Source organism: Centruroides vittatus, unplaced genomic scaffold, assembly GCF_030686945.1.
Source record: "Centruroides vittatus isolate TY-2023 unplaced genomic scaffold, ASM3068694v2 contig_1309, whole genome shotgun sequence".
NCBI classification, from domain to species: Eukaryota; Metazoa; Arthropoda; class Arachnida; order Scorpiones; family Buthidae; genus Centruroides; species Centruroides vittatus.
The window spans coordinates 181,218-302,411 of NW_027120832.1; the positions used below are offsets into that span (position 1 = coordinate 181,218).

The 121,194-nt window shown below is 30.8% G+C and overlaps 2 protein-coding genes, 1 long non-coding RNA gene and 1 pseudogene across 5 annotated transcripts; 1 reads left to right on the plus strand and 3 right to left on the minus strand.

The window, feature by feature from the left end:
* The first annotated feature begins 167 nt into the window (after window positions 1–167).
* On the plus strand, window positions 168–1,587 carry LOC136990049 (uncharacterized; annotated as a pseudogene).
* A 5,169-nt stretch (window positions 1,588–6,756) lies between these two features.
* LOC136990006 (uncharacterized) lies at window positions 6,757–12,483 on the minus strand. The gene is made up of 2 exons (XR_010882994.1): window positions 11,826–12,483; window positions 6,757–6,944 (listed from the first exon to the last, which is right to left on the minus strand). It is a non-coding gene; the product is annotated as an uncharacterized lncRNA (long non-coding RNA).
* Window positions 12,484–14,704: 2,221 nt separating this feature from the next.
* LOC136989897 (uncharacterized) lies at window positions 14,705–16,423 on the minus strand. Its single transcript, XM_067288198.1, has 3 exons — window positions 15,118–16,423; window positions 14,964–15,053; window positions 14,705–14,892 (listed from the first exon to the last, which is right to left on the minus strand). The coding sequence occupies exon 1, from the start codon at window positions 16,153–16,155 to the stop codon at window positions 15,247–15,249; it is 909 nt and encodes a 302-aa protein (XP_067144299.1). The 5' UTR covers window positions 16,156–16,423; the 3' UTR covers window positions 14,705–14,892; window positions 14,964–15,053; window positions 15,118–15,246.
* Window positions 16,424–18,570: 2,147 nt separating this feature from the next.
* On the minus strand, window positions 18,571–114,213 carry LOC136989935 (uncharacterized). 3 transcript variants are annotated; one of them, XM_067288258.1, is made up of 24 exons: window positions 106,720–106,902; window positions 84,251–84,320; window positions 83,703–83,798; window positions 73,758–73,851; window positions 62,654–62,702; window positions 60,338–60,424; window positions 51,889–51,911; window positions 49,735–49,818; window positions 49,608–49,655; window positions 49,505–49,542; window positions 47,680–47,716; window positions 47,376–47,594; window positions 46,999–47,127; window positions 44,244–44,289; window positions 42,604–42,694; window positions 42,480–42,530; window positions 39,669–39,759; window positions 39,481–39,585; window positions 34,274–34,458; window positions 32,649–32,738; window positions 32,472–32,574; window positions 25,916–26,013; window positions 23,247–23,275; window positions 18,766–18,902 (listed from the first exon to the last, which is right to left on the minus strand). In XM_067288258.1, the coding sequence occupies exons 5-23, from the start codon at window positions 62,694–62,696 to the stop codon at window positions 23,266–23,268; spliced, it is 1,578 nt and encodes a 525-aa protein (XP_067144359.1). In that variant the 5' UTR covers window positions 62,697–62,702; window positions 73,758–73,851; window positions 83,703–83,798; window positions 84,251–84,320; window positions 106,720–106,902; the 3' UTR covers window positions 18,766–18,902; window positions 23,247–23,265. The 3 variants fall into 3 exon arrangements, with proteins under 3 accessions (XP_067144354.1, XP_067144346.1, XP_067144359.1); XM_067288253.1 differs by lacking the exons at window positions 23,247–23,275; window positions 106,720–106,902 and adding an exon at window positions 114,195–114,213 and having other exon boundaries at window positions 18,571–18,902; XM_067288245.1 differs by lacking the exon at window positions 23,247–23,275 and having other exon boundaries at window positions 18,571–18,902.
* Window positions 114,214–121,194: the final 6,981 nt, after the last annotated feature.

Sequence of the window (121,194 nt, forward strand, 5' to 3'; positions counted from 1 at the left end):
TGGAAACAGCGAAAGGCTAAAGGACATTATCATAATTTGGTAAGAAAACAGAATTTGTATAACTTCATGCTTGTCTATAGGTTGAAAAATATTAAAACAAAAATCTTTTTATATAGTTGAAAGACATGAGGAATAATCATTCCTCATTTTTTACAAATTATTTAAGGATGTTTGATAAGTTATTAACGCTGACAGCTGATCGACTACAAAAATACAGTAATAATGAGTCCATTTCTCATGGTGAACGTTTAGCTATTACATTAAGGTAAAATCGAATATAATAGTCCAGATAAAAATTTATAATTAAATAGTTTATCAACTAATTAAATGCTTTTTTAGATTTTTGCCAACTGAAGACTCTTAAAGTCTTTAGCCTAAGCATTTTATGTAGCATTCTCCACAATCCAAAAAATAATACCAGAAACTTGCCAAGTTATTTGGGACACAGAGAAAAATACATTCTGGTGAGTATTCATGTATGTCTGGTATAAAACATAGAAAATATACACTACAATGCTATGTAAAATTTCATACATAATTGTAATTAAGTATTGTGGTGATTCTATACTTTTCACTGCATTTTATTTTTAATATATTATATATATATATATATATATATATATATGATAGATATTACATTAGTTTATTCTGAAACATATCTGTTGTACTGTACATTCCTCGCAGGAACCTACTGAAGAAATATGGAGGAAGTCCGCCATAGAATTTGAAAAATTATGGCAATTCCCAAATTGCTGTGGAGCAAGCAGTTGATGGCAAGCATGTCAACATTCAGCAGCCTGCAAATAGTGGCTCTCAATTTTACAATTGTAAGGTGATTTTCAAAATGAATAACTTCTTCATATAAATGATTAGAAAAGCGATGCAATCTTTTAATCTTATTTTAAAACAACAGTTTCTCTGCAAATGAAAATGCATTTTATATCTAAAATATAAATATAATCTGTTTACTCCATAATATAAATATATCAGTTATTTATGATTTTAGAAAAACAATTTCTGCTGGATAAAGTTTTTAAAGACAATTGTAATGTACAAATGAAGATATTAATAATTTCAATCAAGGAATTGTGTTCTATTAACTTATATACTATTTTAAAAGCTTGTTAAAAATTATGATAAAATTACTAATGCTCAACCATGTCAAGAAATTTGAAATAGATATATAAAATTCAAGAATTTTAATTTGTTTAAATTTCTTCCAGGGAACTAACCCCATTGTATTGTTAGGCATTGCTGATGCACAGCAAATTCTTAGCTGTTGATGTTGGTGCATATGGCTCATTTTCTGATGGAGGAGTTCTGAAGGCATCAGCACTAGGCAGAAATTTGAAAAATGGAACATTGGGGATACTAAGTTCAAGTATTCTGCCCAATTCAAATACTTTAGCACCACATGTGTTGATAGGAGATGAAGCATTTCAACTCCGCCCAGATTTTATGAGACCATATCCTGGTAGACAACTGTCCCCTTTGCAGAGTGTGTTTAATTATCGCTTAAGTCGAGCAAAGTATATTTATATTTATATTTTCTTTACATTATTGACAAGACTGTCGTCTTGTCTATAAAATCGTACTGACTTTCGATGTTACCAGCTTAGAAGTATGAAGGAGTACATGTCAATAGTTGATATTTGGCACAGGTATTAGGTGCCCAAATGATTTGCTAATAAATAAAACTCAGACTTGTAGGTAGTCAGGGGACCTAGAACCGAGTCAAAATAAAATACAAAATGGCGACCCTCTTCTACAAACAGGCAAAATAGGCACCTCATCCCACCGAAGTCAGGTGGGGAGAGTACCACCGCAGTCATTCTAGGAAGTGAACTCTGATCTTAGGACTGAACACGTAATATTTTCTTTGTTAAATAAAATTTGTAATCTAATTTTGTAAATTTGGAAGTGCTTCAATATGACGTTAAAACAGGGTTATATGTCGTTACAAGTGGAGTTTTTTTTTAACATTATCTAGTATAGTAAAATCGTGGGACCGATAAAAATTTGACGTGTAGGGCAGAGGGCGCCACCGCGTGACCTTCGCCCTCTGACCTCACTTTGATCCCGAACGCCAACGAGGAGAGATCTTTTTATTTCATTTAGTTAACCTTTCGATTCGACAGCCGTGGCTGTCGAATCTTGCCAATCTTGGATTTGTATTATATCTCGACACTATTGTAAATATCGCGTAGCCGATACAAATTAAGTAAATTACCAGTTTCTCAGTTAATTTGGGGATGCTATAGATTACTATCTATGGAATTTCGGGACTTTGAGTATATATCTGAACTGAGGGGACCGAGACGAGTTCAACGATACCCTACTTTTGGACCGGAGACGAAAAATAAAAAAGTTATCATACTTTCTTCCGGCGATCGCGCGATGATAGGGAGTCGCGTCGCTCTCTCCGCTAAGTCGGCCTCGCTATTGCGATCGGGAGTCTCATCGCTTGCCGTTAAAATTGCCTTTAGTAGACGTTTCCCCCTTTTTTTTTACTTTGTTCAAGAACTACCGTGAATCAATAACTAGTGACGTTTAGCACATGGCGGCCTGCCGGCGGCTCCCCTCCGGGAGGTCAGTCGAGAGCACGAACAGTCGGAACGGCCGCAACGTTCGCTGTCATAAGTAACATTAACCGAAATGGCGATCGCGCGATGATCAGAAGTCGCGTCGCTCTCTCCGCTCTCGTATCGCGTGTTTAACCCTACTGGAGATGACCGTAGTCCGACGTCATGGTTTGCAGACTTTACCGCAAAATGGCAGTACTAGCAACTATGGTGCCGTCTTCATGAGAGCATTAAAAAAGTATGGTAAGTGAAAAAGTATGATAACGTTTTTATTTTTCGTCTCCGGTCCAAAAGTAGGGTATCGTTGAACTCGTCTCGGTACTCTCAGTTCAAATATATACTCAAAGTCCCGAAATTCCATAGATAGTAATCTATAGTACACCCGTTAATTTTTACCGGCAGAACAAAAGACGCAGAACACGTGGTCAAGATCAACAGACAAGGTAGGACTCAACCTAGTATTGTTTGTGCAAAATAAAAGAGGTAATTATGCAGTTTAAGGAGAATATCAGTTTTTTTAATTATCATTTTTTAGAAAGAAGGTATATTTAATAGCCATTCAGAAAATGCATAACATTTTCCCCGGCGATCCGTATATAAAGTGTTATAAACAAAAAATCGTAGGACTACTTACTGATTGTGCTCCGTTCGAGACGTCATTGCTTAAGCTTGTTTTCGTCGCGGGGCGGCACATTGAACGGCGGACGCATACGAAGTATGTCACGTGACATTTCTCGATGCCATCTGGCCACGTGACTACTCTTTCGCCTCGCATCTGACGTGTTCCCGATAACTTAGCAATAATAATAATAAATAATGAATAAATATATGAAACAACAAAGGTAAAATTGCTCGTTAACGACGATAATTCTATCACAATATATATTATGATAATAAAAATTAGTCAGAGGCAACATAAGATGTCTATTATCTTGATGTAAATAAATATAGCTGAAACGAGAATAAATTATCAGGAACATGTCAGATGCGAGGGGAGAGAGTAGTCACGTGACCAGATGGCATCGAGAAATGTCACGTGACATACTTCGTACGCGTCCGCCGTCCAATGTGCCGCCCCGCGACAAAAACAAGCTTAAGCAATGACGTCTCGAACGGAGCACAATCGGTAGTAGTCCTACGATTTTTTGTTTATAACACTTTATATACGGATCGCCCGGAAAAATGTTATGCGTTTTCTGAATGGCTATTAAATATACCTTTTCTTTCTAAAAAACAATTTAAAAAACTCATATTCCCTTAAACCGCATAATTACCATAAAAATAACTTCGGACGATAAAATAGCCACGATTATTTTTTTCGAAAACGGGAAATTTTCGTTAGGCATCGACAAAAATTCAACCCGGGGACCTATTCTGAGCTTTTTTTTTTTTTTTTTTTTTTTAACTCTTTCCGCCCTGTGGGCACTAAGAGGGCCTCTTTTAGAAGGCCATTATGGGTTCGGCCAGGCCCACAATGGGGCGACCGGGTGGAGAGGGACGGGGCCCGACATAATCCGAACGGACCACCCCCGAAAAATTCCTGGGGATTCCTATTCTGAGCTCTTCCGATAACTCAACGAGAGCGATGCACGGGACATTCGACAAGTCCCCTTAGCGAAAGGCAGTTAACGAACCTTAGACAAATCGCTATTCTGTGCTCCACATTAAGTGGGTTTCGCTACTGGTAGTCGGTCGAGATGCGTCTGGGTTCCGTGCTATCGATAGCTATTACGATTTAACCAATTACAGTTTGGTTAACATTGTATTTTTGTCACGTGAATGCAACTCGCCGTTTTCTAAGCGAAGCTAGTGAAATAGTTTTGTTTTAAAATGTCGAAGAAAGGACAACGAAGCCAGCGAACTAAAAGTCGCCAGTTCTGAATTCCGATGGAGTCGGCTCACAAAAAGATCCAGAAAGATGGCGAAAAGTAACTAATAGTCATATATTTATATTCAAATCTATCATTTTAATTTACACATATGCGAATGAAACCTATTTCAGAAATAATATTCATGCTATAGCTACTTACTTTAAATTTTAACAAGAAAGCAATTACATTATTCATAAACAGTTTTTTTTTTAACTCTTTCTGCCCTGTGGGCACTAAGAGGGCCTTTTTTTTAGTAGGCCCATTATCGGTTCGGCCAGGCCCACAATGGGGCGACCGGGTGGTGAGGGACGGGGCCCGACATATCCGAACGGACCACCCCCGAAAAATTCCTGGGGATTATTCGACCCGTTCGGATTCGATCCCGGGTCCCCCAGAGCGGTAGGCTGCCACCTTTACCGCTCGGCCATCCGGCCGTCATTCATAAACAGTTAAGGTAATTATTTTTAATCCAATTGCTCGTGAAGTAAAATCATTCTTACAACAGAAGACGCCATGTCGTTTCACTTTCGTTACGTTCCTAATGGCAGCTCGATAGTGACCGATAACAAAAGCTTAGTTATCGCACGTGGCTATCGGAACCGAAAACGAAACGTACGGCTCGGAATAGCATTTTCACGATTGATTAAACGCGAATCACGTGGTTCCGATAAAAACTGGTTTTTATCGTATTCGTTAGCTTAACGATACTACTCAGAATAGGCCCCGGGCTTGACGGCCGGATGGCCGAGCGGTAAAGGTGGCAGCCTACCGCTCTGGGGGACCCGGGATCGAATCCGAACGGGTCGAATAATCCCCAGGAATTTTTCGGGGGGTGGTCCGTTCGGATATGCCGGGCCCCGTCCCTCACCACCCGGTCGCCCCATTGTGGGCCTGGCCGAACCCATAATGGGCCTACTAAAAAAGGCCCTCTTAGTGCCCACAGGGTGGAAAGAGTTAAAAAAAAAAAAAAAAGGCCCGGGCCGACACGCAACGGAAAGAAATTTCTACATTGGATAGGTTAATTTCACCGAAAATGCATCGTGGACGACCTCGCGGTCGTGGCCGGCGAAATTTGAACGATCGCGCTCAAAACCAGCGATTCCACAGGTTGGAGAATGAAAACGAGATCCGCCTGGAGCATCAAAGTGATTGCGCTTACTGTTAGTAGTGAGTCTCCGAGACAGGGTGCGTTCTTTTATTCCTCCGCGTAACTCCTCGCGAGCGACATCCGTTTAAAAATTCCCGCGGAATGCGTTCCGAAATTCCGGTGTGAGTGCGCGCCGTCGAACGGCAAAAACGGCCGTTTGTAGCAGTAATTTACGGAGGAAAGCAAAATGGCGTCCTCCATGGCTCAGATTGGGTTCATGTTGTCAGAATTGTCCTCCATGGCTCCAGTTCCTTTCGGGGTCCATTATGTGATTTTATGAATGAAAATTTAGAAGTTGTGAAAGCGCAAGTTAGTGCACGCGGTGATGTGTCTTTTCGAATTTTTTTCGAATGACAGCCGACATTCTAATTTTTTTCGTGGCTATTTTGAATGCTCTTTCAACAAATAATCCATTTTATGGTTAAATTTTACAATTGGGACCCCTCTTTTGCCTTTAAAAGCTCATATTTTAGAATTATAGATTCCTCCATCACCATACTATCGATAGTGCGGGCGCTGCCATCTTTCATTTTTTCACCGTCATTCCTAAATGCCTACAAACAGCAGTGCACTCCCGTAGTAGCGGCGACGCGGAACGACCGCTATTAAAGAACGCACCCATAATCTTGTCCCAAATACGGTTTTGCCGTTTTACTTGTTTGTATCTAGAATTATAACTATTAATTAATGTATTTGTAGACGTTGTAATGAATGTGCCGGCACTTTGGTATACTTGTCAATCGATGGAGAATTTTTCGAAGACCCATTGCTTTAGCACCAAATAATATAGATAAAATAATAAAAGCAGCTGTTGCGTTGCACAATTACATGATCACTGAGAATAATTTATCAGGTATCATTTGTTACAATAATTATTTTTATTTGTTATTAATACTTTAAATATAACATATATGTCTTCTAGATGAAGCAGCATATTGCCCAGAAGGATGCAGAGATTATTTAGATCCTAATGCTGTATTTTGCAAAGGTTCATGATGAATCGTGTGAGCAAATGGAAGCCATTCAAACAAAATGTATCACGCAATTTTTCAAAATTGGCTGGAGACATCAGAGACAAATTTGCCATGTATTTCGTTTCAAAAGGGAATGTATCTTAGCAATGGACTAATATATTTTGATAATCAAATAAACAAAATTGTTTAAAAAGTGATGTTTATTAGTTAGTTATTCTACATCAATAAAACTGTCACCACATCTATAAGTGTTCTTTCGCACGGTCTTTTTTTTTTTTTTTTTTTTTTTTTTTTTTTTTTTTTGATGGCACTTACATCAATAAACTGTCAAGATATAGTGCGAAGGGACTTGCTTGAGTCATTTAATTTCCTGCAAAGAAATAAATTTTTAATTTATACATTACATAAATTTATACATCTGAATTGTAATTTATACATGTTTGACAAAAATTTATAAAAAAATAGATTTTGACAAATATTACATATAAAAAATATATTCTCACCATATTAATGTTGAACAAAATCGTACTCCGCAAAACGTAAAAAACCAAGTAACTAATAGCCCTATTTGTTGCTGAGGGAGTTTAATAAAAACAAAACGAACGTTTTCGGTCTATTCAATAGACCATCAGCAGGTTAGAACATACCAAAATGGAATACATTATAAGTGGAACTTGTAAGTTGTAATTTTTAAGCGAGTGTTTAAAAAACAAAGTTTTTCCCATGTCCAGGGCCGGATTTACCAATCCAGGGGCCCTGGCACAAATTCGGCCCCTTTAAGAGTAGGCAAATTTGATGATTTAAAAAATTTACACAAAATACTGTACTTTCAATTAGATTTGAACTAGGAAGTTGTAAATTTCATTTAAAAATAAGGTTATTGTAAACATACATATATTTTATTGTGTAAAACTAATTATTTTAATTTAACTGAAAAATACCCATGTGAAAGTTTTTCCCGAAATTTTGCGATGTTTTATAGGTTTTTTCCCGGGTTTGGTTTTCTCTGCCTGTTGCCCTCAAGATTAGGCCACACTAGGCTGTCGCGGTAATAGAAAAAAACTTATGTTTAAACATATTTTTTTTTAGTTTTGTGGGGGCCCTGGGCACAGGCCCCAAATGCCCTTATGTAAATCCGGCCCTGCCCATGTCAATCTTTAGACTCTGCATCCCAAAAGAGTGCCTCTCGCTAAACCTACGTTTCTGTTTTGCATGCCTAAGGAAGTTATTAAGTTAACTAAAAATAAAAAGTATGGGATCCTGAGTCACCTCATTGAACTCCAAAACAAGGTTTTTAATGAAAGTCCGGATAAACTAATGGATATGAACCAAGGAGTCGTCCGTCTTACGGATAATATTCATAACAAAGCAATACGTTAAGAGAATGAAATGGATTATTTATAAGCAGGTTTCTAGAAAGAGGGGGAGGAACATTACAACATATGTTGTTTGGAACCAAGTTGAAGTACCGAATAAGGTGAAAGCAGTTCTGACGAATGGTCCGAACTTCGTCCCAGAAAATGCAGGGAATTAGGAAGTTTCCATCCAGAAGATCGAAAGAGGAATTGTTGGGTTAGATCTGATAGAGAAAGATTATTTACGGTGGAAAACAGTTATTAAGAATCAAGAAAGGTGGAAAAGAGGAGGAAGTAAGAACAATGACATCCTATATACTAAGCGTTGGCTGACAGCAAACAATTTAATTGCAGCAAGAGAGGATAAAAGTAAACAAATAGTTATAAAGAAAAAACAAACTTATGATAAAGCCTTGGAAGAGTGCGTCAAAAAAAAAACGGAATGTATGAAGATCAATAACAAAATTGTTGAATCTATTGATAGAAGAGTTAAAAGACTGGAGAGTACCAAGCTTGCGAACGTTTTACCTTTTATTAACAAATGCCGTAACCCCAGACATGGGATTCCTAGGCTTTTCGCCTTCGCTAACACACACAAAGAAGGAAAAGAAATAAGGCCAATAGTGGAAAAACGTAAAGTACCTACATTTTTCTTAGAAAAAAGGTTGCATGGGTATATCTCCCCCCCCCCTAATGGACAGTAGTATATTGGTTGCAAAGGATTCCACAGCGGTAATTAAAGAGCTGCAAGACATTACTTTGAAGGATGAAGAAGTGGGAACAATATTAGATTACGAAAGCTTATACCCCTCCATTAAGATTGAATCCTGTTTGGAAACGCTATTGGAGTTCTTGTTTAGAGTAAACCCAGCTTTGGCGCAGTACAGAAACGAATTGGTAGAGATGGCTAACCTTGTATGTTGTGAATCCTTTTTCGCTTTCGAAGGCCAAACTTATAAACAAAACGGGAGTTCCGATGGGAAGCCCAATTTCGGGGCTTCTATGCGAGCTGGTGGTTAAAAAAGTTGAAGAAAAAGTGGTACGTAGCTTCAGAAATGATACGGTTTACTACAAGAGATATGTAGATGATATCTTTATAATATGGAGAAGTAATCGGGAAATTAGTAATTTCATAGAAAGAACTAACGATAATGAAGACGGCCTCAACCTGAAGCTAGAGCAGAAAAGTTCCCTAAGGATACATTTCTTGGATATTAATATCATCTTTATGAAAGGGCATGTATCCACCAGCCTGTTCATTAAACCAACACATAGCCCACTTTACATCCCTGCAAAGTCCAATGACTTGTATCGTTATAAATTGGCGGCTTTTCGTGCCTTGGTTAGAAGGGCTTTCCTATATTGCGACAATGTTATAGACCGGGTTATAGAAATCGAAAGGATTATGCGGATAGCAGGAACCTTAGGATATAAGAGAAGCATTATTGCTGGTATCGTTACAAAATTTAAGAGGAACGACAAAAAAGTCTCTAGGCAAGATCCTACTAAGTGCACAAAGTTTACATTCAACAAATGTTTAGGAGGCGTCATGAAGGAAATTGTGGGCATTAAAAATTCAACGTTGGTCTTGAAAAGAGCTCCGAATTTGTAAAAAATTTTAAGAAATGATAAAGAGCTTATTAAAAAAGAAAATAAAGCAGGAGTTCATAGGATCCCCTACGAGAACCAACAGTTAGGGATAAAAAAGGAATACATAGGAGTTACAACAAGAAACCTCGGGGTAAGAATCAGAAAACATAAATATGATGTTAGAAAAAGATCTAATACAACGGTATTGGCCCAAATGGCTCAAGCCCAAGGATCCGTGGTACGGTGGGAGGAAGCGGAGATCGTCCAACAAGTATACTCTCTAACCAGCAAAACCTGCCGAAAAAATGGAAATTTACAGGAGCAAACTTGAAGAAGGATGCATTAACGCCAGAGATGCGGAGAGTCTTCCCTCACCGTGGAAGTTTGCCATTAAAAAGCTTACAAGTAGCGCATGAACTGAAGTTTGATCCATAATCGCTTTAAGAAAATTAGTAACTAGGGTAGATGTACCAGTTTTGGCCAGCGTACCAGTTCTGGCCAGAAAACAAATTTAACTTAAAAATATAATAACCACATATTCAAATCTGTCCAATGAAACAAACTTTTATTGTTAACTGTTCACATAGTTAACAATAAAAGTTTGTTTCATTTGTGATTATATTTTTAAGTTAAATTTGTTTTCTGGCCAGAACTGGTACTACACTGGCCAAAACTGGTACATCTACCCTACTACAGTATTTGGTTTTGGTAGATTGTATTCATATTTAGCCAATGTAGTATGTTATTTTATTTTTACACTTATGCACCATTTACGTTTTAATTTTTATTCTAATTAGTTGAGTTGTTAACGGTTTTCTTGGTATTTTTGAATTTTATACGTGATGTTCCATTTATAATGTATTCCATTTTCGTATGTTCTAACCCAGGGCTTCTTAAACTTTTTTTTATTCACGACCCCATTTATGATTGTGATTTTTTTCGCGACCCCCAAATAAAATAAAGATATATAAATATTTTGCAATATACATATATATCAGTGGTTTCCAACCTGTGGGGCGCGAGACTGTTGCAAGGGGGCATGCAGCTGTTTCCAAAATATCATTTTCAAATACAAACCAAAAAAGTCGAATAAATGTCAAAAAATGAATCAGCAAAATAGGTATATGTAATCCACAATCCTCGCCGCGAATTTTTCGGGTACAAATGTTAAAACTGGTTTTTTTACAGTAGCTGTCTTAAAAATAAAGTATCGATCTCGCTTAGTATTGAAAAGGAACTGAAAACCGCGATTTCTTCAATGATACCACGGTTTGAGAAAATTTGTGCTGAAAAACAAGCTCAACCGTCGCATTAAATTTTTATAATGTTGTATTAATTATATATTCTTTTTTTTGTATTTTTGTAAGATTTGTTTCTATTACATTTAAAATTATTATTTCTTATAATAAATAATTATTTTTTTATGTATATTTTTACATAATATTGTATATTATTTTGTAGCCCATTAAATAAATTATAATATCAGTTGAGTATTTATGAAATTAGATTGTTAGAAAAATTAAGGGGGCGCAACATTTTTTTAAAGGGGGCGCAGGTACAAAAAGGTTGGAAACCACTGATATATATTGAAGATACAGTAGAGAGTCGTTTATCGGAACGCTTTCCAGTCGGACTGTGTCGTGCTGAATCGAACTTTTTTGATACTAGATTTACTTCTAAAGTATAATTTTTTTTGTTTTTATATTTTTCAATATATTTATTTTGTTTGTACAAAATAAAGAAATAATTTTTAACGATACAATAGCCTCGATTAATATTATGAAAATTTTCGTTAGGCTTAAAATCGTTGCTGAATCGTTGTCTCGCTGCACCAGAAGTGCAACTCACGAAACCTACGAAACAAAGCATGCCATTTTCAAACTCTCACAAAATATTTTCAATATTTTGCATTAAAATCTCGTGACCCCAAGATTTCGCTAAGCGACCCCAAATGGGGTCGCGACCCATAGTTTAAGAAGCCCTGTTCTGACCTGATGATGGTCTATTAAATAGACCGAAAACGTTCATTTTGTTTTTATTAAACTCCCTCGGCAACAAATAGGGTGTTAGTTACTTGATTTTTTATATTGTCACCTATTTACATGACTAATTTATTTTAGTAATTGTTCCGAAAAAGCTGTTCTTTGGATGTGGATGAGGATGTGATGTGGACAGTGAAATTTTTTCAATATTTACCACATCACAACCAGTGATATTTTCTAAAATCTAAATTATTTGTTGAGATTTAAAAATAGAAGAATAAAAAATAATTTTAAAGATTACAAAAATACAAAAGTAATACATACCTCTGATGCAGTTGGTTGTGTATTTTCATTTATTTTAGTTTCTGAAACATTTGAATGTGTTCTGGAAGATAAGTATAATAATACTATTATATGAAATGTTCTACTTATACCTTAAATAAATTTTATTTTATTAGTAGTTTTATATCATTATTTTAAAATGTTAATGTAAAGATTCTTACTCTCTAGCTTCTACCACATCAGCTAAAAACTGTAACTGTGAATAGAACTTTGGCTTTTTGGCTTCTAAGCCACTTCCACTGCTTGGCAAGCTGTTGTGGATAGCTCTGAACTGATCACATAGATTCTTCTACAGCTTCTTGCATCCGGATACCGCAAATATAAAAACTAATTTATTAACAACTACTGTATAATTTAACTCATAAATAAATTATCAATTTTATATTTCGACATTAATTACAAGAGCTTCTAGTTATATTGCACGTATCCGGAGACAAAGAAAAGCATGGTATATCCGACGACGCGATATAACGAAGTAATAAAAATTCTGAGCATATATTAAACAGATTATACAGGCTACGGAATCCTTATTCTCTATTTTTTTATGTGCGAGTGTTTCTGGTATAAAGTAAGCTTATTACATTACTAAACAGAAACTTACCGTCTAATTGAGTCTCTTCCGCTATTTCATTCCATTTTGTATATATGTTACCGGCCAAACCCGATTTCAGGCCAAACTAGTTTGTCCTACGCGTGTCAGGATATACTAGTTTAGCCTAGGACAATCTAGTTTGGCCTAAATACTTTAGGCTTAACTAGTTTGTTCCAGGCCGAACTGACTTAGAGTTATTGTTCAAGTATATTATTAATGGTTAAAATAAAATTAAAAGGCAATCAATTACACGAACAATATTTATTCAAACATAGTCTATTTAAATTATAAAAAACGGTATTGATTAGAAGTGACACAACACTTGTACTAAACTATAAAATAAAAATAAGCTAATCCAGTACTTATCAGTTTGTATTTTTTTATTAAGCCATGCACTTTTAAAGGTAATTAACTTTCGAAAATATTTTCAAAAATTCAAACGAAATAATAAAAATAACTTTTAAAGTCGAACTAAAATTAAAAATGAACTTATTTGTGTTTCTTAGTGTAACATATAAAATATTTAATCTTTTATTTATTTTTACAGGGTGGGTTGAAGTGTACCTAGGTAACCCCAAAGGCGGTGCTTCCGACTGTTCGTGCTCCCGTAGGACTCCTCCCGGAGCCGCCCAGTGTTAACGTCACTAGTTATTGATTCACGGTAGTTCTTGAACAAAAGAAAAAAGGGAAACGTCTACTAAAAATGTAATTAACCTAATCAAACGAACCTAACTGATGCACCACCATTGGGGTTACCTAGGAACACTAACCACAGGGTGTACTGTGGTGACATTTCGAATTACACAAAATCATTTCTTTTACACTGACACCTATTTGTAGTACATAAATCAGTTCGGCCTAGGTCAAACTAGTTAAGCCTAAAGTATTTAGGCCAAACTAGATTGTCCTAGGCTAAACTAGTATATCCTGACACGCGTAGGACAAACTAGTTTGGCCTGAAATCGGGTTTGGTCGGTAACATATATAATGTTTCGATTCCTGTGATCGGGAAGACGCTTATCCCATATTTCTGGTTGTAAATAAACATTACTTATTAATTTTTCTTTTATGGCTGGGCTGCCGTCTTGCTCACTGGAAGAAGCCATTTTGTACTCCTTTTCGAAGGCGCATGCGCACTGTTCAGCGAGAAATATCAAACCCTGTCAGATATGTGCGAGAACCAGAAATTCGCTTTCGCTAGCGCCATTTCTCGCTTCTCGCTACTAAATTCGCGTCTGCATAGTCGCACCCTTACACTACCGCTACTTTTAAAACGTTGACTGTATCTAACGGACCTAGGACGGGCTGTGAGAGAGAAAAATACCAGTTAATTTTTTAATTTATGTATGGTTACGGTCCCTCTTTTATAAATTTAGCCCCGACCACGGGACTTCGTCATTCTGTAAAAAAATGATAAACGTAAATATCTTGAGAATTTCGAAATAAACTTTTATTCTGTATCATGTTTCTAATCGATCGCGCTTCTAGTACATATTAAATAAACTAACTTGTTTAACTTGGGTACTTCTGAATTCTTTGCCGAAAATTAGTTTATTCAGACAGTTCCGTATTCATTCCGCATCCAACACTAGTTTATATGAAATCTTCTGTAGAGACGTCCCTTGGCGGATTGCACGTCCTATCAAACCACATCATTTAAATATTAATTTTCTTTAAAACACAATTACCATAATATTTAATATGGTACTTGTATTTAAATACAGTAGTTAATATGGCGCCATATTGAAGGTATGCGGATTTACTTTTTATCCATCGAATACAGAAAGTATTTGGGATCTGGAATTCTCAAATATATTTTAGTATTGGAGTATTCGTGGACTGTATTCGTCGCATCTCTAATTTTTATCATACGATATTTAACAATAAGTCTGAAGCCCGTCTACCATAAAGCCGAAACGTGTATATAGTATGATATCAACCAATCCATTACCGGGACGTACCGGTACTTACGGTTGGTTGATATGGGTATTAGATCCCTCTCCAGAGGCTTTAGGTATAAAATTTGAAATAAAAAAAAGTTTGTCTTAAACAAATTCGAAATTACGTTTTATTTATGAATAGTCCAAAATCGATCAATTATTTCACGTTTAAACATGGCGGACAGCACGGCATCAAGGCACCGACAACAAGTGCGAGTACGCTATACTAAACATTAGGGCAGGAGGCCCCAATTAACTATATACGAACTTCCGATGCAAACCGGAAGTCACGTTATTTTTGTCTCGATTTTTATGGCTGGGCTGCCGTCTTGCTCACTGGAAGTTGGATAGTTTACACTTCATAAATCGATAAGTGCGACTGTACATCCCTACAACTCTATAAGTATATATCAAAAGAGGTGACGTTTCTTGCGGAAGTGACGTAACATTTGCTTCTTGTAGTCATATCTTTAAGTTGCAAAAGCGAAGAGAAGACGGAATATAGAGAATGGGCGAACTGAAAGTATAAAAAGATATTGCATTAGCGTAAAATAAAATAAAGCAACGTTAAAAAAGCGCGTGACTAACTTTCATAAGGAAGTGCTTCTTCACGTAGAAGAAGCCTCCAACGGATATACCGAGTGGCATTGTCCCGAATCTTTTCATGAACGTTAGAATCTGAAAGACTAAAAGTTAAAATCTGCGGAAAACATTTGCAAATTTACATACCAAAAGAAGTTACCTTTAGTTTGAAGCCCATAGGAAGATCGGATGACGAGAATCTTCCGATCTGAATGAAATTGTTGTAAATCTGCGAAACAAAATGGCACAATATCAATTGGCGGCAGTTTTCTACGCGTTTATGGAGAACTTACCATGGATGCGAAGCGAGAGAGCGAAGAAGCGATAAGAATGCAGCCGACCGCACAAAACACGGCAGCAAATCTGAGCAATTCTTTGTTGGGCATTTCCGAGAATAGGGATATGTACAGTACCATAAATAGCAAGTCAAATGACTCAGAACCAAATACAAAACGGGCGTCAAGTTATTCCACGAAGTGTTAATTTCCCTAAATGTGTCGCACATTTCTTGATGTCTGTCCATCACGTCTTCTAACCGTATCTTTAACTTCTCGCTAAATATACTCAGCGATGCTAATTCGTATTCTATATATTTCAACCTCTCGAATATCAAATTAAACAAAATCGCCATGAAGAAAAACAAGAATAAAAGCTGACCAAAGGTATAAATCTGCCACAAACAGTTCCACAAAGAGCACAGCAACAAAATCCACGGATCGGAGACTCGGGTTTTCATGGCGGGTATAATCACCAAATCCAAGTTTACGGAAAAGACCATCAACCAAACAAAAAGCTGCACTAGCCCCAAGTAAACGACAGTTTCCATGTTTTCGAAATGACGTTCTTCGTTGGGGTAGGCTTTAAAAGTCGTCCACCTGAAAACATTTCTCTTCACGATACCAAACTGAATGGCGACGTACAGATCGACCACGACGAAGGTCATCTTAACTACATGGGCACCGTGACCGTAGACACTACTCCAACCCGCACACAATACTTCTTCGTGTAAGGTGTCCACCACTAGTTTCGCGGCGATACTCCATAACAGGACTTCCACCAGGCAAACGTAAACGCGATAGGCGCCATCAAAAATGGCGGAATGGCGACGGTGGCAGGAGCAGGGCCTTATTAATTGCAAATCGAAAACTCTGCCGGCTTTTATTAAAGGATCGAGAGAGCAAAGAGGGCTAAACGGCATTTTGGAACGGGCAAAATCGTAACCTTTACCAATTAGGCAGCCGGCGGAAAGAGGAATGACGACGTTATCGAGAAAAAATTCAATAAATGGCAGGAATTCATTCAAATATTTCACTTTCCGATAACGTTGCCGTCCGTAACCTTCTACACTAATGGACTTTCCGTATAATTTTTGTAAAATAGGGCACTTCGTTATACCGATATGTTATCGACGATTCTATTTTCCACTTACAATTTGAATTTTCCAATGTGATATCTCAATTAGAATAATTGAATAATTCTCTTTGGCGTCAATTTGCTCGAAAAGCAATCAATTAATTGATTATCGATCTACGTATTTAGGTTTTCCCTTCAAAGGATATCGACGCCACAAGAACCAATTAACGTGAACATTTTCAGTTTAGACAGCCAATTGAAAATAGTTTCGTGAATACATTGTTTTCTTTTTATCAGAGAATGATACAGTATTTCCATTTTAATTGCAGATTCTTCCCGTTCTGCTTAAGGTAAAGGAAACGTTTATGACACATTTCCTAATAATATGCTTTGTCCTCTGAATTTCTGTTTAGCCAATCTCGATTATAACAAAAACTGTAGCCAAAAATATGCAAATCTGAAATGGCTGTTGAGAAGGTCTAAGGTCCACATCTAAGGTCGAAATTAAGGAATTTTTCTTGTATTTTCGGGCATATTTGTCCGATATTTTAGAGTACATAATTCTCATTACCTGTTTTTTAATAGCATAGCGAAATCGCAAAGGTAAATACAGATAACAAATAATTAATACTCGGCTAAATAATAGCTAATATATAAAAAAATTATTATGTCCCAATAAAAAACTTCGCCTGGCCATTTTTATGTTGACTCTATTACAATGCAACCACGCGCTTGTTCTAGAAGAGGGAGTGACGTCAAAATCACGTGACAGCTGCAGCCACTTATCGAGATGATTCATTCCTACTTTTAAGCGCATTTATCACACACAATTCTAGAAAGCAGCAACGACATCGTGTTTTAGCAAGTCTATAAGTATATGTTCAAGACACGATACCGTGATGCATCGCGAAATTCGCCATGTTGGGGCTCTTTCGGTATGTACGGTGTTTCTACAGCGACATGGCAACTGCCGCGATGCATCACGGTATCGTATCTTGAACCTATGTTTATTTTAAAATCGAATTTTAATTATTTCGTAAAATATAATTTTTTTTTCTAAACAATGCTAATTCTTTTAAATACAATCGGTTATCATGAAAATTAATTTTTCTCCGTGGCAATGTCAAAATAACAAACAAGTTTAATAAAAACACGAAAATGCTTTACAGATATCAAATTATACATACAGGAGGGTCTAATGATGTGTTCACTTGTTTATAATCGATCAGCGCAAATCGCAACCGTCAATCGGTAGTCATTTTAAGCACCAAACTCCGAATACACTGTAAATCGAATTTAGATGTTCTGTCCGAGCCAGTACGATGGCATCTCGTACTTCGAATGTTTCTACGTCCGAACTGCGCGCGCAGTGAAAAACTGTATTGTATTTAAGGCATTTAATTGCGTTGTTTTTACCATAAATTACGCGTAATTGCGTTTAATTTCATCGAAATGGGTATTGCTTAGGTGTGAACGGGTTGGACCCATAGGATTTTATGCAACCATCGTACAAGGGCACATCGTATGCATTATGCAGCCATCGTATGAAGGCACAAACCAGAATATATGACGCGAATTATTCATAAAATTATAAACAGACAATCGAATGTAGAGTAGGCAATTATAAACGATAATTTGTTTCTCTTCACCACTCCCGACATCTTTGTTTCGCTTTGCAAAACTCCGATCGAAGATTAAATTCGAGTGATAAAAAAGCACAAATCAGAACTACTAAAGTTATAAACAACATATAACTTTATTACTATTTTCAAGTATATCATAATAAAATTAAATTTATAAAAGAGACTAAACTTACAGCTAAAGCGAGAAAAACAAAAATTGTACTTACACCAAAATTCGAGTTTTTTTTTTTTTTTGAAAAAAAAAAGATAAATGCAACTTTGTATCTTACATACCATTGAGAAAATAGTCGTAGATATTTGTATAAATATTTTGTTTGTGTGAAATCTTAGGGCACATTCGGATCGACCACAGGAAAATTTGTTACAAGTGAGAAAGAGCGAAAAGAATAAGAAAGTCTGAGTAGCAAAACTTGTCTGTACAGTCATTCAATGTTCATCTTGACCGATAAATCATTAAAATAAATAAATAAAAATAAAATTCCAGGCAGAAAGCGCGTACAGAACAAAACAAAGGACTTTGCCACGTGAATGTATCCGGACACGTCACCAACCGATTTTTTTTTTTTATAATTAAGTAATGTTGAACTTCTGGAAACGTTTAAAACAACAACATGAGATAAAAGTGAATATATATTTTTAATTTTTTGAATCCCAAAATATCGAGACGAAGTCCGAACAAAAAATGACAAAAACGTTTGGTTTGGTACAAAATTTTTCAAATAGTATTTTGTTAGGTTTATAAACTTTTTTATAATCTAAAATATGGAAAATATATTATTTTTTATCGTGCCAGGCTTTTTTATCTACTCCTTTGTTCTGTTTTATATGCTGGTAGAGACATTTGTCACCGTAAACGCAACCCGTGGTTCTCCAAAAATAGCATTCGTTTCCGTTGACTGGTCCACTTACTTTGCTCGTTAGGGGTGCTTTCGTAATAACAGGCTTGTCACTGTAAAAGAAAAAAAAACTGAATATAGTCGGCGCTTTAACAACTCTTATAACTTCGATACAGTAAAACCTCGATTTAACGGACCGTATGCCATATGTGAAAATTAACACCCCGTTAATTTTAGAAAACTTTTCTGTGAGATTAAACTTCTCGTACTTACGTAATACGAAATTAAACTTACGTATGCAAACGTATCTACGTAAGTAAAACACAAACTAATTTGCCAATTTTTTAACACGCGCATTCGTAAAAACAATACATGATTATATAACGAACTTCCGGCTTTAACCGACGCTCCTAGCTGCAATTAGTTCGTTAAATCGATGTTTTACCGTACGAGAGTAATGCTGCACTAAATTAAAAGGTTTTTAAATATTGATAAAGACAATGACATCGAAAAAAGATATCCTCGATAAAGATTTCTTTTCACCAAGAAGTTCTTTCGTGGACTATCGTTTTTCTTTTCTGCTATCGTTTGTAATTTCTTTAAAATTTTATGATACTAAAATGTCTGTGCCAAAAATAAATGTAGCAACAATTGTCAACACAAAGGAATTAGCATATTAAGGCTATACAGCTAACCAAAATTTCCTTCTAGGCACGAACCCGTTCGACAATGGAAAGTACAGACGAGTGATTGCAAACGGTATTGCTTTAATCAGCGCTGTCCAACTTATCATAGCCCGCGGGCCATATTTTCTTCACCAAACGTTTCGGGGGCCAAGAAGGTTGATAAATGAAAAGTCAGTTTATGTTAATTAAAAAAATATTTTATTTATACTAAAAAGAAAACTTTAAAATATTCGTAATATATTAATGAGAACATTGTGGCCGTAATTTTCACATAGTAAAATAATTTTAATATTAATAATAATAATTCAGTAACATAAATTTATTCATAGTAAAATGTACTCGCGGGCCGTAAAAATAATTTGGCGGGCCGTATACGGCTCGCGGGCCGCCAGTTGGACAGCCCTGGCTTTAATGAACTATAAGAATCTCAGCCGAATTCGAACCTTGATAGATCCCCACAGTGGCAGACTGATCCTTACCACATAATTATCCCGCTAGCGCAGTTGCCAGGGGCTGGTCTCCTGCGAAAATACAATCTATGGAATATTTGTTGTATGGAGATTAAATGACAAAAGAAAACAGAAATACTTGGCTCTCTGTTTGTCTGTGCATTTTTAGTTTGAAGGGGCCAAACACCTGTTTGAAACCAGATAATTGTCGACCGAAATACAAGCTCAATAATACAACCAGTCGACGTGATTCGATCACTAGCACAAACAGTAAAAATCGAGCTTCTAGTCAATGAAAGACTCAAGGAATTCAGGCTAGATCTAATACAGGGGATAAACGTGACGTCACACGACTCTGCTCACATAGGCCTATACAGAGACTGCGCAAAGAAGCGTGCGCCATATTGGTTGCCGATTTCCATATCTCTATCTAACTCATAATTTGACGAGACTATGTCTTGTCTCTAAAATCGCGCTGCTGTCAAGGGCTGCACACCTTAGAGGTATGAAGGAGTACGGGTCAGGAATTGCAATTTGGCATAGAGTATTTGGTGCCCAAATCATGCGCAAATAAAATAAACTAGACTTGTAGGTAGTCAGGGAACTGAGAACCAGGCCAAAAGAAAATACGAAATGCTGAGACTGTTTCTACAAACAAGCGCGAGTGCGAAATTTGCGCATGCATTGCTCGTGCTCTCCGAGACATAGTCTCATCCCAAAAATGGCTTCGCCAGTTTACTTGTTCAAGATTAATTTCAATTTATTATGGTTCATTGCGTAGTATTTGGTTGCGATTCCATAAAATCCTTTGTGTTCTTTCAGAATAGATACGGTGAAATACACAATTAACTTTTAATTAAAAAGGTTACAAATAAAATGTAGATTTTACTAAATATTTAAATAAACTAAAGTAAAGGGGTAATGAAAAGATAAACTTCTTACCTTAATACCTGGACGTAATATTATAAAACAAAATTAGAGGGGGGGGAAATAGTTAAATAGAACAGTAATGTTTATGAAGAAAATAATATGCATTTATATTTTCTCAGACTGTTATGGCATGAAAGAACATATCAGAATGAATTATAAGGGCTAATGATGGAAATGCTGCCTTGTAAAGTTGCTTTCTTGTTATAAATTCTGCTGTCTCACTGCTCCCCATTTTTCTCTGCTTGTAAACACAAAAGTGTATGTGTATGTGTGCAAAACTTATTGTAAAACTATTTTTCATTTAAAGGAAAACCAGCAAAGCTAAATGATTTAGAATGGGCCCCAACAATAAACACGGGAGCAAGTCGCAGATCATAGGAAGCAGAACAAGACAAAAACGATATAAAAGTGCTATGAAAACAAGAAAAAGATCTTTGTGCCGAAATGCATTCTACTAAAAATTTGATTGTGGTTAATTAAAGGCTATTTTTTTGTAAAAATTTAGTCTGTTTTTCTCCAGTCAGTAGTACCTGATGTGATAAAACCCTCCAATTTATTACAGCCATATTTATTAGGCTAATTAATTTAATCTTAATACAGTAGAGTATCGATTATCCGACGTAATTGGGGACTGGGGTTAGTCGGATAACCGAAAAGTATGAAAAAATACATTATTAGTATAGTGTATTAGGCCTGGTTTAAATACTAGCCTCCCTTTCATGGTCGAGCCAGTGCTGCCAGCTAAAACATACAAAAATTTAACAAAAATAATATTAAAGTAGCCAAGACATAACCAAATATTGTAGCGCCACATCACTAGCGGACATTTGAATTTGCCGACTGGAACGCGGTCGGTTAATCGGGTGTCGGATAATCGATGCTCTACTGTAATAGGTTTTTAGAGACTTGCACAATACAAAACCATGGCGACAAAAGAAAAAGTTTGATAGTAATTATTTACAACCTAATACTGACTAAAAATAAAATTACATTCATCTTTACATAATGCAGTTTATGTTATGAGTAATGGAAAGTGTCACATGAAGATACGTACTGTACTTTTCCTATAAGCAAAATTAATTCATTACGAACGGCTCTTGATAAAATATCACTATGAATAAATCCGGTTGTCAAATAATTATGAGCATCAAGTGATTTGTATGCCTTCATCTGATCCAGTGTAACAGCGTTAGTTGTTAAAACCAAATAATTTACTTTGTCTCCATGCTCTATAATGGGCCACGTGGTTAAATCGTTGGATGAAAAATCCGTTGGTTTTATTTCATATGGGTCCCATCCGATAAAAAGAAATTTTTTTTTTTATTTTTTCAAATCATTAACTTTCAAATCGGCTGCATAGCCAGATAAGATTTCTTTCTTCCACGTTGACAAAATAAAGTGAACAATTAAGATAATATGATATGAGCAACCAATATGGTGGACGATTGTTTTTTGTTGAGCGGGACGATGAAGTTATATAACGTGATTGCACCCCCTCTATAATGAAAGCTTTGCACTGCCCAAATAATGCATTTATTAAATTAAAAAGTTCAAGTTTCTATAATAGATCGTGTAAATTCAATGGTATATTCATACAGTAGAAACTCCTTATTGAAATCATTTTGGAATTAGCAGGTACTGACAACAATGACATAACATTAAGGTGTTTCTTTTAATTCGCTAATTGAAAATTTAATGAAAAAAATACTTTAACGTTATTTAATTAAACTTGAGTTCTTTATCTTCAAGAAAAAAAATTTAGACGGTCCTCTTAATGAAAATAATCTATTATTTAATTGTTTACCAGAATATCGATATCATTGATTAAACAACAATAAAAAGCAATGTTTGATAATGTAGCTTTATCTAATGAACTTTATGGAATATACCAGCTACTAATTCATAATATATTCTGACTGACATCAATTTTGTCTAATATAAAATGCAAAGTAAAACAACCCAGAAAAAAATCACAAAGACAAAGCAAATAGGGGCAGAAAGTGTGGTTGTCTTAATACAATGAAAATAATTTATTGTAATTAATTTTGTTATAAAAATAAAACAATTATTATTTTATCTACTTATTATGTAAGAATTAAATAAGTATTATTTATTATAAGATTATTATTACCAAATCTATATTTAGATAAAGAGAAATAACATTCTAGTATTCACCATCCCAGTTATTATTTTAAATAATTTTAACATAGAAAGAAAGTAAATTTCTATAGCTTGACCAAAAACGAAACAAGATATATTTTATGATAGTGCAGAAGAACCATGGGAATATTTTAAACTAAAAACGATTGGTATTTATATAATCTATTCTTATTTTTAAAAGAAATCTAATGTAGATAAGAACAAAAACATTGATATTTCAAGATACACTTACTTTATTAAAATATAACAGGTTATGACATGCTAGAAAAGAAAAAAATTGAAGAAACGTCAGAAATATTGTTAGAAATATATTTAATTTTATTTTAAAAAAATAGCAATAAAAGTTGTTTACTCAAAGATAGTTAAAGGTTTAACAAGTAAAAGAAAGAAATATTGTAAGAAAGAAAAGACAGTTTAATAATTTATAGAATTTCAGACAAAAATACAATTAAATTTCAAAGAGAAGAACAGATTGAATTTCTTTCGTTCAGTTTTATGAAATAACAAAAAGCTTTATCATTATAGGAAACATTTATTGAGAAATCATTTACTTAAAAACTAATATATGTTTATTAATTGAGAAATAAAATATATTCTACCATAATTTCATTTATGTAGTTAAACTGATGGAATTATTTCTGATTAATGTGTATAATGTAACAAATATTAAAAATTCACTTTTTTTAAATGCAATTTATTTATTTAATTAAATTTGATTTCTTTCTCGATTAACCACCTGGAGAGTTTCGACTTCTTTTAATGGTGACATTTATCCGATCTCCTTAATGATCTTTTTGTGTTTAATAAAAAATTCATTTCTTCTTTAAATGCAAAATTGCATAAATAGTAGTGATGTAACGAATAGTATATTCGGCCTCAGACGAATACCGAATATTCGGCTAGGAGCGTGGCCGAATACCGAATATTCGGCCAGGACCGTTGGCGAATGGCCGAATATTCGGCCAAACTATTCGGCTTGATTAACGCACGTACGAAAATTGGCGCGCAAAGCGCATTATGGCAAAGATCGCGCACCGTGCTCTCTATTGGCCCGCTGTCACTACGATTTTTTCTTCCATTAGGTCTAAATTATTTAAATTAATTAAATTATAATTATTAAACTTAATATGAGATGGAGCCTAACGTCTACCTCTAGTGCCAAATTGGTTTATAGTTTTATGTAATAGCCGTAAATAGCCCGCTATGATTCGGCAGTTGTTGGTATTTAGATGTAAGTTATAACTTATAAGTTATTTTATTTGCAATCGATCATTTTAACTCTTTAATTAAACACTAAAATTTTGTTTTTACTACGTATTTGTAGACTGAATAGTACCCTGAGGATATACTTTAGTGGTGACATAATATGGTCTAGTTTCTCCCCAATTGTGGAACAGTTCAAATATATCGTATAAATATTAAAATATACGCGAATACGAATATAACATAATTAACTAAACAATAACATTAATGCCCGATACATTCTAACCTACACGCCATCAATGCCATAAGATATCGGGCTAGATAAAGGCTATATTATTATTTAATTACGAAATAATTTAATACTAGAGTTAGATGCTATTTCTTATTAACTTTAATAATTATAATTTCATTAATAAAAGTAACCAAAATGATTAATTTACTGTATTTTTGTTATTTCTTACTCCTGTTTTTAGGTATTCGGTATTCGGCCGAATAGTGATTAAATATTCGGTATTCGGCCGAATAGTAATTTAAATATTCGGTATTCGGCCGAATAGTGAAAAATAGGCCGAATAGGTCGAATACTGGGTAGTAACCGAATATTCGTTACATCACTAATAAATAGTCATTTCTACTTTAATTTTATTTAGTAATTTTCTTTAATTTTTACATTAAATTTGTAAATTCTGAAAAATTTTTTCATTTATTTTTCTCTGTAAGATTTTCTTTATTAAACTGGTCATTACTCTTAATTCTAATAAATACAATTTATTTTCTTCATTTAGAGAAAGCCAATTTAGTTTCTGTATTGCATTTTCAGAATTGATTTATATATTATGTTATGTGTAATAATTGAAAGAATAAAGAGTGTTGCTTTGCATCTTATTTCACTCCACTGAATAGTGTGTTGATTATTAAACAAAATATATTTTGTAGTAATGAGATTTATAAGATGGATCCATTATGCAAATTCACTGTCCGATGAAGTCACGATATTTAATATCATAGACGAAAATCTGTTCGGCTGCATTAAAGATTGCTGTGGTATTTGTGATGTGGATTGCGTTGCGTTTTATATTTATTCCCAGAACTGTCGTTGAAATCGTTCTACTTTTCTATAAATAAATTTCAATTTCTTTCACAAATATTTATTTGTGTCACAGTTTATTGTGCAAATATTTGTGCACTGTCTACTTTTCTTTGCAGTGATGTAAAGACTAATAAATTTTTCTAAGTGAAAAAATTAGGACATTCATTAGATATAAAAATGATGACTATTAATGAAATAATGATGATAATAATGTACATACATGGTATAATTAAAAAACAATAGATGTTTTGAAAAAACATACAGTACAACCCTAAGTTTAGTGGACACTTTTGGGAAGTGTGATTGTTTATAAACTGCTGTATATTTTACAATATCTGGTGGCTCAGATCATCTTTATTTATGTTCTAAAGCATGACACATTCTGATAAATTTTTAGACTTATGTATAGTATTCTATAACAACCTGTTGCAAAATTATACCTGTATCTACACACATTATTAAAATTAGTTATTACATATATTAAATTAGTTATTTTAATCAAATTCAATAGAAAAATACTGAAAATCTTAAAATTTAAATTTTATTTGATGTCTACATATTTTCAATTATTTTGGTACTTATATTAAAATTCATATCTAAGCACTTACCCTGATTTTGTTTTCTTAGTAATTGCAACAATTGCCTTAGGAGGCAGGGGATTATTTGGATATCGTATCACAAGATTCTGTCCTGCTAATTTATATCCCTGAAATAATAATATTCATAACCTTTTAAGTTCATTAATGATAAATTATAAAACACTTTTTTTTACATGTTTTTGTTAATGATGTAAAGATTAATAAATAAAATGTAACATTCTCTTTCAAAATCAAATTTTATATTTTTATAGTAAAATACTATAGTAAATATCACCGTTACATTAGGTTAAGAACATGTACAGTACATTTGAATAAGTAGGTATGTTAGAAAGACTATCTAAAAATAGTTTGAGAAAATAGGTTTATTATAAATTAATTTTCTTTTCTTTTCATCTAAATATATATCAATGTTTCTCTTTCATTACTTACTGGTAGAAAGTTTGTGGGTTTGTAGTTGAGACACTGTTTAAAATTTGTTTCATACAAATATGCATACAGTTGCCTGTTCAAGGTTAAGTTATGAGTTATATATATACATTATTTTTTCTTTTTATACTCCTAAAAAGTGAAATTGCAACACCACGAAGGAATGTGTGTAGCCACATGAAAATTGCAGGACTGGTAGAGATGACAGAGATATTTAAATGATTAAGTTTGCATACACATCAAGTCATGTGCTACTCAGTTCTGAACTATACAGACCAGCAGCTGGATCCGGCCATAAATGCTATTGGCAATGATTTGTGGTTACTAAACTTTTGAAGAAGCATAGAAAATGCCTCAGAGACAATGGTGAGCTGAATACCACCAGTTAACGACTAGGGAACAAAATCATATCCTGGAGCTGAACAACCTTAGTTTGTTGATGTTGCCACATATGCTGGGCACAATATGAGTACCATCCAGCAATGTGTAATACAATGGATGCAGGAACATCTGCCGACACACTGAGGGGAGCACAAATGCATGACAGAGTTCACGGACCAGCAGATTAGCTGAATGGCTCATTGAGACCTATTGGCCATGGCATATGACATCTGAAGCCACCCATCGCCATCCACCACTTCATGTCCACCCAAACCATTTTCAACAGATTCAATGAAGTCAGGCTGCCATTAACCACTCAACATAGGGCTGCATGCCTGGTGTGGTGGTGTTGTCATCACAACTAGATCACTGAATTGGGTATTGTTTACAAATGAATCAGGCTTCAGTCTATGGAGGAGTGAAGAAATGATGGCCATGGACAAGTGTGGTGATATCCCAGGGACTTTGTGCCAGCCCCCTTCATTGAGCATCACACTAGCCCCATGATTTTGGGAGGCATCATGTTTGATCAGTAAACAGCTCTGGTGCACATTTCTGGTACTCTGATAGCAGACCAGTATGTCATGAATTGTGGGACCTGTAGTTCAGCCACTGGTGTAGGCTGTACCTGACACACTGTTCCAGCAAGATAATGCCCAACCATACATTGCATGTAAACTCTCACCAGCCTTGCTGGATCACTCTCCTATTGAACACCTGTGGTACCCCTCATCCCACTCATCTAGGAACCATTGCCACATACCATAGACAACATGAGCACTGCAGTGGATGCAACCTGGTAAGGGATACCTCAGGCAACCATTAATCACCTCATTGATAGTATGCCTTGCCATAGTGGTTCATAAAGGCTATATTCGTTATTGAATAAGCAGGTGTCTGTTGCATATCTCTGTCTGTACTTTTAATCATTTGCATATATCTGTCACCTCTACTGGTCCTGAAATTTTCATGTGGCTATACACATTCCTTTGTGGTGTTGCAATTTCATTTTTGAAGAGTATATTTAACTGTAATACAATCAGTTCCTATAGTTTCAATTATGCTCTTATATTTATGAACCAAATCAATAAAAACACTCTTAATTAAGTGCATTTGAACTGTACTTTTATTTACAGTAGAGCATCGATTATCCGACTTAATTGGGGACTGGGGTTGGTCAGATAACTGAAAAGTCGGATAACCGAAAAGTATGAAAAAATACATTATTAGTATAGTGTATTAGGCCTGGTTTAAATACTAGCCTCCCTTTCATGGTCGAGCCAGTGCTGCCAGCTAAAACATGCAAAAATTTAACAAAAATAATATTAAAGTAGCCAAGACATAACCAAATATTGTAGCGCCACATCACTAGTGGACATTTGAATTTGCCGCTAGAACGCAGTCGGTTAACCGATAAGTCGGTTAATCGGGGGTCGGATAATCGATGCTCTACTGTATTTGTTTATTATACAGTCTCTCTTCAATTAAGTGCTTGATAATTTATTTGGAACATTTTTAATCAATTATTCCAGTCAGTAAATTATGCCAAATATATTAAACAAATAAAATTATAACAAGTTTTGTGTTCTTAAGAATTAATTTATATAAAAATAATATTAATAAACTGTTTTCTGAATGTCAATTCTTGATGCAAAACAGCAGAAATTTATTTATCTTTTCACAAAGCTTCAAGTTTATTTTGGAAAGTAGTTTTACCACTTATCTTTAATAATCATTAAATTAACCAAACTGTGGAAGTGTATTTTAATTTGAAATTTAAGATATTGTAATTACTGAAGGCTTTATACTTTATATATGGTACGATTTAAAAGTTCGGGGAATGCAGTAATCTATGACAACAAAAGCATGTATTTGAAGTTACAGCATATGAAATGGATTCTACCAAACCACCTCTACGTGTTCAGGTCAATTTCACCCATGTCATGTGATTAAACCGCGAGCACTGCTGTTTTTTTCCGGAGATTTGTTCTGCAACGTAATCAAAGTGGAGTTTCAAGAACAACCTCCAACATTAAATTTTGTCAGCGTTTAGGTAAAACACCTACAGAGATTTTAAAATTGCTAAGAAAGGTGTACGGTGATTCTACGGTGAAAGGTCACAATGAAGTCGAAATGTTGGAGGTTGTTCTTGAAACTCCACTTTGATTACATCGCAGAACAAAGGTAACTATCTCCGGAAAAAAACAGCAGCGCTCGCGGTTTAATCACATGACATGGGTGAAATTAACCTGAACACGTGGAGGTGGTTTGGTAGAATTCATTTCATATGCTGTAACTTCAAATACGTGTTTTTGTTGTCATAGATTACTGCATTCCCCAAACTTTTGGATTGTACCACGTATAACAAGTGCCAGCTGTTGTAGACCTAATTTATTAATTAAATATTTAATTAGGAAATATTTCTAGGAAATAATTTTTTTGAAGAAATAAATCAAACTCTAAAAAACATTATAAATTTTCAATATTTAAAAAAAAAAAATTACTTTTACACCGATTCTATAAATTACATTATTCCATATTATTCAATACCTTAATTACATGCATATAACTATTTTTAAATGCAATTGATTTAATGTTTTAAAAAGAACTGGTGAAAAATCACTTTAAACCACAGAATATGTAAAATTTGAAGTATCCTTAAAAACCTGTCAAAATGTACAATTACATATGTATATTCATTCAAAATAAATAAAATGAAGCAAAACACATATATTATCAGTATAAATGCTTCCATGAAAGCCTTTATTTCATACAATATAATCATAGTTTTTATACATTTTACAAACAATATACGTTTTTCATGTACAAAAGTAGACACCTGTAGATATGTTTTACACAATGATGATGATACTGCTAAGCTGTTTTTTGAAAGTAATTAGGGATATATAGGTTTGTTTTCTGTTAAAAAAATTTGATGAATCTTTGTCTGTATCTAGACACAAAATCTGCCATGGTATCACTTTACATGTTATGCCAAGTTCAGAGTCCAGCATGGTTGCTAAAACTCCAAATCTATAATTTGTATAATTTGTAGTGAAATAGCAGATCCAGAAATCTTTAGTGAGAGGTGCAGAATGAAAACAATGTGCCTTACACAATTTTTTTACTACCTGAACTATCCAGCTTTACTTGGAAAAAACCTTCAGATGATGATGCAGATGCAGCTATGCTCTGCACACCCCATAAAATTGGCCCAGATGTGGTGTCCACTCACTGTTATGTAGTAGTAAAATGATCTTGATAAATGTTTGAAATTTCATAACTCTCCTGCCCATGCAAACATGAAATAGGGTGCATTTCTTTCTTTTTTTTTGAAAAAGATTATTTGAGATGAAAATTCATTTATGGATCAAGTTTATCATGAGTTAATCAGAAACTATGCAAAATTTAAACATGTTAAATTTGATAACAATAACACATGGCTAATGAAGATTTGAAGGAACTGGTGAAAAAAATATGTTTAAATCAGAGAATGTTAAATTGAGCTTCTATTGTATATAATGCATCTAGAAATTCAGTGAGATACTTGAAAAGTAAAATATTTCTTTTAATTTACAGTAATATATCCCATGCATATCATTAATTCAAAAAACAAAACAACAGCAATGCTGAGTGAATAAATGAGAAGTTTATATTTCTATTTGACTATACATACATAGATGAGTCTTAGTCCATTTTTTGTCCCTTCACACGCTGTACAAGGCAATGACAATTCCTACGGCGAAGTCGACCTTTCTTTGTAGGCTACCATTTGCCACAAAATGTAAAACAGTTAAAACATCCTCTAGTGGTAGCACAGCAAAATTAATAATTACATTTGATAAAAATAAAAATTGCCAGGACAATTATGACATTTACAGAAAAGTATATATTTCTATTTGACTATACATACATATATACATAAGACTCATCTGTGTATGCATAGTCAAACAGAAATATATACTTTTCTGTAAATGTCATAATTGTCCTGGCAATTTTTATTTTTTATCAAATGAGAAGTTTATTTGCAAGAAGTATACTAGCAAAACTGTACTTGTTTCTGCCCTGCTACTCATCATAAAAATAACTTAAATTTTGAATATTTATTTATTCTAAATTGAAGAAATGATATTTGGAAATCAAATTAAATAAATTAGTAGCACATAACAAATCAGTTGGTACTAGTGTTTCTCATTTCCCGGTCTTTTGCTTGTCCTGGGATTCTGGGACGAAAGTGAACTGTTTCCCAGGATCCCAAGATAGAATTAATTACTTTTAAGATATACAAAATATCTTGAAATCAAATGATATAATTAGTTTTCATTTTTTAAAATAATTTAATATGTTCTGCAACCTCCAAAATCATATTTATAATGCTGTGTAAGATATATATTAAAAATTACCTTTGAATTATGTAGAAATTTTCACAAATAGAAAAAGTTTATTAAAGTTTGCTGGAAACTGCATACAACAACAACAACAACAAAAAACTGCTTTAAATTGAGTTGAAAATTTTAAAAAACTGGACTTAGATCAAACTTCTAACAGTAATTTTTGTTTTTAAATAAAACATATTATAAAAATTTACAATAATATTTTGTATTAAGATTTTAAAAAGCAAAGATGGTCAATACTCCAATCACTTGATCTGGTTCTTATTTAACTAATGAAAAGCCTGCTACCAAGAATGCCCTTTCTGATTCAGTTCATGTGGGTGGAATCGTCATTAATGCATTTAAGAGAAGACAGATGTGTTTTTTTCATCTGTAGCCTGGAAGATTTCTAGTTCATTTTTGAGATTGTAGTACTTCTTTTGCTCTCTAGTATTCTTGATTTGTGTACCTCGGCTATTTTAATAGAAACATCAAGCTTATAGCCAATAATTCGGCAGTTCGTTTATCTTTAATAATCAGGTTTATGAAGAAAAACTTCATACTTGCAGACTTCGTACTTGTTTGTATCCTTGCCCAATTTACACAACCTGGTGCAGTTATTGAAGCTACTGGGCATGGTTAAAAATTAAGACAGCATAAGCACAATTATTCCAGATATTACAGGTTCTGACAAAGAATTTTGAGAGTCCTGCCACAAACAAGCTACACATTGATTATTGACCATTTGTGACATGCCATAACGAGCAAAAATTTAAAAAACTAATAAGTAGGTTTAAAATTAATAATACAAATGTATTCTGACAGTTTATGAGTTAATCAAATAGAAATTATGGCATTTTTAAAGATCTGTTAGGTAAAAATCAGGCTTAGTGATGTTTATTTATATTATATATATATACCTCACCGGGTAGTACGTTAGCTGGCTGAGTGCCGTTGGGGAGTTGTTCTTAGGCCGTGGACATAGGAGTTGTCCCCAGCCAGTACCGTATTTAACCAAGTAAGGTTATATCTAAATTAATATACTTCTGGAATAAAGATTCGCTCAGGGTCTGGGTGGCGTAACTGGCAAGTGCACTGCACGGCAAGCGGAGGTTGCGGGTTCAAGCCCCACCCTAGGTCAGTTCTTTTAGTCCAGAAGATTCTAAATTTATTTAATATTTACTTAAATTATAATTATTAACTTAGATAAGAGATGGTGCCTAACATCTACCTCTAGTAACAAATCACTATGTGTTAAGTAATTAATAATTCAACCAGTACATAATTTTCTGAATTATAATTTAAGCAGATATTTGCAAAAAATAAACATAAAATATTTTTACACAAGTAAAATTATATAAAAAGAAAAAATATGTAAAACTCACTTGTAAAGCCTTCATAGCTCTCCCAGCAGACCATTTATTAGTATAATTAACAAATGCACAATATTTTTCTCGTAAAACACGTAAACTAATAACATCTCCAAATCTGTAACAAATGAAATAAATAATTTTATTTCATTTTTTATCATCATATTTAAATGAAAGTGATATAACTCTTACTTTGTAAACAAATTAATCAGCATTTTATCTGTAACATCCTGGCGCACGTTTCCAACCCATATTGTCGTGTGGCCTTCAGGATTTCTTGGACTGAAAAAAGTATTTGATTGTTGAATGTAAATTACATGAGAACAAGACTTGATATATTTCAATTATAATTATAATTTACAGATTTATTAGAATAAACAGATATTAAAAAAATTTTTCAAAATATGAAAATTTCAAAATATTTCAAAATAATAATATGAATTCTATTTTTCAAAAAAATCTATGAATAAGCATGTAGAATTAAGGCGTGTCTTAGATTTGAATAAATGCATTATATCTAATGATAATAAAATAATCTTTCAATTGGTGAACCACTATTTTTGAAATACTATCAGAGTTATCTTGCCTTGATATAATTTAAGAATAGAGTTTTCTTATCTTATATCAAGTCATGAGACTGATGCAATTTTTGAATATTTTCCTTATCTATACCCCTAGATCCAATTTGTGGCTGCTTCAGCCACAAATTGGATCTAGTTTCAAAATTTCTTCTATTGTACCACTAATTTCAGAGTCAAATCCTTCAAAATCATTTGCACACTCAAGAATAAGTTTTAGCTGAACAGCTCTCATATTAGTTTCCATAACTTCTCTCCATGCTTCAATAATGTTTTGAAGAGCATTTTTTAATGCTAAAATTCTCACAAAAATCTATCAAAGATTCTTGTTTTTCAATTGCCTTGCTAAGTGTTACATAAGTTATGTGGATAATATACTTTAAATATTGAAAACACCTCTGATCCACAGGCTGGAATCACAAAATTGTACTGATTGACAACATTTTAAATTAAAGATTTATGTAGCAAAATAAATTGCACACTTTTTCGGTGCTACCAATTGAAATTTAATCTCAATCAGGAAATTCTGATTGAAGGGATTCAAAACATATTGGGTGCATGTCCAGCACTTTTTGATAAGCTGTCAATGAAAAATGTTACAGACAGAAACTGCAAAAATTTATTGAATAATTACTCAGTAATTCACAATAACTCTCATTACATTGCAAATAAGCATTGCTGAAACCCTTTGTCTTGGAATGGTTGCAAAAGAAATGATGTTTGAGTTCTGCATGCATTAAGTGAAAAGACAAATTGGATTGAATGCCAAAAAATATCACATCATGAAATCATTAAAAAACAAGAACCCAACATTTCATACATTGAACTAACAAATACTAATTAATTTGTTAAAATGCAAATAACATCTTTAATATAAATAACAAATTCTATATATGGCTATTGCAGGTTCAATTAATAAGGTAAGTTATTACAGGTACTGATTATATACTAAAATCCTGACTATTGCTTCAAAAATTTGAGTTTTTGTAGCTTTTTTGTGACAAATGACAATTTTAATAATTTAGTTAATTTATAAATACAGTTCATAATTCATTAAGGAATGCTATTAATGAATTTTTAAAGTAATTTTTAACACTTAATTGTTGGATTATCTCTATTTTTTCTAAAAAATTTCAATGGTGACTTTTCATGAAAAAAATCTATATACTAAATATGAAATAATCATTTTTTACTCAAAAATAATTATTGACAACACAACCATTCATTGAATAAACTCACTCCATTTTATCATCTTGAATAGAAGGCATTCTGGAGGAACCATTGTCTGAAAAGTAAACTTCGGGCCCTCCTCCCACTGCTTGAGAATCTATTTCCGACCTTGATAACAAAGCTTCTAAAGCCATCTGTACATTACCGTAATGATTAATTGTTGTTTCTGCTTGCTGCTTTGAAAATCCCATTTCCTGTTTAGAATAGAATCAGTCAATAACAATGTTATTCGTCAAAGTAATTCTTGTTTAAATAATAAATTTACATTTACATTTTTGTAATAAAGAAAATCTGGTACAGTCATATTTGTTTAAAATATAATTTAATATTTTCATTATTTTATCATTTATAAATACAATTCAATGAAGTAAATCAATGCTAAATATAACAATGATTTATGTAAATTATAAAATTTTAAAATACCTAACAAAATCGCAAGAAAACCGTGTAACGGCTACTATTAACAATCAGTAAAAGCAATTTGGTTTAAAGTTTAAAACAATTTGGTAAGCAATTAGGCTTTCAACTTGAACTAAATTTAATAATTATATTAATTTTACATTAAATTTAATAGTTTAGGATATTAGTAGGATTATCCCAGAGACTTAAGGTGTTGTGTGCTCAAATCTCACTCTGAATTGATCTTCTCTTCTAGAATACAGTAGAACATTGATTATCCGACTCAATTGGGGACTGGGGTTGGTCAGATAACTGAAAAAATGGATAACCGAAAAGTATGAAAAAATACATTAGTATATGCCACGTAATTAGTATATCGCTATTAACCTACTTCACGTTGAATTTTCATCGATGTTAAGCCTAACAAAATCTTTTTAAAAATAATAATCATTGCTATTGTATCGTTAAAAATTATTTCTTTATATTGAACAAAATAAATACAGTACTGTACTGTATATTGGAAAATACAGTATAAAACAACAAAAAAAAAATAATATATATATATATATATATATATATATATTCAGGTTACATATTTTACATAAAGCCTATATATTAGAAAAAAAAGTCCAAAATTTTCTTTTGCTTCACAGCTGACACTCGTTTTTTTGCCGCTACATCTCGCACGTTTTAAAAACAGCAATTGGATAGCGTCGTTAAATAAAATTAAGCCTCGTTTAAATACTAGCCTCCCTTTCATGGTCGAGCCAGTGTTGCCAGCTAAAACATGCAAAAATTTAACAAAAATAATATTAAAGTAGCCAAGACATAGCCAAATATTCTAGCGCCACATCACTAGCGGACATTTGAATTTGCTGACTAGAATGCGGTCGGTTAACCGATGTGACAGTTGATCGGGTGTCAGATAATCAATGCTCTACTGTATTCTAATTTTTCAATTTAGTATAAGATAATGGCCTACCTTTAGACAAGCAGCCACAAAACGAAATTACTGTACTAGTTAGTGATTTGGTAATTATAAAAGAGGGATTGTCTTTTAGATGAGGAACTAGCCTCTAGATAACTCAGCTGAATTAATTAACACACTTTAAACAGCAGGTGAAATAAAGCTAATGTTTTTGACCCATCCTCAGATGAGTACAGTCAAAACTGGAATGCTGAAGTCAGAAGAAAGAATGAAGGGATATATTCTGATAGAGTAATCAAGCATAGGAGGTGGGCTTTGATGTAAAAGAGATAATGCCAGAGAAAAGGGAATTCTTGTCATAGCTGTTTATACATATGTTGGTAATAGAGTAGTTATAAATTTTATACTTCTCTAGTATGAGAAGGATGAGACTGTTGATTTTGGGCACCTGCTCTGACCAAGGAAGTTTTATAGGAAGACAAAAGAGGAGAGCCTGTTATAGTTTTAAGTATGCTCAATAAGAGTTTGATTGAAAGACCTTGAGGTGTATCCAACATATTTTGCATTAATGCCAGTCTTTTATTTATGATTTAAATGGATAAAATGTATCCATTTTTCATCTACAGGATTTCCATTGTTCTTTAGGAGGTGATATAAAGTTGGGTTGCATTGGTAGGCTATGCATTTATGGTATGCTGTTATTCTGAGTGATAGATATGAAGATAGATTGAAGGATTTCAGAGTATGTGAATATGGAGGAGGAAAAAGGTCACATTTGGATATATTTTGTTCAGTGTATGCAAAGTTCTCAATGAGGCAGAAGATGTTTCACCTTTAAAGGTTATTTTGCAATGCAAGATAAATGATCCTGTTTTCTGATCTGTGACCTTGAGTAGACATGATTGGTAGAAGGCTGAAATTTTATAAGTGGAGAGATTAAAAAAAGAAAATGAGATATAGAACAGTAGGAAGGCTGGTTTTAGGTAAACTTTAGTGTGGATTCATCTATCTGTAAGTGAAAGATTGATGTCTATAAAATTAACATTGACTGCACTTAAATAATCCATTTCTAGGATTAGAAACAGGAATTATTATTCATTAAATGAAGGAAAACATCTAAGTCAAATTTATATTTCAAAATAAACAAGACATCATCACACATAATCATTATTATAAATGCTATATGGATGTCCTCTATCCTATCACTATCTCCTTGTCTTTCCTTCTGACACTAGCTTTCCACTTTCAACTGTTCATGTCTGAGGATGGCACATTAATCAGATCAAAAACATAAGATTTCTTTTAGCTTCACCCACTGTTAAAGGTGCATTATAATTTGGTCAATTTCGAATTTATTTAATGAAATTTACTAAAAGTTGCTGGACACAGTAATGAGTTGTGTAGTTTTTTGTATATTCAATTTGTTTCTTCCTGGGCTTTGTCATTCTGCATCAGTATTTTCAAACTTGAAATGATTTTTTGATCAAATCTTGAAGAATCTCTCCTTTTCTTTAGGTCAGCCATGTGCACCTTTACAGAGAAGTTTTTCTTTGAGGTAGCCAAACCCAAAAAAGTCAACTACCATTATGTGACTTGGTATCTTTGGTTCCATATAATTGATTCCAATTTTATTCCCCATCTCTTGGAGATATATTTGAGTTAAGATGCATGTTATGAATCTTTACTATGGTTAAATGTAACTTTGTCCATCTCATAAGATTATGGTTTAGTACATATTTAGAGTGGTTTTAAGTTTGGTTTGGTTTATTTGTACGTGGCAACATAACATGTGGGTGACTGCTGAGGGGGATGCCATCCTGGGCAGACTTTTTATGGGAAACTGACCCCTATTTAGATGTTACAAACATGAATAAAACCTGGAAAACTTCACATGGCCAGCCCATCAGCGAGGCACAAGCCCACGACCAACTACCAGCTTACAGTGATTTTATCCACTTGACCACTGGTGGGCAAGTGGCTTTAAGACATGGTCTTGTTATAGTTCTCTGTTAAGTTTGATCTTAGGAGGCACTTTGATAAGTGGTAAAGCTGAATCCACTTATTATTCTAATTACAATAAAGGCCTTAAGCCAACATTCACTGTAGTATGAATTCACCTTTGAGTGGTTGTTCTCCAGGTTTAATGTAACAAATTTTACTTTTGCAATTACTGATACAAACTGTGTCTCGTCTAACACAATCAGATATTGTCATCAATCAGCTGCAAAATTTTTTCATGTAACTTTCTGCAATCTGTGTGGAAAAAAGCAAATGAAATTTGGAACAAGATTACTGAAGAATTGATCAAACAAGCATTTCAACATTAAAAATAGCAATGCAGAATAATAAGCAGAGCCCAGAGAGAACAAAGAGGAAAAAAAAAAATTAAACAATCAGTTACTGCATGTCTAACAACTCTACATTTTGATAAATAAAATCCAATCACTCTGTATAAAGCTTGGGTTGTTGCTCATAAATAAATATTTAATTTTATATGATAAACAAAAATGTATGACATTTATATAAGATTTATTGCTTTATTTTCTTATGAAACAATAACAGTAATGCAAAACAATATGAAAGAATACCAACATTAATTTTCGTCTCAACACAAATTTGTGTAAATAAAATGTGATTTTTATCAATGTCAAAATAATATAACTGTCAAATTTTGGAATTCTATGAAGACCTATACAAAAAACTGTTTTAATAATTTTAAAAATGGAAGAATTATTTGTTTCTACTTCCATCTTATTAGGTAAATCTTGCTTCATATATTAAGATATATTAATATTTTGTGCAATAAAAAAAGCATGTAAAATTGAATGCACCAGCAGATACACATTATTAAAATTAAATAACAAAAAGAAAAGAGTGAACACAATACAATGAAAAATAAAAGAAGACTAAAAAGATGAAGAAAATTAAATTACAGATCTACAAAAATAAACTAGCAAAGTAAGTGAATTTATATAAATTAATTAAAAAAGATAATTATATATAAGATTTATATACAGTGGTGTCTCGTACTTCAAATTTAATTTGTTTCAGGAAGCTGTCCAACCTCCAATTGCTGGAGGTTGGACAGCTTCCTGGGAAAAATTGTTCAAATCCTGATTCAATTTTCCCCATTAGAAATAATGGAAAGTGAATTAATCTGTTACCACACCTAAACAGTACAGTATCAATTTCAATAAACTTAAATGACAAATATACATAATTTAAGGTAAAAATAATGCAATTGAATGTCCTAAATAATAAATTAAAACATAAAAACAATAAAAAACTATGTAAATACTGTATATGAAAATAACAATTGCATTTACTGATCACACACTGTCAACTTGAACACCTTAAACATGGCTGCCAGATCTGCCATACCTGTACCACTTTTGTGCTTTGCAATAAGCTTGTTTTTCACCTCAATCATTGATACAACAACCTTCCTCTTAGGCTTTGTTGCTTCCATACTCTTTTTGAATACCATGGTTAATAAGTAGAGATATAACCAAACACACCAAAAATAAAGAAAAAAATGCAGTGAGAGCAAGAGACAACTTGAGTGCACAACAGATGTTATTTACACAATGAATGCATTTTCCTTTTACTCTGCATAAAGTTCAAACATAGAAGCATCATTCAAACTGAATTTCTCCCGAATTTAGCATTCAAACTCTGGCTTGTTTGAAGTATGAGGTACCATTGTATGTCAAAATAAATGATTTTGACATACAAAATTTCTTTGAAAAAAAACAATGCCACAACATCAAAATATTTTCATTTCCAATTCAGAATTTTGATAAAAAATAATTTGTAGTTTTCTTAAAAATATAAATGCTAAATAAAATTTTTAAAAATGCATTAACAAAGAACAACAAACCTGACTCACCATTAACTGAAGAGTACGAACTTTATATAGTTCTTGTTCTGCATCTGTACAATTTTTATCTAATTTTAATACAACATCGAATGCTTCTTCAGATTCTGAATATTTCTAAGCACATAAAATTGATGAAATTATTAAAACATGTAACAAGACTTATGAAATAATATTTACTTATTAAAAACAGCAATTACTTTTAAACCACACAATGCTCTTCCTTTTCTAAAATAACCTTTGGCCCAATTAGGAGCTAAACTGATAGCTTTTTCTGAGTCTTTTAATGCTCTAGAAAAAATGATATATCATCAATATATACAAAACGCACTATACAAAAAAATTTAAAAATATGCAGATTTAACTAATACCAATTCAATACAAATATATTTGTGTATTAGAATGTTCCCAATGTATCAGAATTGGCTCAATTTACAAAGCAATATGCAATCTCTTTTATTGATATGCAGCATTTATATTGTTTGGCCATGGTACTGACATATTATGCTGTAAAACTAACCCAAAGCAGACAGTGTGTCCTCTCTACATATCATTCACCACATGATGTATAGGTTGTCATTATTTTTTAAGGAGTCCAACTTGATAGGGGAAGACAGTACAGTGATAGGCAGGTAACTTGTGAGCATGTTACCAGGTCCAGTGATTTATCACCACATTTGGCAATATTTTAAACCCACTGGCAACTTTGTGACTATTGTTTTCAATTTGGTAATTTTTCTATACTATTATAAATTTATTCAAAGTGTGTTCAAATTTTTCCTTAAAAACAGGACTGGAGTCAGGCCTAGGTAATAATTGTCTACACAATTTTCTAGAGCCCAGATCTAAAATCTGGGGTATGCCTCATAATTGAGAGACTAGAATATCAAAAGGGTACAACTATATTCAAATCAATCATTATTATTAGATACTATCTAGTCATCAAGAAGAAGAGACTAAACTAGTTAGAAGATATGATTAAGATGTAACAATAGACACCATAACCTATACAAATTGTACTTTACATCAGCTCAACTTTTAGTTTAATATGATAAAATATGAAGGCAGTTTTTTTTTTCAATCTCCAATGGCCCATAAAATAAGACAAGTGTAAATAACAAAATTAATTTATTACCAAAAGTTAGGTACAAATATGGTTACTTTTCAACATATTCACCCTGAAAATTGAGGAATTTGTCATATCTGTGGACGAGCTTTTCCATCCCCTTGTCATAGAATGTTGGGGTGTACTATAGATCAGGGGTGGCCAACAAGTCGATCGCGATCGACCGTTCGATCGCCAAGCCAATTTTGGTCGATCGCTAGCGATGTCTTGACTTAATGTATTATATTTGTAACCGAACGCAACTGTATGCATGCAGTTATGACTCGACTCATAAGCAATGAGTGCACTTCGTACTGAAACAGTGTATAAACATAGTATGTATTTCACACTTCCCCCACCCCACTTAGACTATGCCTATGACAACAAGTCGATCGCAACACATTTTTACGATAAAAAGTAGATCTTATGTGCACAAAAGTTGGCCACCCCTGCTATAGATTACCACCTATGGAATTTCAGGACTTTGATTATATATTTGAACTCACGGGACCGAGACGAGTTCAACAGTACCCTAATTTTGGACCAGAGATGAAAAATAAAAAAAGTTATCATACTTTTTAAGTTACCATACTATTTTAATGCTCTTATGAAGATGGCACCATAGTTGCTAGTACTGCCATTTTGCGGTAAAGTCTGCAAACCATGACGTCGGAACAGTCATCTCCAGGAGGGTTAAACACGCGATACGAGAGCAGAGAGAGCGACGCGACTTCCGATCATCGCGCGATTGCCATTTTGGTTAATGTTACTTATGGCAGCGAACATGGCGGCCATTCTCACTGTTCGTGCTCCCGACTGACCTCCCAGAGGGAAGCTGCCATGTGCTAAACGTCACTAGTTATTGACTCACGGTAGTTCTTGAACAAAGTAAAAAAAGGGGGGGGGAACGTCTACTAAAGGCAATTTTAACGGCAAGCGACGCGACTCTTGATCATGATAGCAAGGCCGACTTAGCGGAGAGAGCGACGCGACTCCCTATCATCGCGCAATCACTGAAAAAAAGTGTGACAACTTTTTTATTTTTCGTCTCCGGTCCAAAGGTAAGGTATTGTTGAACTCGTCTCCTGAGTTCAGATATATACCCAAAGACCCGAAATTCCATAGGTGGTAATCTATAGTATCCCCGAATGTTGCCACCAGTGAATTGAGACAGCCTTAATAATATTGTTTTGAAGATCATCATTAGTCTCAAACCTCTGCCCTGCTAGCCACATTTTCAGTTCAGGAAAGAGGTGGAAATCTTCACACATCAAAAAGTTCCAAGCTGGGTGGAAGTCTTCACCACTTTTAAACACCCAGTGTATAATCCCAATTTAGCACTGAATGACTTCCAACTCTTTCCTGAACAGAAAGTGGCTAGGAGGGCAGAAGTTCAAGACTAATGATGATCTTCAAAACAACATTAGGGCCCATCTTAAGTCATTGTTGGCAACATTCTATGACAAAGGGATGGAAAAGCTCGTCCACAGATATGACAAATTCCTCAATCTTTACAGTGCTTATTATATCGAAAAGTAACCATGTTTGTACCTAATTTTTGGTAATTAATTCATTTTGTTATTTACACTTGTCTTTTTTCTATGGACCATCAGAGCTTGAAAAAAAAATAGCCTACATAGTTTATAAATGATAACTAGAAGAGAATAAATGCAAACCAACTTAAATAAATCAATTAGTGAAATTTTTACACTCATTCTTTAGTTATATAATATATATATTCATAGGATTGTATTTTAATTCTAAATATTCACTCAAACAACTAAATGTAGGCTCTTTGATACTGTAGAGGTCAGCTGAGATATTCTACATAATCTAACTTATTAAAAAAAAAAAATCATTAAAATATGATGAATTAATAAAGAAACAAACAGAATAAAATACTCACCTCTCATATAAACCTAATCTATCATAACAGTAGGAACGATTGCCAAAAAACCTAAATAAAAACAAAATTAGATCATCATAATATTTTAAATATTTTTATTAGATTTTTTATATACTTCATCTACCTATAATCATTTGGATTTAACTTAATGGCCTCTGTGAAAAGTTTAACAGCTTCTTGATAATGACCGACTCCAGCCATTTCATTACCACGAACTAAAATCAAATCACAATTATTGTAAATTTTCATTAGAAACTGTAATAATCTTTATTTGCTCAAAATATTAATAAATGCATAATATGCAATCATTTAATTAACAAAGTCCATTCATAACAATTACAAACTTATAAATGTAAATTTCAATAAACTTAAATGTGAATGGAATGGTTTGAATAGTATATATTTGAAAATAGAGTTTGATACGATTTTTTATATATTAAATTCATATTGAAATGAGTAATTTGAATATTTTATAGTAACATAGAAATTTATAAAATTTACTTTATAAGATCAACACACAATTTCTTTGTTTTAGACTAATTTTTATGCTTTCTAAACATTTTAGTTTGGAGTGACTAAAGAATGAGAATATATAATTTTGAGTGTGTTCAAACATATTGTGAGATATACGATAGGATTGTCATTAGCCCACTAAGGCAAACATCCCAACAAACTAAACACAGAGTAGATGTGAGATGTTCTCTTTTATTTACATGAGTTTTGACTATTTACAGGTTTAATCAAAGATGTCAACTCTAGGATGGTTTCTCCAGCAGAAACCCTAAACATGATTGTCAGTGTAAACTACAAAACTAATAAATGACCATAATACAACAAATTGCAATAATCTAAATCCAATATAATTAACAAGAATAATTATTACAATGATAATTTTTCTAAAAGTAACCCTTAACACTACACTTATACTACTATGAAAAACTGAAGATAGGGAAGAGTAGTAGTAACAATGGCAGATAGGAAAGGACAAAGGTACCCGGTCCTGAAAATGTCTTTCAGTTCTTGCTGTTGTGAGGGACCACATGAAACTTTTTGCACAAAATTCACACTTCTGTTTTCTTCTCCTTGGTTCCTAAGGATTTTTATTTATATCCAAATCATTGCTTGCACATTCTAAATTCACAACTGGTCATGTTGAATACCAACTCTAACACACTAACTTCAGGAATTTTAAGGATTCTTGTTCAAAGTTATGATTCCATCCATCTACTCGGGTATCACACAGTATCACATCTCTACTTTATCACTGTCCTCTCTTTTTGAGTACAACTCAAAAATGTCCCTTCTTTCCCACCACAGAGTAAGTATGTCTAGAGGGTTTACTCTCCATACATTTAATGGTAATTTCAGGTGTGACATTTTCCCTAAGCCAGCCAATTGGCATCTTTCTGCCAAGGGTGGAATTACTATGCACCATCATCATAACATTCTTCTTTCTACCCTCTGTGAGCATTTTAAACTTGACTCTATTTATCAATCCTGGCTCAATAACTATTTTTTATCATGTACTTATACATATTTAAACCAATACCAAATTGTTGGTATCAGTTTAAATATGACACCAACCATTTGGTATCATATTTAAACTGAATTGTTCATAAAACAGGGGTGTTCGTAACCCGAGGTTTGACAGTATTACTCAAGAATACATTTAACAACCTCATAGATTTATGATTTGTCAAAACACTGTTAAATTATAAAATGTATTTTATATACAAATAAACATTTAACAATGTTTATGCTTACTCGCAACTTGTCGGCTTCTTAATACTCTTGTTTCAATTTCTCTACACTGAAACAAAAAATACATATAGTTTTTATTAACATTAGAATATTTCCAAATTTATTTCATACAACAAACTGTTTTCTTAATAAGTGGTAAAATTTTTATTATATCATGAGAAAACTCATTTTTCAAATATAGAAACAGTCTCTAATTCAGTGACTACAATTTACATTGTTTGATATTTTAATAATGGAAAGAATGTGACTAAGATACATGAATAATTCTCTGTAGATAATTTTAATAATAAAAGAATTTGAATTAATTTTGAAATATCTGAAAAATGGCACAAAATGCAATTTGAACATCCTAGTTGATATATCTAAATATTCAAAAGTAGATTTTTTATGACTACAAATTTATATTAACTAAAATCTTTTATAAAATAATTCAAAATTAACTGATCCAAATTACTTAATTAATATCATATGAACTGATGATAAAATCAACTATATAACAATGAAATTCTTCCAATTGTTACTTGATAATTTAAATCTAAAATATAATCTGATAAAAACTCCATTTATTAAGTTATATTTGTTTAGATTAATTCTTAACAAGTAAAAATAAAAAAATAAAAAAATAAACTTTTGTTTTTAAAAATTTCTCATGCTATTTTTAATTAAAGAAAACTAAATACTATTTGTAATAAGTAATTATATTATTATTATTCATCATAAATACTATTTTAATATAAAGATGATTTTGTAATTTTTCAACTAGCAGGAGCTCTGTTTTCCAACTATTAAATGTATACTGAATTAAGTAATCAGCTGTTTTCTTTAGATTAATACAAGATAAATCAAATAAATAACAATATAATTTTTTTAAAAGGTATCAAATCATATTATTTGCAAATTATTCATTATTAATTTTAATAAATTTCAATAAAAATTACTCTAAATGATATACTTTAAATGTCATATTTAAAAATAATCATTTAAATTTATCAAATAATCAAAAATGGAGTTCAATATTAAAGGGTTTTTTTTTTTATTCAAAACTAAACTTTTATCAATTATATGATTAAAACAAAAATACAATTATGAATCATTATTTAATATTTCTAAATGAAGTGAATAAATTTGATTTTTAGAAATTTCAATAAATTAAAAAGATGCAAGTAATATTTATAAATTTGTAAACATAAAATTATATTTTAATACAGTCCTATAATATAGTATAGTTCATTCATTCATATATGGTATTTATGTATATGTACTGTACACAGTACAATCTTAGTAATCTCGCCATTTGCTAGTTTGGTAACCCAACACTAGTTGACTCTCACATTTTGCTGGTATAGTTGCCAAGTTGTAAACAAGCTTCCCATTAGTTCAAAACTTCAGTTTCCACTAACTTTGAACATCTTGCTACTATATATCAAGCCCAACTTAGGTATGATTCTAAAGATTCTTAGGATCATCATCTTATGCTGCTGAAAAAAAGGCACAGTATCTTATAATATAATACTGTATAAATATAAATTTCAACCCTTCAAATAATTTCACACTAAAAATACTGTACCTCCCACTAAATCTTCCACGCTTCAATTTCCCATTAAATTTGGTAAAAATCCACCAACTTAGCAACACTGATTTCTGACAATGACAGCATGCTTGGAAGACAAAATAGCAAAAGACAATTGAAAATTATTTTAAAAGGGTTGGAAATTTATTTGAGAACTCTAAAATACAGTAAGATATGATTTCTCTCCTTTCATATTTTCTTGATATTCTGTGTGTTTTTGATTAATACAATGTACAAATAAACAAATGTCTTTTTTTTCTGAAAAATTTACCATTGAATTCACCTTATTTCCAATAATCTGGCAATCTCCTTAATCTGACTCTGTTCCAGTCCCATGTATGTCAGATTACCAAGATTGTACTGTAAATACATACAGATATTCATAAATTTATAAATTATCCAATACAGATACATCCTAATTTTTAATGAATTTTTTAAATTTTAATGGTTTTTCCAAAAATAATGCAAATTAACTATCATTGAATTAGCATTATATCCAATTAAATATAATTTGATGAGTAAGCTCGATAATTATATTACTGATATTTTGTGTATTCAAAAAGCTCCTTTATTTTAATTTATAAAAGTGGTCATAAATATTTATAAAAGTGGTTATAATCAGTAAATAAATATACTAAAATATATGTTATTCTTTTAATTTTGCTAATATTTTTTTCTTAGATACTTAAATATCTTTTAACACACAATTGACAAATGCATACAACAAATGGCCCATAGGAATGGATCTGATTTGTGAATCAATAAGGGCTTATATAAAAAAAATGATAATGTCAATACAGTGTGTCCTGTAAGTCTGGAACAATAGGAATTATGCTAGTATTTGTTTAATCTTTTACAGGTAAAGTACAGCACTGAATAAGAATGAATGAATTCAAGTAATTTTGGTTGTGGGAGTCCACAGTGAAAAGTTGCCAAATAGGCCTAATAGGATATATCCAGACTTTCCACTAATCATGTACATCAGTTTGAATGTTTTACTTGTAAAAGAATAAGCAAAGACAAACATGATTCCTATGATTCCAGACTTATTGGATACCTTGTATATAAATTATCTGTTTACATTCAAACTTGAGTGAAAAATTTTGCAATTGTTTTGCAATTAATTTATTACAGAAATACTGAAAAATAAAATATTTCATAAAATCAGACAGCCTCTTATATACTTACATTCTGTACATCATTATTTTGCCTTATATTATTACAAAAATTATCTTCATTTACAAGTTTTTGCATTGAGATATTTCTCTTACTTTTACTAGCAGCAACAGCTACAAAAGCACTGTTAGGATCAATACCCTAAATAAAAATTGAAAATAAACAATTTAATGAAAAATAAATAAATAATAATAATGAATTATTTCATAAATAAAAAATATCATACAAGTATCTATTTTGGAATCACTTAGATAAATATGAAATTCAGAACAAAGTAGAATTCAGATACAATTATAAGTCAGCACAATGTTAATATTAACATGATATAATGCTTTTTTTGTTGCTGTGCTTAATGAATAATTATATATACTAATATCAAATAAACTTACATTTTTGAATCCTTTACAAGCAGACTGATTAGTATTTTTATTTTTATTTTCTTTGCCCTTTTTACAAGTTTCAGAATTTAAAAAACTATATCTATCTTGCTTTAATGGTGAAGGAAAAATGTTCTGTTTACAGTTCTTTTTCTGTAAATGTGTTGCAGTCGCTAACTTTTTACTCTTATTGGCTGCAACTGCAACAAAAGCACTGTTTGGATCTATACTCTAAAATAATGTAAGTAAATAAATCTTAATAAATTAAATCATCATAAATTATTCTTTACAATATATACAAATAAAAATTTCTCACCTCTCCTTCAGTGTCAGAACAACTACTATTTGGTACACTGGAAAAAAATTTAATTTTTTAATTTTTTCTCCAACCAATTGAATAGATAATATATATATATATATATATATTAAAAGATTAAAAGTCTTTTAATATATATATTAAAAGACTAAAATTTAAATTATAATAAATTTTAGCACTATTATAAATATTACTAGTACTAGTATTTATTATAATAATTATAATAAATATTAGCACTTAAAACAATAAAAATTGACTCCATAACCAGCAAATTACATGATGTATAAGTCAAATGTAAACGTCCATAGCTTTTAGTTCATCAGAAATGTAATTTAATCATTCCAGTTTATCAGTAACTGATTTTAAAACAATGTAATTTGAATAAGTTAAATTAATTAAATGCTTATTTTTAAAGTAGAATTTCTTCATTCAATAAAAGTTGATTGATAAATAAAACTAAGGTACAGTACATCCCATAATTAAAAAGGCAGCCACTTAAAAGTTTTAAGTATTATTCATAATTGTTTTAGAAATGAAAATTATTTATATATTTTTATTTCAGACATTTTCTATGAATGGCTGTAATAAATAAAATGTTAGTAAATTGTAAATTATCTAAAAATCATTCAAATGCTGTTTTTGCAGTACAGATTGAAGCATAATCTTGTTGAACAGTCCAAAAGAGGGCTTTCAATTGTTTCATTCAAATGAAAGATAAACTGTATTATTCATTTTGCCACTGACAAAGGCAACATTAGTTTTACCTAAAAATCCAAACTCTGCTCAAACCGTAACACTTTCACCTCATTGCTGCTCCTTACAATACATTTGCTCTTCTCTTCATAGATCATGCCAGCCATCTGCACCTTCCAAATTAAAGTTTTTTCATCACTAAATACAACCTATTTCCATTTGGTGGTCTAGAACAATGTTTCTTTGGCCCATTTCAATCTGATAGTTTTGTGTATAACAGATAGAGATGTTAGGATGCTGGTTCTTTCTCTTCTTATACAGTAGTCAGTCTTTAAAAATCCTAAAAAAGTTAACTTGTTTACAGGAATATCTGGACAAGATGACAAAGATCTCAAACTGGTACAATTGTTAGAAATTTATTCAATAATTCTATCTTGCTAATAACTTTTGATGGCTTTCCTATTGTTTTTTTTGTGCTAAATTTATCACTTTTTAACACAGAATTTTCAGCTACAATTGTAGATCTTTCCAAATGTTTGGAATCTCTCTATTTCCAGCATTCATAATGCTTATTTGCCCTTTTTCAAAAATGATCATCCTCTAGGTATAAGAACAGATTTCATCATAACAAAAATACACAAAGTAATTGTTCATTGATCCTATGCAAATATTCATTCATCTCAATGAGTAATTTATTTATTTGGACTGAAATTATAACCATTGTCTTTATATTTTTGGAGCAAAAAAACCACTTAATAAATATTTTTTCTTTTTATTACAGGAACTTATCTTATTGGATATCTCTATTCTCATTTTTTTATAGAGCCTATGAAATAAAAAATGTAGACTCATTTTATTGATCAAATATACAATTTTTATATATTTTCTAATTAAAATTATATCTTTATAATTATGGGATACACTTTATTCTTCAATTTGTCATTGCATTGTGTTTTATTATTCTAAAATCAACTGATGAAGAATGGCAATGGTTCAAAACAGTTTTGATAAAATAAAAACTACAAAGTTCTATATTTAACCTTGTTTCTTATGGTTTAAGATATATCATTATGTAAATTATAAAAAATTTGATTAATTACTTAAACAAAATAAATAAATAAACTTTTGTTACCTTTTTTCTTCTTCACATTTTGCATCTTCGGTAATATTCTAAAAGAAATTAATAAATTAAGAAAATTGAAAAGTTGCAATAAATGCTTTTGATTCTTTCTTACAATTTCCCCATTTCTTTCTTTTTGTAATTTCTTTTTCTCTTTTCTTTTCTGAAAAAGAAAATTAAATTGTTATTATTTAAATTATAATATATATTATTTTAATACTTTAATCTGTTAAATTTCATACTTTTTTCTTAGCTCTTCTTTTTTCTGCTCTCTTCTTTTCTCTTTCTTCTTCGGCAATTAAAGCATCTGCATTCTGTTTGGCTTCCTACGAAAGTAATCTCTGTTAATTAGACTTAAAACTTTGATAGCTGAATTTAAAAAAGAATAAAATCTAACTCAAAACATTATCATAATCATAGCATTTTTGCAGCCTTAGAATGATGTAAATAATCTTTTTAAAGAATGTTGAGTAAAATTGCAGCTCTGAATAAGCCAGCTGGGTTGGTTTGATTTGGTTTATTGATTACAGTTATGTGACTTGAGGGTGATCTGCCAAGAAAAATGCCTCCCAAGAGGACTTTTTATGGAAAACTGTCCCCTGTTTAGGTGTTACAAACATAAAGAAAACCCAGATAACTCTACATGACCAACTCATTGGTGAGGTGCAAATCTACTACCAGTGTTCAGTGATTTTATCCACTCAGCCACTGGTGGGCTATGACATAGTTGGGACCTTATCAGAGCTGTAGACTATGCCCATGGAAGCAAAAATAGTCAAAGAAATCAACAGTCTATGTGTGACTTTTCAAAGAGATACCCTCCCAAAATCAGCCTATCTGGAATTTTGAAGACTATAAACAAATTGAGTAAAATTTAAAAATAAAAAATCTGGAATTATTTCTCAAAACAATGTTAAAAATCAACTGTTTTCCACTTTACTACAGATGGCTAAAAGCTCATAAAGCACAAGAAACACCATTTTACTGACTACTTCTGGTGTGTGATTGGACTCGCGTTGTGCACCCGGTAAGTCTATCACATGTTTACAGGCTGATTTGAGAGGCTATATCTTGTGAAATCCATTATTCTTGTTCTTAAATTAACAGAATAATTCTTGACAATTATCAAGCATTTTAATTTAAATGTTTTGCAAATATCAAAAAATAATCTTTTCTTCTTTTCAAAAAAATGTTTATTAATTTTTAGTCTAATGTTTTAGACTAAAAATTAATAAACATTTTTTCTGGAAAGAAAAAAAAAAGATTATTTTTTTATATTTGCAAAAGGTTGCAGGTCTGTTTTTCATTTTCTGGTCTAAATATTATGATTGTAGAAACACAATCAGTGCAATTTAAAGAATAAAACAGATATCATCTCTTGCAATGTTGTTATTTTCTAATTCTAATAGTGTTTTAAATTATTTATGATGAGTAATCAAGAAATTTAAAAAAACTTGGCACCATAGCAAATTAATTGATATGTAAAACACTACCACATTTAGATAACAAAAATTATTTAATATAAAATATTTTCAGCCTAATTTAGGCCATCCCCAGCATGAAACACATAAATGAAATAGAATATCTTTTACAATTTAAACTTGAAATTTTAAAATATTACAAATTGTAACAGTCAAATAAATTTAAGATTGTTTTTAAACAGATAACAAGAATAATAAAATTTTAAAATTTTATTAACCAAATCTAGTTCAAATGTTTCTCTTTATTATTATTATACAAACAGCTGCTCACCTGGCAAAATGTATTCTATTACACTTATGTGTTTCATGCTGCAGATGGCCTAAATTAGGTTGCAAACATAAGTTAAATAATTAACCAAAATTATTTAACTTATGTTTGCATGTTATGAATTTAGCAGTGTTTTGTGAATAAGTGATCAAAATTTCTTTGTAGAAATGAAAAGAATTCTAATATTTCTTGAAGTGGTGTTTTTATTATAATTAATATTACAATCCTAATTGTATTCAAGTTTATTTATTTAAAATCTTTCAACAAAGTGGGAATCTCTCATTTTTAAAAAGCAAACATATAATCCTTGCTCAAGTAATCCAGCTATAAAAACATGCATTTCAAATGTTCCTCCAAGATTCTTAGAACATTCCTATTCAATTTCCCTGGTGTGTTAAAATTTTTTAATGTAATAAATTAAACATTCACATTTAAAATCATAATGTCCACATGTTAATGAAAGATTCATGCTTGTAGCTTGTATACCTTTGTACATTTATATGAGAATCACATACGCTTCTTGATTCTATAGTTAATTATTAAATATGGTGCTGACATCTGTACCTCCATTTAAGAATAGAGAATTTAATATTAAGCTAATACTTATTAAAATCATAGATAAATTTTTTTAATTAACAGCATCTCACCTCAACAGTAAGAACTGGAAAAACTGAAAATAAAAATATTATTATTAAATATTATGATAATTATAAAAGCTCATATCTACTTCTAAAATGATTAAATACAACTTATATTTTTATATTTTATATGTAAAGACTGTCCCAAACAAGTATGTACATTACAAGAATAAGGAATATAAATACTGTAAAATAATATTTCTTAAATGACTGAATAATATATCTATTAAACTCCCAATATTCTAATCTAAATTAATATACATTCAGAATTTTATCATAAATATATTTAATAGTCTAATATTGCACTAATTCTACTTATTTTGTTAAATTAGAACAGACAATTACCAAAAATTTATAAATATTTTGTCAATTAATCATTTTCCATAGCATCCTATTACTCAAATCAATTTAAAGTTAGATTACTTTACATAATTAAAATATTAAATATTTAATTTTCAAATGATATTCAATGATTCAACCTTAAAATGTACATTTATGCTTATAACAAAAAAAATAATTTAATGACAAATAAATTAAAATATAAATTATTTTTAATGTTTAATTCTGAATTATTATCTATAAACTATTGAATTGAGTATATTATGAAAAATTAACAAACTAAAATCATTTAGATAATGAAAATAGTTATCTTAATTTAATGGCAATGCCTGTTATTTATATTTTCAAGTGGTTTTTCAAAATTTAATAAGTTTTTTAAGTAAATGCAATTTAACTTTTGTATTAAAAATAAATTATTAACCAATATATTTTCTGATATTTAAAGCATTAAAATTTAGTTTTGTTTTTTAGGCAAATTGTTGGAATAAAGAAAGTAAATGAGTGATAAAAATCACACATTAAAATAATTTCAGAATTATTTAAATTTTGTAATTTTTATATAACCTTTAACATAAGAAGTTTTTAATTTCCTGTATTATTGACACCAATGTGAATTTCTAACAAATATACATACATATCTTCATGCTCATAATTCAAAAAAGGTGAGCAGAAGGCAAAAGGAGACTACAAGTCACCCATCAGCAACTTTCTCCAAACTTTCCTGTTCAGACACACTCATGCATCTTCTAACACACTTCACTTCCTCACATCTCTTTCTGATTCAACACTTTACGTTCTTTCAAATACTCATCCACTCGTTCCAACCAAGACTTTCTTGGCCTTCTCTTTCCATGCTTCTCATCCATCTTTTCACTGTATATTCTCTTCAACAGTTATCCTCCTTTCATTCTCTTTATGTGACCAAACCATCATAGAGCAAATTTATTCACCTTTAGAACCACTCTCTCTTTCACTTCGCATTCCTCCACCACTTGTTTATTTCTAACATATTCTATTCTTGTTATGTCACACACTCCTCTCAAATACTCTAATATGATTCCTGTCACTCTTCCATCATATCCAAGTTTTGCTACCATACATGGGTGTAGGAACCCCAACACTCCCATACACAAACATTCATTCCTTTTTGGACATCATTTTATCCCTCATAAATTTATTCATTACACCCACTATCTGTGCTCCTGCATTCACTCTTCTGATGATTTCACCATCTATTCATCTATCATGCTTCCCATACAAACTCATTTGTTCCAGTTGTTCACCACTCTGCTCAATCATGCAATCTGTTTGTTCAGCTTTGCATTCAAACAAATCACCTTAGTTTTATTCACATTCACTCACAGTATATATTCCTCATATGCCTCTTCAAGATTAGAACAAGTATCTAAAGCTCTTCCATGCTCTGCTAATAGCAGTATCATCTGAATACAACAAATAACACACTCATTCATTCCACACTCAGACACTCTAGATCTCCTCATGCATGCATCCATGAAAACATTAAATAACTACAGGGACATAACATACCTTTGTCTTACACCCTCCTCAAATGTGAACAACTTAGATACTATGCCATCCACAAATGCTCTGCTGTTTTCACATATTGCTCTCACATCTCTAACAAGGGAACTATCGGCGTGTCTTCTAATAAATTTTAATAAAATTTAGTTAATAATTACGTTAAAAGTATACAAACTCTATGACAAATTTGTAGTATTCACTAAAAGTGTTAATCAGAGTTATTAGCGATCAAATGTCGTACTATTTTATAGTACTTTAACACAAATATGCAAAGTTTTAGAAGTGAAAGGGTCGCGGAGGAAGACGGCGATATTACATTTAGAATAAATTCTAGAATTTTCGAAAATGAGAGAATTAAATGTAAATATTCAAAACATTATAGCAGAATTTAAACATTTATGTGTTAATGTTTGGCCTACAGTAAAGGTTTGTAGGCCTAATATTTCAGATGTTGATAAACAGGTAGCCAAACTGCTTTTTAATGCATTTAGTGATATTTTAAGTAGTTATGTAAGTAGAGATGACGAAGAGTTTTGTCAGATGGAAAATAATAATTTGATTATAGATAGGCCTATTTCAGATAATAAAATAACACATCTGCTTCAAGAGAAAGAAATTGATAACGCAGACACTGACTGTGAATCAGGATATTCAGATGATGATGAAAAATCTGATAAGAATACAATTTCAACAAAACGAAAAGAAGAACTTCTTAACTTGCATAGGAAACACCCAAAATGGAAATTACACACATTACAGCGGAAAGGAGCTAAAGAATTAAAATGTTTTAGTGATTTATATAAATGGGAAAAACAATTTAAATCTCGAAAGCATAGAATTGAAACAATAAAAATCATTAAAGAACATACTAAACAAATGTTTGACGAAGCTCGAGGCAGCTATAAAATTGTTAAAGGAAATCAATTAAAAATATGGGCATTACAGAAATTTCTTCAACTGAATAGTTCAATTAAGTTTACAGCTAGTGATTCTTGGGTTGCAAAATTTAAAAAAGAATATAGATTAGTATCTCGAAAGATTACAAAACTTGTAAATAAAACAGAAATAGTGAACGAATAGGACATTTTAGTAAAAGCTGCACAATTTCAAGCAACAGTAAAAAATTTATTGCCATCTTATTCACGTAACTTCATATTCAATACGGATCAGTGTGGTTTTTCATACAAATTGATTTCACCAAGAACACTTTCATATAAAGGAGGAAAAAATACTATTGGATTTGCACATTCTCCAAGTAATAAAGTTACGCATTCCTACACTGTTCAATATTAATCAATGCTAACAGACAAGTTGTAGGTAATGTATTTATTTGCTTACAAGAGGCTCATGGAACCTTTGGACCTAGAGTTCAAACATAGCTGTTCAATGCTCCAAATGTAACTGTTACAGCTAGCTCATCTGGCAAATTATCTACAGCAATTATTACAAACTATGTAAAAGACATATTATCTCCAAATATAACAGAAAACTCTTTATTAATAATTGACTCGTGGAGTGGACAAACAAATATTAATATTTATAATACAGTATTTCAAACATCTAAAAATCAAAATTCATGTGAAATATTAATTATTCCACCAAAGTGTACGTCTATATGCCAACCTTTAGATGTCGGATTTCATAGACAATTAAAACTTTTAGCTAAAGAAATTTTAAATGCTATACAATTATTCTAGAATGATTCTTCAATGAAATTGTTTTGGACAATTAGAAATGGCATTACAAAATTACATTCGATTCTTCATCATCAATTATCTGTGCCAACATTTAATAATTTGATTAAATATGCATGGTTTGTTTCTGGACTCATAAATGAAAAGTGTTAATTCTTAAATGTAAAACAAGTTTGTTTTCTTTTTTAAACACTCACAGTTTAAATTGTGTCGAGAGTAATTGCCAAATCTTCAATTTGTTAAATGTGCATGATGCCAACAGGTTCTTTATTTTGCTTTGTTGAAAAATATCATGTAAATAGTTCCCATCTAATAATTTGTGAATATAACTTTTAAATATATCTATTAAAATGTATTTATTTTTACATTTCGATTGTTTTCTTTATATTTATTCTATCGTTACTTTTATATTAAATTTCATTGTTAAAGTAGTATATATATAATCTTTTATAACATTATAACATTTATTTGAGTTTATTCCTTATTCTACTCTGTAAATGTAATACAATGATACCTCGGTTTTCGTAGTGTTTAATACTAAAAAAAAAAAAAAAAGAATATAAAATGAGTATAAAAAACTAATACGATGGTCTCTGAAACAGAATCACCATCTAACTGTTTTTGATTGATCAAAATTAATAATAACTGTTTGCAGTCTCTGTTTTGTTAGCACATTTATGCCTTTCGCTACATTAGCCAGCCTCCTTTTTGCTTCCTTTTTTGCCACAATGAAACTTATCATGGATGGCAACTTCCCGTAGAGTACATGTGATCGATCTCAGCAATCTTAGTGCCACTCTCGCATTTTTTAATGATTTCCTTCAACTCGATCATGCTCTTGGCCTTCTTTGAAGGGCTACTGGCTCTGGAAACTTTCTTTGGTCCCATGATGGAATTAAAAGGAAGGGAAGCAGTGGAATTGTTTGGTTAGACGTGCAGAGTAATGCTCATACAGCAAGAAACAACGCCATGATGACTTGTGAGCAGAAAAACGCATGGGTCACTCTTTGTTTTGCAAAATTAGCAACGAGATCATGTAGCACACTGACGAAATCTGAGGCAAATTTTTTGCAAAAAAATCAACGAAAATCAATGTATTACTGTATCTTCCTCTGCAACCCTTTCACTAGTAAAAATTTGCATATTTGTGTTAAACTACTATAAAATAGTACGACACTTGATTGCTATTAATCCCGATTAACACTTTTAGTAAACATTACAAATTTAATATAGTGTTTGTATACTTTTAACGTAATTAAACTAAATTTTATTAATTCTTCTCCCATTTTTGAAAATTCCAGAATTTGTTCTAAATGTAATATCGCCGTCTTCCTCCGCGACCCGTTCACTTCTAAAACTTTGCATATTTGTGTTAAAGTACTATAAAATAGTATGACATTTGATTGCTAATAACTCTGATTAACACTTTTAGTGAATACTACAAATTTGTCATAGAGTTTGTATACTTTTAACGTAATTATTAACTAAATTTTATTAAAATTTATTAGAAGACACTCCAACAGTTCCCTTGTAAGTAGTTTATCTCTCACTCCATAATCACAATATTTGCCACAGTTTCTCCCTATTTATCATAAGATTTCTATAGATCAACAAACACTGCAAACATTTTTTACCCATATTCAAACATTTTTCCACAATCACTAACAATGTGAAGATCTGGTCCATGTACCTCTTTCCTTTTATAAATTCACATTGCACTTTCCATATCTGCTTTGTAATCAGCTTCTCAACTCTATCAACCAACATCCATGAAAAAACTTTTCCAGGTATACTCAGCAAGCTTATGCCATGGAAGTTCTTGCTTTCTATCCTTTTACCCTTTCCCTTGCATATCAGAACAATCACAGCATTTTTCCAATCATACAAACTATATGCTTATCCTGACATAATTTTCAGAGTTGGAAGAGCCATTCTTCCACATTTTTTCCCTCTACATTTTAATATTTCTGCAGTCACACAATCCAGATCAGGAGATTTACCATTTTGCATCCAAATCTCACTGAAAAGAATAGAGCCATATCCATCACTATCTTCATTTATCTCTGCAACTGTTCCTCCACTGCCTTTCAGCAGGCTCTCAAATATTCATGCCACCTATTACACATCTCACATTCATCCACAGCAGATCACAATTTGCACTTTGTACACAGGTTATAAGTGGCAACAGAAAGAAAAGTGTAAACTTCATTTGTTTCCAGAACAGTTTTCTATTCTGTTCAAATGTCCCTTGTTCACATTCAGTCCAATCTTAATTCATTCTGTCCTTACTTTCCTTAATCACTCACATAGCTTCTCATTTCTTCGCTCTGTACTCATTCTCACTAATATGCCATTCAGTATGCAGCCTTCTCTCTTTCACTGCTTCCTCAACTCTGTCATTCTACCACATAGTCCCTCTCTCATGGCCCACTCTTGTTTCACTACATACTTTTTGCTGCTTTTACCACACAAGATTGGAAATCCTTCCAAATAGTTCCAATTTCTTCCTCCTTCACATCACTTAACTCTTCATTCACTTTCCCTAGTTTTAACTGAACATAATCCATTGGGGGCATAAACAATGATGACACTCACTTTGCATCTTTACTTTGAAGTGTATCCACATTAGTCTTTCATTCACTTGCTTATACTTCTGCATGTGTGCATTAACTAAAACACCTACTCCTGTATTTGCTTATTCTTTTGTACATCAGACCAAATCAACACATTCTCATTCACGTCCATACATTCCTTGCCTTTCACTCTTGTCTTACTCATGCAAAGAACATCTAACTTATTTTCAGCCATTTCCCTTATTAACTCATTCATTTTATTTCTTGCTCCTCTTACATTCTACACACCAAATCAACATTCACACTTCCACTTTTTTTTCTCATTAGCTTATTCCAGTCCTGTCACTTCATGATTGTTGGGGAAAACTCTTGAGGTCAGGAGCCCCACTATTCCCAGATCCTACCTTTCTTTCCTCTTGTCTTCTTTTAAGAGGAAAAAGTTTTTATATGGGAATGTTGGCTAAATAAACAAACCCCCAACCTGGAGGACTAACAATCCCACCTTAGTTTGGCCCTTATCCTCTGATCTGTTCAGCATGGATAGTTAGTAGCAATACTACCACTGACATAGCTTACAAGGTCTAGAGGCACAGAAACCTGCTCACCACATCAAATTGGGGATCACGGAGCAGGTCTGACAATATATCAATGGAAATTACTGAGATATAAACAAACGACTATCAGGAAATTTGTTTAGATCTGTACAAAAATATGTACACCTGTACTTTTATGAATATGCATAAAAAAGTACCAATTATTGATAAAAATAAATACTTCATAATTATCAAGGAATATTTTCTGAATTGAATGTATCATTTCAGATTTAAATACAGATATTTGGAAATTACACATACTAACGTGTATAATTTTTGTTGTTGTCTTCTGTGTAATGTTGATATAAATAACTGACTTTTTAAATAACCTATAAAAAATTTGTTTGATTACTATTTGGATTTTAATATTTGCTTACTATTATACTAGAAAATTTAAATAAAATAATAAGGGAAACAGTTTGCTCTTAAGACTGGAATCCATCAGCATTTTTGAATTGGTTACTTACTACATGCATTCTGAATACAGTCGACTCCGCATAAGTCGACACCTCAGGGGAAGTGGAAATGTGTTGAGTTATCCAATGTGACGACTAAAGCGAAGTTGGAAAAAAAACCACAAAACTACAATTAATAAAATGCAGTAGTGTGTTATACAGTAGTATAGGCTTATAATACATTGTGTCCTCCATTTACAATTACTCTGTAGATGAAAAACTGAAAAATTTGTTTAGTGTTGTTTGTTTTGAGCACTTAACTGTCTCGACTTTCTTTTTCAACGATCACAAATGCCTTAAAAACATCATCTTCGCAATTGTCAATTGTTGGTGAGTAACGTCTAAGGATTCTTAATGCCTCTGGCATGAGAAAATGCAAAATTGGACTCTGGTGTGACGTTGATGTAGATTGTATATTTTCTTTTTGTTTATCTGTTATTATTTTATACATAAAAATACATTAAATGTTAAGGCATTTTTATTAATATGTATATATATTAATAATATTAATGTATTATTATATTATTAAATATATTAATTATATAGTAATAAATAAATCGACTGCCCCTCCTGAAAAAAAATGAGTTGCACCACACGTGCGGAGTGAATTCATTTTTTCAGGAGGGGTGACGACTTATCGGAGTGTGGGACAGCAAAAGTATGTCGACTTATCCAGTGGTGATGAGTTAAACGGTGTCAAGTAAACCGGAGTTTTTTAACATTAATGCCTATGTAAGTCGGCTGGGACCACAGAAAGTTGACCACTTAACTGATGGTGTCGAATTATCCGGGTGTCGACTTATGCGGATTCGACAGTAATCCATTAGGAAATTTAAACACTTATTCTATTAGGGTAAAAAAATTAAATTATGTTATTTATAATTTAAATACATTATATTTCTATTGATCAATGTAAATGAAAAGTCAATTTAATCATCTGATTTTCTTAATAAAAAATTTTGTTTATTTAAGTTATTCAAAATTGTGAATACTTCATAACATTTGAATTTTATATTTAAATTTCTTTCATATTATTACTTTGATTATATCAAAAAGAATTTGTTACTTTTCTCCAATATTTTTTCACCTAAATCAGTGGAGTTCAATGTTTAATTCCTAAACAGAATATTGAAATATTTTAAAAAAATACTTTAAACCAAGTAATTAAAATAGTTTTTAAAAAATTTTATTGAAAAAAATTTTAAAATAAATATATACATTATGAGAAAGTTTTTTGTTTTTAATCAATAAAAAGTACTCACCATTTCTAGTTTTATAACTTAAATCTGTTGCATCACTTTCATTACCAGAATCATTATCATCCCAATCATCAGTTTCATCATTTGAATCTAAATTTTAAATAACTTGTCTTTTTAATTTCATTTACAAAATGTATTATTATTAAGTAAATCAATATATATATATATATATATATATACTAGCTGACCCGGCAAACGTTGTTTTGCCATATAAATTATTTCTAGGTAATTTCTAGCTGACCCGGCCATGCGTTGTTGTGGCTCAAAATGTATCTATTATAAATGTATAACACTTCCCCCGTGAGGGGAATTTCAAAAAATCCCTTCTTAGTGTACATTCTCTTGACGTACCCTATTAAAATGCAATCAAAAACGCATCTAAAATAGTATAATAAAAGCCGAGTTCTTCACAGTAAGCCTTAATCCCGTCACTTTTCCCGCTGGGGAATATCGAAAAATCCCTTTTTAGTGTATATTCTGTTGACGTAACCTATTAAAACGCAATTAAAAATGCAAAAAACCACATGTAAAATAGTATAATAGAAGCCGAGTTCTTCACGGTAATCCCGTCCATCTCCCCCCACTGGGGGGAATTTCGACATGTATATTATATAAAAGCACGTGCGTATTCGAATGCAACGTTGTGTCAAAATTTCAAAGGAATCGGTAGGAACAAACGAACGTTATATTTTATTTATATAGATAGATAGAAAATGATCTGCTTCAGTCCATTCTCACAGAAAAACAAACTTAGGTCGTCGGAAGTTAGCGCCATCTGTTGGACATAAAAGTCTTAATCCATATATAAATATATTTTTGAAAGGGGGAAATAGTGTAGGGGTATGAAAAATAGATAGCCAATTCTCAGACCTACTGAGTATGCATATCAAATTTGGTAAAAATCGGTAAAGCCGTTTCGGAGGAGTAAGGTAACTAACATTGTGACACGAGAATTTTATATATAAGATATATTATACATTCTCCCATTATATGTTTAGTAAAAGATCCCTGTATATCTATCTTCCATGATATACTTCCATGTGGTCATATTTTTATGCAACAGATAGCACTTCCATGTGGTGAGGAAGGATTTCTGCATCCTTGACATTAACTACATGTTTATAAAGACTTTCCTTAAAAAGCCTAAAGGCTCATTGCATCAGCTATATTCACTTTTTATCTAATTTCCTGCAATATACAGGCTCTCTCTTCCTAGACCACTACTTTCCTCTGCTAATGCACTTTTTGGATTTATAAATATCTATACAAACAATGTAATTAATATCAAGAATGATAAAACCTTCCTAGCCCATGAAAATGGTATCTATAGCTTGAAAATACAAGCATATAATAAGTACAAAGTGTACAGTGGAAGTTGTACAAGAACCCTTTACTAAATTTATTATGGGATGTCTCCATTCATTTGGTTATTGTCACACTGTGTTTTTCTTATATATAAGTGAATTTTACCATATTTTCACAGATTGTCTGCATGTCAGTCTTTCTGGGAAAACCATGAAATCAGATATTTCCATATAGTAAAAACCAGTATGCTGGTAACCCCTAGGTTTCCAGCATATTGGTCTCTTCCAGTTATATGCGGCATACCGGTCAATCCATGAAAATACGATATCACATAATGTGATAATGTCATAACATTTAACTGTTCTCAACCATTGGTGAATTTCAAATTATTGGAATTTTGTTGATGTGTTCAAATTTAGATTTTGCTGTTGAAAATGAGCTAACTAGCTTGAACATATGAAAGTAATTTTGAATTTTTCTGTGCTCTAAACAGTAGTGTGAAATTATTTATTTGAAAAACTACCATATTTTACAGCATATAAGATGCACTTCATTTTGACACAGAATATTTAGGAAAAAGTATTTAGTGTATTTAAACTGTCCTGTGCCATTGAAGATTAGTCCAAATTTTTTTACTGTATTACAGTTAAAATATGTTTAATTAAACAAAAACATTAGTGATTTAGATAAGCCCAAAATGCATATGAAACAATAAAAGAAGTATCTAACCTGAAAGCTGTGTGGATACCGAAATTAATTTTTTATTTGGATTAAAGAGACATATATTTACAGAATCCAAAAACATTTTCATTTAAGAGTTGGGCTGGGGAGAGATTAGTTAACTGTAGCCTACTGAAGACAGTTTGGAAAATTCTTTAGCCTGTGAGAGATTGCATCTCTACATATAAGATGTAGGATGATTTTTTTAGCCTTCTTTTTGGACAAAAGTTGTATCTTGTATGGCTTAAAATACGATAAATTATAAATTAAAAAATAAAATTAAAATATTCATACCATTTTCTTCTCCAAAAAAAACTTGCTGAAATAATGACAGCATATTTTCCTGAAAGAAATTTAAATTGTTAGTTTTATCCTTCAATTTAATGAAATGATAATTATAATCTTATAATAAATAAACTGTATTGAAAAGTCTAACAATTTAAAAGCATCATTTATTAAGTGTAAAACATTTTATTACTTACTTACATATTCACATTCTATAATAATTACCAATATGTAAAACTGGATTTAATTAATTAGTTGTCTACAAAATGCTTCTACTATATCACCATTAAAAATTCACTTAGTAAGCAGTAAAACTGTTAAAAAATATAATTATGACAATTATGGTGAATTGTATTTCTTTACATCATTTTATTTAGTTGAATCTCTAGATTTTTTAATTGTTTCAGAAAGCTGTAAGTTTTTGGTGTTATTTTCTAAAGTTTAGTATGTACATATATATATATATTAGTGAATAAACTTTAATTTCAGTGTAACTTTATCATCAGTTATTGGTTATGACAGACCATTCAGAGTAAGAATCTCTGAACATTATTCTAATTTGTGTTGAAAGATAAAAATAATATGTTAGAATAAATTGATATGAAGTGTCTAATTTTTAATTTCTTAGCTTTAAATTCTCAAAATAAGTCTATAAGTCTACAATAATTAAGAGTTAAGTATTGACTTTAACAACTCCATTATCATTAAAACTATATGGGAAATAAATCACTTTACACATCTAAAAACTTAAATTAAACAAGTTTTAATTAGAATAAACATTTTTGGAAATTCAACGTTCCATCCTGAGATCCACTACAAATAAAAACTATTTAAAGTGAATATCGAATAGTGATGGTGATAGTAGTGGTAGGAATAAAACCCATTTATTTTTTATTTTATACTAGCTTTTGCCCGCGGCTTCGCTCGCGTTAAGAAGTATTATTATTAATTAGGTATAGTTTTTGCGGCTTTACTTTTGTTTAGCATGTGTAAAAAATTAGGGCCTACAAAACTTCTTTGTACACAATATTCTTAACTAATCTGTCATTAGGCGCTAAAACTATCAAGCTATTGGGTGAACTCACTCGTGAGCAAGCAACATAAAACTGTCCATGAGAGAAGCAATGTTCTCTCAAGTCAATACCCGCAAATTTGAGAGTTTGCCCCTGAGACTTGTTTATTGTCATGGCAAAGCAGACTTTTAGGGGAAACTGTAATCGTTTAAATTCGAACGGGATATCATTAGGTATTAATGGGATTCGTGGTATAAATACAGTTTCCCCTTTCGCACACCCAGTTAATATAGTGGCTTCCACTATATTGCGATGTAACGCTTTCACTTGCAGTCTCGTACCGTTACAAAGTTTTGGTGGTTTTAAATTTCGCAACAACATAATTGGAGTGCCCACACGCAGAATAAGCTTATGATAAGGCAAACCTGGCGGTTTCAATGAATTTAAAAATTCTACAGGGTAATTAGTAGCGTCATCTGTATTAACCACAGTATCAATCGAAGTATAGACCTTTTCTTCGCCCTCAAACGACATGAGCAGGATATCGTTGATAGCTGCTGCTTGATCGTTCTTTGGAGTAAGTATGGCACGCTCACATAACCATTCAATAGGCTTGTCATGTATATGAATAATGTCTGGATAAACTTTAGACAGCAATTCTTGAACCGTAGTAACAACTGTGCACAATTCTTCCGGGATGGTTATCATTCCATCAAACGATGGAAAATCACCATTACCGATTTTAAAAAGGAGATCTGAAAATCTACCAGCAGACTCATCCCCGCCCAAATGTGCTCTCATATTTTTAGAGAGCTTAAGAATATTAACCTGGGGCCACAAATTAGATTTCTTAATGCATGACTTTACTTCGTCAGCTCTGGTTCCTTTTGGCACGACTGGTAGAGTCTGCCGAAAGTCTCCGGCCAGCAAAACTGTTACGCCACCCATTAATTTTGTATTACCCCTTATATCCCTTAGTGATCTGTTTAAGGCTTCAATACCACCTTTATGAGCCATCGTTATTTCGTCCCACACGATTATTTTTGTACTCTTTAAAACTTCAGCAAAATTACTTTGTTTGGAGATGTTGCAAATGGGAGTCTCGGCAGTGATTAAATTGAGTGGTAACTTAAAAGTAGCATGAGCAGTTCGACCACCTTCGAGTAATGTAGCAGCTATGCCGGACGACGCCACAGCCAGGGCAATGCCGTGAGTACTTCTTACTTTCGCCAAAAGTAAATTAATAAGGAAGGTTTTACCAGTTCCACCTGGAGCGTCTAAGAAGAATATTCGACCGTCATTTGCATCTACACTTGTGATAATTTTATTGTAAACTTCCTGTTGCTCGTCATTCAAGGATGCTTCATTTTTTCTTACTGCGTCTTCTAAGGCCACTGTATCGTAACTGGTCTCCTTCACGTACTCTCTATTTTCAAAATGTATTGATGTTATTGGCTGAGGTAATCCATACTCTTTAAGAGGACGGCCGCCTAATGATAATACGGCATCCTCTAATACCGACAGGCATTTGTTAAATATCAGGTCCGATGAGTGCTCTACATCCACGTCACCTTGCCTTTCCAGTTGTTTTTTAAAGTCTTCAGAAAGGTATTCTTTGTATTTTTCCCAAAGACATAAGGGGTCGGAAACCTGGCAGAACAATAAAATGATAGCAAAAAGCTCTCGAATCATATGCGGTGTTTGACAAAGTGCTGCCTCTTCAAGAGCTGAATCCAAATGCCGATCATCTTCGAGTAGACCTAGAGCCTTGCACGCGGATTGGAAAGTGGGATGTAAGTGACCATCTACAGTTTTCAACGCTTCAAATGAAATTGGGCCTCTGATCTCATGTAGAAGCATTCGAAGGTGGTAGCATTCTGTATTGTTTGGATGAACAGTATAAACCCTACCTAGAACGTATTCTTTTTTGACCCCTGACCATCCTTCAACATTCACTCCTCTCTTCCTTCTCTGAAACGATCGCTTGTTCCAAACGTAATACACAGGGACTTCCGAGTATAGCAATGTTTTTGCAAAGTCATCCACGTTACACAGATCGAAAAAGGAGAGGAGTGTAGTTGTAGGAGGACTACTCAATTTGTCGCACAAGTTCTGCTCATTAAAATAAATTCTCTGTCCATTTTGAAAATGGACAGCAAGGTGCACTACAGGTGGAAAACGCTCATGTATTGGGAATTCAAGGATTCGCCAAACTGCTTCAGCTGAACTTATATATCGACCACTTGCGTAGGTTGTAACTTCATCCTTCCCATCCTTCCCGTTTTCTAAAGTAAACGTAGCCTGATCTGACCCTTTATTAACATATTTGCAAACGTATTTGATTGACTTCACTGAATGGCAATACTCTACGTTCACGTGAGCGTTACATGTTCTTAATAGCACTGGATTATAAGGAACCACCCAACGATTATCTATTGTAACACCCTTGATATTGACAGAGAATCCACCGTCATCCAGAGAACGTCTCCTGTACTGCGGATAACCATCATCACCGGTTTGAGTTTCCTTAATAAGAGCCTTAGGATAACGTTTGCTGCACGAATTATCTTTCATGCATGGAGAATTTCGGTTTAAACTTCCACAGGGGCCATGTATCATATTACTTTTAACAATTTCGTAAAGCTCAGGATCACGATCGGGGTTAGGTATTTCAGCACAAATAATATTGTCAATTTGATCCGGAGTGATGCGATGTTGAAGCCATAAAAGTATATGAATATGCGGAAGACCTCGCTTTTGCCATTCCGTCGAATACATATAGCATCTCACTTCACCGAATATTTTTCCTTTTATCAACAAATCCATGACCTTTTTTACCTTTAATCGAAAGACACGCGAAATAATATCGTATCGATCATGAGATTTTTGTCCTGAAAGTAAGTGCTCATTTATGTCACTCCAGCGTGGGTTACATGTAAAAGTAATAAAAAGGTCGGGACGACCGTAATGTCTAACATAGGTCATGGCGTCTTGCGTTTTTTCGTGCATGTATCTTGGTCCACTAGTAAAAGATGATGGAAGTACTACCATTTGTCCCAGCTGATTTGCTTCAGTATCTTGCCGTCCAATTGCATCTTTTAAATGAATATAATTATCTGCGCGCAATTTGGCTTGATTGTTTTTTATGTAGTTTAGTCTTTCAGTTTCTATTTTTGCGTATTCATCTACCAAATATTGACTAAAAAGAGCGCGATATTTAACCAAAAAGTTATCTTCTCCTTTTCTGATCATTATTCTGTATGAATAAAAACTTACAGCAGAGACTGTTTTTTTCAAGGGCAACTTAGTTGTGGGATCGCATTGTGGTATGTTGATTGAATAGCCATCATCCCCCCAGCAAAACATCAACGGGTACTGCAGCGCGTCATAAGCTGGATGTATCTCACTGATACGCTGAAGTGAGTTACTTCGGCTTTCGAGAATAATGTCTCTTCGGTCAAAATGCTGATCTACCAATACAACAGCCACTTCATTTGCCGTTGGTGCATTAAATCTGCCTCTGTGTTCTCTTTGTGGTTTTTTATCTGCATGTATTACGACCTTGAATGACTCTGAAGGCGATATTTTATCAATGGCTGTTTTTAGATCTTTTATGTATGGGTTCACCTCATGTAACATAAGCTGCAATTGTTTGATTAAATTTGGTCTCAAATCAGGAAATTTAGAACATCGAATATTAGCTTCTCTATCATCTTCACCGACGAAATAAATTTGCAGAAACTGTGCATCCTGCCCAGGTTCCGGTAATATACTTCCAATTAAATGATAGACTTGTCCTTGAACTTTAAAAGTTGGTGAAAAACCGCCTTCTTTTATTTGTTTTCCACCAAAGGAAGTCATTTGAAAACAGGCATTATATTTTCGGATATTATCCATGAAGTGTACATGATTTGGGTGTAAATCATTAACCAGACTGTAAAGTGGTTCAGGCAGTTGTTTAAACGGCTCAAGTTGTACTTTACCGGCGCTACAACACATGCCAGGTGTCTCATCTTTCCACTTCAAGGCATTACACCACTGACACTTGTACGTCATAGAACCTAAGACTACACTGCTGTCAGTTCCATAAGCAATATCTGGGTCATACGCCAAACCCGAAAGCAACTTGCTTCTCCATACACACTGAATTGCATTTTCTCTATACCGTGACTGAATCACTCTATGCACATCGGTATTCCTGGCCTGATATAGTGCAGCAGATTGCCTATGTTTTTCAGGGTTTGCAGCCTGGTAGGTGGCGACAGCTTGCCTGTGTTTTTCAGGGTGTGCAGCCTGGTAGGTGGCGACAGCTTGCCTCTGTACATCAGGGTTTTTTTTCTTATATTCAGACACAGCTTTACGGTGGGATTCAGGTAGAGTCTGTCCATATTTTTTTTGTGCCTTTTTTATTTGATTTTTTCGTGTGTAATTAGTAAACCTTGCCCTACGTTTGTTTTTCTTTTTTTCTATTAATGTCACAGACTCAGATTGGGACAATAAACTTCTTATTAATTTTTCATCATAATTTATTGAAGATACAATAGGTGAATGTTCACGCTCTAAAACAGGTACCTCCTGACAACCCTTATCAACTTTAAGTTGCGAAGGTGTATCAATTCCAAAATCATGTTCTTCTACAGCTACCTCCATACGACGCCGAGTAATTTTCTGTGCTGCTATGGGAAGATAGGCATCAAAATGCCCACTGGACAAATCTTGGCTGAATCGTAATCGCCTTACCGGATAGTCGTTAGATCCAGATTCCGTATATATGAGACCGTTTCTATAAACTTCAAACTTAAATGGGAATATTAATCCTGCTGCTATTAACTCACAAAATCCGCCATAAGTAGCATTTTTCATCATATCAGCAAAATATTCGTCAGGTGTTACGTAGTTATCACCATTCCTGTCGTGGGTCATAATTGAAAACTTTCTCCAGTCATTAACCACATATCTGACAATTTCTGAACGCACCTCCATCGCTCTATCTTGTGTTCCGTACATTAAATAAGAGAGAGCACAAAACAAACATGCACCGTCACCAACAATAGGGACGACAGTACATTCTTCAACTTCTCCATTAACGTTCAGATTTTCTTTAGCCATTTTAAAAAAAGCTAACCGACAAAACCTACTAACGCCATCTATTGTCAACATTTAGAACTAAAATTATTTTGTTCGTCTTAATTTATTCGTTCCATTAGGTACTGATAGGTTCAAACTAATACATTTACATCCTCCATCATCCCTTATTTTATCTCCATGGGGGTTGAATTTATCAAAATCCTATTTAAGCGGACGTCTTCGTCATAGTAGCTGCAATCTTTAATTTCAGTTCAATCAGTCGAAAATCTAAGAAGATTTATACAAACTTTCATCCCCTATTTTATCCCCTCAGGGTGGAATTTAGCAAAATCCTTTCTTAGGGGATCCCTACGTCATAGTAGCTTTATGCATGCAAAGTCTCAGCCGGATCGGTTTCATACAAACTTTCATAGAAAGTTTCATACAAACTTTCATCCCCTATTTTATCCCCTTGGGAGTAGAATTGATCAAAATCCTTTCTTAGCGGATGCCTACATCATAACATCTACCTGCATGCCAAATTTCAGCCCGATCCGTCTAGTGGTTTGGGCTGTGCGTTGATAGATCACTATGTCAGTCAGTCAGTCACCTTTGAGTTATATATATTTAGATATCATATCCATAAACATGTAAGATAGAAGCTACTACATATCAAGGTGACAATACAATTCACAATTATACTGTCACCAAAAATTCCAAATTGCTACTTTTCTCAAAAAATATACATTTTTTTTTATTTCATTTAAAAATTTCTAGTTGAAGACTTTAATTAATATGACATTCATTGGTACCCTTTGCCTGCTACTGTCTGTAACAACATCTATCATATAATTGAAATAATGACAGTAATTTAAACTATTGTATTGTGAGCAATTAACAATTAAAACAATTGACATTTAACGTACCAAAATAAGACTGATGACAATAACTAATAATAATTGTACATCATCAGCCAAATGTTAAGGCTAACAATACATAAAGACAGCTTAAGAATATCTCTTTACCAAAAAATAGTAATAACTAAATTCTGATTACAGAGTGCAAAATTTTGTAAGTGTATTTTCACTTATTAATTTTGAACCATTAATTTAATAACATTAAATAACTGATAACAATATCTGTGATTACAATAAGTGAAATCTACTGTATTTGTAATTTGTTGCTACTATGAATGAGGTCTGACAATTAACTTTATGAATTCAGTGTGGTAAAAGTACTACATACCTCATTGTTGAATGTCACTTCGCTTGCCTTCAAAGCAATCTCCTTAAAATATGATGCACTGATGCCAGTGCCTTGTCCATGCTCCAAAAAAATTTTGAAACTGGTTTTGTGGAATGGTTTTCAGTGCTGTCATTGTATTACTTTTGTTCTCAAAATGCTTTCCTTTCAATATTTTCTTTATCTTTGGAAACAGGAAAAAGTCATTGGTGGCTAGATCTAGTGAATAGGGAGGAGTTCCAACACAGTTATTTGTTTATTAGCTAAAAATACCCTCACAGACAATGCTGTATGAGCAGGTGCATTGTTGAGATACAAGAGCCATGAGTTGTTAGCAAACAGTTTGGGTCCTTTCCATCTTACTTTTTCACGCAGCCTTACAACCTTCCCTATTCATCGGATCTAGCTTTCAATGACTTTTTTCTGTTCCCAAAGATAAAAGAAATATTGAAAGGAAGGAATTTTGATGAAATTAATGACATTAAAGTAATATGACAGCAGCAATGAAGGCCATTTCATAAAACCAGTTCCAGAATTGCTTCACAGCATGGTGCTGACACTAATGCATAACTTTCCAAGGGGACTACTTTAAAGGTGATCACAGTAAAATTCAACAATGAGGTACATAGTACTTTTACCATGACGAGTTCACAAACTTAATTGTCAGACTTTGTATGAATGACAATTAAGTTTGTGAACTCATCACATATATGTATACATGTGTGTATATGTGAAATAATAATTCTTCACAATTTTAACCCACTATAGAATGAGTTACTACTAGCATTTTTTAAATTAAGGAAAATATAATGTTTTAAGTTATTCCTATACTGATATTTCAGCAAACAAAATTAAATCTTTGGTATGAATTAAACTAAAATTTCCACACAAAATAAAAAAATGATCAACTAATTTAAATCAATTTCCAAGTTATCAAATTATTATATATTACTGAACATATATAAACAATTTGTTTGCTATAAATATATATTATTCTATTAGAATATGGCAGAAATTTCTTTCACTATGTAAATGTTTTCAAAATACAGTGGGTGATCGGTTAACGAACAAATCAGATAATGAACACTTTCGCAAAAGATTTTTATGTTTGGACAATGAACACCACACAGAACAAACACAAGAAGAAGCGACATAAAATAATGAATACCAATTGGTCTTCCCTTGTCTTCGGGCAATAATTTGAAACTTTTCAGAGTGCGGGAGACATCGACATCAACGCTCAACCCGGTATATACTGATCGGATAGTATTCCTCCAAACTTTGAAACTCTCCTTTGAAATTCTAGTCTTTTATTTTTCTGACAGAAACAATTCTTTTATAGTACTTGCAAGACTGTCGGGTGGGTACTCATTAAGTTTTGCATCAGTTTTTATTTTCAAAAGGTGAGAGTATAATAGCAAAAGTAGAGAGCGGGCAGAAGATGTCTGGTGTTGCTGGGCAGTATGGCTTATACAGGTCTACAGTAGGCCGCAGTTCAATCTTATCTAAGAAAAATACAGTATAATCAAGAAAACTCAAGCAGCTAAGGAGTAACAAAAATCACATCTGAGAAATAAAGAACGTTGAAGAGCTCATAATAAAACCTGAAACTGATCTGATGACAGAAGAATGCCAAGAACTCTTGAATGAAGAACACCAAGAAACTCAGCGAGATATGTTTTCTTCTGAAAAAGAGGATTAATGTCGATATCTGCTATTAAACATCTTTTAAAGAAGTGGTAAGATGTCAGAACAATGGTCTTAGAATGGCATCCAAACCAGGTTGAGGTTAATAGGTTTGGGGATCTCTACAATTACAATGCTATTAATTACTTCTGAAAAATTCTGAAGAGAGAGAAAAGCAATCGACATTAGACAGATTCTTTAACCCCCACAAACAGAAAAAACATGACTAATAAAAATGCAAGACTGTGTATATATGTATTTTTATTATTACATATAAATAAACATAGTAAGAAAGTATATATTTTTATTTTTTGGGGTCTCCAGAACTAATTAATCAAATTCCCATAAAAACCTATGGTAATCAGTTAACGAACAATTCAGATAGTGAACAATGTCTTGGAACGGATTATGTTCATTAACCAATCACCCACTGTATATATAATAATGTACGGATAAGAACATGTAATTATTGTATATTATTCATTATTAAAAATATATATATATTTTTTAATATATATATATGTTTATAACTAATACTTTAATTTTACAATTTTTCCTGATAAATATATAATTATATAACTAAATAATATAAATCAAAAAACTTTCTTTTCAATCATGTTAGCAATTCAGAATTTATGTCTTAGTGTATAATGAAAATTAATATACAGTCAAACTTTCATATTACAAACTTCTATGTAGTGAATTTCTCTGTATAAACATATTTTTGCAATGTACACTGCTCTTTAGCCATTTTTTTAATTTGTAAGGAATATCAATCATTAAAAATCAAGTTACTCTATTTCGATCAAGTTTAAATTTAGATTCAATTTCAAGTGTCAATCTGTAAACACTTTGTATAACTGTGACCCAAGTATGAGAAATACTGGTTGTTAGCTTTTAAAGCCATCATGTAATCTACCCCCATGTGTAAGTTACCACCAGTTATAAAGAAGAGAGAGAAAGATTATCTATCATTGAAGCATTTGGACCTAAATGATTTATAATTAACGAATGTCAAAAATGTTAGAACGGTGATAATTTTGACAACTGCTAGACTAATTTTTGAGGTTAGTGAGATTTTATTTTATTTAATAAGTTATCCAGTTGAAGTTTGAAGAACTGTTTATATAGTGTTTAAGCATTACTAAAAAAATCAATGTGTTGCAGGAAGTTGATAAAGGCTAAAAAAGAAACACATTGAAGCAAAGTTTGGAATTCCGGTGAGTAGTTTATCAACCATACTGACAAATCACAAATTAACTTTGAAATTAGCCAATGATGCAAGACCTACAGCAAAATGTGCTAGAACCTGTGTTTACCTCAATGTTGATGAAGCAGTTTTAATGTTCTTACTAAGTGTGAAGCATATTACGAAGAGAACATTTTTTAATTGTTCAATGCAACAAAAAATTACATATTTTTTTTTACAAAACTAACTTTTAAGTATTTAACACATAAATGTAAAATTACTAAAAATTAAAATTACATTTATGTTATTAGTGTATATTAGGTTTATATTAATTTAAATGATATAAAACAATAAAAAAAATTACATTAAAATAATACTTTATTTACCTAAAAAGGTAATTTCTGTACAACGAAATTTCCCTATAACAAATTTTTCAGGATTTAACAACTTTGATACGTAGAAGTTTGAATGTATTTCACATAGATTTTTAATTCTATCAACTTTCTATGAAATTCATTACATTTCTAAATTATCAGAAAACTAGTAATTTTACTGATTTACAATAAACTTTATTGGAAGTAACATTTCAATAATCAATTCTCATTTTCTATGCAGGAAGTGAAATGCTTTCATAGACATCGTTATTGTAATTTAATACAACATGCATGTTTCTATGGTGTTAAAAATCCAAATACTATTGTGGCTAATTGTTACCAATATGATATCTGTATTCTAATCTTTGTATGCTTCTATACAATTTCTGAATAATTAATGATTTTATAGTTAACATTTAAATGATTTTTTGTAAAGCTTAAAAAAATAAATGTTCATTTTTGTATTACAAATTTATTTCTTCAAATATTTAACAATTATTTTATTTATTTATATGAGAGAACCAGGAAATTATTACACTTACCTATGTCAGTATTTTACTTTTTCACTTTTTGTCTTTATTACCAAGTTTTGCTTTAAAGCTTTTGATATGAAGTGTTGATTTCTTTTTTTAATTTCTGAAATTAAAATATATAGAAATATATTAAAAATATTTATTATTTTGGATACTTTGTCAAAACAATCGAGTAAAGTTTGTTAAACAAAAAGTTTCGTTGAACACTGAAGATTATTGTTATTTTATTAAGTCTTTAAATATTTAAAGTTAATTCTTTTAAATAAATATTATAACTGTATATTAACTTAGGTTCATATGAATATGATATATTCAAACATTATAGTATATAAATAAACACAGATAATAACAATCTTATGATGTTATAAAAATATAAAAGAAAAGATTTAATGCATATTCACTTATTTATGAGTACTCTCGGCAATTTAAATTTAGTAATAGGCAATAATTAAATTAAGTAAAATGTATAGAACTATTTATGAGTAAAAGAGTTCATACAACTCAAGTATTAAAATCATCCAGAAACTTTTGACTTAATTGAGCGAGCTATAGTCAACTCTCCTTAAAACAAACACCAATAAAACAAATCCTCACATTAAATGAAATTTTGCAGTTACCTTGGCAAAATGCCATTGTCACAACAATAATTTTCACACAATAAAGCAAACAGAAATTTTACCAGAATATGTTAACCAAACTGAAATTGCTTTCACAACCCCCAAGAAATAACCCCTAATTTCAATAATAATTTTATTATTCACACAGAAAAGCATAAAAAACAAAGTGATACTGTTATAAATGTTCTATTTTGAGTAAAATAATTTTTTTCTAGTAAGTAAAGACAGTTTGAACTCAGATTGTAGAGTAATTCAAACATCTGTTTTACAGGGCCATTCTACTGTACTCAGAAAATAGGAGTTAAAATTTAAAGATGTTCTCCCCTTTAAATGGATGCTGTCCCATGCAAACATGTGCTAGTTTATACATGGTGAGTGCAAGTAGTGATGCTAGGTTTGGCTACTTTGTGCCAAATTTGGATCCTTTTTTCATTCTTTTGGCACTAAAAAATATTTTATATTTTTCAAAACATCTTCAACAGTAAAAAATCACAAATTTCTTTTATCTTTGTTTTGTTTAACCACTTTGATATACTGCTCTATATTTAAATGGCAAATACAGTCTTCTTCTCATTCTGCCTGATTTGAAAATCATTTAATCATTAAATTTTATTTACAAAAATAAATTAATTTTATTTAACTTTATTTAGTGAATTAACGCAAACTATTACAATTTAGAGATTTTGATTGTTATTAATCCTTAGCTCCATAAATTTTACAACCTTGACCTTAACCCTGAAAATTGTTAATACAAATTTTCAATAAAGCAAACTAACTACTGTTTCCCTAGCAATTCATATTAACATAAGTTGACTGTATACAAAAATGCCTTTAAATTTATTTTTAAACTGGATTAAAATAGTCTAGTTTACATGCATTTTAATGAACTGAAGTTGTTTAGCAGGCAAAATACGTCCTTATATACATATATGAATATATACATAAACAAACATCTCAAAGTCCAATGTTTTAATCATAAACCAAATAATTGCCATCAAATTAAATCAAGCTAAAAATAGCCAAATTTAATATGACAATCATTTGGTTTATGATCCTTGAATATGTATATATATAATATGTTTAAAAAATTTCATAAGAAAGAGTTCTAGACCATTATATATAACATAAATTTTTGATGTTTATTAATAAAATAATTTAATCAATAAATTATTTATTAATAGAGGTATATTAAAATATACCTCTATCTATCAAGGATACAAATAAAATGTAAAAAAACTAACTAGCATAAATTTTCATATTGATATAATTAAAAAAAATAAACTCAATACATTTTTCAGTTAAATATATGAAAATAGCTTTCACAAAGGGTATATGTTTTTAAATGAAGGCCTTGGAGAGAACTGGTAGAACATACGGACCAAAAAATTCATTTTTTATATCTTGAATTATTTTACATGTTAAAAGAAGATACAATGTCAAATTTGATGTTTGACATTCTTTACAAAAGATGGGAAACAAAGGAATTATATCTTATTCCTATAATGAATATTTAACTTATTTAGTCCAATTTCAAGCGTTAAAGCTATAGTTTTGTAATGTAACTTAAAATGGAAAAAATAGAATTCAGAAAACTAAATACCAAGAATGAAAAATCAATGTACTAATTCTCTTTTGATATTGTTGTACATTGTTTTGCAACCACCAGAAACTTATCTGCAGCCAATACTAATTAATAAGATTCAAGTCAGATAAAATACATTAGATTAAACCTGGTCGAAGTTGCAATGTAAAATAAGATACAGTGGTGCCTCATATAATGTACTTAATCCGTTCCAGGTGCACGTCCGTTAAGTGAAACGTCCGTTATACGAAACGCATTTTCCCATAGAAATACATGTTAAAACATCTAATTCGTTCCGCAGCATAAAATAACCATACTGTATCATAAAAAAACGAACTTGGGATGAGTTCTTTTATTCCTCCGCGTAACTCTGTGCGAGCGACATCCATTTAAAAATTCCTGCAGAACGCGTTCCTAAATTCCAGTGGGAGTGCGCACCGTCGAACGGCAAAAACAGCCGCTTGTAGCAGTAGTTTACGGTAAAAAGCAACATGGCGTCTTCCGTGGCTCAGATAGTTTCATTTCCGGGTCCATTATGTGGTTTTATGAATGAAAATTTAAAAATTGTGACAGCGTGAGTTAGTGCACGCGGTGATGTAAGTGTCTTTACGAATTTTTTTCGAATGGTAGCCAGCATTCTAATTTTTTTCGTGGCTATTTTGAATGCTCTTTCAACAAATAATCCATTTTATGGTTAAATTTTACAATTGGGACTCTTCTTTTGCCTTTAAAAGCTCATATTTTAGAATTATAGATTCCTCCATCACGATACTATCGATAGTGCGAGCGCTGCCATCTTTCTTTCACCATTATTCCTAAATGCCTACAAACAGCAGCGCATGCCCGTAGTAGTGGAGACACAGAGCGACTGCTATTAAAGAACGCACCCATGGAGCAGTCGCCAATTATGCCGGTTGCTCGAGTCATGTAATGGCCAAACAGAAAGTCCGTTGTTCACAGTGTCCGTTATTCGAGGCGTACGTTATACGAGGCACCACTGTATTCTGAATTATTTTTTGAAGGATCTGAAATGTAAGAGAATTGTACAAATGAATTAAATTGTAAAAATTTTTTTTGTAAATGTTAGAAAGATTTTTAATAGAAATCTACCTAATTATTATCTAATTGCATAATCTGGAATTGAATAATCCAACTTGAAAAGTATTCTAAAAATTAGATTTGAATCTTCTCAACTTTATCCAGAAATTTTGTGCCCAAATTGGTGAAAAATAAAACTAACTGTTGAAACAAAGATTAAAAATGACAAAAATAAAACTACTGTATTTCAAGATTTAAAACATAGAAAAAGTACAACTTTCTAGGGAAAAATTAGGATAAGTAGGAGAAATTTAAAATAGCAAAAATCATCACTTGGAGAAAGATATTTGATAAAAAGCAGTCTGTAGTATAATTATTTGATAAAATATACTCACATTAACAAAGAAAGGAAAGAGAGTCTATACCTCAATTTTATTTATTTATTTTTAATGTGAAAATTTCTTATGTAAAAAATTGTCACTCATTATTTACCAGAAAAATAATCCTGGATAGGTTATGGTCTTTATTTTTTAACATTTACAATTAGTGAATATGTGGAAACAATTTTTAAAAAAATGCAAAATATAATGGAAAATGTTAATTACAATATAAAATTAAGAACTTCCTAATGTATTATGATAAAAAGGCAGCAATTAATACTTTTTTAACTTTTTTTAGCTTTAGATCCTTTAACACAGTGTTTCCTAAACTTTTGACATCTGCGTACCCCTTCTATAATTTTCGTAATGCTGAGTACCCCTCATCAAAAAAAAATTGCATATACTTTAATAACAATCAAAATATATTTATTTTTTCCTTTTTTAGTACATAAACAAAATAATAATAAATGAAAAATTAAATTTATTCATAATAAAATATAAATAAAAGTTACATTATAAATAACATTTATTAGGATCAATGAGAAGGATGAAATTGTTTATGTTGAGACAACAGATCATCATAATTTGGTTCCCTGGTTGTTAATTTTAATCCGAGATGCGGTTCCACATTCAAAAGTCTGTTCCTTTTTTTTCGACTTAATGTCTACAAATGCTGAAAAATCAACTTCACATAGATTTGAAGTTGGAAAAGGCAAGATGTATTTTAGGACTTTCTGTTAAAACCGGATACACATGTTGCATTTGTAACCAGAATGATTTTAAAGTACACTCCTTATGTTTATTTTTCAAGAATCCATCTGAAGCTAATTCCAACAATTACTCGTCTTCCACATGAGACAAACCTTCTGGCATGGATGTTGTATTAATGTTGAACGGATGTCTTATCCAATCAATATTTTTGTTTAAATCAAGAAAATAGTTTTTTAGGTCCACTTGTAAACTCTTTATATGCTGTGTTATGCATTTCAAAGTATCAGCATCAATTTTAGCAGCCGAACTTGTTATAAACTCATGAAGAGAGGAAAATGAGTCCAATTCTCCATTATCAACTCTCTTTTGCCATAAATTTAGTTTTGCGATGGTAGCATTTACTTTATCTTGAACATGAAACAATGAAATTTCTTTACCTTGCAATGATAAGTTGAAGCAGTTTAAAACAGAGAATATATCTGCTAAGTATGCCTGTTTACAAAGCCATTTCCAGTCATCTAAACAATTTCTCAGCTCAAATCTATCATTAAGAAAAACTTGAAGTTCATGCCTAAGTTCAAATAATCGGTTTAGAATTTTCCTTCGAGATAGCCAACAAACATCGGTATGAAAAAGAAGCTAAGTATGACTACTTTCCATTTCTTCACACATTTCTGAAAAAAGTCATGCATTCAAAGGACGGCCTTTAATGTAGTTAATGATTTTTGTGCTTTCATCCAAATCTTTCTGTATATCAGTGGGCATGTTACATGTTGCCAAAGTCTCTCTCTGTGTATGCAACAATGTGAGGATATGACATTTGGGGCAACATTTTGAATTCTTGCAACAAGCCCTTTATTAATTCCGACCATACTTTTTGCTCCATCTGTGCTTATTCCAGCATATCTATTTCAATCAATTTTGTTCTCTTGCATAAATTTATTCATAACTTTAAGATATCTTCTCCTATTGTGTGATCTGATAAAGACTGGCAAAATAAAAAGTCGTCATGAATTTCTTGATCCTTTTTGTATCTAACAAATGCCATAAGATTTGCAAAATTTGCAATATAAGTGGATTCGTTGACTTGCTATGCATAATAACGACTTTTAGAAATATCAGACAATAACATCTGTTTTACATTATTAGACATATCAATGATTCATCGATGAACCGTATTATTTGAAAGGGGAATACAGTCAAAAGTTTGTTTCGCTCTACCTCCTATCATTACTTTTGCCATTATCTTGACTGCAGGATTGATTAAAGTTTTGCCAATTGTCTCCATTGCACTACATTTCACAATTAAAAGCGACACATGATACTAAACTTCTAGGATTTTTTTGATTGTCACCTCCTGTCAAACCCCACATTACTTTTCAAGACTGATTTAAATCCTTAAGTTGTAACGATGGTGGACTGCACGCCGATCTCTTTCATAAGCAAGAAACGAGAAAATTAACATCCAGGCGTTAAGTGTTAACGAATATCGCTATAATCACTAGCGCTTTCGACGAAACTATTTTCGTCTTCCTCAGGTGGATAAAAACGAATAAAATCCTTTTTCGAATCAAAAAATTTTCGAAATGCAAAAACCGCTTTAGAACTTTGGAACACACTCACCGATGGAACAGAGCGAGAAGAAATTTAAATGTGCGCGCGTGGTGACGTAGCGCATGCGCTATAAATTACTGAGATGTGGAGCTAGAGGTGTTGTTTTAATCTGTTATATAAGTTAACCCACATAACAGGCAAATCAAGCGTGGGCGTGTTGCACGGATTTAGTGCAGCGGTAAGTAAGGCCTCCCACATAAACACGATGCTTCTGTTATTACAATGCCTGAGCATCATAACCTGGTCCCATAGCGGAGTGTATGAGTGCTGTAACACCATTCTTGCTAGTTCGGTGTCTGCTTTGCCTGCCCTGATGGAAAGTTGGTGTTCGGAAATACGACAGGCCAACATTCTGGTTGTCGCACCAATGTAGTGGGTGCGAATACCAGAAGCAGTATTTTTCAATGGGATGGAGTAAACTCCAGACCTCTCTAGTAAGGAGGTAGCATCCCTGTCGTTGCACAGTAGTCTCCTAAGATTTGGCCACGGGGAGACTGGTAGAAAGAGCGCATGTTGCCTAAAAACACGGCAAATACGTATGGTGACTCGGCCACAGAACGGTAATGTGGAAAGGACTACCGTGCGTTCGTTTGGAACGTGTAAGGTCGTGGGAGGAAAGAGCAATTTTTTGACCTTGTTTAGGAGGTACCTGTACTTGGCATTAGTGTACCCCGCCGCGTTTACTGCTGAGCGAATGGCATTAAGCTCAATGTTGACAGCCGTTTGACTGGAAGCTAACAAAAAAGCCCTTCTAATTAATGGGGCGATAGCTGCATTAACATAATGCTGTGGCTGGAATGCTATAGCAGGGATTAAAGGTGGTAAGCAGTTGAATTTATGGAACACGGAGTACGATAAAGTTCCCAGGGATTTGGAGATGTTTAGATCTAAAAACGCAATAGCCCCTTCATTTTCTTTTTCCCAGGTAAAGCTGATGGTAGAATAATTTGATTGCCCACGCCCACGCTTGATTTGCCTGTTATGTGGGTTAACTTATATAACAGATTAAAACAACACCTCTAGCTCCACATCTCAGTAATTTATAGCGCATGCGCTACGTCACCACGTGCGCACATTTAAATTTTTTCTCGCTCTGTTCCATCGGTGAGTGTGTTCCAAAGTTCTAAAGCGGTTTTTGCATTTCGAAAATTTTTTGATTCGAAAAAGGATTTTATTCGTTTTTATCCACCTGAGGAAGACAAAAATAGTTTCGTCGAAAGCGCTAGTGATTATAGCGATATTCGTTAACACTTAACGCCTGGATGTTAATTTTCTCGTTTCTTGCTTATCCTTAAGTTTGTTTTCAAAAAAATTGATGGGTTTATCTTTGTACTGATTGTGGTTTGTCTCAAAATGGCACTTTAAGTTGGAAGGTTTCGTGCTTTCATTTGTTAGATTTTCAAAACAAATGACAAAGTGGAATAAGCTCTTTTTCATCTCCAGTCCATGAAAATCCAATTTAAGATATTCTTTGTCATACTTGCAAGTTTTCCTTGCTTTTTTCTTAACAGGTTCTTTCAGAATTGAAGGTGATTCGCCATTGTTAATTTCATTATTTTCTGTTTGTTGAATGCTACTATAATCACTGATTTCTTTCGGTTTAGAAGTTCCAGATTTCAACCAATAATCCATAATCTTAAGTGTTAGGGATAAAAATTATATTTTGTAAAAATAATCGAAACAATGGGACTTACCATGCGTTTCTAAATTCGACAGCTGACTCAACAGTGAATTTTCAGTCCCTCCGTTGAACGATCTGACGTCATGTTTTGTAGAAAAAAGAAATGCTTTCGTTGAGAGTAGTGTTGAGAAGTTGCTTTTCGAGATGGCTGACTTAAGTAATGAGAAGGTGGCAATTGTGACTGTTTTGTTAAATAGTATTTCTGAGAGTAGAGGGGTTATGAGATGTTTTTTAAATAAAAAACCAAAGCTAATGAGGATATTCCATTTCTATATGCTGCTGTAATTGAAAACTCGAAAAAAGCCAAAATAGAAGGCTATGTGGAAAATATCGTTCCTAGATATAGTGATATGGACTTTAGGTCTCATTTTCGTCTTTCTAGAAGCACTGTCAAAGTAAGTCTCTGCTAAGAATTGTTAGTTGTAGTAACTCTCTACAGAAAAATTGTTTTATTTGGTATTTTTAGCTTTTTATTAATACTAAAGCACATAACAAACCTTTCCTATTAGAAAAATCACACAAAAGCTAAAAATACACACATACATGCTGTAACAGTTCAATGTGTAGATACTGGAGGTTTTTGTGTGACACTGTTGTCTGGGCCATAGGGTAGAGGAATGCACAGAATCACAATGCCCGGCAAAACCACAAACAAGTAACAAAGTTTTTTATCATTTTTCTATGTTTCTAATCAGAAAAAAGTAAACTGCTTGTTGCACCAGGTGCAGCCAAAGCGCGGTGCAGCGTGTACCCCCACTAAACTCTTCCCGTACCCCTGGGGTACGCCTACCATACTTTGGGAAACACTGCTTTAACACATTAAGCACACTGGGCCATGATCTTTCTTATGGACAAAACTGTACAAAAATTATGGCTATTTAATATAATTTTGTCTTTATTGTTAAAAAACATTTTTTTTCTCGATTTTTAAGCATGTTGCAAAATTACCCCACCTGGTCCGAATGATTTTATCCTGATCATGTCATGCCATCTTTTATGCTCATCAAGTTCTAAATTGAACAGAACTTCTATCACATAAATACATAAATTCTAGGTTGCATAAATGGACTGACTCAAATCTAAGAAGAATAGAATAATCACTAAAATAATACACTTACTGTTTTGTTCACTAACCGAAAATAAAGATTGTTTCTCAAATATTTGTTTTTGTGCTTTATATTCCATGATATTGTACCTATTAACATTCATTGTGCAAGAAAAAAAACATTAGAAAAACAAACTGAATATTTCTCATATTTTATAGGTAAAAAAAAAATTAAATTTCTATTAGCATTCTATCATTAAAAAAATTTACTGAGTTAAGTGCAATTTTCATTTCCACAGGCCATGCTCTAACTATTTCCATTATGTTTACATGGCTAGCTTGTTCCTCTGAAATAACACAGCACAAATTTTAATGTATAGTGTGAGTTACGTTCCTGCAATACACACACTATACACTTGGCCCGAATTATACATATTTGACGCAGCAATTAACCCAGGGCATGAAATTGGCCTGGGTTAATTGCTAGGTGTGTTGTATATTTGCAAAGCACCCAGCAATGTGCAACACATGGCACATAATGTGTTAAATATACAAAGTGATTGAAGATGGTTGTACAAAACTTCAATGACTTCTCCACAACAAAATGTGACAAAAATGAATAATCAACAAGGGTAGTAGTACCATGCACTTTCAAGATTGCCTGCAGAGATTCCATCCCAATCCCATCTCATTGTTTTGTTTAACAAATACCAATACAATTGGATAAACAAAACAACAAAAATAAAATTAATGACTGTACAGTATTAATTTTACTAATGTAGTTGCATAGGAAGTTATGCATGAAGAATTAGATGCAACTTCTTTTGTTGACTTTGAAAACCATTTTCAAAGGTCACTTATGTTTCATTTATACTGATGTTTCTGTTTTTGCTTTCAAAATCTCTTTTAACCTGTATATCAATGCTAATGTTCAACAGTTATATGTTGATTCGTTAAAAATGTTATATAACAATGTTCTATTGTCCATTAAATTTTTAAATTGAAATATTTTTGATAAAAATTAATAATACCAAATAACTTCAAGTCCAATCAACATGCCAAAATACAATTCCATATGTAAAACAATAACATGATTTCATCCATATATCAATACTTTCAAGAAAAAAAAAAAAAGAAATGCATTCATAATAAGCCCATGTCAATAAAAATATTGTAGTTGATGGAGAATTTAGTTAAATGTTTTTATTATGGAATAATTGTATATATTTCATCAAACAGCAGTAAGAAATTACTATATTAGCAAAAATTCTTATCAAAACACTTACATTGATTGATAACTGCTTTACTATTATTGTGTTTGTCAGGATATCATTTAAGGCAAAAATACTTGTATTTTCTAGTAATATCTTCTATTGTTGCATCTATATAAATACAAATATTTCTTTATATTTATCTGTGCATAAAAATAAAATACAAATAAATTTCTACCATAATATACAAACATTATGTTCAAAATAAAAGAAGCACAAGAAATGAGATTCTTAAATTTCATCAAAATTCAAATAACTTTTTACAGAAACGTGGAAAATGACATATTTTATTAGTGTAGTTTGCTTGAAAATTAGTTTTTAAGAACTCTAAATTATTCACTTAAAAATATATCTTGTTATATCAACTGTTTTATTTTCTTTAAATTAAATGTAAACAATGCTTAATATTTAAATGTTTTTGGGCTCATTCTTACCTTCAGAAATTCTAAAATAATATTTAAAACAAATTCCAACAGATTATTTAATTATCTAAAAACATTCTGGTCAATATTGTTTTTATAATACAAATTTTATCACATCAAGTTCAAAACATTCAAACTCACTAGTTCAGAATTCCAAAATGCTTAAGTAGCAAAATCATCTGGTCCCTTTAGCAATGGATTAATCATCTTCCTATAAAATTATATATTGAAATCATTAAAAATATAAACAAACAATAAAGAATTACTGTATAACAATATTTCAGAAATAATATTTAAAAAATTATTAAATGATACCAATTAATTAACAAAAAAAAAAAAGCAAACAATATTAGAATTTTAAAGGTAATTTTAACTAATAACATTATTTTAAAGTAGACATAATTCTATATTATACAGAAGTAATCATTTCATTAGTTTTTAATTAATTTGATGTAAAATGGGCAAAAACATTGAGTTTGAAAAGTAAATCTACATTTCTCTTTATTTTGTATAAAAATCAATGTTATAAACAATTATTTAACAAGAATTTCATAAATTATAATTAACAAAATATAGAAAACAAATGAAAACAATATGTATCTTCTCAATGATTTATTATAAAAGATAATAGAATATATATTTATTGGAAGAAAAAAAAAAAAAACCAGAAATATTGAAATCAAATGTAAAAATCACTCATTGATATCAATAAATTTCATATAAATTTAATTTAACCTTTTGAATCAAACAATATTTTATTATATACATTGCATATATTTTCAATACAGTTCTCATGGATTGATAGTAGAGCTCAACACAATACAATTGTCACAATTACCTAGTATCATGATAAGCATTTGCTGAGCAGAGTGGAATCAAACCCTGATTCATTTGAGCCTAGTTCAAGGATTATGGCCAATTCACAGCCTTCATACAAAAAATAAAGAAACAGTCATATAAATAACTCTATTATTTGATATCTAATTATTAAATTAGCCTTTTAACAGCCCAATAATTCAGAAGATCATCTGATTGTGATTAAAGAATTGTCAAATCTCAAACCAAAGCAAGAACTAGGCAACTATACATATCTACAACATGTTTTTGAAAGACAATAGCATTTGAGGAATTTGGCATCATCCAAATCCTACAAAGGATTGCTTCAATCCAATAAATAATGGTTATGAAGATTACTAAGCCAATTAACTTACTCAGTAATACTTATTCAGTCTATTTTTGTACTATTCTTCCCTTATTGAATAATGAAAATCTCTTTTATCAGAATCTATCCTGACCATCTTATTGACTTTTGAAACACAGTTTACAGACAAAAACCACCTCTATAGATGGTTTACTTTCCTGATTCAAAGTTAACCTCAATTCTTAATTCAAATATGGGTCATTTTGCATTCTTTGTATGGTAAAATTTGAACTGTGGTTACTGCATGTTTCAGATTGGTTGCTGATATGAACATCTCTCATATACAAGTCCCAAACTGTGGAAATTTAATCATTCTTTATATGACCCTTATGTAAGATCTTTTGAATTTAATCAGAATGTTAATGGGTGAGAAATGAAATATCCTGTGTCTGACAGGAGCGGCAACACTGACAAAAACAGAAAAGAACTGGGAGAAAGCTGGCAACACTAATTTCGAATGTTCAAGGGGACACAAAGGGCAAACTCAATCAGTGCAATCCCAACTTTAATAATATATTTTTAATTTTTGAATTTTATTTGAAGATTAGAAGAATTCTTGTTTAATGTATTTTGAATACCACTTTTTTTGGACTTGAAACCTTCTGAGTGAACAGAAAGAATGAATCCAACCATGTGGCCAGCACAATCCACAATCAATTTGTTTCAAATAATATTTATGAATTTTATTGTAAAATTTCATATAATTTCATAATGTAAATTATTTCTGAAACATTATGCATTACATTCCGACACAATTATTGGCTCCTTCTCATTCATTATCCCTTTTCAATATAGATTATCAATTTTCATTAAAATAAAACTATTACTATTTTGAAAACATAATAATCTATATAAATATAATATATTTCAACGTTAAAGTATTTATCACATATTTTAATTTTTATTATTTTCATGAAATAATATTCATTTGTATTGTAAAATATCTTTTTGCAATGTTCTCACATACAAAAATTGATAATCATCAAGCATAACTTTCTATACAAAATGAGAGAAAAGTGAATCAAACAGAGCAAGAATATATAATAAACAACATATTATCCTCCAATAAGACCATGTACAAACCTGTACCATTCTTCATATATGTATATATACTTTATTAGATACAAAGTATTCTGGATCTAACAGAGAAATGATCATAATAAAATATTATCCATAAAAAAACTAAAAGCCATTCATTATTATTATTGCACTAAGCTTTTCAAACTTTACAATCTCTCTGTTTATAAAATAAGTATCATTATACTTTATCTCTATGGAAATAATATGACATGTTATTTGATATATGATCTATTCTAAAAATCCTTTTGAAATCTAGTAATATATTAAAGCAAAAAAAAAAAAATGCAAATTTGGATAAAGTATCGTGTTTATGTAAGTTATAAATCTTACAAAAACTTCAATAACACCAATTTCATTTTGAGGTTAATAAGATCATTAGCATTGAAAATAAGTTTACAATGTTATTGAACAAGGAAATTTATGGATAAAAAATCTTTCATTTCAATCTTGTGAATGAAAAACTGTTGAAAATAACTACCTATTTTTACATGTAGACAGTTTCCTGATTATTCTTAGTAAGAAACTTCTTTTACTTTACATTAAATTATGACATCTTCTAATATAGCTTACAACCTCCTGCAGTTTCACAAACCACTGTTAACAGTCACCTTTCTAGAGAAGAACCAAAACTTTCATTTGTTACAATCAGTTATACAATTCAAAAACTACAATTTTCTTGTTTTCAAATTTAAAACACAATTAAATGATAAATTTTAATTATCTTTTAAAGTTTAATTTCCAGTAAAATTAAACACAAACAACTGAACATAATCTATTTAAATCATTTCTGTTTTATAGAATTAAATAAATACTTCAAAACATTCAAATAAATTAGGTTTTCCTTATTTCAAATTAAATCATAATTATATAATATGATTAAATAATTATTTTTCTCACCATAATTCAATACTAATAAACCTACTTTTAAAAATATTAAATTATTATGAAACTTGTAAATTTAATTAAGAAATAAATCTTTGATTATTTAATATTTATGTCAAATATATAATAATTTCTATATTCTAACTTACTAGATACTCGTATAATTATTACATCACACACACTATTTATATACATTACACAATCCTCTATTGTTTTGATATTAAAAATAAAATAATCATCATCACTATGTACTCAAAATCATTTAAGTTTTTTAGTTTTACTTTTATTTTTCTTAATCTGACTTTATAACATCCTGTTTACATCTAGCACTTCCTTTAATCTCTTCCATTAATTTGATACTATAAATATCTTTCCATTATTTTGAAAATTTCAATATAACTAAATTATGCTTGTTCATTCTCTTTAATTCAAACTTTATTTTTTGTATCAGTTTCTTCAGAAAAACAAGAGTTAATTTTCAATCTATACAAAAATACATAATATCAGTTATTACATGGAATGACCATATAATTAAGTCACTAAGCATATAATTGTCTTCATTCTTAAAACAAAATTAACAACACATTGACAAACATGGCACAGATTAAAATTGAGGATAAAACATTAATGAAAATACACATACATAACTGACAATAGACCAATAACAATAGAATATAATGCACATAGAGCAGAAAACATATAATTTAAATATCATTAAAAACTATTTTTTTAAATTTTTAATACTAATTTTATATTTAAATTACTTTATAATTTAAATATATTAAAAACTACAATAAAACTATTGAATAACTCCACCAAAACCTTAAAAATTTTGAAGGTTTTTGGTGGTGTTATTTAATAGTGTATAACCAGCTTTGGAAAGATTCAGATAAAAGTATTAAACAACAAACCTAAATAAAATTATTTTGCAGAAATGATTTATAACAGTAAAATGTTCAATTAGTCTAACAATATATGAAAAAAATGTTTAAGACAATAGTGAATAGGTTAATTAATTGATATCAAAATTTTCAGGCATCACTTAACAACTACATACACACTCAATTATAATAGATTTAGTATGTTGTACAGAACCAAACAGATTTAATTTCAATTAAAAACTTTCTCAATATAAAGGGAGTTTGTTTTAATGTTTCAATACTAATTCTGAATCAGATAAGAATGTTAAAGTTTAACTACTATTAATACCATTAATAGAAAATGAAATTTATAAATAAAATTTAAATACAAGATTAATTTAAAAAATACAATCTATTTCATATTATCTCTCAAAAACTTTTTTAATAATACCTAATATTTTCCTATGTTACCCTGTTATTGTAATGTTTTTTTATTTTAAAAAAAGTTTATATCTATCAAATAATTTTTTAAGTGATTGAATTTCAGATATATATCAAATTATATCAAACACAGTAATTTCAGATGATTTTATCTGTTTACTGTATCAAATATAAAGAATTATAAGTTACAATCCTTAAACATTTTCAAAACACAATATTTTATGTTTCAGCTAAATGTTGTATGATAAGTTAAATTTACATTTCAATGGATAGGTCACAACTCTTGGGAACTGCAAAATACAGTTCTGAATAACATCACAGTTCCACATGCAGAATGGGTGTTGGTGACTAAGTAAAGATCAGAAAACATGAAATTTGTTAAATTATTTATTATAATTTGCTCGTGTATATACATAAAATTTTAATTACTGCATCATGATTTTTTCCTGTAAATAATTTTTCCTGTATTTAACTTTATAAACTCAATAAAATTATATTTGATTGCTATTATTAAATACAATTATACTACATTATATAATTAAAAGCAATTACAATTTACAATATCAAAGCATAAAAAGTAAATTTGAATAAAGCACTCAAGTTTTAATTAAATGTCATTTGTTCAGAATCATAAACGTAATTTTATTTTCAAATAAAATGTCTGGTAACCAAATTAATTTCTTTAATGTTAAAATATATATCTGTAAACAATAAATAAGGATAACTTAATTGAATTGTAATTTTGAATACAGTATACTCTCAATTATCCAGGTGCAAATTATTCATGCTCGCTTACATCTAAATAAAAATTTATGTCGGAAATACAAATATTATCATTACAATAAAAGAAAACCTGCATTGTTAACTCTTGCTATTTAGAATGGTATACTGAGCATCAGAACTACTTCCAGAAAGTCAAGGCATAAATTATAAATAGCCTAACAAGTACATTAACGGCTGTTGATCCTTGAACAATATAGCTTATGTATATACTTTTTTTTATTAAATAAATTGTAAAATTGTTTGAAGAAAATATTTTAAATCATTTCCTTATCAATAAATCATTAGTATCACATAAATAATGACATTTTACAATGATATCTAGCTGGAAACCTGTCATTTTTGGTTAATAATACAAGAAATTTATTAATTTCATTAAAGAAAATTAAGACTATACAAACAAAGAAATTTATTGTAAACTGTGGGATGCTAGTTCAATAAATTTTTCTGAATTTCCTGTTTATATTAAAAGTTTTATTCAACTCTGATCACATCTAAAACTTATTAATTAATTATCATTCTAGAAATGTATTTTATTCATAATACTGTATATAAATTATTATGTTAAATTTAATACGAAACAAAAACTAAATAAGAGAAAAATCAATTAGCTTTCACTAAAACAGACTTGTGGATTATCTATGTTTCTGCATTATCCATGCCTCCATTACTGTTGATTAGTCTGGATAATCGGGAGTATACTGTAAGTGTTTTTGAAATATTTAAATAGATGAATATTTGTTTTTTTCTTTTTTTATATAGTTCTGTTAAATTTTTATTAATTTAAATAATATCAAAACATAATCCAAACAAAATTCAAGTATTAATTAATAATTTAAATGTCACAATTTACTTCAAAGTTTCAAAAATAAAAATAATTGAAGCAATCAAAATAAAAGCTTTTTATCTCTGAGGACATTCTGAGTTACATCAATATTTTTTGACTACAAATGTTTTGTTCATAAATATTTATTTCCTGTTCCAAATACATTCTTGGAGGTTTATAATAGCTCTTTTTTATGTTTAAATCATAATAATTATCTCTTACAATAATACAATAAATAGAAAATTTTATTATAAATTTAATTTAAATAAATTTAAATTGTTGTTTAAATCAATTTTTTTCAACTGCATTAAGATTAATAAATATATTCAATTATAAATAACTTGTATGTCGTTCTGCTGTCATAATATTAATTATATTACTGAAAAAAATTGATAACAGGATGAATGTAAACAATTTTTTTAATGAAATGAATTATACTGATGAAAAAAATGGATCGACTAACATTCATATTTATTTTAAAATCATTAAAAATATTTAAATTTATATAGAAGTATAAGAGAATTATATATTTTTAGCTTACTTGAAATTGATTTTTATGTTTAACTTATTGCACAATTGCTATTGCAAGATATATCAGATTATTTACTTTAAATGCCAACTGAAACAAGTTTAAGTGTTATTGGATGACCTAGAAAGTTTTACAGATATTCTTAGATAAATTTTATGTGAAGATTAATATAAATTTTTACTAAAGATGTGGAATTTAATTATATAATAAAATATATGATGATGGAAGCATAATCCATGTAAATTTTTATAACAAATTTAGATTCTGATAAATGTAATTAATGAGCAGCTTCTATGAATATATTCCACCAAAATATGAGACAAAAATGAGTGCATAATTAACATTTATTACTATAATGAAAGTTAACAAAAAGGTTGTTTTTTATATAAATATAAAGGTTTTTTTATATAAACATAAAGGTTGTTTTTTATATATTTTTTTATTTAATTTTATTTAAGGTTGTTTTTTAGTCAGTTTTAGCAAAATACAATAGTTTTGGGATTTATGTTTGAATGAGCTTAAAAAAATGGAAGAATTTATCTTTCTAAATAGTCAATTTTAGAAATTAAAACAAAACAAAAATTGTACTTTTTTTTATAAAGCACAAGTCTTACTTTTTAATTCAAATATTTTCAATGATTTTTCTTTTTACCTCTTTGTCCTTACTTTTTACATTTGTGTATATACATTGATGAAAAATAAAGATTTTGTTTTGACTAAGATTTCCTTTCATTGCTAATCAGAAACTTCACCAGTATAATAAGTCCAATTAATAAACAAAGTCCAAGTAGACTATGTATACACAGAAATTTTCAGTGATTTGTTCTTTTCCATCTTCAGATTAGTTATTTCTAAAAACTTTTCAATTAAATATTTAAATGTCTGTGTATTATCATAGTGATAGTTTAAATTAATGCATTCCTTGAAACTTTGACATATGTATGGAATTTTACTATATACAGTATTATTAAATTAACTCTGTTCTGTAACAGTATACATGAAACATGCTAATGTGACCACCTGCTTAAGTTGAGCACTTTGAGCTGGTCCCTGCAAAATAATACATTTTACAATGGAGATTTATCTGTTTACAGTGACCACCTGTCTGTTGTGACCATTGACCATTTTGATCAAATTGGTCAGACGGTCACATCAAATTGAAAACCTTCGGAACCTTGAGCCATTGGAAATTTACAAAGCTGGCTTGGCTGGCAACTGTATTAACACAAATGATGTCATTAAGTTTTCCTATGCATGGAGGTAGTTATAAAAAAACAGGCAACACTAGTAGTTTGCAACCTTTTTCTATGCCATTATTTATATCTTCTTATTCATTGTTTGTGGTATAGATATATTTCTATCACCATCATAACATATATGGTTAAAAGTTGTCTACATGTGCTTAGCTTGTTCCACAGGTTTTAAAAATAATTTCTTAACATGTTGTTCTACGCATTCCATGATCGAATCTTACTGGTTAAAAACCTGAGAAAGACCAGAGTACGGTCAAAAATGTTAGTTTTCTATTAAACTGTTGTTGTTACTGGATTCCTAAGGTTCTCGAGTGTGAATTATCCTTTCCAGTATTTCTGTAAGAAGTTCTTTTAATTTGTAAGAAATTATCTTGGGAAAAGTAACCATTAAAAAAAAACCATTTTAAAGAATGTAATTTAATTTGTAGCAATTACATTGCAAATACAGTGGGTGATTGGTTAACGAACATAATCTGTTCCAAGACATTGTCCACTATCTGAATTGTTCGTTAACCGATTATCAATTTACCATAGGTTTTTATGGGAATTTGATTAATTTGTTCTGGAAACCCCCAAAAAATAAAAGATATATACTTTCTTACTATGTTTATTTATATGTAATAGTACAAATATATATATAAACAGTCTTGCATTTTTATTAGTTATGTTTTTTTCCATTTGTGGGGATTAAAGAATCTATCCAATATTGATTGCTTTTCTCTCTTCTTCAGGATTTTCAGAAGTAATTAATAGTATTGTAATCGTAGAGATCCCCAAGCCTATTAACCTTAACCTGGTTTGTATGCCATTCTAAGACCATTGTTCTGACATCCTACCACATCTTCAAAAGATGTTTAATAGCAAATATATATGCATTAATCCTTGTTTTCAAAAGAAAACATATCTTGCCAAGTTTCTTGGTGTTCTTCATTCAAGAGTTCTTAGTGTTCTTCCATTGTCAGATCAGTTTCAGGTTCCATTATGAGCTCTTCAATGTTATTTATTTCTCAGATGTGATTTTTCTTACTCCTTTAGCTGCTTGACTCTTCTTTACTATACTGTATCTTTCTTAGATAAGATTGAACTGTGGCCTACTGTAGACCTGTATAAGCCATACTGCCCAGCAACACCAGACATCTTCTGCCCACTCTCTACTTTTGCTATTATACTCTCACCTTTCGAAAATAAAAACTGATGCAAAACTTAACGAGTACCCGCCCGACAGTCTTGTGAATACTATAAAAGAATTGTTTCTGTCAGAAAAATAAAAGACTGGAACTACAAGAGAGAGTTTCAAAGTTTGGAGGAATACTACCCAATCAGTATATACCGGGTTGAGCGTCAATGTCAATGTCTCCCGCACTCTGAAAAGTTTCGAATTGTTGCCTGAAGACAAGGGAAGACTAATCAGTATTCATAACAAAGTCTGTATCATAACGAGGAAGAGAAGCTTTTGTCTTTATCTCACAAGGAAGTTTATGATATGTTACAGAAAATAGCCTCTTGCTATGTGACTACTAGCTGTCCTGACATTCCTATGCCAATATATCAAGCAAAGAAAATTGTAGCTAATGGAACTTTTAAAAAACAAAATTCTAAAGCAATCCAGGATTGATGGGTGTCTCACAAAAATTGAATTTGTTGCATTGTTTTTTTCTTTTCTCAGGTTTTGCTTAGAATACTGTATATTCAATTGTTTTGTATTATTGCTAATCTCCATTTCTATGTTACTGCATCCTCAAAATCTGAAAATAGTAGTTTGAGAGAATATAAGGCAGAGCAATGTTGTAAGACTTGCCATTTGAGAAATCTTTCTGCCAGCAGCTTCAATAGTATTTCAAATTTTGTATGATCAAAGTAAATCAATGGTTCTTCTCATTGAGTGGTTGATACTGATAAAATAGTTTGACCAGTCAGAAGAAAATGTATCTTTGCCTGTACTTAATAAGATATATTTCAGATATCTGATACCAGAATATCTGGCATTTTCTTCTATCTTTGGGCCCTATGATAAGTCCAAGAAAAAATATTTCACCAGAGATGGCCACTGATTTGACACACTCTATTGCAGGATTTCAGCTGCCTATACTCCACCATATGCTTCAGAAATTTTAAATGAGTTAATCCAAGTTCTTATTTGTGAAGTTTTCGATCCTAACAACTGACAGTTTAAAGAAACCTTGCAAATCAATTATAAGATCTACTGTTTCCTTTCTATATCTACCTATGCTTTCCCCAAATGTATTGTGTATTATGTGTGTAATCATCCAAATGAAATGGATGATTTTTACTTTTGACTTTGAACATTTATTAATTTAATTTAAAACTTACATATTCAATCAAGATTGTATCCATTGACATTAATATACATTTCCCAATGCAATAGAAATGCATTAATGTCAATTTGATAGAAATCATGAGATTGAAAAGCCAAAAAGTCATTAAAGGTACTTTTTATTCCAGTAATGTCCAGTATGTTCAATCTTTCCACGATTTCCTAAGCAGTCAGGTGATGTTCTTCAATTCTGATTTTTGAAATTTGAATTCCTAGAATGAAATTTTTGAACCAATGTCTGGTAGCCTGCTCACTCACAGAACCTTCACCAAAACTTTTATTGGTATTTTGGCTTAATTTGGCTGCATTATGCTATGTTTATACTAAAAAAACAAATTATTCATTTTCCTTTTCTCCATGCCATCAGAGAAAGCACTCTTAAACATGTGGGACTCAATATAAATGAGATTACATTTTCAAATTCACATATTATATGTGCGCTGTTTCAATTGCGAATGTACAGCACTGTTCATGTGGAAAAAATGTCTGAAAGATTGAGAGTTGACAACTATGACATACAGGGTTTTCCAAAATGAATACTATATTTTAAATTACATTAATTATTATCCAAGAAGTATGCAATGTACTCTAATTGATAGAGTAACTGTCCGAGTTTCATCCCCCATCTGCATTCAAACATGGTGTCATCTACTAACTCTTGGAAGCACCATAAACAAAACTGGCAACTCCACAACAGAGAAGGCATTTTGTGTTCTGCAGTTCACAAAGTTGGAATAACTCATCATTACACAACAAAGAGCAGCAGAAGCTGCTCCACAAGTGTACTGTGCAATTGTATTTTGCTGCTGAATTGTGGCTTCTGTAGGAGTGACAATGGATACACCATAGTGGATATAGGAAATATTTCAGTATCAGTTGGATATGTGCTGTATAACACAAGGTGCACATATTGAGAAATTCTTATTGGTACATGTGAAACTTGGATAGTTTTCCAATGTTTTTATGTACATTCAACCTTCTTGAATAATAATTAACATAATTACAATAATTTAAACTGATATCATTTATTTTGGAAGACCGCACATATAAAGATGGGAAGAATGTTGTTTTAATTTTAGTCATTAAAATGCTTATATAATTTCTGATCACAATAAAATCTGTTTCTATTTTCAACGAGAAAAAAAATATTGATTAATGCAATCTTCAGGAACAAATTAGCTATTTGGTATATTTTAAATTGTATCAATTGTGGAAATCACAATAATCAGTATTAAGACTACTGTGAAGGTGAATGATTACCACATGAGAAGGAAGACAAAGAAAACCAACTTAACAATAAGTTTATGTACAGGTAGAATATTGATATATACAAAAATTTACAAAGTTATTTTCCAGGTCACACATACAGACACTATGAACTATATCCATACAATGAGTTTGCTATAGTACGTCCTTTCAGTCAACCCAGACACGTGAGTCTCACACAGAAAACTATTAATTGTTGGGCAATGTCCACTACCAACAATTGATTTAAACCAACAAAATGTTCCAATCACCTGGTTAGTATTTCAGCCAATGCAAACAGATTCCTTCACTTCTAGTTTGATAAGTCTGATAATACAAGTCAGTATAGATATTGCTTCCACCACACCACACAGTTACTCAGAACATCTTAACATACAGAGGAAAAAAACGGAGGGCCTTTTCTTCACCTGGGTGACCTCTCACACACCAGAAAAAGATTGTGTTGCCAATCCGCATTACCTTAAATACCCCTCCCATCTCCTAACGTGCTGCCAGTCTCCTATACAACCCGAAAATAAATAAAAATCATTGTATATAGCCCAAAAACCTGCAACAGCGCACAATATTTACATCAGTTAAGTTGGATAAATGTCATTTACATACATTTAAAATTAGGTACAAAATGAAAATATGGCAGTTTAAAATATTTATTATTTTTTACTTTATTCATTGATTTTATCCTTTATCTTTCAATCACATATTCCATAAATAAGAATTTAATATAAATAGTATCAAAACTTGACTATACTTTTAATAAATAAATAGAAACTATTACTATTATTATTATTGATTTTGCAAAATACATAAATTCTAAACAAAAACATCCCATTAAAATCTCCAGGTGCGACCTTGAATACTGCTATCACAACTGCACATCATTGATTTTTAAATCAACTAAAACGAAAATTCAATTTTAATAATTTAATATTTAGCTCTTACAAGTAACTTTATCAAATACTTAATTTTATTAATTTAATATACAAAAAATAAATCAAATTAAATGCACTTTTAAATGTTTTATTATTTAGAATGTTAAATTATCTAGAATCAAATATTTGAGGACAAATGAACTGCTTCAAAGTTTTGACAAATGCAACTCTATCACTCCTAATAAATATTTGAGTGAAAATTATATCTACATATCAACATTTTGTGAAATAAATATCAACATGAGTTTTTATAAATTTTTATTTAAGTTTTTATTTTGTGTATTAAAATAATTTGCATACATAATGTTTAAAAAAGCATAAATATGAATTTATAATGTTATTTATAATGAATTATTAATATGAATTTATAATGCTTTTCACATTATCTATAATATAGGAAGTAATATTTCAAAAGTCTCTTTTTGCAGAGGCAGCAATCTGGTGATCACAATATCATTTCTAATTAAAGTAGAAATTAAAATAAGGCAACACAGACTACTTCATATTTATTATTTCTAAGTAATCATGCAATTAAATAGTTATTATTTATCATTTATAGTCATACTAGAACTTCACAAGAGAAAAGTATATATAATTATATATAGCATCTCCACTCATATAAAAATTCAATAAAGTATTCAGTATAATCATTAAAAATGATTGTATTCAATAATTTTGAATATTGGAAACCTTCAAGAACACCATGTATATCCTTTATTCATTTTGAATGTTACTGTGAACTGAAGATGGACCAAATGAAGATTTCTCCATTAACTAAATTTTGGTTACCTTAAATAGCTACATTTTCTTGTTATGATGTATAGAATGGTACCAATCCATACAGAAATTTCAGACATTAATTAAAAATAACTTTTAAAATCTCTCAACCTGATTTATAAAAACTGTTTTTCTTTAATTATAGTCTATTGTACAAATATTTCAATTTTTAGGGGGGCGTATCTGTCTCTTGACGCTGCTGGTGAAATTTTTTCTCACTTCATCGGTGATGATTTTTTAAATTAAATAATTGATTTAATCAACTTTGACTTTAAAAGAAACTAATAATTATAGGACTATAATATTAACAAAAAGTTTAGTATTCATAGCAATGCAACGTTCTCCAGTTAAACGTGGAAGACCACCGCTCACCAGAACCAAATCAGCAGGTAAACGTAATGACGATATTGCAACAAGTTCCCGATTAATTACTGATTATAAATTACAACTGGATAAAAACTTACAAGGCACTAATATGGAAGCTAAGAAAATTAATGAAATATCAGACCAACGCAATACTCAAGATGATTCAGGTGAGCCAAATGTACTTGATTCTTTACCAAATAACCCGGACGAGCTATTGGACACTTCATCTGCCATTCTATGGAATAAGATATCTAATTTAATAAAAACATCTAATGATAAGTTATTTAAGCAAATAAAAGATTTTAAGGAAGAATTAAACTTAATGCATGAGAATTTAAACGAAGTTAAGGAAAAACAAGTAGAATTGGAGGAACAAATAGAGAACTTACGACAACAAATAAACACTGGGTAAGATCCTTTTCATTTTGCATAATTTAGATTAGATTCTTTAGTTAATGATATTAATCGTAGTAATATTATAATATAAAATTATCCTAATTCGAAATCTGTTTCTAAAGAAGAAATCCATAATTTCATTACTTCCTTATTGGAAATTTGTGATTTAACTCAAGAGGACATTATAGATGTGATTCAGTTAACAAAACCACCAAAAACTACTACTAAAATAATTTTTAAAAATAGTCAACTCCGTAATCGAATGTTTTCTGCTTTTCTTCAGAAAAAAATGCAAAACCAGTTAGAAGATTGGAGAGATGCTCAAATATCCCCAGATCTTAATAAAAATACAAGAATAAGACGAAAAAATTTACTTCCAGTGTTACATGAAATACGGAAACAAAATGCACAGGCTAAACTACATAATGATATCTTACTATCAGGATCTGAGAAAATTACTTATAATATTAACTTGAAAAGTTTGGTATATGTTGATACTTTTTTACCTTACCATAAAACGATAGTTTTGGGAAGTTGATATAATACAAATCAAAGGCAAACCCAAAGTACGAATAAATCTAATAAAAATTCCTCCTTTGATATATTAAATTGGAATTGTCAAGGTCTAAAAAATAAAACTTCAGTTATTAATTCTTTGTATACTAGATATGATCCGGCTATTATTGGTATAACGGAAACTTGGATAACAACGGAAAAATTTTATACTACAAATTTCTCGAAAAAATTTTTAATTGAATCCTCAATTGCAAGTAAACCAGTTGGGCCCGGAAGACCAAGTGGCGGCTTATGTTTATTGCTGGAAAGAGAATACTGTAAAATAATTCAAGTTAAAAAATCAAGGAACTATATATTACTTCTCATCACAATAATTGGAAACAAAGAATTAAATAAGAATAACCAAATAATGATGATATTATTAACTTATATTCCTCCTGGGGATGTAAATACTTTAAATGAAATATTTAAAGTTATAGAATCATGGTTCTATATAACTCCATATATTATTATATTGGGCGATTTCAATTCTCGCATTGGTGAGGAAATGGATTCCAAATATAAGGGACCAAATCATTTAATTAGTAATAGTCGAGTATCAAAAGATAAACAGGTTAATAATTTGGGGAACAAGCTGTTAAACTTCATAAAAGAAAATAAACTCTATATATTGAATGGTCGATATTAAAACCGATTCTCCTGCGGAATATACTTGTTTAACTCATTTGGGGAAATCAACAATTGATTTTACAATATGTTCTGAACTACTTCTGGATTATTGTACGAACTTTACGATAACACTAATGGATATATCAGATCATTTCCCCACAATAACTAAATTTGGAATATCTTCAACAAAAGAAACTAATAAGCAAGGTATAAATAGTCCAAAGATAAAATATAAATTTTCAAAATATCGGAGGGAGATTGACAATCGACTTAAAGCAATTCCAGAAGTAACAAGTACTAATAGTGGAAAAATATATAATTTAATAATAACTATATTAAACGAATACAAATGTATAAACAAAAATACTAGAGCTAAGCAAGGATGGTTTGATTCAGATTGTTATAAAATGAAATTAACAAAACAAGCAGCATTGAAAAAATTCAGGAAAAACTCAACAGTATTTAATCTTAACAGTTATAAAAAAACTAAACGAATGTATAATAATCTTCTTAAAACTAAAAAATTAAATTATTATCGGAAAATAGAACAAAACTTAATTAAAAATAACAACAATGGTAGCATATTCTGGAACACAATACGAAGATTTCGGTCTAAATCAAACTCAAATGGAAACACTGCTAAAATAGATTTTAATACCTGGAAACAATTCTATAATAGATTTCCACAAATTAATATGGCAACACCGCTAAACACAAACACAGAAGTCTATAATGATATCCTGGATTCTGACTTTACAATAACTGAGTTAGAGGACGTTATCAGAAAATCAAAAAGTAAAACAACACCAGGATGCGATAATATTCCTATTGATTTCCTAAAAATATTATCAACTAGCTCTAGAATAATAATATTAAATCTGTTTAATAGTATGTACAAATCTGTGTATTTTCCTGAATCCTGGAATTCAGCCATTATAACAATGATATACAAAAAGGGTGATCCGTTTTCCCCTAGCAACTATAGACCAATAGCATTACTACCAGTAATAAGAAAATGTTTTACCTCACTTCTTGCAAATAAATTTAAGCTATGGACTAGAACAATGGGACTGAAAGCGGAATTTCAATATGCATTTACTACTAATAAAGGAACCGAATCTGCAATCTTTACCTTATTAATGATAATTCAACTATATCTTTTAAAAAAACATAGGAAAATATATGCTGCTTTTATTGACATCCAAAAAGCATTCGATTCAATATATGTGCCCTTATTGATATATAATCTCAAATCCAGTGGCGCAAGTACTCGATTTACTTCAGTAATTTCAAAACTGTATCTGGATTATACTATCAGGATAAAACAAGGTAACAATATCTTTCAAAATTTACATTTATTTCGTGGAGTTCTCCAAGGTGATCCTTTATCTCCATATCTATTTAACTTTTATCTTATTGGTATTGATCGTTTATTTACTGAACCAACCGATGGAATTACAATAGGAAATAGAACTTATCATTATATTCTTTTTGCGGACGACCTTGTGCTCCTAGCGCCAACAAAAATTTCACTACAAAGGAAAATAAATCAACTTAATAAATTTCTACAATCATTATATTTAACATTAAATCCTTCTAAAACGAAAATAATTATATTTCGCAACAACTGTAAGATATCTGAAAACAACACTAAAATATACCATGAAAATATCCTTCTACAAACGGTAAACGAAATAGATTATTTGGGAGTTAGGTTTGAGTGGAATTTATCCTTTAAGGCACATTTTAACAAAATAAAAATAAAAGCAAAACAAGCCATTGATAATTTGTTATTTCTATGTTCTAGGTTAAGAACTACTAACTTGAAAATTCATATTAAACTATTTAATTCAACAATTGTGCCAATAATTTATTATGCAAGCCCAATATGGAGTTTAGATTATATATACAAATTAGAAATTCTTCACGTTTATTATTTACGCAAACTATTTCAACTGGAAAGAACAATTCCAGGTTACGCTCTGAGACATGAAGTAAATAGAATTTGGTTTTTTCCTTTTGTTTTAAAACGTATAATTAAATTTTACTACAGAATTAAATTTAAAAATGATAATACAATAACATATCTTCATCATCAAAATATTACTCATAGTAAAGATCAAAAATGCAAACAACTATGGCAATATAAATTAAATCAAATGTTAAATAGTTTTGGTATATCAATATTATTGTTCAACGATAATATTAATGATTGGAAAGTTGGCTACTCCCTCTTGATAGATTCTGCAATTTCACAAGCAATAAAAAGAGATCAAGATTCATTATACCAAAGCAGTTATCACTCATGGTATATTAAATTATTGCAAATTCCATCCTCGCAACTCTATATGCTTCAACCAATAAATTTTAGCGTAAAGCGTCTAATAATTCAACTCCGCTTAAATAAATATTCTGTGTTTATTGATGGTAAATATATTGATCTAACGAGAAATCACTGTCCTTTATGCAAATCTGAAGAATTTTCACTACTCCACTTAATTCAAAGCTGTAAAGAACTTTTAAAACTACGTAACTATTATAAAATAAACCAAATATGTCAGACTAATTCAGAACTGGAATTTAAATCAAATCTGAAAAATCTTAATAAAATGGATTTATATAAAATTTACAATTATTTTGTAAAAGTTTCAGAACGATACTATTTGTCAAATCAAAATTAATGTTAATACAACCATCCGTTGTCGTGGGAAAGTAGATGAATTACCACATTTGTAAATATAATTGATGTTTAAACAAAATAAGAACTAACTTGTAGTTTATAACTTTAATTTTAAATTTATTATTTTTTGTTCTATTCCTTTAAATAATTTGTAAAATTCCCCCTAAACAGAGAAATTGTTCTCTATTGTTAATACGAACTAATACTGTATTAAACTATATGATGTATATACGTGTATATTTCAATTTTTAATGTCAAAAATCACTTAAACTTATACATTCAATTAATCATTTAAAATAAACATTTAACTTTTTGAGGCACACAATTTTAAAGGAAAAAAATCCCTAGTTGCACAGAACTTTTTTTAATATAAAGAAATGGAAAGAAACATTCATTTCAATTATTTAACATAAAACATTACTCAAAATAAGAGAAGAAAAATTAACATTTCAATAAGTTCTTTATTTAAATAAAATATTAAACTGTATGACTATGAGTAACTTCAAATTTTCAAGATGGATTAAAATATATCCTACCACGTATAAAAAGCTAAGCAAAAGGTGGGACAGTTTTTAACCTGCTTAATCCTAAAGAGTTAAATGATTACTTCAAAGAACCAAATTTCCTTCCATTAATTTTTCATAAATATACATACCAAGAATAAATATAAAGAATAAATAGCAAGCTTCTCATGTTAGTATTTCCAAATTATTTTCTTCATAAAACCACAAATAATATTATTTTAATAGATAAGAAAGTAACTTCTACAACTTATGGTATCATTGCAAGATTTCTTGTGTTTATAATATGAATTTCTCAGAAAATACTGTTTACTTTATATTCTACAAGACATTTTATTATTCATAAAAAATCAATTCAGAGGAATTTTTTAACAGAATTTGTTAGTATTTTAAAGCTACAAGAGATCACTGAAGAGAAGAGATCTCAATTTTCTCACTCATGATAAATCAATCTAGTGAGACAAAATATAAAATTATTTTATATTTTATCTCACCATTAAATTACAGTACTTTTTTTACTTATTTCATATACTATATTATTGTTCTAAAATTTTATAATAATTCACACAAAAAATAAAATACTTAATACATTTTAAACATAATAATATACTTTGCTTCAGTAGAGATTCTCAAAGTTTTCTTTATGTTTTTGTTTCTTTGCTTTAAAATATTTTTTTAAAATTATCTAACTCTCTATAAATCACAATTACATAAACAAAAAGAGATTAAAAAAGTTTCAAAATATAGGGAATGAATAAAATGTATCATACCTTTCAAACATTTTTAACTGTCACGAGAAGATAAATGCATAAGACATAAAATGTTGAAAATTATAATATCAAAAGATGAACAAACTGAAAATGATTCTATCATAATGTAATGCAACATATATAAGAGAATTTATATATTAAACTATATCCCCATGAGAAAAACAAAGGAAAGTCCAACATATTATATGTGACTGCAATGCAGATTGCTATATCTAATGGGAATTAGTTAATTAACAAAACATGGCAACCTACAGCATATAAAATAATCAGAAGACTTTGTGATGTATTTTTATAAATATCCATAAAAAAATTAAAAATAAATTCAAATAAGTTAGCCAATGTTTAAGCAGCTTTATTGGTTACACAAAAATTAAATAAAATTATATTATTACTTTATTAAAAATATAGCTATATTTTGTAGCTATTAAATACATATCTTGAAAATTCTTTTATAAATAATTCAAAGTAAACTTAAATGAAGTCACTAATTATGTTCAACATTTAAATCAATAAATTTGTAAAGTCTGTTCTAAAAACAGCCATCCTTTATTATAATGATTCACTTGCCAATTAATTAGCTTAGATCATCAATAAATGACTTTAAAATAGCTTCGTGCTTAAAAGAACCAAATTATCTCTAACTTTCATTCATATTAAATGCCAGTGATTCATTTATCATCTTATTATATCTAATATATAGTGAAGCCAATTTGGAAATGTTCTATTTGGGCTTGATAGACATCCAGTTTTTATGAACTAATAGCAAATATTCCCAACCAGAGCACAAGAATGATCAGATATCCTAACTTGTCCACCACCTTCTCTAGGATCACCCGCAGAACAGAATAGATAACTCCAAATTATTCAATTAGAAATGTCTTTCTGAAATTAATGCTGATAGGCTAGATAAAGAAATTTTTTCATAAATACTTATAATTTTTCTTATTAAGTTGATTTTATCATGGTTACAACAAGAGTATATATAACAATGTTGTCTGTACATAGATATTTTTATAGTAGATCAATATGAAAGCATTCTGCATCCACAAGAATGCCATTTCAAGTGTAGCAATGATAAAAATTCTATTCTATAAAACTGTTTTGTTTCTGTTTCAAAAGCTTATTAAATTAATATTAATAATTAGCAATCCACACAAATATATTAACTTACTAATCAAAAGAGAATTTATAACAATGTGTTATACATGTAGCTAATAAAAAAATTTAATAACTAAATAAAATTTCATAATACAGTTATAAATATCTTGAATTTATCATTTAAAACAGTGATTCCCAACTGGGGGTACATGTACCCCAGGGATATGCATTTGGTGGTTTAGGGATATGCAAAAAAAAATTAATAATGGCAGATGTACTATAAGAATATTCTGACGCTACAGTGAGGCCTTTGGCAATGTCGCGGCACTAAATGCTTAGTTTTAAATAAAATGTAATTATAATTTTATTATATTTACCTGTGTCCTACCTGCAACAATTTTTGCTTTAACAAAAACCTATTTTACATCTAATTGTACACTGCTTTATAATTGACCAAGGCACAACACATGAAATAAAACTAGCAAAAATGCAAAATGGGAAAAAAACTTAGGAAAATGGGCTGCCAAGGGGGTATGCAAGTCAAAAAGGTTGGAAACTGCTGATTTAAAGCATATTATAAGCATGATAGTTTCATTTTGGGGGGGCCTATATCTCGCAAAGGCGTGCTCGTACACCCATGGTTCATTAGACTTTTTTTGTTCCTATCAGTATGCTCTACAGCTCTGTTAAAGTCCCAACTGCATCATTCGGACCTAGAATTGTACCCAAAATTCTAGCCAAAAGTTTACAACATACAAGTTCTTTGTGCAAGAAGATAATAACAACTATAATACTGATATTTAATAAGAATATTCAAATATTTATCACATTGATACAATTCTTTTCTTTAATTTTAAATATGAGAAAATAATTAAAGAATTTAAATTACAAAATAACTGATTAAAGAAATTAAACATTTGAGATAATTTGATCAATTAAAAAATAAATCCACTCAAATCTAAATCTATTGCTTATTGTAAAAAATAAAACATATTAATAAAAATAATCTTATCTGTGAATTAAAAAATAAAAAATATATTTTAGGCTACAATAATTGCTAGAACGTGTAAAAACTATATGATGACAAATTTCTGCAAATCTGGGAAACAAATTCATTCTTCAACGAAAATTCAAAATTTACAAATTCTTACGACCGACAGTAAGTATTAGAGTAATTATATTGTATTACTATTTTTATATATCTACTAAAGTATATTTGATCACTTAGTTCTCAAATGGATAACATCAGATATTATTGTTACACATTATATCATAAGTTATATTTTATTATATTTACAAACGTTAAAAAGCTAAAATGAAAATTACTATAACTGTAAATGATATTATTAAATCTGTTGTCAGTTATTATCTTGTTTAATCTGACATAATGTCCCACATTAGATATGACACTAACTGTTAAAATATATAAATTATTGCTATTAGATTTATAACATAGAACCTACTCTACATTAAAAACAGAACAAACTTTACAATCCACAAGCATAGATAACCAACGTTATGCAATAAGCATTACATAAACAATTTTTCAAACATAAACAAAAATATGCCGCTTAAGAAACCAATTTTCCGTAATAAGCTTCAAATGTGACAATCATTCTGTATACAAAACAGTGATTAAAATTAAGAAGGACATAAAATTACCAATTCGCAGCAGTTTTCTTGTACACATTTTTGAAAAGTTTATTTAGGTGTATTATGTGTACATTTTTTTTAATCTTATCACCACATAAAAAGGAACGTTTCTGGCAGTTTAGATAATTCTACATTATTGCAACAAATCTGTAAAATATTAAAATTCGCACACCAATACCGTTACATAAGCCAAGAACAACTAAGGACGGACAGGTGTCCAAATGCTAGGAACACGAAAGGGCAAGGTGGAGAAAAAGATACCAATTTGTAGATTGCCCTTGGGTTGAAGAAGTAATCTTCCTATACACATTTCATACTTGGCTTCTCATTGTATATTTACACAATGTAATTATATTATGTTTCATCTTTTATTATTAATTTCAGTTTGTTTTTGTGTAATGTTTATCCTTTTATTCGTATTTAAATTTGTTATATACAAATGTAATTTAAAAAAAGAAAAAAATTCGCAATATAACTGACTATTTAAGTCGTTTCTTCCCGTTAAAAAAAAAAAAAAAAAAAAAAAAGGAAGTTTAAAACGTTAATAATGAGTATAAGAGCTTAAAATTAAAATATCACTAGTTATATCTAATGTAAAATATGTTGATAACAAGCATAAACAGGGCACGTTACTGTTACAGTTGTTTAGATTAATGTTTACTTCTGATTCTCCGTACAAAAACATATGGTGAAATTGACAATTAATGGAGAAGCACGAATCTTACGCTATTGATCATAAGCAATGCACGATTAAAAGCAATAATAACAACAAAACAACATACTTTGTGTTAATTCCAGGATTCTATACGCATCTTTATCACTAATATCCATTATTTTAAAGCTTCTGAATTATTAATACGACGATCTCGATGGCTGAACACTTCGGAATGGAATTCAGATCGAGAGTAATACGAGAAACGTGAAATTCTGTGTAACCATGACAGGTCACGTGATGTGAAGGATAACGTCATCGTTACGAAATCATTTGTTTTCATAAATATAGGGAAACTTCCCCACGATAAAAACGTTGCCTCCTCTTAAAGTGATTCGCAAATCACAATTAAAATTGTTTTTAAATCTTAAAAACTATTAGCGAATAATAATAATAATAATAATAAATTAAACATCGTCTATGTGATAATAAAAATAGGTATATTTTGTATACGTTATGAATCAATACGTTGTTTTATATAAGTAGTTTAAAGTATATTTATTAATACAAATTCAATTTAAATATCAAATTGATCAAATTGAACATTAATTTTAATTAAAAAACATTTTTTATTTTATTTTTAAAAAACTTTGTTCACGTAATGATTAGGGATATATCCCTAATTAGGGATATTTTGTTATAATTATCAATTAAAAAAATAAGAGGAAATTTTTGTATGATTAATGACTTGTTTATGCAGTTTAATTAAATAAAATGAGGCATTTTTATAACAATAAATTAATGCTTCAAATACTTAATTAGGTATTTTAAATACAAATTTAATTAATATAAATCTAAGCTTTGATAAACTTTTATTTATTGAAAAATCAAGACAAATGTAATATTTTAATAATAATATTTTATTAAAAAATATTTAATAATTTAATGAATTTTGGTTAATATTTTGTATTTAAAAAAACACTAAAGTTGATGTAATACAGAATAATCTGATATTCGTGTAAAGTTGCAAATAAATTTATTTTAAGGCAATAAAAAAATTCCTAAAGAAAATACAGGGAAATAAATTGCTATTATTGTTGATAAAAATTGATTACTTACGCAATATTAATATTGATTTCGCAAGTTATAATCAATACAAATGCATTAAATTGTCAATAATTAGACACATTTGCTTTTATCATCATTAATATTTAAAAATTAATCAGGGAACTTTCAGTCACCCCAAGGATGAATGACTCTATGTTTACGTAAAAAAATCCCTAAGTTAATGGAATTGATTAATTAAGCAGAAAAATAAAAACCGATAGCTAAACTAATGCAAAATTTAGGAACGATATTACTTTAAAACAACACGGGAGGACGAATCAAAGTATAAAAATATCAGAATTAATCATGTCTACCCGATTTTTACCCGATGTAACCTTGACAACCGACTAAAATACCATAAACTGCTTTCATTTATTTATTTACGAAACGAACAGGAATTTAAACAATAAATTCGCATTATAAACCCTATACATATAAATAATAATTATAATTTTTGTTAATTTGAATCTGTCATAAATTTTTTAGTAGGGAATTTAGGTTATCGTACGAGTTACGAAAGGATTTTAAAAAATCCCCGAATAACGGATAAAAACGTTTTAATCCCTAAATTGTTCGAAATGAAATTTTAAAAAATTCCCTATTTTCACTCGAAATATCCCTTTAAGCTACGTCGGTAGTTGTTGTTAATAACAGGAAGAGGTTCTTTTGGGGATACGTGAGATCGCTTTGGACACCTTACAGAAATGTCAAAACGACCTTTACAATATATAAAGAACTATTTATAAATCGCTCACGCAGCACAAGTTACGCAAACTACTTGGATTTTATAATAAAAACATTACAAATCTATCTCCAAAGACAACGTTTGTGCACTCTGAACCTTCAAAAAAGCCTAATAAAAAATTTAATTTCTTTACAAATTCCCTTTTTTTTCACTTCGTCACGGAAACTAAAATATCACAAAAATATACCAAAAAAAAGGGTGCGGCTTATATATAAATATTTCGAGTTTGAAATGATTTAATTGGGTCAAGTTCATCGATCATAGCTGCTTAAAAATTAAATTTTTTTAATTTTATAGTGGTGGAAAAAAACATTAAATTGACTAATAATTCCTCTTAATTCGGGACAGGTAACTACACTTTATATAGTTTAATTCGATAATACAAAACAACGACCGTGTTATATGCGGTGCGTGTTTCGCTAATTTTTTTCGATTTTTCTATTTTTTAAAAATATACATACCCAATATTTTAAGTAATTTGTGTATATTTTATAAAGATTTTCAATGTGTTTCTAGCCCGTAGACACGCTAACGAATTACGTTCTTGGATGGCTTCCTGCGGATTATACGCGTTAGAACTTTAATTTTAGCGAAGTTTATACTCGAAATTACGTTAAAAATTTAAAATGATGAATCAAAAATTCACGAGAGAAACTTTCCTTGTTACTATCAAGGTCACTCTACCAAACATCCTAAGGAACAAAAACAAAAGTTGGAATTTATCCAAAATAACCTGGATTAAATTTTATAGTTTTATCTTAAAGATATATTTAATTCAACGATAAAATATCATATATTATTTTTTTAAATAATAACAAATGGGTCATGTAAGTTAATTATAACAACAGTAGCAAATAGATTATTTTTTAATACATATTCTAGTTTTAAACATCTAAATAAATTAGTATGTTAATTAATCACCTTAATTTTCCGCATCAATCAAAATAACAAACAATATTTCTGCAGAATTGTTTAATTTAAAAATATCAGTACATTATGATTCAGAACATTTTATTGGTGAAGTTACTTCCTCTTAAAAGTACTAATTATTTATTAATTAATGACTGTAAATAATCGTAAGATCTTACAATTTTCTTGCAATTCACTTAGTAAAATGGCACACTAACGGCGCTAATTTCCACCAAAAAAACTTAAAGATTTCTGTGTGTTTTTCTATTGGCATAGTGGCATAAAAGCAAAAGTATCTGTACAAGTCAAACTTTATGACATAGAATTCGCCTCATAAAGCTTACGTCATATAAATCGATCGATTCGTGCTCGATCGATTTGCATTGTTTGTGGAATTTTAAAACATTCGTAACACAATTAAACACAATTCGGGCGTATTGCGTTAATTTATTATTTTCATTTAGGAAGAAACCTTGGCCTAGATGAATATGGAATGGATGAATGACGAGGCATATTTTTTAATAATTTTATTGGTTTTCTAGTTAGCCTTCTACTAACTTGATATTCTTGTTCTCTATAACCCAGCTTATCAATGTATCTTATATAGGGCACAATAGTGAAGTTGCAATTGCATCTCTTTTCTTCCTTGTATGACATAATTTTTACCGATTCTCTCACGAATTTAAGAGTGATGCCAAGAAAAATGTGTTCTGCGTGGTTCTCGAGTGTAATTGTTATTCAAAATATTGATTTAAATTTTAATTTTCGAATCATAATAAGTTCATTATCAGATTGCTGATCTGGCATCCTGGTTGCTAGTCCCATGACGGGTGAAAAATGCTAGTTCCTTAATTGATGTGACCTTATGATTTACTGTTTTGCTTAGTTTTATTCTGCTTATCAAGAATTAACTTTTTTTCTAAACATCTTACAACTTTATCATTTTAAATTTCTATTATCCGTTTACAGTTTGGAATGTCTCCAACAGGAAAATATAGAGAATAACGTAATTAGGCCTACATCTGCATAATATTACCTTCTAAGAACAATTAGCGCTAAAAATTTTAGATAAAAGACATATAAATATATATATATATTAATATAATTACTTACAATGACATTAAGAATTTAAGCAAAATTTAAGTGTTTATAGTTCTCATTTTTTAAGTTCTTATTAGGCTGAAGCAGGTTGTATTAAAGAAAACTGTAAGAAAGAAAAAAAAAAAAAAAAAAGTAATAGGAAAAATTACGATAATCCTTGCTGCATCACTGACGGTTCGTGATAAACGAATCCATAATTCTCGATCGATCGATTCAGAATAACATTTAATAATGAACTAAATTAAGATTTTTATTTAGGAATATCAAAACTGTACACTGAAATCTTATTTAAATGTTAAAAAGTCGTTTCAATTTAGTTATTATGCATTATAAATAATTATAGATTAAAAATGACACGCTACACATATTCAGCCATGTATGAAGGTCAACAAAAATGGAAAAATTTTACGATTTTTATTTTTTTAAGCATTAAATTCCTCGTTAAAGTATGTCAAGCGGTTAAAGGGGAAAATACCAATTAACGTATTTTAAATATGGTTATTAAACATTTCGTGATAAATCTATGAGAGTTTAGTATCGATCGAAGGCTCAATGTTTAGCTTGTATATTCCCCTATCGAGCTGCGAATTTTGCAGAAAATATTAAAAATAATTGCAAAATGTTATAAAGAATAGTTATGGTACATTACGTTGCTTAAGCCTTTGGCTATCGCTATTATATTATCAAAATTTGCTTATTTCTGGGTCTTATCGGACTGTCATTTATTGAAAGAGTGGTTTTTACGATAGGTAGTATGTAAACTTAAACGTATTTACGCACGTGGGATCGTAACTACTTGACTAACTAGAAATCTTGAAAACAATAAATTATAAATCTATTGGTGTATTTTTTGTTATAATATTTAATTGGGAATTGAACATATAAACAAGAAGTTGAGACTATATTTTTCAATATTTTTTTTAAATATTCAAATTTAGTATGTTGAGAAATTATTAAATGATCGCGTGACTGAAATTTGTTGCCAATTGTTTATTTTTTTTTCTATTTTTGAAGACTCAAATTTGATGTCATATTGTTGGCAACTGTTTAATTAGTAATTATTGTTGAAGCATAAACTTTTTCACAATTTTTTCGAAGTTATAACGATAATAATTAAATAAAAAACTATGAAAATGGCAACTGAACGTTATACAATGTTTTTGAATCATTAAAAGTTAATACTGTAAACAAAGATATTATTATATCTTTGATTACAGATGCAAAAAAAAAAGGAATGTCCTGGAATAATTTTCCGTAAAAATGGCATATTCCACATTAATAAGTTTCGAGAAAAAAGAGAATTTATCAGCACTATTTAACCAAAGCATCAGCAATGTTTTCGGCGCCCTTGGCAATGCATTAGTATTTTAATTCACGTCGCGTAAATGCTTGCTTGGCACTTGCTCCTTTGCCAGTGAATTGCTACGGCTCTGTTTGCAACGTTTCATTAATGTACGGATATAACCCGTTGGGCATTTACTGTACCTGAACCGTAAAAATTTCTTAGAAGAGGATCCATGATGAATAAATTCGAATTTGTTTATAACTCACTTTTTGTAATTTTGCGGGAGACACCGTTTTTCCACTAAGCCCGTCAATTATTGTATGCACGCTATTTTACGACATTAATTAATTTTAAGTTATCGATACAAAAATTTCAAATATATCGATTCTATTTGAATGTATACAATTCAACCTTATATAAATCCGTTATATAACTTTATAGAGTTTGTATATCATGCTCTACCTCATATAAAGAAATTTTTCTAGATGTATTTTTAACTTTCGAAGATAAAGACATTAAGTTAAGTTAGAAAAATCAAGGAAACTTCAAATGAAGTCCGTATTACAAAGATCCAAATTAAAATTATCCGCCATTTTGTCTGCAACTTACAATTATTTATGTTCCATTATAGATGTTTTACTTGGCTGTTTGATATAGGCATCTGCAATTGCCTCAAAGTAAATTTGCATCTAAGTATAAGTAAACTTGCAAATGGTACTTCGAATATATATATTGAGTCTCACTCGAACCATCTTGAAATCTTAGTAACGCGGTTTTGTCATTATGAATTTCTGAGGTCCCAAAAACGGGTTGAAATTAAATATTTATATTAGAAAATTTTTAAAACAAAACTAGAAAAACTACCTCCGTTGTTAAAACCGATCAAAGATCGGATGCTTTTGTTCGTTGGTTTTATGAAACCGAGACGAGGAAAAAATATATATATATTATTGATGTAAAACATGACGCAATAAATGCAAACGAGCGTTCTCCGGTGGATATGGGCCTTCAAGGCACTCGTATGAAAGCAATTAAAACATAGAAAAATTTTTGAAAAGGGGGAAAGGTTAATTATAAAAGAGAACATTGCGTCAGGTCATTAAAATTTTAAGATGTCATAGACTAGACAACAATGGAATAACATGAGCGCAAGTTCAAAGTCCCATCAACACCTTCCGTCCAGAGTTAGCGGATGGTGTCGAATAAATTCCCCGAAGCGAACCTTCTCGGGACCCGAACAGGTCTCGTTTTTCGGACAATCGTAGAACCAATCGGAGTGGACAAAAAAGGTAGAACGGAGATAGATAATGCCGATCTTGAGGGACACGACGGGAGACCCTCCGAGAAGTTTCGGAAGCAAGAAGACATGTGTGTCAACGCACGGACTTTTCCGTACTTGTGCCCATCCAGAGAGCCATGTCACCAACGCCAACCTACGATTCTCCTCACCTGCCGCTGCCTGGGGGCCCATCATTGAGCAACTATAGAGAAAACCATCTTCGACACTCTTAACGTTCGAACATTTACTTGTTGAAAGAAACTTTGTGCATAGTGTAAGTTATTTTGTGTTAAAATAAATGATTTTTTGTAAGATACTTGTCATATGTGCCTCCTCCGCCACATGCAAACGACTCTAGATCATCCTGACGAGGGATTAACGATCCCCTCTAAAAATCAGCAAACTTACACTAGTGTCCGAGAAGTCGGATTTTAAGTCCCCGATCTCCACCAGGTCGGCGAACTTACAAATTCAATGTTAGTTTATTCATTTTAAACTTCATGACAAATGACGATTTCATCAACTATGGCAAGGGACACATCAGCTAAGCTTAATTAAATAAGAACAAAACAAAATATGTCACAAGTCATCTTGCGTAAACAATTCTTTATACAAATATTGCAAAAGTGGCCAAATGACCGAGTAGGTTAAGGCGTCAACATGCCGATTTGGAGAATCCCAGATCGAATCCTGGCGAAGAACCTCGAAACTCTTTATGGACGCGGATACGTCGAGCTCCGTCCCTCACTACAACGACCCTCACTGGGAAAGAGTCCTTCAAAATATTTCAAAAGTTAGGAATGTTTTTACTATAAATTTGGTGAAATTATGTCGATTCTAAATGAACAATGAAAGTACCACGACGATGAGCTTGAGATGATCGAGAGATCCCATTACTTCGCTCTATTTACCAAATTTGTGGCTCACACTTTCCAGAATATTTTGAGTGTCTCTCATTAAAATATTTTTTAAGCAAGATTTTGGGTTTAAGTATCAATTTTTATTCATTCTGTTCTTATATTAATGAATTTGGGGTTTTGCTTACGTCGGCAATTCAGTAGGAACGCTTTAAACAATAGAGGAACGAAGATCAAAATATTCGCAAATTCTCAAAAAAAAAAAAAATAATAATATTTTCACTGACAATCATTTTAATCATAGCAAGAAAATTATACATACCAATCAAAAGATTTCCTTTGGATTTTGAAACTCGGAACTATAGATCGATCGATCTCCGTAACGTATTTGCACAGTTGTGTCGCGTGTTTCCTCGCAACTCATTTTGATCGATAGCAAATCGCGATATCTCGCACGCGCTATGAATTATACAACAACAATTCAAATTTAACCAATTATAATTGTTTAAAACTCGTTACCAACGAAGGCAAAAAGTTCGAATTTTCAGGATATTTGTGAATTCTTTATCTGTCATCGGCACCATTTGATTTTAATTTCAAATTTTAATGTAAAATATACCGTTATTTTGATTTCAATACTCATTTGTGGGTCGGACCATAGTTGTATTCCATATAAAATATTTATCATATATTTTTCTTTTTATGTTTAAAATATCTTAGAAAAATGTATCATAGATTGAATTAAAACTAAAATTTTTATTTGAATTCCTTCCAAAAATGCTAATTTTAGTCGAATTTAGGTGCAGCGAACGATAACGAATTTACGTCACGATATCCCCCGTTACTTTTTTATTGACACATTTAATAAATTTATAAAAATAAGACGTAAAAATAAAAGATTTAATGGAAAATATTTTCAGAAATTTAACAAGAAAATTTTGGAAGTGTAACCGGATAATTTACTTAGAATTTTTTAAACGTGTGTACGGTTCTGCTTTTTTAAATGAAATTGTAATTTTTAAGAAAGGAGCATTGAACTGAAGCGACTCAAAGTTACTCTTGCTAATTATTATATTGTTGCATCTATTCTGAACAGTTTAATAATTGGGTAGTCATTTGATAGGTTAAAAAATTCATTATTAAGTTACACGATTTTCACGTATCATCCAAACTGGAATAGTATATATACAGTATTTACACCGGCTTATTATTTACCTTTGTCAGATGATTTATGATATTGCCAACTTTTTAAAGTATCTAGAAGTGAATTGGTTTTGTCAGAATAATGTACAGTTTGACATCATTCTTATCTTTTCGCAATGAGATAGTGAAGTAAAGTGTACATTATTACGGTAAAACAAATGCGCTATTAATGATGTACCCACTACACGAAGATGTAACAGGATGTATAATATATAGCTCCATTTACATTTTCGTAAAACTTCATTATATTATGATGTAAGACGATTTCAATTATCGTTCGAATGACTTTATGAAAATTCGAGTGATACTGATTAAGGAAATCCAATGAAATTGTAGCTTAGACCAAATAAATTGTAATATTATTATTATTATTATTAAATACTATATAAATGTATTATAAAACTACGAGGGTACGTAATATGAGCGTGATGCCTACAGATGTTTTACGACCTTGGCATATATCGACATCTGCTGTTTCCGTGATTTGTGTAATAATTTTATTAATTAAGATACAGCACTCGATATTCCGTCGTAATGTTTGGAAGGAAAGAATTTCTCACTCTAGTTTTTGAGTTGAATGTCCGAACATTAAACCTGTCCTTGACCATTTTTCCCATTTCAAAATATTCTACGAATATAATTAATTATTAAATAATCCATTAAGCTGTTTGTTTCACTCTTCTTTACTCAATAAATCACCGTGGAATACCATTAATGGATTTTATTTTTGGATATAAACTTTGACCTTCGCATGACGCGCAATATAGAATCCTTGATCGCGAAAAAGGTCATCGGTAGAGTCGGGTCGTTTGAATGATTTTAAACGTGTTTAAAATGGAAATCAAACTGTTTTTATGATGATTTTCAAGATGAATCGTAACTAATCGTAATAGTTCATTGATGTAGATACAAATTTGCTACAGTGTCATTCAAATGTCGCCATTTTAAAGATTCGATTTCTTACCGGATTAATCTGAATGCCTCGCATTTTACAAAAATACTTTAAAATTCAAATTCGTGACACTCTCGATCAATTTTATCCTTTTAAGTCAATGAATAAGTGCATATCTCTCTTATTATTACAAATTACTTCCTTATACAGGGCCTACAAGATATCGAATCAAACTCCAATTTTCCGTTTTGGTAATTCAAACTTCAAATCTAGAACAGAAAGACGGAGGATGTTGTTTTTAAGTCCAATCAATGAAATAAACTCCGTGTGTTTAGTCGATATAATTATAACCTGAATAACAAAAGGCCAACAATGAAAAAACAAATACAATTTATGAATCATTCCTATGCGATTCCTAATTACTTCTGCATCGTTTTCGATTCGACGTATCGATAATTACTATAAACTTAATACTTATGTTCCTCGTTTTATTTTCGTGTTATTTTCTTTTATTGTAAAATTTCGAAGTTACTGAAACACAGCTAGTTATTTAGAAGGAGTAAAGCATTAATCTGACTTCTCTCCAGTGCAAAGAAAAGAACAAATCTGTATATGAAGATTCCTGTATTAAACACTACCTATTCTTTTGTTAGTGTCATAGATTAAAGTAGCGCCATCTTTTGGAATTTTATACAATTATTCTTCTGTTATGACTAGAGATATTCATTGACAGATCAAATAGTATTTGAGTTCCTTAACCAACTACTTTTTCGTGTAGATATAGTAAATTGAATGGTTATCTAAGTAGTACCTAGACCTTTGGATAGACTGACACTATCTAGTAACACCAGCAGCCAAGTATGTATGAACTTTAGGCCTACTATAGGCTGTCGTATTCCACGACCAAAAGAAAAAGTAATAATGATGTCTCATCAAATTACGCCACAAATGGGAATTTTTACTAGAATGATGAAGCAATGGCGATCGATACGATAACATTCGAAAGTTCGTTATTACAGATGATGTTAAAGGATCCAGGAAGATTTAATACGAAGAAGTATAATTCATTCATATTTCTAACATTACAGGAATTTGAAATAACAGGTGAGGAAACATCAGAAATATCGACTTTCCATACTTCTGAAATTGCTGTCTCTGTTGTTCATAAATTGCCAAAGAACTCGGAATAAAAAGCAGATTTATAAAGATTATATCGAGAAGGAAGAGAAATTACAATAGAAAAATAACACAAGGAAAGAATGGAAATTAAAAATAATAATAAAATAAAATTTTAGAAGAGCGAAGATTTTCATCATAGTTTAATTGCAGTTGTTTTTTTTTTATTATTATTTTGGTGATTGCTTGAGTTACTAAAATACAGTGATACCTCGGTTTTCGTCGATAATCTGTCCGAAAACAATCGGCGAAATCCGAAACCGACGAAAACCAAGGCAATTATTTCCATATGAATAAATGTAAATTCAATTAATTCGTTCTAGACACTGCAAAATACATACCAAAAACACATTTTATAGAAAATAAATATAGTGTTTTAATACTAAAAACAATACGAATTTAATATAAAATGAATATACAACACTAATGTAATGAATAAATGAACATTTAACATGGCATTCGAAGGGCTGCTGGCTTTGGAGGCTTTCTTTGGTCCCATGATGGAGCTAAAAGAAAAGGAAAGTAATGGAATTGTTTGGCTTTTATAAAACTCTTTCCGCCCTGTGGGCACTAAGAGGACCTCTTTTAGCAAGCCCATTATGGGTTCGTTTAGGCCCACAATGGAGCGGCTGGGTGGTGAGGGATAGGGCCCGACACAGGGCCGGATTATCGAATAGGCAAAGTAGGCAAATGTCTAGGGCCCGTAATCCGGAGGGGCCCGGCTTCAGTGCAGAAGACTGCTCTGTTTCAAATTCGATAGGACAGAAAAGGCTGTATTTAACAATTCTTACTAAGCTCCGCTCGACTAGCCATTACCTAAAAAAAAAAAAAAAAAGGTCAACAGCCACTCGTGCGTCAGAAGTAATGTACGCCACGGGATCTCTCGCGCCATCTACAAATATTCCTACGGCCGCGTCGCCGCGTCTCGTGGTAGTACTGATGTATGGATGGTTGTGATTTATTTTCTAAATCTACACCTATACGTCGCGACATCGCATATTCGATATAGCGTTCAAGTTGCTCGAGTGCGAAGATATTACAATTCAATAGTGTTTTATAAAAGAGTTAAAAAGTTATGGGTGACACTACGATATCCGCACCGGGTGTCACCCATACTAGCTACGCTAATGTCACTTTATATAAGATTTGTTTAGATGCAACTTATTTAAATGGGGCCCCAATTTACATTTTGTCTAGGGCCCGCTAGAGGCTTAATCCGGCGCTGGCCCGACATATCTGGACAGACTACCACCCGAAAAATTCTTGGGGAATTTTTGACCCATCCGGATTCGATTCCGGCTCCCCCAGAGCGGTTGGCTGCCATATTGACCGCTAGGCCATCCGGCTGTCATAGAGGAGTTGTTTGGCTAGACGCACTGGATAGTGCTCACACAACGAGAAACAACGCCACACTGAACAGGAAAACGCATGGGTCGCTTTTTATTTTCGCAAAATTAGCAGCGTGGTCATATGGGCACGCCAACGAAAACCGAAACCGACGATAACCGAAGTTGACGAAAACCGAGGTATTACTGTACTCATAATTTTGATCTTACGCTCTTGCGTAAAATCAGAAATACCGACCTATATAGGCCTATCATGTATATTCTCATTTTGTAATTGGCATACTTTGTGCATTACTCGACACATCTATAAATTTTATGGGGAAAAATATATGGTGGCTGTAATTACAGGTATAAAAAACACCTAAATGCTACTTTTTGTAACAAACATTAGTCAAACTTGGTCTTGTCTCTATTCATCTGATGAGGGCTTGTACGCCGAAACATTCAACGAAGTCTAAATATATATATATATATATTATATACCTTGTTTTTCAAAGTTGCTAATTTGAAATATCCTTTTTCCGCTGTTTTTGCATTAAGAGATGGTATAAATACTGGTTATAAGAGACTGGTTCAATACCTCGCCGAGAACTTCTTTTGCAAGAACCTGTTATACAAGATTATCCTCTTCAGAAAGTAAGTATTTTTATTTAAAAGTTTTCCTTTGACTTAGACCTAACTCTAGATAAAAGTAAATCTTCGAAAAATTCACAAGTTTAACATCAAGAAATATAAGAGAATCAAGAAATCAATCAATCAATTTAAGGTGGTAAAATTTAATGCAATGTACGACCATTTAGACAATTGTGTAAATGTTTAAAATACGTCCTTTAGAGAGTTATAGAGTTTTCGAGATGCTATATAATTTATTTCTGAATTACGAATAATTTACTTAAAGTCAGCAAAAGTTTATTACTTCACTTACTTGCAGAAATATGTCATGTTTTAGACATACTAAAAAGTTTACCAAAATTCATTTTTATAATGAATCTATCGTTTTTTAAATTTTAACAGTTAGACAAAATATATTCTGGTACTATAAAATTCTCCTGTAGTGAGTATTAAAACAATTTATAATAAATATCGTTTTTCTTTGTATGACTATATTTAATTGAGATACTTTAATATAAATTAGATTTCAACTCTCAAAAGTTCCCAAATGGCCTGCATTAAAATTAATACAGTGTATTATAATATAGTTTTTGATATAGATATTATCTTCGTTTACAATTTTCGGTAATAAACGAGGCCAAACCTAGAAATATAGAAAATCACGAGTCGAAAAAGCAAAAGTTTGCCTTAGACCAAAAGTTTGGCTTAGACATTTTTCTAGATAAAAGTAAATCTTTCGAAAATTCACAAGTTTAACATCAATTTATGAAGGTGGTAGAATTTTAAACTATATTGATGAGTTTTAAAATATGAAACTCAGATGAACCATGTTATTCCACAAACAATTTTTGAAATTTTATAAATTTTATCAGCTTCATTCTATAACTATTGTAGTAAAAAACCTGTCAATATCCTTTGAATTTAAGTATAAATAGAGCTGTAATTTTTTGACACAATCAACAAAACTTTAATGTTATATTATTTTAAATTGCTGTTTTAAAAATTATTATTATTATTGCAAATCAGCACAGTTTAATTTCATAATTAAACTAAATATATTAAACTTTGCCTTAATTAAAATAATTTTATTTTAACAATAAGATTCATGATTAGTATAGCTAAAAAAATATCGGTGTTATATTATTTGAAATTGTCCTGTTTTAATTTACTCTGACATTAGGATAAATTTGATAGCTAAACACAATATATTAAACTTATTGTTAAAATAAAATTTATTATAAACTGTTCAAATGACTTATAATTCCTTCTTTTCATCTGTAGATTATTTGCCTGGTTTATATGTATCATATGAGAAACAAAATTTTAGGAAGTAGGCGCGAAGTGATAGAGTTTAAAAGTACTATATAACTTATTTCTGAAATACGAAAAATTTTTACCGACTTTATGTGAATTAATTACTTCACTTACTTGCAGAAATATGTCATGTTTTAGACAAACTGAAGGGAAAAGTTCAGCAAAATTCATTTTTATAACGAATCTATTATTTTTAAAAAGTTAACAGTTAGACATAAGAATTCAGCAATTATTTGTAGAGTTTATATCTATCATGTGAAAAACAAATTTTTAGGAATTACAATCAGAGGTTCGTTTTCTTGTAGTTTAATATTCTTTAAACTCTTTCTTAATTATATTTAAATAAATACTCAGTAATATAAATTTAAATGTATAGAAATTAATTAAAATGATAATATTATTGATAATAAGTTAATATTAAATAAATAAATGTAATCATATTATATATAAATTTTTAAAATATATTTAAAACTAATCTAATTGTACGTACTATAATATATAGCTAATACAGATAGCGTTACAATTCTATTATGTTTTGTTAGCTTAATTAAATAAGTTGTTTTTAAAATAAACCACCTTATTGTTGTAAAATTTATTCTTAAAGTTCGTTGATATGTAATAATTTTCATTGAGGTGAAATGAGTTTATAATAAAAAAAATGTATATAATCACAGTTTCATTTTATAAATTTAATATCTTTAATTAGAGTTTATCAGTTAAATAAATATTATTTCAAAGAAATTATGGTTTAGTATAAACCGTGTAGTAATTCAAAGTTT

Coding starts and splice junctions, on each gene's coding strand:
- LOC136989935 (XM_067288253.1), bottom strand. CDS start 62,696: ATGCTGTCATTATTTCAGCAAGTTTTTTTTGGAGAAGAAAATG. Junction 47,717..49,504: donor AAATGTGAAGAAGAAAAAAG/GTAACAAAAGTT, acceptor ATTTTTTTCCAG/TGTACCAAATAGTAGTTGTT. Junction 44,290..46,998: donor AAAATAATGATGTACAGAAT/GTAAGTATATAA, acceptor TTTTTGTTTCAG/TGTAGAGAAATTGAAACAAG.
- LOC136989897 (XM_067288198.1), bottom strand. CDS start 16,155: ATGCCGTTTAGCCCTCTTTGCTCTCTCGATCCTTTAATAAAAGCCGGC.